The 129645-nt window shown below is 35.5% G+C and overlaps 3 protein-coding genes across 5 annotated transcripts; 1 reads left to right on the top strand and 2 right to left on the bottom strand.

Moving 5' to 3' along the window:
• Window positions 1-5483: 5483 nt before the first annotated feature.
• LOC121409457 lies at window positions 5484-24551 on the bottom strand. 2 transcript variants are annotated; one of them, XM_041601387.1, is made up of 6 exons: window positions 24403-24551; window positions 19844-19993; window positions 16027-16209; window positions 14858-15011; window positions 8236-8338; window positions 5484-6464 (listed from the first exon to the last, which is right to left on the bottom strand). In XM_041601387.1, the coding sequence occupies exons 1-6, from the start codon at window positions 24440-24442 to the stop codon at window positions 6270-6272; spliced, it is 825 nt and encodes a 274-aa protein (XP_041457321.1). In that variant the 5' UTR covers window positions 24443-24551; the 3' UTR covers window positions 5484-6269. The 2 variants fall into 2 exon arrangements, with proteins under 2 accessions (XP_041457321.1, XP_041457320.1); XM_041601386.1 differs by lacking the exon at window positions 24403-24551 and adding an exon at window positions 23595-23715.
• Window positions 24552-44484: 19933 nt separating this feature from the next.
• LOC121408052 (rhophilin-1-like) lies at window positions 44485-87695 on the top strand. 2 transcript variants are annotated; one of them, XM_041599367.1, is made up of 14 exons: window positions 44485-44671; window positions 48670-48785; window positions 57691-57895; window positions 59204-59281; window positions 60176-60300; window positions 71162-71270; window positions 76345-76494; window positions 76887-76982; window positions 78252-78417; window positions 82980-83087; window positions 83536-83730; window positions 84209-84285; window positions 84995-85141; window positions 86034-87695. In XM_041599367.1, exons 1-14 carry the CDS (start codon window positions 44615-44617, stop codon window positions 86517-86519), a joined length of 2115 nt encoding a protein of 704 aa, XP_041455301.1. In that variant the 5' UTR covers window positions 44485-44614; the 3' UTR covers window positions 86520-87695. The 2 variants fall into 2 exon arrangements, with proteins under 2 accessions (XP_041455301.1, XP_041455302.1); XM_041599368.1 differs by lacking the exon at window positions 44485-44671 and adding an exon at window positions 47382-47404.
• Window positions 87696-95323: 7628 nt separating this feature from the next.
• On the bottom strand, window positions 95324-128031 carry LOC121406803 (2,4-dienoyl-CoA reductase [(3E)-enoyl-CoA-producing], mitochondrial-like). Its single transcript, XM_041597673.1, has 7 exons — window positions 127963-128031; window positions 117287-117498; window positions 109153-109448; window positions 108364-108463; window positions 97686-97758; window positions 96773-96982; window positions 95324-96038 (listed from the first exon to the last, which is right to left on the bottom strand). Exons 1-7 carry the CDS (start codon window positions 128029-128031, stop codon window positions 95979-95981), a joined length of 1020 nt encoding a protein of 339 aa, XP_041453607.1. The 3' UTR covers window positions 95324-95978.
• Between the last annotated feature and the right edge of the window lie 1614 nt (window positions 128032-129645).

Below are 129645 nucleotides of genomic sequence, written 5' to 3'. Positions count from 1 at the left end.
TTAGAAATAATTATGGCAATCTTATATTATTGTGTTATACTGATACCTGTGAAGAACTCTTTCTAGGCCAAAAAAGGCTGCTTTTCATTTTAAAATCAAGCTTAACTATGCAGCTGTTATCAAAATGAGTAATTTGATTAACAGGACATATACTTTTATAATCAAAACATTCTCAAATAATATCTAATGCTCAACTGATAATAATGAAAGAAAATGTAGAAAGGGGTTTACTGTCTTCTTTACTGTATTCATGTAGTGTAAAATGAGAGTGTATGAAGTATATATCGATGTACGGTGGCCTAAAATGGTTGATTTATTGATTGATTTGATTGGTGGTGACTTTTTACCTGATTGCTAAGAAAGCATGGATGCTTGTAAGCAAGCAGCCAGAGGACCGACGGCTCAAAGTCCTCTCCGAAGGACCTAGTACTGATGATTAATGCCTTACCAAGGGGCTCTAGCGCACCAAGTGGGAATCGAACCCGGGTCACCAGAATACGAATCCCCCCTCTACCGACTGAGCTATCGCGCCTATTAATGTTACTCTATTTCGGAGGATTTGGGCTTGTGCTACTTTAAAAATAAAAATAGAGATAGAATGTTTAACTCGAACAGTTTTCTTAAAGATGGTTCTGTACCAACATTTTGAATATAATAGATTTGATTTTAGATCACCAAAAAGTTAAATCTCTTAAAGAAATAGAATATTTATAAGTTATGAAAAAGGGTATTCAACCCATTTTCAGGAGTATAGCGTTGTAATAAATGACATATACTAGTCCATGCTAGGTCCTATAGGAAAAGGGGTCCAACCTAGCTTTTCGATATATACTTTTTATTCGATTGGGGGATTCCTAATCATTCTGTATTATGCCATTCGCGTATAGGCACTAGCGTACCTATGGGGGGGGGGGGGCAGGGGGCAACCCATGCAAGGGACGTATCCCTGCCCCCTCCCCCTGACGAGCCACCAGTGCCCCCCTCCTTTGATGTTGATCCTGTTGAGGACCCCCCCTTTTTTTTTGCTTGTCAATTTTTTTTTCTGGTACGTAATCCTCTATTTGTGGTTGAAGACCTTTTTTTTTGCTTGTCAATTTTTTTTGGCGGACGATTTTGCCCCCCCCCCGTGGAAAATCCTACAGGTACGCTACTGCGTATAGGTCTAACATCGAACCTTTTATTTCACAATTGGCAAAATCCATGATCGCCGCCTGAATATACAAATTAGCCTTGGAGATCACAAAATTGAACAAATTGACCATGTCTGTGTGAGTGAAATCTGAAAACATGATTGTTAACGCAGTAAATCATTTTTACGTCGTGTGATGTTATATGCCGTATTTCTTGATTCGAAATAGCTGCCATAATAGGCCCCTTATGTGAATGGCAAAAAAAATATTCTTTACAAGAATGAGCACTGTTTGATTCTGAGAACAATATTATCTGAAAACAGGATTTTCTAACGCCATATAAAGCCATATCTGCAATAAATGCTGTATTTTGAAATTCAAAATGACTGCCATTAATCCCGTGACAATATGGATGTGGACTAATAAATTTTAAAATCAATCAAACATCATCTCCGAAACCGAAATACAAACAAGAAGAAAAAAAAATGACAACAAATGAGGATAGCCCTATTCAATAACATTGATAAAGTATTACTGGTCTTTGAGGTCCGAACAATATACGAAATCCATTTAGTTTTAATTGTTGTTGTTTTATTATTGTTTTTGTCACTATCATTTTTATTATTATTACTATTTTTATTATTATCATTATTATTATTATTTCCATTGTCCACAACTTGATGTTCTGTTGGTATATTAAACAGCAACCGGACTTCTTCCAGAAATCTAGGGTTATTGTTCTACTGTATATTCTATCAAATGGGTCATATTCTCATTGTTCACTTCTCTTTTCTGTATCGTTTCAAAGGACACCTCGACTCCTAGAACAGCCAGGAAGCTTCTGTGTCTTGTTGTCACTGTTCCTAGGGCTCCGATGACTATTGGTACCACCTTCGTCTTCACCTTCCATATCCTTCTCAGCTCCCATGCCAGATCGTTATACTTCTGGATCTTTATTATTATTATTATTATCATTATTATTATCATCATTATTATCATTATCGTGAGTATGGTTGTTGTCTCCAATACGACGGAGTTGACAGGTTATTGTTGGTTGGTTAATATTGACGTATTTTGAAGGTAGGGTATGGGAATATTGTAATAACCCATAGATATTCGTCGATTTTCATCATTTTGAGACTTTATTCGTACTAGGCAAAAACCTATTTGACACGTCGACCGAAGAACCGCTTATCATGCAGTCATGCATGGAGCTGTCCATGTCATCCATGCGCGGTCTTTTTTTTGTATTTTGGGACCCCCGTTCTAAGGAGAACCCCACCCCATCCCCGAGATCGCTGCTCGTGCATCCATTCACTTGACTGGATAGTTTTCTACTCGTATTACAAACAATCCCTCAGCAAGTTGGGGACATCATCAGTTATAAAGTGAACCTGCCAAAGGCTTTACTCTTAGATCATAATCCTTCTCATCCTTAATTCTCACCATCCTTAGCATTATCATCTTCTTCCTCATCCTCCTCAACCCTCAGCTTCCCCAACATCGTCATCATCGTTATCATTATCGTAATCATCGTCGTAATTGTCTTTATCCCCATTCATCATCATTATCATCATCATCATCATCATCACCCATCATCATCACCATCGTCATCATCATTATCACCATCATCATCATCACCCATCATCACCATCGTCATCATCATTATCACCATCATCATCACTCATCATCATCACTATCGTCATCATCATTATCACCATCATTATCACCCATCCTCATCACCATCGTCATCATCATATCACCATCATCATCATCGCCATCATCATCATCATCATCATCGTCACCATCGTCATCATCATCACCCATCATCATCACCATCGCCATCATCATCGTCGTCATCATCAATAATTTATGTACATGATGCTTATACCGTTATTATTAGCAATACTCAATCTATTCTGTCTTTCTTTTAAACTTTATCCTGCTTTTTGTATATTTTTCTTCATCAATCCTTGTCAAGCTTCTGCTTTTTATCCATTTTCACTCTCTCTCTCTCTCCTTTTCTCTTACCCCCACTCTCACTAACTTTCACGACAGTGGCGTAACTACGGGGGGGGGCATAGGGGCACGTGCCCCCCCCCCCCCATCGGCTGGCAAAAAAAAAAACGGGGAAAAGGAGAAAAAGAGGGAGAAAGGAAGAAAAAATAAGTACCGGGAAAGAAGAAATCATTGTTCATTATGATAATAATTATGTTAGGCTATGTTATATTACATAAGAAACTTTTTTTTTTCATAACGTTATGATACATAATTCGTTCAGGGCCTATGTCTTCATTGTTCTGGGTGCTCGCATTGTCTGTTTAACGAGATATATGATCCTGTTGTACTAAAACTGCCCGTTTTCAATTCAATATACACCAAATATAGTTCCTCGCACTTCGAGTTATTATTGTTTATGTAGTGACATCATCAACCCACCTAATGAATATTCACGAAGACATGCCTAGAACTATTTCACCAGAATATTGCAAATCTTTGAAATTCAACGACTTTGCTCTTTGCTATCCAATTTTGATCAAACTTTCAGCATTTTGCTCTGTAAATTTACTATATTATATGAGATATGAATATCACCAGCCTGGACCATCCCCTTAAAGTGACTGCCCCATTCTAAGGTCTTAAAAGGTCCCTTTTTCTAATCTGAATATCAAAAAATTTCAGCTCGCGCTTCGAGCTCGCATCATTCGGTTAGTGAAATACGTATGGTCTTAGTGAATTCCTACAAACAAGCCTTAGAATGCCCCTCTTCAGTTCTGAATTTCCCAAATATTCAGCTCGCGCTTCGCGCTCGCAATATTTGATTAGTGGGATGCGTATGATAATTATGATTACAATGACTTCAAAAAGTGCTTCGTGTGTTTAAATGTAATTCTAACAAAATGAGCAGGCGCTATAGGCAATCTCATTAGATGACTATGGTGAGATATATATATACTCTTCATGGATTCCTCAAAAAGATATTCCTTAAAATATCCCTGTTTGGTGTGAATATATACAAAAATTTCAGCTCGCGCTTCGCGCTTGCATTATTTGATCAGTGACATACATATCCTTTAATGGCACTGTCCTTAAAATGTCTTAGGTCAGTATACCTAGCAACTGAGCGCGCTTCGCGCGCTCACTAAGTGACTCCGTCAATTTTTTTTGCTGGTGCCCCCCCAATGCCGTGACCCGAGTTACGCCACTGTTTCACGATCTTGTTTTTAATAAAATATTTCATCCACTAGTCTCCTTCAGTCTCGGTCTTCTTTCTTTCCTTCTTTCTTTCTTTCCTTCTTCTTTCCTTCCTTCCTTCCTTCCTTCCTCCCTCCCTCCCTCCCTCCTCCCTTCCTTCCTTCCTTCCTTCCTTCCTTCCTTTCTTTCTTTCTTTCTTTCTCTTTGACCACCCTCTCCCTCCCATCCCTACCCTACTCCTATTCTCTATCTCTTCTTTTTAATCCTCTGAAACCCTCGTCTGTTTAATTCACTTCGATGTTGAGGCTTGAATGCATCCTTATTTACCCCCCCCCCCCCCGAAAGTACTGTCCCTCTGGTGTGCAAGCCCACCTAAACAACAACAAAAAATGTTCAAATAAAAAGAGAAAATTCAAACAAGCTGTACATTCCATTAAAAGTGGATGTAATATAAGAAAGTTATGACATTTAAAAGTTTAACTGATTTTCACAAAGGGTTCTAGTCGGTGTGCAAATAGGGGAACTGATCAGGTCGCCAATCTACTTTTTTTGTATTTTATTTCATAAACTATGATTTATGTATAATTCAAACAATGAAATACAAAAGAAATAGTGACATCATCGTCTCTCTTATTTCAATATCACTGTGTTGTACATAAACAATTAGTTTTTTGGGAAAATAAGCGAAATTTCAAACTGTCATAATTTTCCTATTATACACTGAAATTTGGTGAAATATTCATTGTTATGCTAGTTTGATTATTTGTTTTTATTCAAATCAATTTTTCATCGGGGATGGACTTGACTTGTAAGGATTTAGCTTTTTTTTGTTCAGACTGCTTTCTGAATTAATGCTTATAATTATTTGATACGACTCTTCACTAAAAAATCACTCGTTCAATATTGTCACTTTTTTACTCTTTAATCATTATAATTAGTGTTAAAATTATAGGAATTCTCACAAATTGAATTCACACTATGAATAGTAAGATGAATAAAATAGGAATCGCATAATAATTTGTATACATTTTGAAAGCACATGTATATTGCACCTGGATGGGGCTTGCGTGTAGTCTAGTAAAACACTCAGAGAGTCAGAGTAGGCATTGGTAGTCCTAATTATCCTATATAATAATCATATTTCATTTTTCTTCAAAACCAAAGAAGACAGACAGTAGTTTTAAAGAAGTAAAGTAGATGAGAATATGTGTACACATAGTAGAAAAGTATTATAGTCAAACGTCAAATTTGTAAATATGTTATCTTTTATTTTCACAGGTCCAGGGCGTACATGTATACATTATCATTTATGTTGTTGTATTCATGTTATGTTCTTACTCTCATTCCCCGAGAGGGGGTCGATAGAATCAATAAAATCTTGCAATCTTATATTATAAAATTACTTGACAGTCCTTGATCAATGCAATCTGGAGGATGAATTCTTTTGGTATACAGGGTATTAGGCCTACACAACCCTCTGAAAAAAAAACCGAGATAATGTAAATGCCCTAAAATGGGAAAAAGAGGTCATTGATAATTCATATAAGACTATGAGCTTTTGACTTGAGCACTGAGCAACCCCTTTACATTCATCATTTCAAACATTTATTCTGAATAAGCATAATCAGGACTACCTAAAATTAAACAATGATAATTAAAACGTACATCCTTCACTGGAAAACGATTTTGGTACAAGAAATACCAACCAAGATAGAACACATTTGAATAATTGACAAGGATTGATAATAACTATCACCATGATCACAGGAGATATATTCTTTGATCATGATGATCATTTTGAATAAAGGTGATATGAATTATTTTCCATTAATTTTCTAATACGACTGAATAGTTAAGCATTATCATGAACATGATCGTATCCGTGATTATATTTTTAGATTTTTTTAGACGTCCGTGAAGGTCTTTGCCAGGCCTCTGCCCATTTTATGATGAGAAGGCGCAGTGGGTATGAGTGTCATGCCCGGGGTAACCCGGACCTAGGTTCTCTCGAGCTCCATGGGCGGAACAATAGCTCATCCAAGTTGAATAAGGACTGCCAGAAAAAATCTGGAAGTCCACTGCTGTACCGGAATAATGCCAAGAGTTTTGAGAGTGACACGCTCCAGCAAGTGTGTTGACCTTTAAAGAAATATAAAGAAAAACAAGAAAATAATTTGAAATTAATTTTAGATTTACTTTAAGGCAGTGGCGTAATGAGCCGAAAAAAATTGAGGGTCCGGATATGGCGCATCACGCAAAATTTATAAAAAGTTACAATTGAGCAAGACGAGTGAGATAAATTAGATTTCTATTACCCCCACCCCCCAATTTTGTGATAGATTTTGACATAATATTCAGAAATTAACATATTTCAACCTTCTCTCTTTCCTTTTCTCTTTTGTTTACTTGGTCGTAATTTTTCTTTTATTGGGTAAGGGTCCAAGGTCCCATCTTCATGCCACTGGTTTAATGAGTGGAACGCAGGGTTGACAATTTTTACATCACATCTGGTTTATTTGATTAAAACCACACTTTTATTATGAACCAGCTTTTGTTGATTCATTTGATTTTTTAATTGAATGAAAAGTAATAAAAAATATGTTCAATTACAAAATATAGGAAATGTTGACCCAATATCAAATTACTCTCTATAAGGAGGGGTGGGGTGGACTTTCATACAGTCATTTAGAATTATGTAAAAAAAAATACAAGTCCATCAATATTTTTACTTTTAAGAGCTCAAAATCAATCCACTCCATGATGTATATATGCATCATATATATCATCCCCGTGTGTGTGAGGGTGGGTTGTGAGACTGTGAGTTTTGTGTGTGCGTGTGTGTAAGAACAACGGAAAACTCAATTGTGCCCCCCATATGGGGCGCCAATTGTCCGCCAGTATTTTCGTCCAAATCAAGCCATTTCGTACACAAAATTTGTTTTTATTCAGACGAAAATCATTTCGTCATAACGCTGTTTAATTTCGTACACGAAATTTATTTCTGTCACATAAAATTAATTTCGTCTAGACGAAATGTAATTGCGTCCACAAACTTTTTTTGGCGTGCCATACTCCGTCCAATTAACGCCATTCCGTACACAAAAGTTTTTTTGTTCAAATGAAAATGATTTCGTCATGATGCAGTTTTATTTCGTATTCGAAATTATTCTTGTCACACAAAATCAATTTTCGTCGAGACAAAATGTAATTTCGTCCACAAAATTTATTTCGTACACACGAAATGAATTTTGATCTAACGACATGGCACCCCAAGTGTTCAAAGGAAAATTCTGTAGGAAAATTTGTGTTTCACTCCAACGAAAATCATTTCGTCATGATGCAGTGTGATTGCGTCCTCGAAATTCATTTCGTTGCGATGCGAATATCTATTCTGTCGACGAAATGATTTTGTGTCACAACACAAAAAATTTCGTCCATGTTCAGCACCCCAGTCAAAATAAAAAATCGTTCCCAATGCCCTGAGAATTTTCAGCTCGATTCTTACAAACAAGCCTTAGAATGTCCTTATATTTTGATCTGAATGTCAAATATTTTCACCTTGCGCTTCGCGCTCGCAAAATTTGATAAGTGAGATATGCATCATGTTCATGGTTACAATAACTACAAAAATGCTTTAGAAGTTCAGGTGTAATTTTAAAAATCAGCACGCGCTTTGCGCTCGCATTAGATGATTACGGTAAGATGTATAGGCTATTTAAATTCCCGGCCAAAAACATAGTCCTTAAAATGTCTCTGCTTGGATTCAATTATGTACAACAATTTCAGCTCGCGCTTCACGCTCGCATTGTTTGTGACTCTTTTTTTTTGCTGTCCCCCCCGTAACGGATCCAAATTACGCCACTGCAGACTGCATTCGTATCATGTAAGATGATAATACATGTATGCATACCTGAAGATTGTAGCCATTGTTGAGTAAGTCTAAGATGTAACTGAGAACACTAGTTGAAAGATACACAGAACCCCCGGGGCAGCATCCAGAGCTACAACAGTACCTAAAAATATGGCAGAACAAAAAATTCATATATATATATATATATATATATATATATGTATATATTATGAGCTAAGACTATGAATGAATCATGCTTTGTTCTTGTCATGCGCACTATATACAGTAGTGCATAAGGAAGTACATGTAGTAAGATCATATTGATACAGAAGAAAAGAGGTAAATAGGAGGTCGGATGCTGAGTTAATTAAAACAATACTCTATAGGAATTACTTTAAGGAATTATGAAGTGTTTCCCATCATTTTGTTTCCTTAAAACAGGGCATTCCCGTCACGTCACTTAAGGGCCATGCAGGTATATAGCATAAAACAAAATAAAATACAGGTTTACTCAAAAACAATACACTAGTGTATTCAGCATCAACTATGACGAAGAAATGTATGGGCCCAGCACAAGCATAAATTATAATCATGATAATAGAATCACTGTTGTCACCAGACACCGGATTATTGGGCTCATGAAATGCTTTGCAGAATCAGGGGAGCGTTGTTTCAACATTTTTGTCCGACAATTAAGTTGTCAGATCCTTAATTTTGATTTGGCGATGAATCACCATTACTACAGGGGCCGCGGAACGGTTTTCAAAGGGGGGGGGGGGCTGACCATGCAAATAATCACAATCCTATGGTCATTTGTACGTTTCCGCGGCCCTTGTACTATGGTAACAGTTAGATGAAACTGGACTTGTCAGACATTTTGTCAGACAGTCGTATCATGAAACGCTTCCCAGTACTGATGCTGAATATTCATTATTAGCATTAACCTGCAGCGTCTAAAAGTGTAGGTGTAATAATAAACGTGTAGGCCTACCTATACTGGCTAGCCTGACCAGGCGCATGCAGGGCAGCTCTAGTCTGCTAGGCAAGTTTTTCACTCGAGTAAAGGGTCTGAATTGCAGCCTACTCATGCCTTGTATTGGAACAGCAAGTTTTGTATGTGCTATAGTCTTTGCGTGGAGGCACACTTGTTGATCAAAGTTCCAACCAGGGTCCATGCCTGCAGACTAGGGCCGCTCACCGCGCTGCCGATCCGAACCACGCGCATACAACATTCATACGACGTCAGACATCCTCACAGCGAAACCAACTTCCAGCTTGCAAATTTTACTATAAGGTATACAAAAAAGTGCTTAAAATTTTCAATTTTCATGTCACGGTGCCTATATTTGATTAAAAATCACTTGCATTATCAATTAACGAGAAATTGTGTGCTTATAAACCCCCATCCCTCGCTCTCCTTTTGCTCGTTTAGTTTTATTGGTGACCGTTTCATTAGCATTACAAGCATTGGTTGTTAATGTTTTTAAACACCTAGAGGGAATATACTATTTCTATTTAGGCCTATACAATTCGTCATTTTCTTTTACCTGTTTTTTTTTAAATCAAGACAGTACAGCAATTCATGTATAAAGAATTACAGTTCGGTTGTAATCTTTATTTTTCTTCACCCCAATAAAAGTTTGCATTGTTTTGCATTCAGTTCAATAACAACAAGTACATAAAAGTATCTTTATAAATGACAATATGTATCTCATTGGAACAAAGTGAATAATGCCAGCGCAAAGCGCAGACTATTTTCCTACACTGACCTTAAAAAGGAACATTTTAATGATGTCTTTCTCATAAAAACATACGCGTGCATTATTTTAATGATAATCAGCCCTGAATATTTAAACACTGTTCATAATCATAAATAGATAAATTTCTCACCAACAAAAGTAGATGGTGCCAACACTTTACATTTTGTCAGAATAAACTCTATACAGCTTTCGGGCCTGAACATCAAGAATTTCAGCTTGCGCTTCGCGCTCGTATTATTTTATTGGTGAGATGCAAATCCTCTTAATAAATTTCTATATACAGTACTTAAACTGTCAATTTTCAGGTCCGCATAATTTTTAAAAAATCGTTCGCGCAACATGAATTATTCAATTTAACATTTTTTTTTATTCTTCTACAATTTCAAATACTTTACTCTGTAGAGCTGCAAAGTAAAACGAATATGACACCGAGTTTGAATAAATGTTAGAGTGGTTTGAAATTTTTCCTGATAGAGATACAAAGCTTTGGGCGCGTTTTGGGGGTGTTTTAAAAGGCACATTTGCTCTAATAAAAGTGCCAATAGTGTGAAAACAAGCACATGACCCAAATTTTTTTTCAGTGTTTGCATTCTTAGATATACCTTCCTCTACATGTCTCGGGTTTGGAATAAAGTGCAGTATTTTTTGTATCAAGTTTGTTATTCAAATTTCACATTTTTAGGTTGATTTTTTGTTATCTTTCGCGCAATATCTAAGAACTGAGAGTGCTGTTAGACTTATAAGAGTAATTAATTGATTACGATACAAATAAAAATTAAGGATACAATCATTGATTATATCGCGAATTTGATTAAATTTTCATGGATTTCGACTGAGTAATAAAGTTTTAAAGTCATTGTTGTGATCTCGTGAGGTCTAGAAATGCAAAATTCTTTTGAATGCGCAATTCCATTTGGGTGAACTTTGAAGCTATGTAGCAAAAAACAAGCACATGGACCAATGTTCATTTCTTTTGGCATATTTAGAAATTTCAGATGCTAAAGTATTCAGTGGTGTACCGTGGGTCATGGCATAGGGGGGGCACCAGCAAGAAAGACTAGTTAGCGCGCAAAGCGCGCTCAGTTGCCAGGTATACTGACCTAAGTGGGTAATAGTGACATTTCAAGGACAGTGCCATTAAGCGGATATGTATCTAACTGATCACATAATGCGAGCGCGAAGAGCGAGCTGAAATTTTTTGATATTCATAACTAAAAAGGGACATTATGAGCAAATTTTTGGAATCTTTATACGTACCTGTCTTGCTAAACAAACAATACGAGCGCGAAGCGCGAGCTGATTTTTTTTTATATATTAACCCCATACAGGGACATTAGGAATCCATTAAGAGTATACATGTCTCATCATTGTCATCTAATGCAAGCTAAGGTTTGTTTTTTGGAATTCACAAAGACCATATATGTATTTCACTAACCAAATGATGCGAACGCGAAGCGCGAGCTGAAATTTTTTGAACTTTTGACCCCAATTTTAAGGACTATTTTACGGACTATTTTTCTAAGGAGTCCATTAAGAGTACACATATCTCACCAGAGTCATCTAATGCGAGTGCCAAGTGCATGCTGATGTTACTAGAATTACATCTAAACACATGAAGCACTTTTCGTAGTCATTGTAATCAGGATTACCATACGCATCTCACTAATCAAATATTGCAAGCGCGAAGCGCGAGCTGGAAATTTACTTAATTCAGAACTGAAGAATGGAGTTCTAAGGCTTGTTTGCAGGAATTCACGAAGACCATGCGTATTTCTCTAACCAAATGATGCGAGCACGAAGCGCAAGCTGAAAATCAGAAAAAGTTACATATTAAGGACTGATTTAAGGAAATCATGAAGAGCAGACATATCTCAGCAATCCAATGCGAACGTATAGCACGGACAGGAAGTGTTTTATATTAAGACCTTAAATTGGGGCAACCACTTTAAGTAGTAATTAAAAAAAGCATATGTAACTACATTAAATAATAATAATTCGAAGTGCGAGGAAATATATTTGGTGTATTTTGACTGAAAACGAGAGCTTTTAGTACAACGGAATTATATATTTCGTTAAACATACAATGCGAGCGCTAGGAACAATGAAGAGATAGGCCCTGAACAAATTATGTTTCATATAGTTATGATTTTTTTCAGTATTATGACATAAAATAATTATAATATAACATTATTAACAATAATTTCTTCTTTCCCACTACGTTTCTTTCCCTTTCGCCCTCGTTTTCTCCTTTTCACCGTTTTTTTTTTGCCAGCCGATGGGGGGTGGGGGCACATACCCCCTCGTAGTTACGCTACTGAAAGTATTTATGTGCAAAGTATGATGAAAATGACATGGGTTTTCAACGTTTGGGAGCAAGACTACGGAACCATTCGCATTTTAGACGGTATCATCAGACTTTTGATTGTTTGCGGCGCATTTTTGGCTGTTTCAAGCCAACTCACAATACTTTGGGACACTGATGATTTGGAAACGAGCAAATGAACGCCATATTTTTGTCTAACCTGCATAGCAGAGCAAGACTTTCGGCGCCGCTTTTCCGACGATGGCGGCGTCGTCAACATTGAAATCTTAACCAAGTTTATGTTTTTGATATGCCATCATCACTTAGAAAGTATATAGATCTAGTTCATGAAACTTGGACCTAAGAGCAACCATGTATTCCTGAATACCATGTGCGAGTTTCAGGTCACATGACCGAGGTCAAATGTCACTTAGGATCAACGAACTTTGGCCATGTTGGGGGTACTTGAGGAATTGTCATAACTTTTAAATTTTATGGATCTAGTTCATGAAACGTGGACATAAGAGCAACCAGGTATCGTTAAACATCCTGTGCGAGTTTCAGGTCATGACCCAGGCCAAAGGGGCCAATGGTCATTTAAAGATCAATGAACTGTGTCTTGGGAATATGTGTTGAATTGGCATCGATGAAACATCGACATTAAGGTTATAAATGAATGAATGATTGTTTTGCACATGTCTTAGGTCATATGATCATGGTCTAAGGTCATTTGGGGGTCAAATGGACATAATATTTTATTATCATATTAGTGTTTTCAAAGGCAGCACTGCTGCTATGTCGAATTGCATAATGCAGGCGAGACTGCCAGAGGCGTTCCACTTGTTAATGTTTAAACGTCTTCAGAATACATTCCTCTACAAATCTGAAAAGTATGAAAAGTATGAGGAAAATGACATGGAATTTTAATCTTTGGGAGCAGAACTACGAAACCATTCGCATTTTAGACGGTATTATTAGACTTTTGTATGTTTTCGGCGCATTTTAGGCGATTTTCAATCCGACTCGCAACACTTTGGACACTGATACTTTAAAAACGAACACATTGACCCATTTTTTAAACTTCCCTACACTTTTACAATGCACTGATTCCTCTACAATTTTGCCGAATTTGATGACATGGATTTTAAATAAAATGCAGCTTTAACTATACTCTTTTAATTTTCGAGTAGATTCACGTCTTTTGAAGACTTGTTTTTGGAAGTTTATCCACCATTCTTGTCAAATGAGGGCGCTGCTGACTCTAAAAAAGACTTTGGAAAAGCGCTGGAAAAATAAGAATATATACAACATGTGGGTACTTTTTTTCGTATAAAGTCTTGGGTTTGGGTCTCATCTATCCAATGAAAGTTCAAGTTTTGACAGATTGTTACACTTGAGTGTGCACTGTCCATTTTTGTAAAGCTCGCAGAAATCTGCTTGCGCAGAAATGTTCGTTTTCACGCCGCGTGTCAAGGGGAAAGGGCGAAATCAAACTTACCCTGCGGAACATTTCTCACATGTTTGATTGAATGATTTTATTTGGCAAGTCACCATAACATATATACAGTATCATTAAAACAACAGGCTTGCACAGGATGACCCACGAAAGCTCGAAAGCTTATTTCCAGTGGGGTCCTCAATATACAGAATTAAGATAATAAAATGGTAAAATTATACTATTTACATATTAAAAATGAAGAAAAAAATCACAAAAGTGCAGTTTCCCTTGCACCTTTTAGTCAATTGAAATAAAACGGATAATTCAAGCATTTTGCAACAACCTTTACCCTCTTTTTGGTGCTAGCTGGATCTGAGGACATAACAGAATCTAAACAAAAGTTTCTATCAGACATCTCCAGCATTTTTTTTTCACTATGCTTTTATCATTTAAAGTTGGTTTTCATTTCGTTTTTCATTTAACACTTTTTCCTCCATACTTTTCCTAAGCTTGAAAAAGATTAACAAAATAAAAATCAAGCCATTTCATGTAAATCACCGCTCAGTGTAAAGCAAATGTCGTCACGATGACCTCGGTGTGTGGGGGAGTGGGGTGGGGCGCAATGCACTCTTCAAAGTGTTTTTGGCAATAAACAAGTAAAAAAAAAGGTAAAAGATATCTTCAAATTAATTTTACAAGCTAAATTCCACGTGTTCTTCATGATTAAGGTCTACTTTTATTCACATAACTATTTCAAAGTTCTGCGCAAATTATTTCCAATAACTTTTTAAAAGTAAGTGGTGCTCACTCAAGCGGAAATATTTTTCGACAGGTTCATCGTCATCTTGAGTTTCAGGTCGCATGCCGTCGCATGACCGAGGTCAAAGGTTATTTATGGATACCAAACGTGAAGAGAGACTTTTTAAAAGTATTGTTAGATTAGATATAAAGGAAAATCATTATGCGGATACCAACCGCAATACTGGGGGAGGGGGCAAGGATTATTTTGCCCCAACTTTATCTTTGGTCAACAGTTGACATCTTCGTCCTTGTCTGCTTATTGGCGGAGCGCTCTCCTGATAATGTTTCATGCCAAATTATATGTAGGTAAAAAATGCGGAAAAATTCAAAGAGAAAAGAGACAAGCAATATTATAAGAAACCAATGTGGACATGAACTTACGTTGATCTTTTAGCAGCGCCACCATTACAGGTATCTCTGATGTTAGATAAAGCATCTGCTCCATCATTCCATCCGTCAGGGTTGAGGTAACCATTATTAGATAAGAGATCTACTCCTGGGTGGTTCAATATTTCACAGGCTAAGTCCTGTCGAGCTATTACATGAAGAATAAAATATGACCAGAACCGATTATTATAATACGTTACATACATACACACCACACAAACCCTCACACACCCACCTGCCCCTTCACACAAGTAGAATGACGATAGCGTCATAACTTCGTTATTCATTTTATGAATATTAATTATATGGGATTTTTAAATTCATAACGTGTATGAAATATATAGATATGGATATGACGTCATAATTATGTATAAATCACGAATAAATTGTAAACGGAACAACATGACGGAAGAAAAAAAAAGACAAAACGGCGAAATGACCGAACAAGAAAATGGACATTGACTGATCCACAAATGGCGGAACAATTACCGAATGGCCGAACGACAGAATTAGTAAAGAAAAACCACAACATGACCGTCAAGTTGGGAATATTTGTTTAATGAAAATTGTAGTATATACTTCTAGAATCCGACGGGTGCTACTTGGGCACCCTTGGGCATTTTCCTTAACTTGACGTCATAGACATTGAATGACCTTTTACTGACAATGATGTGATCTAAATGGCCAGTGATCCATATGTTTGCATTTCATTTTTTCATTAGCTTTAATCTGATACCAAACATGTCATGTTTATTTCGTAAAATATGAAAGTCATATAAAGAGGTACCTAAAAATTGGGCGTGGCCTATGACGTCAATTTAAAAAAAGTACCCAAGGGTGCCCAAGAGGCACTCGTCGGATTCTTGGAGTAGACACCCTTTACTACAACTTTCATTTTAAAAATGCATATATACCCAACTTGACGGTCATGTTGTGGTTCTACTCGACTATATTGAGAGCCAACCGATATTAAGCTCGATCGAGAGGCGGTAATATTATTGTTAATCTGTTTTCTGGGAACTTCTCATAATAATAGGGTGAAATGAAAACCTAAAAATTGTATAGTTATTTTCGTGTATTTTTATTATGTTCATTTCCTGGTCATTTATTACCCCCCCCCCACCCCCCCCCATGGCTATCCCATACATTTAGTGCATACTTACTTCCTCCTCCTCCACCGCCGCATGTTCCTGAAGGTTTGCTGAAGCAGCACTTGACATCGGCTGCCTTGGATGGACACAGGTTGGATATGTAGTTGTTATAAGGGCACTGAGAAGTGGCTACGCACTTCCCCACCTGGCCATATGTCGCGTGGTTGTATTCGGCACACTCCGAATCAGTATCCGCTGTTAAGAAAATACATGTAGATTCGTCATACGAAATGAAAATACCCTGGGGGAGGGGGCCACTTCCATTCACGAGTGGATACCACGCGCGACCATGGGGTCTCGAAAAGCACCCTAAACACGTAATTTCTATATTCTGAAAATGCACCCCCTTAACAAGTATTGGTGTGTGAAACCCTACCCTTAACAAGTATTGGAAACAAAACGACACTCTTGGCAAATATTCCCCGAAGTAAACCCCTAAACAAGTACAGAAATGATTTATTGTTACGGGTCATTCGGTTGTCGGCTTTACCTTATTTGGATTAGTACGACCCCACCTTCTACACCTCGCGCAAATCGGACTACACGAAGTGTTGGGGCAAAAAGGACATCCTTTATAAAACATTTTAATTTTGCTTTATCATCCCCGCAAATTCGACCCTAAACACGTAATCTTCCTAGCGAATTAGATACCCTTTTTTCATTATTTTCGTGTTTTTGACACCCTTTTCACAATACGTACGTAACGTGCCCTGTCGTGAAAAAGACATCCTTCTTACGAGTTTTTTGGGTCGCGCATGGTATCCACTCGTCAATGTAAGTGCCCCCCCCCCCGGGTGAAAATATTATATTCTGTGTTTTCAAATTAAAGGTAATGTCCCCCATTATAAAACCGCACACCATTGTCTCAATTTTGGTGAAGTAAGGAGAATAATGGCGCAAATACATTTCCCCTACGGCGGTCTTATGGCGGCCGTACGGCGAATCGAAAACGGCCGTTTTAACATTTTTTGTACCAGCTACATAATAAAAATGAATTAAACGGCGGTTTCGACTAGCCGTAGGGGAAATGTGACTGCGCGATAAGATTTAAATTCGATTCGTTGAAGATTGAACTCGGGTGGTTCGCTCTGATCTTGCGCCGGCCAGTGGCGTAGCTAGGATTTTTTTCCTGGGGGGTACTGGGGGTCCTTGGTTTTTCAGGGGGGGGGCACCATTTTTTCCGGTGTGTGTATGTGTCACAAGGGCAGATCCGACTTTCGTCACTGATTGGGGACGGGACCCGAAATTATTTTCACCTATATTTCCCCCGACCTGTCACTTCTTAGTTTTATTTTTATAAAACAACATAAACATTATAAACATTGCATAATATCATAAGTCTTATTTAAAAAAAAAAGTGCGAGCGCGAAGTGCGAGCGATTTTTTTTTTTTTTTTTTTTGCTTTCATGTATTTTGTCCTGAAAATCTAATATTGTGGGCAATGTTACGTGTGATCCTGAACAAGATTCGTATGTAACTGGATGGTTACTGCGAACGCCAAGCGCGACTGAGCAGAAATTTTTATTTACTGTTCTAACAATATCGAAAAGGAACCTATTTAGGACTGCTTACAGCTACTTACGAAGACGAGCGCGAAGCGCAAGCAATTTTTTTCTAGCTATTCCGACCTAAAAAAACGGTCATTCTAAGCACTTTTTGTAATAATAAATGGGATAGGTATGTAACTAAGCAACTGATTCGAGCGTGAAGCGCGAGGGAAGAAAATTGATATTTTATACCTAAAAGCGGGACACTCTATTCATCATTAATAATGCGATCGTGAAGCGTGAGCAGACAATTATTGATATTCTGATGTGAAACTGGATAATTCAAGTACATTGGAATAAAGAAAATGCAGGCTATCGCGCATGTTTTAGATTTAGACCTAGAATCTGGGCATTCTGAATACATTTGTTTAATGGAACATGATTATGGAATACACATAGACAATAGAAACTTGGCAAATCAAACAATGTTACCACGTAGCGTGAGGTTAAGAATCCTGATATGTAGACCATCAGACGGATATTTACAGAGCACTTAAATTTGTAAATGAAGAAATAATGAAAGTTCGATGTCCGAGCTAAAATATTTTTTTTATATTGACTTCAAAACTTTGTCCATATTAACCTACTGAGCAAGATATGAATCTCATCGAACAGGCAATTCTGGCGCAAAACGCAAGCAAACATTTTATATAGTAACATGAGAGGACTTTTTTCCAAGTCTTCCCCTCACATTTTTTTTATTCACTCGTCTTTCTCATCTTATATTTTCCTCTTTCCTTTGTTTTCTTCTGTCTTTCTTCTTCTATTCTTTTTTATTTCTTTTTTTTTGCTATACCAATTTTTTAGGGGAGCACCTGGAGGGGAATACTAAATCTCAGGGGACACGTGCACTCCACCCCACCCCCCCATCGCTACGCCACTGTTGCGCCCCCTCCCGATTATATAGGGTCCATTAAATTCTTTTTATTGAGAAGACCGTTCGAATCCCATGGATTTAGCTTAAATAAGCAAAGGTATTAACGCAACGTTGCATGATGACCAAATAGTCCCTAAAATTTAGTGAAAATCTGTTATCAAAACTATCCCATAACATACGTCCGGCGATGAGTGCTCATTACAGGAGATTAATGTTAAATGTCATTTCAAATAAAATGCAATTATACAGATAATACATGTTGGAATGTATATTATCGTTGTATTTTCATCACTTCTCATTGCACATTACTGATTGTGCATATAACTATATTTAATGTAGAACCTTTTAATGGCCATCACCTTTTTCGTCTGATTTAAACTGGATTTTGATCATTTTGCTCGTTCAATTTAGACCCTATTAATTTATTTGATCAATATCAATTTCAGCCCTGAGTATAGAAATCATCGGTATTTACTAGTTGAGTTTAATACTGTGAGGCATTTGAATAATATTACAGTTACTCAGCCCTGCCCCCATCGGGGTTCGCGCAGGGCCTACATGGGGTCTGTCTTTTTTTTCAAAATGAATTGTGCCTTTTTCTCAAAGTAAAGCACCCTTTCTGAAGTACCATATTTCACGTTTAACAATAAAATGAAATATATTATCCTGCTTCGCGCTCGCATCAGTTCTTTAGTAAGAATAAGATACCCATCATGTATATTCATGGTTACCAAAGTGCTTAGAATGTCCAGTTTTCAGGTCGGAATTTATAGAAAAAAATCAGAGTCGCACTCGCATTTTTCGATTGATGGGATATGTATCCTCTTCATGAGTCACTAAAAGAAGTGCTTAAGGACCCTGAAAACTTTCAGGTCATGTATATAAAAATAATCAACTCACGTTTTGCGCTTGCGTTAATTAGATACGCACATTTTTAATGATAGTTACAATAGCTGCTCAGACTGTTTGATTGTAATGTCTTAATAATGAAATATCCAAACAATTTTATCTCTGCATTGCGCTCTCAATATAATAAGCCTTATGAGAAGAAATATAAGAAAAACCTTAAGAAAATCAACTTTAGCGGCCTATCGGGAAATGTGGATGGAAATGTTTTTTTCCGGTCCACCCCTTTCCTGCAAAAGCTATACATGTATAGTCATAAAGCGATAAAAAGAGCCGTCGGTCACTTCGTATTTATAAAACTCACCGCTCAACATAATTATAACACAAACACACAGCTACTTCAGACAGAAACGTTTACGTATAATCTGATGGTGAAAAAAATCTTTTTGCACCCGTTCTTACAAATAAATGCCCTTTTTGCTTTGCCACTCCCAAACGAAAATACGTTCTACCGCCCCTACAGTTTACCGATATACCAATAAAAATCGATTGCTTTTACCTGTAAAGCAGCATTTGACATCGTTGGGTTGGGTAGGACAGAGGTTACTCTGGTATTTACCAGCTGGGCAGGATCCCGTAGTGATACATTCTCCGGAACACCCGTAAATATCGTGATCGTGGCTGCTACATTCAGGGTCAGTGGCGGCAGCTGGATGACAGAAATTGATATCACAAAAATTGCAAATATGAACAAAATAAATGATTATCTGCAGAAGGAGGGGGTGTGATCTTTGGTTGAAGAAAGAGTAGAAAATTAGAGGAAAATATTGGTAAAGATTTCATTAATGTCAAAGAATAACAGAGTTAAGAATTTCCCGGGAATTTCCAAAGTTTTGACTTGGTAACATCACAGACGAGCAGCACTTCCTTAATTGATGTCGTGGTGCCGTGGTCTCGATGGATGTATTTTTCTTTAAAATGCCATTTTCTTTAAAATAGTTCAACTCTTATTAAAAAATAGCGTTCCTGGAATTAATAATAATAATAATGAAACGTTTTTGAGAGATCTGCAATGTTCCAAATTGAAGTACACTTTGTGCAGTGTGTAGGTGTATAATTTGCTGTAGGCCTTCGACTGGGTGGATATATATTCCAAAGACTTTGAAATCTTGAATGTTATGATGTTGCCTGTATGTTGTCGTATACACTTTACAATTTACATGTACATTTAAAGCCCCTCTCATGTAAGCACTTAAAGGGGTGGTCCGGGCTGAAAATATTTATATCTTAATACATAGAGTAGAATTTACTGAACAAAATGCCGGAAATTTCATCAAAATCGGATAACAATAATAAACTTATTGAAGATTAAATTTTAGCAATATTTTGTGAAACAGTCGTCATGAATATTCATCAGGTGGGCTGATGATGTCACATCTCCACTTTCCGTTTTCTTATGTTAATACATAAAATCATATTTTTCACAAAATATTGCTTAACTATGAAATTAAATAACTTTGTTATTTGTTATCCGATTTTGATGAAATTTTCAGCATTTTGCTCAGTGAGTTCTACTCTATTTATTACGTTATAAATATTTTCAGCCTGGACCATCCCTTTTAGCAAAGTTGCATGTCTCTAGGCGCTTTTTACAAAAGGAGTGGAGATGGAGGGGAGAGAACCGTGTTCTTACATGGAATTATGACACATCCGGGAGCTGCTGGCACATGGCAACACAAAATGGAGTTTTGACAATCCATAATCCTTTTATTATTTGATTGATATTCACAAAAACTTTATCAATATTTTTCTCAAATTTTACTAATCATCAAAACTATAAATTTCTCGTCATCCGGGTGAACTTCCTCGTTAAAAGATTACTCTTCAAATCTTATATTAACGAATGTGGCGCGTCCTGTATAATAATCCAATCAAAGCAGTGCATGACGAATGCATGATAAATGTAACCTTAAAATATGTCATGTACATGAAGACGGTATGTAGAATGATGATATAGCAATGCCGCTTCATGGCCGTACGCAGCGGGCAGTTGCCCCCAGAATAAAGTTTCAGATCTCGGTATAATATTTGCCACGAAAATAGACGTTTAAAAAAAGTTCCAAACACTTTTTTACTCTAATGACCAGCATATCTTTGAACAAAAAAGTTCGTGATTTAATTATTTTCTATTCGTTAATGAAAATGTAAAATGGCAATTCCACGGTCAGTCGCATCACACGTTTGCGCGCCTTTTCTATAAATACTTGGAGCTGTCAGTTTTCAGGGTTGAGTCTTTCTGTCGAGTTAATACTGTCAATGTATCTTGACAACCGAGGTTTTTAATACACGATGGTTGTATGCTGTACATTGTGGACGCTAAGACGCCCAAAAAATCCCAAAATCGGACAGTTGCATTACACAAACATGACATGGAGAAAAAATGACTGATTACTTTTGAAAAGATCTTTTAAATCAAATCAGGTTAACCAATTCCAATACCTGCAAAACATTACTTACATAAATAATATAAGTTTCAAATAAGACATTTGAATTTGGGAAACAACTCAATTCGAGTTTCTTTTGTGGATACAAAAACTCTGGTCAGTCTCACTACCATGGCCCTGGGAAGTGGGGACGGTGCTGTGTGTATTATTCCTCATAGGCCATACCCCCTAGGTAGATGATAAAAAATGGCCTACATTTTGGACCGAAATACTTTTTTTTTACTTGTCAAGTTTCTCGGGATTAACTATGACCCTTCATTTTATAATGAACCCCCTTTTTTTTGCTTGTCATATTTCCATCAGCACCCCAGTTGAAAAATCGTTCCCAAGGCCCCTGCGCACTGTACAGTCAGTCCATTACACTTTGTCCGGCATCACAAATCTGACATTTTTTAAAATGACCTTCAGATTATCCAAGTGAAAATTTTACAAAACAAACAATAATTTTCTATTAAATTGAAGTTATAGTCCCATGTATACTAATTTGTTTATGGTTCGGGTAATCCTAAAAGCAGGTACGTAAGAACAAACAACGGAGACTAATAATAATCACCCTTTGTATTTCTTTTTATTTCATAGATATTTTTTTTATCCAGATTTGAAATAGCGCCAATATGATTTTGGGGGGAAATGTTCGCTTTTGCTTGGAATCGCCAAAATGCATCAGTGGCAGAATTTTCACTGACTAGATCCACTTGGGGTTCAATTTCCCTTTAAACAGTCTTTAATTAAAGGGGATTAGTTTTTATTTCGTAATGATACTTATATATAAACAGACCATTAGTGCCAAGGAGAAAGAGATCAAAAGACAAATCCTAATCAGTATATATATGGGAAGGCGGGGTAAGTTGAGCATAGGGGCAAGTTGAGCCACCACCCCCAGGCCAATAATGAATGAGTCAGACATTGTGGTGGTGTCATGTATTGATGACCCATAGCAAAACCCCTAACCCCACCACATTGTTTTCCACTTTGAAACAAAAAGTAGTTTTTTAGAGCGAAAAGTATGAATTTCAGCCAAAAAAGTAAAAAAAAGAGTGTAAATAGATAAGTGCTTCATACACACACACGTCTTTAAGATAACAACATTGTTAGTCCAGGTATTGATCTTCATTCTTGTCATAGTCTTTTATATGATGGATGCATAATAAATGTGTGGATACAAAATTATCGCACTAAGTTTGGACTGGGGTAAGTTGAGCCAAACAGCATGGGGCAAGTTGAGCCATGGTAATTCTTATGGTAATGTATCTTAAAAAACAAACAAACCATATAAATCGATTGAATTGCAGGCTGAAAGGAGCAAATTTACATGACTGCTCATTTCCTTTTAAAGGAAATAAAAAAAGCGCCTATTAATATGGCGGCTCAGCTACAGCCGGGGTAATAATATGATACCAATTATCAAAGCGCAGTAGAGTATATGCACATAGTAGCTGCGCTATATAAATGGACCTATTATTATTATTATTATTAAAGGATGTTAGTATTTATAGAGAATTAGCAAGTGAAAAGACTTTAAACAAGAAATTGACATGCTGGTTCTCCCCCATACATTTTGTACGTAGTTTTTGTGGCTTAACTTACCCCAGACGGTGGCACAACTTACCCCATATATGGGGCAGGTTAAGCCATTTGACATCGGGTTTTTCAACGGTCACGATGACTTTCAGTGTGGGGGTAGAAAGTTATATGTAGGTGAAAAACATTTCCCAAGAATCAAATTTAAAGGAAGGTACTTTTTTCTACAATAGTACTCGTCATATCAATTCTAAAATGCAAAATGCAAAAAGTGTCACAACTTACCCCGCCTTCCCCTACAGATTAGCAGATTTTTTTTCCTCATTGGCACTAACCAGTAAACAGGCTTTCGCAGAAATACAGACCACATCGTTTTGGAGGCACTACTGAACTATTTTCGATGTTTCAGATTATCCAGGGTGATCTTCAGCACTATGGGATTCCAAAGGGTGGGGGTCGCACAACCGGCCCGTGCGCCCCCCCCACCGTTGTGAGGCACAATTTATAAATTTGTAATGTAAAAATGCCGTTAAACACACAAGTGTGCTACTCGTGCCCCCTCACTTTTGAAAGTGAATACCTTTTCTTTTGCTTGTCAATTTTTTTCGTGTGTCCTTAATTTTTTGTTGATACCCCTTGTTTTGCTTATAATTTTTTTTCTTCGGGAAAATTTGCTCCCCATTTGGAAATTCCTGGACCCGCCCCTGATCGTCAGCATTATTTAGGAGCTTTTGAAGGCGACCTAGGAAAAAAAATTTATGAAATTTTATTGGTAAATTGCCAATTCGTCTACTACAACTCGTGCACTCGCCACATGGTCTATCTTGCCATTCCGTCCATCAACACTTCGTCTAACAATCATTTTGTCTAATAACCATCTGGTCCAACCGTCTAATTACCAGTTCGTCTATGATCATTTTGTTTCATAACCAGTTGGTCTAATATTCGTTTCATGTTCATTCATTTTGCTCAATTAACATAGTAGACGAGTCGGCATGGGATCGAACGAAAATGAAGCATTTTATTTACTCATGATTGATGAATTATTAAGATGATAATCATCTAGTATATTTCTATGAAAGTAATTACTCACAAGCTAAGGTGATAAAGCTGAGAAGAATGAAAATCTTCATGTTTTCCGAAGATGATGCTTCTTTATAGGAGACCGATATTTTACAGTAATAAGCGATGTTCTGATACCGCGTTCTGGTTCTAAATGTGGTTGCTTTCCTCTGATATGAATCATATTATAATCAATTCAGGCCGAAAACTATTTTTAACACGTAGGCCTATCGCCGTTTATCTTATCATCTTGAGAATTCGCCATACTTTTTTGATATAGTGATGGATGAAAACTAGATAATTACCTATTCGTATCTCCATCTTGAAAATCACCTTCATAACATAACAGGCTGATTAGAAACCTGTATGAATGTATGAAAGCGTTCTAGTAGAGTGGTTTGGATCCTTGTGTTCAAGTCCCACAACAGCTTTATACAGTGCGTCCCAGAAAAAACGAAACCGAGATTTAGCGATCATTTATCATAACGTAACCATAAATAGAATAGACAAATGACCTACCAACTTAAAGCTTAGAATCTCCTCTTTCATATGATATCACTTAAGTTATTTCTCATTCACGCATGAGTGAGCAAAAACAATTTGAAGAAAGGATACCAAAAACTCATTTGGCGGGGGGTATCTGAGTTTCAAAAAGAAAACCACATTTTTGAAAAGTTCAATATCTGTTCTTAAATTTGATACCTCGATTACAGAAAATGGTAAAAAAATAAAAAAAGTTCTGGTCATTTGAAATAAGGCTTGTATTTCCATAATTTCATTAGATAAACGTGTTTTCACCAGCTTCCCATGCACAGAAGCTATCGCATGGTGAACAAAAGATTTAATGCATGGCTGATCGTCAACAAAACGGAGTGTCAAGTGAGTTTTAACGCTAGCCTGGAGAACCTCTTCATTTTATCAAATTATTGAAATTCAAGCCTTATTTCAAATGACCAGAACTTTGTTATTTCTTGACCATTTTCTGTATTTTATATATAATTAAGTTATGATAAATGATCATTAAATCTCGGTTTCGTTTTTTGTGGGACGCACTGTACATCGAGTAAACTATGTCACTCTCCAATCAGGTGTTACACGAGAGAAAAAGACAATATGGAAGCCATGCAATGTAGAAAGCCTTGCATTTAAGTTTGAAATCTCTAGAATGCTCTATGGGAGAGGGGTAAGCATGTACACTCTAAAAAAAGTTTACCCGATATTGTGTCAAATGGGAACATGCATGTTTGCTGGGTAAAAATGATACCAAATACTTTGTAAATTTAACGCAATGTTGTGTTGAAATTACCCCTTAAAACATTTTTTGCCCAATATGAGGGGAAAAGGTACACAGCAAACGTGCATGTTCACTTTCTACCCAATATTGGGTTAAAATTTACTCAATCTTTTTTAGAGTGTAGTTAAAACAGTCACCATGCAGTCGGTGACCGGGTAATGATAAGCGTATTTTATGAAGATCAACTCGTCTAAAAAAAAACAGAAATAGGTTAGAATAGATATATAAAATTATTTGAGATATTCAAATAACTCTATCAATATTTATGAACGGTGTTTTCCTGAGGAACCCTGCATGTTCACAAATATTGATAGAAAGCAGCAAGAATCAAACAAAGTTGAACTATAATGATTGTGGTATTGTTTGTTTGTAAATATTGCAATAAAAGCAAAATACTATTATTGTTATTAAAAGTTTCACCATCTAAGCAGATAATATGGATTGGTTTGTATGATTATATTACTAGTTGGCTTGCCCATTGATTTATTAACTGACTGATTGTAATGATGGTCTGATTATTGATTGATCATTGAGGATATGTGGTTAGTTGGTCGGCTGGCTGGCTGATTGGTTGGTTGGTTGGTTGGCTGGCTGATTGGTTGGTTGGTTGGTTGGCTGGCTGATTGGTTGGTTTGTTGGTTGGTTGGTCGGTCGGTCGGTTGGCCGACTGGCTGACTGGTTGGTTGGTTGGTTGATTGGTTGGTTGGTTGGTTGGTTGGCTGGTTTGTTTGTTGGTTGGTTGATTGATTGATATATTTATTGGTTTGTTGGTTGGTCGGTTGATTGATTGATTGATTGACTGATTGATTGATTGATTGATTAACTGACTGATTGGATGGTTTGTAAGACAACTTGATCCCCTACCAAAATATGTGACTTGAAATTGTTTTAAAAGAAGCGACATATCTGCCTTCCTCGGTGAAGAGCAAGTTTAATATATTCTTAATGTATATTGATTTAGGTTAACAATAAAGTCTGATAAAATTGACATATCTAATGATGTATCACCAAATCCACTGAGACCAAACCATCTGGGTATTATTTATACAGAAAAATTAATGTAAATATACTGAAGATAGTGATATACGGTACGATAGTCGAGATATGGTTTTGTAACCTATCCTTGTTGCGTACTCCCTTAAAATACTGTCCACACAAAAGTTTGTTCAAAAACTTATCCAACTCTGGGTAGTTTTCGACCAATACTGTGTAGTTTTCACCCAAAGACTACATTATGGGTTTAAAACAACCCTGAATTTGATAAAGTTTTATAAGCAATTGTTGTGTAGACTGTATATGTTGCCCAACATTTTAAGACTGTATAAAATTGCGCCATATGGCTACAAAATTTTATTGTTTCATTTATTTATTCATCTATTTAAGGAATAAAGTAAATAAGCAAATAGTAATAATATCTATTTTTTACTTATTAATTAATCAGTTGATTAATTTATTTGTTTATTTATTAATTTATACACACATGTTCACAATATCACAGATTATAATTATTGTTTTGCATATTGGTCCTGGTATATATATAAAAAAAAACATATAGTAAAAGGGTAATTGCAGTAATACAATTCATATCAATACAGAAAGTCAAGGCAATATACGAAAACCGTTTGGAAACATGATCAAAGGACTTGGTAAAACAAACGGTAAATGAATAGGCCAATTCAATATTGCGTTTACTCATCACGTAGACAGATAAAGTATTGTATTGTAAAGTGAAGATATATGTACCGTATATATAACAATCCAGGGTGGGATGATTATTATTGATTACATTTGGATCTTTAATCATGATTATGAAAACTTTAAAAAAGGATTGAGCATTTAAGAAACTAACGGAATTTGTTTCATACTTATGCACCGGCAAGCGTTAGAAAAGTTATAACATTATAATTATGCGTTGGCTAGACATTAGTGTATTTTCGCTTATTTTCAAAGTAAAAAGAAAGAAAGAAAAAGAAAGAGAGAAAAAATTGGAAAAATCCACACTCATGAATCATTATTATCTTCTTTTTGAGAGAGAGAGTGTGTGAGCGAATTTTGATTTAAAAATTCACAATGAAAATTATTTCGGATAAGAAGAAGGCAACGATAGTCAAAATTTGACAGATTTGCCAAAATCATCAATAAACCGACCCATCTATTTATACTTTGCATACGACTTCTGCAACGTTCAGAATCTATGGAAAATGTCTGTGAAATCACAATGGACAGATTACAGGTCATTGTCGAAAGTTGGTGGACCGGGGCAGCAATTAAAACGAATATTTGTCAAGAGTCTAGGACACTGATCTGCCCAGGACGACATTGCTGCATTGATTCACCGATATTCGTTAAAGGCTTCATTGTTATGAAGGACTTTTGACAAAAGATTGTCTGCGTTAAAGAAAGCGTCTGCACATTACACTGTAAAAACGCTGTTTAAAAATTTAAGCACATTTGTTTATAGTCAGGTCCAGATTTGAGAAAAGTAGACTGCCTTAGGCAAATCGTGTTAATGCTGAATTGAGAAGTGCTTTAACATAATTTGAGGGCGCTGAGTCCAAATTTGCTGTTTGCCAACCTTGATTTTGATGTTAAAATCCTCAAATTGGCAAAAACAAAATGGCCGCCATTCTACACCCATTTTTACTCTATTCTGACCCCCAAAACTTGTAACAAAAATGTTTGTCAACGGTTTTTGGTACTATTTGATCTAAAAAATAACATACTAAAAATCCACCAAAATCCGTATCCGGGAAAGTGGTTATTTTCAAGATGGCGTCTAAGATGGCCGCCATTAACTGAAAATTAAAATAACCGGCACTTTATCTACCCTAGACACCTTTTCCGGTGCATATATGTATTCAATGGTGGAAGGCGAAAAAGGAAAGAGTAACATAAACATAAAAGGGTACCTGAAAATCCAAGATTGCGCAAAAATGGCTGCCATGGCCTAAAAATTCATAATTCATCTTTTACGTATTTTAGTGTCTTTTATTTGGGTTGTATTCATTGGTGATTTTAAGGGTCACGAAGTAAACCGGGACAAGTTACATGGACAGTCAACAGTCCACTATATCCAAAAATCCAAGATGGCTTTCAAAATTGGAGTCTAAAATAGCTGTTGTTATCTAAAAACCCCCAAACCTGACATAGTTTGTTTAATACCAGCCTTGGGCATATGATGTTGGTGTCTAACCCATGGTTTAATGGGTCAAGAAATACGTTGGGACAAGTAAAAAGACAGTCTATGGTCCTCCATGTCCAAAAATCCAGGATGGTTTGCAAAAATGGAGTGTAAAATGTCTGTCGTTAATTACAAACCGACACAGTTTGTTTAATAACCGCCTGGAGAATATGATTTTTTAGTACATCGCATGGTTTAAAAGGCCAAGTATTAGATTGGGACAAGTTACAAGGACAGTTAGTGGTTCCATTATGTCCAAATATCCATAATGGCTTCCAAAAATGGAGTCTATATAGGCCGTTCTCACCGAAAAAAACTGATATAGTTTGTTTAGTATCAGCCGGGGTATATGATTTTGGTGTTTAATCCATGGTTTAAAGGGTCAAGTAATAAATAAGGACAGGTTACAAGGACAGTCAGAGATCCAGCATGTCCAAGAATCCAAAAAGGCTTCCAAAATTGGGGGTCTAAAATGGCTATTGTTACCTAAAAACTGTCATAGTTTGTTTAATATCCGCCTGGGGTATATGATTATGTTGTCTAACCCTTGGTTTAAATGGTCAAGTAATACATTAGGATAAGTTACAAGGGAAATCAATGGTCCTGTATGTCTAAAAATCCAAGATGGCTTCCAATTAAGGAGACTAAAATGGCTGCTGATACTCAAAAATTGACATAATCTATTTAAAATCCATTTGGGAAATATGATGTTGGTGTCTACACTATGGTTTCAAGGGTTGAATAATACTTTTGGATTAGTTACAATGGTATGAAGCGGTCCATTTTGCTTTCGAAGTGAGCCTTAAAAGACTTCCATCAGCTAAACATAGTCATAATTAGGTGAACAAAATCTACACTACATGTATTGTGGTTTGAAGGCTGAAATAATAAATCGGAACAAATAAAAAAAGATGGTCAGTTTCCTTTTCATCGTAAAAAGTCCAAAGCGACTTCTAAAATTGCGTGAAAATGACTGCTGTCCCCTCATCATGAAACCATAGGATAGTCCTGAGCACAAAAATGACGTGTCTTGAAATACTTATCAGTGAATTATGGAAATTTTTAGGTGAAAGAGTACCTTATTTTTTAAAGTTTGTTTTTGAATGTTTACTTATTGGTGCACCACCACCTAATTATGTCACTAATTCTTGTAAAACATATTTTCATGAGTCTTAGAAACAGAGACACCAAAATAGTGGCACTAGATGGGATATGAAGTATATTGTCATTTTTGTAACAATGGTGGCCAAATTGAATGTATTTTTGGAGCGTTCTTCCATTTTCTGACAAAATGGGCAACAGTGGTTCCCTGTAATCTGTCTTCACCTATATCATATGACCCTTGAAATCATGAGAAAGGCCCAAAAATGTTCTTACATTGTAGGTAGATAGTATATGAAATTTGCAGCCAGATTTTTAAGAAATAGCAACTATTTTTTAAGCCATCATTATTTTTTTTTTTGGGGGGGGGGGCAAAACTGCACCACTGATAAACCTTGAAATTTTTCCAATGTGATTTTTCCCTTTGGAATCATGATTTTTTATATGTTTTATTTTATTCTCGGTAGACCCAAAGTTATTTCTACCAGGTGGATATTATATGAATTTGGACCATTTCAAAGTTACAACGTCCATTATAGACGCCATTTTGGAAGGTAATCTTGGATTCTCTGACACACTCACTATCTTGTAAACATGTCCTGATTCATTATTTGCATTGAAAGCTTTTTGATGATTTTGATTTTGAGGATTTACTTCATTTTTGGAGTTGATGGTACAACGACTGCCGTTGTGGACGCTATGTTGGATTTCCAGGTAACCTTGACAACGTTTTGTAACTATAACCTGTGTCAATAGACTTTGTTTAATCCTAACATGCCTAAGTTTCATGAATTAAACATCTAAACCCTAAAAGTTATGAAATTTCAAAAACTTAATATCGGTTAAGATTTGATGTTGACTTCGCCGCCGCCGTCGAAAAAGCGACGTCCATGTCTTGCTTCTGCTATGCACGCGAGGAAAAAATGGCGGACACGTTAAAGATATCCAATGTGAATGTGCCAGCATCGCCCCCAAATTATAAAACATTTTGCCACATTATTTATCAAATCAGCAGCTGTGAATCATGGCAGCCATCTTGGAATTAAAGATGGCTGACGAATCAATCGGACTCATTATGTTTGCGACCCTGGGTATCAAAAATAACGCATAGATCCCAATTTTTTTAAATATAATCACCCATAAAAAATTGTTTAATATGGGAAACTGCATTAAAAATGCCGCCATTTTGTTTTTTGCCGATTTGAGGATGAAAACGTCGGAATCAAGTTTGGCAAACAGCATTTTTGGGTTCAGCACCCCTGAATTACCTTAAAACAATTGTTACATCAGCATTAACACAAAATGCCTAAAGCACTTTTTCTGAGCACATTTTTAAAAATCTGGACCTGACTATTAAGCCCGTCACTCTAACACTACTGTTTAAACTTTTTAAACAAATGTCTAGACTTTTTAAACAACTGTTTAAATTTTTTAAACAAGTTATTAAGAAAAGTTAACCTGTTCTAAGAATTACAAGGTGCTATTTTTTTTACTGTGTCAATGGCGTACATGGTTGGCGGTTCTAGGCAGGGGTGTCAAAGGCCTATGTCCGGGGGCCTATATGCCCGGTTTGCGACACAAAAATAAACGCACGGAAGATGAGAAACATAAAGGAAGGAGCGGAAAAATGCGAATAAATGTGTGAATATGTGAACAAAACAAATAAGAGATAAATTGTTTGTTGAAGTGAGCACAAGAGACGTCTCCAAATTAATGCAACTCCATAAAGCCTACAGGCTTTGCCGCTTCCGTAAGGAAGGAAACTTCTAATCACCAAAATGATTAATACTGCTGTTGCATGTACATGGTGTGGATTCATCTTTAAAAGCAGTAAAATTGCTTAAATTTGCATTATAATGCACCCTAAAAAACAAAATTTCTTGCGCTGTCGCTCCGCTCCCGTGCTCATTATATTCTCACAAAAATAATTATGTCCATGATAAATTCCTTATTGCAACTGTTATATCCGCTGCGTCATGAGAGTATGGTTATAATGAGTCCATTTGTGAATTGTACGATACCAAGGAATCTTAGATATGGTTATGACTTTGATCATAATCTAATGAAAAAAAGGGGGTGGGGGTCATATTCTGGCATCTTATTGGAACCGGGTGATAATTTATACCAAAATATGGGCCTATCATATTGATGACATTGGCAAAATCAATGCCGTTCATGAAACACTGAGGCATGTTAGGAAAGCAATGTTTCCATATATTGTCTTTACAATTTTATCAATGTTGTAGGTGACTTCAAATCACAACCATCCAATAAATATTTCAAATATGAATTTTGCACAAAATTTTGAATGTCCAATCATGTCCGGGGGGGCAGTCACATGTATTGCTGTACACATGTGTGACCTAATTATTTCTAAACAACCCCTAAACGAGTGTTTCTCAGTGAAAAACAACTCCATAAACAAGTTTTTCGCGGGATTAATTTAGACATTTTTGGTCCTGAAACAAGTTGTCGCCAAAATATGACCCCTAAACAAGTTTTGTACGATCTGGAAGAACCCGAAAACTTGTCAGAATCGAGGAGGAAAGAGCTCCGGGAAAAAAAAACATACCGTAAACACAATTGGCTAGTCACCATTTTTCTTGAAAATCGGTGTTTTTGATAACCTTGACGAGTCCAATGAGCAAATGAGTTTTCACTGAACAATCTTGACGTCCTTGTTTTCTCTTTATTTATTTATTTTGTTCTCAAGTTTATGTTATTGATAATTTACCCTTATTATCTTCTGATATAATGCCTACTACTAGTATTCTAAACGACTGAAGCAACCAGTTTTTCAAGGCTCGCTCGCTCGCTACACTCAATCGTCACATTTAGCTCATAATTAAACACTCCTTGAAAGACGATATCGGTCATAATTATGAGCTATTAACCATGAAATTTTGTTCGATTATTTTGTATTATGAATAATTATTTGTCTTTTGTGAACAGTGTTTTGTTAATATTGAATTGTAATATTTTACAATGTACCATCACTTTGATTTTGAACTGAATGATTAATGAATATTATTACAAAACAAAAATTACTGGCGTATATCCGGTCTGAGAAGTGCCTGCAGTGGGGTATAATAGCAATATAATTGCTCTGAAAATTCAAAATTTTGAGGAGACCCCATACCAAGGATTTCGGGGGTATACGATGTATATAATACTGCCATCCTTCAGTTAAAGGTCTATAACGATTTTTTTTTCGATGGCTATAAAGAAGAGAATTCCAGTAAATATATGCGAGCGAGCAAATTCTCAGAGTAGTTGGGAGACAAAAAGATGTCCAAAAACCTCTTTCAAGTGGAGTATCAGGCGCGTACGCAAGGGGGGGGGGTTTAGGGGGTTCAAACCCCCCCCCTTTTTTTTTGCTTGTCTCCCCAGAGGTCGGTCTGGTCAAGGAGTTATCGGGCAAGCGCCTGATAACTCCTTGGTCTGGTTACGGACAGTTCCCCTACCCAATAATGTATATGACAGCAATAATGAACAGAATCTCATGTTTCCGACGAAAAACACAGAAAAAATTTCCGCTCGCTTCGCTCGCTCCATTTTATTATATCTTTTATTTCCGCATGTCGCCGACATGATCACAGTATCGCCATTAACAAGGTCATACATGATTATCATGATGTATACTTATGAATACAAGTGAACCAAGACAAAGACATACGTTTTCTTACAAAATATGTTTTACCAATATGAAAACCAAAATGACGGAAAACGCTAAAATGTCGGTTAGCTCGCTCCGCTCGCTCGTAATAATTTATGAAATTCCATAAGTATCTAGTCTTCTGTTCAAGGCCGTATTATGAGTGTTACGAATAGAAGGACATGTAGCATCGACTAATACTTGATTTACTAACAAACTATTGACAAGAAATGTATGTTTTGACGGGAAAACGCGAAAATTTCGGCTCGCTCACTCCGCTCGCTCGTAATCATTTATGAAATTTCTTAAGTTTCTAGTCTCTTGATCAAGGCCATATCGTGAGACTTACGAGCAGAAGGACATGTATCATCAACTAATATGTAATCATTACCAACAAGCTGTTGAGAAGAATTGTATGTTTTGACGGAAAAACGCAAACATTTCGGCTCGCTCGCTCCGCTCGCTCGTAATTATTCATGACATTTCTCAAGTTTCTAGTGTTCTGATCAAGGCCATATCATGAGTGCTACGATCCGAAGGACATGTAGCATCGACTATGATACCAATAAACTATTGACAAAAAGGTTATGTTTTCAACGCAAAAACGAGAACATTTCTGCTCGCTCGCGGGTCATGACCGCACTGTTACATATCCCATCCCCACTTAAATGTTATTGTCTTATTTGCAGCGCTGAAAAAAAAATCATCACCTCCCCCCCCCCCCGCTCATCACTTTTTAGAGACTGGGCGGGAGATTTAAAAAAAAATCAGCTCGAACCCCCCCCCCCTTTCAAAAATCCTGCGTACGCGCCTGTGGAGTATAATACGGACAATGTATACGTAGGCATATGCTGTAAATGTGTATTTTAGTTAAAAGCATAAATCACGATTTTTTCGATACCTATATTGCTGTAATAGATTTGTCGTAATATAAAGTAAACGAATTAGAGCTAATATCAATATGCAAGTAGGGCGAAGCGAGCGAGCAAATTTTAAGTAACTGGAAGACAAAATGATGTCCAAAAAAACTCTTTTACACATGTTTTAAGTGGTGTGTCAAATTATCACATCACGGGCAATGTATACTTGTGCACATACTGTAAATGTGTGCAATACTACCAACTTTCATTTAAAGGCTTATCATGTTTTTTTTTCGATGGCTTTAATATTGTAATGGATTTGTAAGGATTTAAGAATATTCGAGCGAGCAAATCGAGCGAGTAATAAATATTTGGAAGACAGAATTATGACCAAAATCTTTTCAAGGGTGTGTAATAATGCGATGCGAGAAATTCAGCGATTGAGTCGTGGGCGAGCCTTAAAAAAGTTAACGCGGTCGTTTAAAATGATGTGCATATAATTACAGAGTATGATAAGGTAAATTATCAAAATGAATTAGACTTTGGAAGAAAAGGAAATATAAATATAAAGAGCAATTGAGGATTAAACCGTCCATATCTGCTCACTGGTTAAAGGTGAGATAAGAATGAAAAAAAAAGCGGTTCTTGATTATCGGGATTAAGGGTGCTATATACAGTGCGTATCAAAAAAAGTTTACACCTCGAAAAAGCCCCGAGAATTAAAAAATATACAGTATAAGGGTAATTTTTCACATATAATGTTAGGTTTGGGTCTCATCTATCCAGTGAAAGTAAAAGTTTTGACAGAATGTTACACTTGAGTGAGCACTGTCCATTTTTGTAAAGTTCGTAAAAATTTGTTTGCGCAGAAATGCTCGTTTTCACGATGTGTCAAGGGGAAAGGGCGAAATCAAAGTTAACCGGCGAAACATTTCTCATACATTTCCCTTGCACTTTTAGTCAATTGAAATAAAACAGATACATTCAAGCATTTTGTAACAATTTTGCCACCCAAATTGAAATTTCAACACCTGTAAGCCCAACATTTACCCTTTTTGTGCCACCTGGATCTGAGGACATAACTAAATCCGAAAAAAAGTTTATATCACTACAGCACTTTTCACTAAGTTTTTATCATTTAAAGTGGGTTTACATTTCATTTTTTATTTAATGATTGTTTCTCCACACCTTTTCCAAGCTTGACAATGATTAACAAAATGAAAATCAAGCCTAAGCCATTTTATGTAAATCACAGCTCAGTGTAAAGCAAATATCGTCACGATGGCCTCGGTGTGTGAGGGGAATGGGGTGGGGCGCAATGCACTCTTCGAAGTGTTTTGGGCAAGGAAACAAGTTACAAAGATAAAAGATATCTTCAAATCAATTTTACTAGCTAAATTCAACGTGTTCTTCATGATTAAGGTCTACTTTTATTCGCACAACTATTTCAAAGTTCTGCGCAAATCATTTTTCACTAACTTTTCAAAAGTAAGTGGTGCTCACTCAAACGGAAATATTTTTCGTCAGTTATATCGTCAATTGCTTAAATGTATCAGCAAAAATCTTCAGGATATTGCAAATGTATAATTTTACAGTATTTTTTCTAAGTGTAAACTTTTTTCGATAGGCACTGTATAATGATTATTGGCCATCACAAACCACATCAGTATGAACTTCCAAATAGGTGGAAATAATAATAATGGTGATAATAGGCATTTATATAGCGCCATCTATCTAGAAATATTCTATTCCGAGGCGCGTTGCACATGGTGCAAATTAATATAAAAATGGTGTAGAAAGGAAAGATTTTGAATATCAAGAACATATTTGGAGATGATGAAACATTCAACATTTGGAACAAAATTCATATTTAAAATAGTTTGCTATAATGTGATTTACCGCCTCCTATAAAATATAGACGGATGAAGTTGTAAAGTGTGGGGGAAAAATTGCTGTCCAAATGCCTTGTCACTGTTTTTCCTCACTGATTTGGTCGATGTCATCAGTATAGTGTCCCCAAAAATCCCCCGCTTCCAAGAAGATACTAGGATGGTACTCCCCCCTCCCCCCCACATTCACGCCAGTGTATTCAAAGGATGTTTTTTTATGATCACAGTTATTACCATATTTAAAATTCATTTGTATCATACAATATATATGGACGTATTAAAACAATACTCTCATGATGCAGGGGTTATAATATTTTCAATATGCCTATGCTATGCGTATGGGGATTTGCCATAATGTCATGACCAAAATCTTGAAAAAGATTGAGCCCGGGAGCGGAGCAACCGCGCGAGAAATTTGATATTTTTAAAGTGCAAAATTGGGCATTTAAGCACTTTGACTGCATTTAAAGATGAATCCATGCATTAACAGTAGTATCAATCAATTCATTATTAAAAAATCTAAATTCTGTCTTGAAAAGTGGGGGATGATTTTACATATCCCCCTCTCTATAAGGTGGGTGATATCCCCCCGGGATTTACGCCCGTGGTCACAATGCTGTCTGTCAACTATTAAAAAGAAAGTTTAAAAATCGCTCGCATATGGAAATCAATTGTGATTAAGTACTTTATAATTATTATGTCAACAAAAACAATAGCCATTGAAAAAAAATGTGATAGGCCTTTCAGTATGCTGCAATTACATTTGCCCTATACGGTAAGTAAAAAACAGACATTTTATTTATTTTTATTCAAATACCTATTTTAGCTGGTACGAAAAATGTTAAAACGGCTGGTTTCGACTCGCCGTAGCCAAGAGGCGTCGATCCGGGGGGGGGGGGGGCGATCGCCCCATCAACGAAAATGTTGGGGGCAAGCATAGTGTTTCCCCCTCCAATAGTTCCGTAAGTGCAAAACGAAAATAAAACTATTAAAGTTACACAGAATTGGCAAATGAACCAAATACGGTATAAATTTGGTTTTTACGTCTATAGGTCATTACAAAATTGTGATTTTCCGCGCGCTGCGCGCGGGAAATGATCCCATCTATCATTGGAATTTTTGTCGAGATACATTTAGACAGGAATTTTATCATATAGGCATTATTTTTTGCCAATGAATAAATAAGACAAGGCACACGCCAAGCGTTGTCTCGCCTGCACATTGCAGTCATGAAGAGATTGCATGTCAAAACTATGCTATATGACTTCTGAGGCTGTCAGCAGTTCAGGGGTGAATTGTGGTTCTGACAGTTTACATATGCATTAATGGTATAGGCCTACTTTATCCCTAGAAAATCAGATAACACTAAGAATGCTGTTAATACTATGAAGCTATAACATTTAAGAAACTTTGACATCTTTTCTATTGTACCATTGGCAAATTTGTGTGAATATTATAAATGGTGCCAAGAACTATAGCTCATTAAATAAATAACAACAGTTTTTAAAGAATAAACAAGTAAAATACAAAATCTGGTTCAGGTATAGAGAGTACTGAGTTCTGATGTAAAATGTTAGTGTTAAAAAGTAAAAAATTATAAAGTTCATGTCATTAGAGGAACAAAGTAGTGTGAAAGTTCATTGACCTTTGACCTTAATCAAATTCAACTCACATTCGAACCTGACCTGCACCTTCAAGAGATGGACCTCTGTTACGAGTTTGGCGATCCCACCTCGAAGCTATAGAAAGTTATTGTGTGTACAACACAGCACAGTGCCAGTCATGGAAAGTTCATTGACCTTTGACCTTAATCAAATTCAACTCACTTTCGAACCTGACCTGCACCTTCAAGAGATGGACCTCTGTTACGAGTTTGACGATCCCACCTCGAAGCTATAGAAAGTTATTGTGTGTACAACACAGCACAGTGCCAGTCATGGAAAGTTCATTGACCTTTGACCTTAATCAAATTCAACTCACATTCGAACTTGACCTGCATCTTCAAAAGATGGACCTCTTGTATGAATTTGGCAATCCTACCTCGAAGATACAGAAAGTTATTGTGTGTACAGCACAGCACAGTGCCAGTCATGGAAAGTTCATTGACCTTTGACCTTATTCAAATTCGGCTCACATTTGAACTTGACCTGCACCTTCAAGAGATGGACCTCTGTTATGAATTTGGCGATCTCACCTCGAAGCTATAGAAAGTTATTGTGTGTACAACACAGCACAGTGCCAGTCATGGAAAGTTCATTGACCTTTGACCTTATTCAAATTCGACTCATATTCGAACTTGACCTGTGCCTTCAGGAGATGGACCTCTGGTATGAATTTGGTGATCCCACCTCGAAGATATAGAAAGTTATTATGTGTACAACATAGCACAGTGCCAGTCATGGAAAGTTCATTGACCTTTGACCTTATTCAAATTCGACTCATATTCGAACTTGACCTGTGCCTTCAGGAGATGGACCTCTGGTATGAATTTGGTGATCCCACCTCGAAGCTATAGAAAGTTATTGGGTGTACAATACAATTGTTGACGACGACGACGGCGACGCCGCGACGCCGCCGACGCCGGAAATAGTGATACCTATGTCTCGCTCCGCTACGCAGGCAAGACAAAAATGGCAAACGCTTTATTATAGGCGGATCAAGGTGAGTTATGTATATAACTAACTTGATATAAAACAAAACTACTTAAAATTCACCTTTTCATGGCAGTTTTATCATAAATATTTGCTCGCAATTGCGCTAGCATTTTTGAAAAACATATGAATCATTGCATCCTATTCATAATTTTAAAAAGTGCCTAAAATTTCAGGTCTTGATATCAACAAATTTCGCGCTTTCATAACTGAGGCTTATTAGATATATAAAGAAAAAAGGTTGATAACATATCCATGAATTCCTAATAATTATATTGTCCTTTTTTCAGAATGGATTATCGACGAGTTCATCTCGAGTTTAGTAAGAGGAATAGGAAAGTAAACATTATTTTTTAATATATTATCATGATGGAAAAAATTTCCTTAAAATGTCCCGATCCCAAGTCAAAAATAATAATAGAAAAAAAATCAGCTCGCGCTTTGCGCTCGCACCGTTTATTTAATGCTAACCGTAACCGATTCACAATTTACCTACACAGTGCTTGAAATAATGCTAAAATTGAGCCTTCTTCGGATCGCAATATATTTTTTTCAGCTGGCGCTTCGCGCTCGCATTATTGATTTTCATAATAAATAATTTGAATTATCCACTTTCACGCTCCCTTTATTGATGTAGGAAAATACCCAATTACCCATCCTTTTCATGATTTACAAAACATGAATAAGTGTCCCATTTTTAGGTCTAAATCTCATTTTCCCGCTTGCTCTTCGAAATTAGGTAAATACGTATCCTGTTCATGATTACAAAAAGTGGCTAAAATGTCCAGTTCTTAGGTCGCGGGGAACAAAATTTTCATCAAGCGCTCCGCGCTCGCAGTAATTATTTAGTTCAGGATCACAACCATTTGCCCCCAATCTGAAAAATGGATTGACGCCCCTGATTGTGACTGAGTCATAACTATCATCACCAAAAGAGATAGATGGTAATGTACCACCGTATACATAGCATGTGATGTGAAAATTACAGACACTTGAAAGACGTTTTTGGATATCATTTTGTCTTGTTTAATTGCTCGCTCACTTTGCTCACTCGGATATTAATATTTATTCTAATTCAGAAGTTTATGTAAAAATAAATATACTATAAAATAGTCATCGGAGTAATTATAGGCCTTTAACTGAAAGATGGTAGTATAATGTACACGGTTACATTAGGCTTGGTGTGGGGTGTTCTAATTTTTTTTTTAATTCTTAAGTCAATGTATTGGTATCAGCCCCCCCCCCCCCATTATACTTCGACAGGATTTACGCCAATGGAGGGTAGCCATCCCTCGATCATCCTTTGTATCGGTCACGTAAGAAGTCGTGCCATGCGTGTTCAAAGTGGCAAGATAAACACCCTGCCCATGGGCGGATCCAGCTTTCGCCAATAGGGGGGGGGGGCCGAAAAATATTTTGATCAACATTTTTCTCGATTGGCCGCTACAATCTGGCTTTTTTTTTTGGTTTTTCAGGGGGTAGTCCTAACTAAAGACTGAAGTTTTAAGTATATGTTAGTTTTTATTGCTACAAAAAATATAAGGTATCTCATGTGGTCTTAATATATAATGCGAGCGCGAAGCGCGAGCTAAAAATCTTTGATATTTTATGTCCTTAGAACTGAAGATTCAGAGCAGTTTTTATAATCATGAACAAAGATAAGTATCCAACTAAACAATGCGAGCGCGAGCCGAAATTTTATCATATAGTAACGTGAAAAGTGACTCAATTAGGACTGTTTTTAGTGATTAATGGAGAGGATACAAGTATCACCAATTAAATAATGAGAGTGCGAAGCGCGAGTTCAAAATTTCTGATATTCCGACCTGAAAAAAATGAACAGTCTAAGCGCGTTTTTATTTAAATAAACAAGCTGTGTGTCTCAAACAATTAAATGCGAGCGCGAAGCATGAGCTTAATTTTTTGATATACTGACATGATAAAGGAGCATTTTGACAAATTTTGGTAAGAATTTCCAAAGAGCATAGGTTTCTCACAAATCAAACGATGCGAGCGCGCAGCGCGAGCTGAACATTTTGATACACATTAAGATTTTGTGTAAATCAAACAAAATAATGAAAGCTTGATGTCCGAGCTAAAAAATGTGTGCAAATTTATATCAGAACTGGGTGCCGTTTCATAAAGGTGTTCGTAAGTTAAGAGCGACTTTAAGAACGACTGGTGATCCTTTCTTATGCGCTAAACCATCGCCAATTCAATATACATCTCACCGCAAGAAGGGATCACCAGTCGTTCTTAAAGTTGCTCTTAACTTACGAACAGCTTTATGAAACACCCACCCGCATATATTGTATATATTTTGGTTATATATATTAGTGTCATTTAACCCTCTTGAATGGGATTCATTTCACAGGCAATGCGAGCGCGAAGCGCGAGCGAAAAATTTTATATAAAGTCTATTTTCCAATTCTTCCCCTTCACCTTTTTTTTTTTCCTTTCGAGGTCGGGCCGGTCGTTACGAGGCTGTAAATTACACATCATGGGTAAAATACCTCTTTCTTACTTTTCTTTCTGTTTTTCGTAGTTTCTATCAACGTAAAGAGTACACCTTTTCTGCAGGTTGTCAAAAATAGGGGGGCGGGGCCGGCTCGGCCCCCTCCTGGATCCGCGCCTGCTGCCCAATCCCCCCCCAAAAAAGAGAGAATCCTTAATGGTATAATTAATTGATTGAAATAAAAATATACAGAGATACAAAAATATTAAGATTTGGAGTTTTATCAAAGTTGATATCCTTTCTCACTTTTTTTATATTAAATGTTACATTCACAAGAATACCATTGTCGATATGGTCGACCTATTTGCCGGTGACAATTGAATTTCAATAATAATCGTAACGAACAGCCTCCTAAAAGCTTGTAAGGCCGCGTGGAGAGGGCACTTACATTGACGAGTAGATACCAGGCGCGACCCCCCAAAATACGTAAAAAGGATGTCATTTTCAGGTCACGTTACGTATAGGTGCCAGGTAATAATGGCAGAGGTAAAAATGGCAGAGGTAATAATTTTTACTTTTGCCATTTTTACCTCTGCCATTTTTACCTTTGCCATTTTTACCTTTGCCATTTTTACCTTTGCAATTTTTACACCAAGCAAATTGTCAAAACACTAAAATAACGAAAAAAAGTATCTATTTTGCTCGGAAACCTACGTGTTTAGGGTCAAATGTGTTAGGGTAAAAAGACTAAAATGTTCTATAAAGGATGTACCTTTTTTCACCACAGTCAACACTACGTGTTTAGAGTCCGATTTGCGCGAGGTGTGGGAGGTGGGGCCGTACTAAACCCAATGATGTAGGTAAAGGTATTAAAAACCGACGTCCGTGACATATAACAATTAAAATATCGATGTACTTGTTTAGGGGTTAAATTCAGGGAATACATATCAACGTCACCCTCAGCTTTATCATCTTCATCTTCATACTATAATATTGCATGAATTCATGTTTCGTATTTGAAAATATATGCCCATTCTGCTTTATAAATGTATTAATTAATTCAATTAGTATAAGTTTGGGATTGTCATTTTTTTCAAGCAATCTGCTTATGATGACAATCCTTCTCCTGCAAATTGTGAATATCATATAGTTAATCATTTTTGTCTGGAACTATTTTTTAGTACTCTTTATTTATGATTCATGCCGAAAATGCTAATAAATTATTTCTATTATGTTATGAAAAATGTATTATACGAATGTTATGGATGCAGAAGAAAACAATAAATCAAAAATCAAATCAAGGGTATCGTTTTGTTTCTATAATACTTGTTAAGGGTAGGGTCTAACATGCCGATACCGTTTAAGGGGTGCATTTTCAGAATATGGAAAATATTTGTTTATAAGGGTGCTTTTCGCAACCCCCAAGGTCGCGCATGGTATCCACTATTACATTGACGTGACCCCCGGGTTCTATGGGAATCTCATTCTTGTACTATATCTACTTATTATATCAGCTTAATTCACTCACTGATCGATGCATTATATAGTAATTAATTGCAGTTGTTGACAAATTTGTAATAGTTTCTCAACTTCTCATTAAAATAATTCCTAGTTAATCTAATTCCAATATTGCCGCTATTTCACGTTTTGTTATGTGTATTTATAACTACTTTTCAAAATCAATGTTTATAATATAATAATATATATCAATTAACTTTCACTTTAATCCAGTGTCGATTCAATTTAATTTCTGCTAGTTCATAATTATCCAACTGAACTATTGCATAGTTACCTTTGCAATTATTAATGAATTTACATTTTAATCATATCATAGTATTTTCGATGTTTCTATTCCACAATGTTTGCGCTTATTAATTATTATTCATTTCAATGCTATGTATTCCATTTTTAATGTATTGATTCACTTTAAAATCTATATGTAAATGTATCACAATTCGGCTTGGCCGCCATGATGTACACTCTTAAAACAAATCAATCAAATTGACTTGACCAGTAGTCAGCTGGGAGCAACTGATATGGCAATCACTGATATTCACATTTCTGACATATATTCTAGTCAGAAATAACTCTGTTCTAGTAAATATGACTAGAATAACAGTTGCACCCAGCTGACCTCATTAACTAGTCATATTTGACTGATTTGTTTTTAGAGTGTATGATTTTTATCAAATAAACCATCTATCTATCTATCTATCTATCTTTCTATGAAATTGATCAATAAAAGAGACGGGTACAGGGGACCTGAGAGCGCGTAGGGTCTATAAATTACATTGAATCACTCTTCCTCCATAATTACTCTCTAATTTTTTCCATATCCACTCACTTTTCTGATTTTTTTCTATCTACACGTGATACATATCATATTCTTGCTTCTTGTTTTTCCCACAAGGCTGAGTGTTTCAAACAAATGCCCACGAAGGAATAGTGTACCGTGTAACCACAACATTATACATCAATCTAAACTTGCCTTCACCATTTACGGACCGTACTTATTCTTCAAGAGACTGGTTCCTCATTTCTGATATTTGTATAATTATGCTTCATTATCATCATTCAGATAAATTGAATTGAAAATCCCGGTTGAAAATATTCTGCATATGATTATGGGGCATTGCTATCCCATTTCCGCCATTTCTGTTGAATTGTGTGTCCTCTTTTCGGTTGATGTTGCATTGTAACTATATATATATATTATATAAACATACATAATGGTTTATAAAACCACTTTAACTTGATGTAATGATTTTTTAAATGGCTATGGACAGAGAGAGAGATAAAGAAAGGTATATTATAATGTTTATGCTGAACGGTGGCGCTATAGCTGATTTACCGACCAATGTCCATGGGTCCACATAGCTCGTCAGTGAGTTTCCAACAGGTGCATCAGATGCATGGGAATATCGAAAAGCGAGCGAAGTGTTCCCATAGAGAGATGTATACATCTCTATGAGTGTACCGTAAAGACGCGACGTGCTGCAGCTCCAACCGTGTAGCAGAGATCGAGAGAGCTAGCGCATAGCCGAAGCGAGCAACGCTCACTCACTGGCAATTTTTGGAATATTTCTACTTTTGTTTTGACTTGTATGTTGAAAACTTGAAATAAGCTCGAAAACACTAGCGAACAGAATTTTGAATTATGGAGATTATTGACACCCGAGTTGGAGATCAGGAAAACGATCCGCCTAGAAGAAAGGTAATAAATTTAGATTGTTATTTAATGATGATTTAAAATTCCGGCGGCTGCTACTGCTTGCTGCATGCTGCGGTTTCCATTGCATTGGTATCGCCATGCAAAGCGGTGTGATGAGTAGCCGTTTGTCGACGGTGAACTTGAGGCAGGATCGTTTTGGTTGGTGGGTGGAGTCGATGTTGACATAATGCAGATCATGAATCCATGTCCATGAGCGTTTTTTTATGTTCCATGAGATTGGAGAAATTGCACTTGTCTGTTTTTTTTAGTCAGTATCTTTGTCTTTTATTTCATTTATCTCAAGAGTCAGAAGAAATTTGAATGAAAGGGAGCCTAGTCATAGATCAATGACAGAAAAAAAGTCAACACTTTTTAAAGATGTGAATGTTAAATCAATAATAGATGATAATCTAGTAGATCTAGCCAATTCATTATTGACCTTTAAATTACCAAAGCCTTTTAATAGACCATGTAGACAGGCTTAACAGTTACAAAAATCAAATCTACCAGGACTTATTGTACAAATATATTAAATATTTTGTATAATGAAACAACTATTCATAGTTGATGTCAAGTTACATATTTATTGTGTAATGTATACTGGTATAAGCTGTGAATATATTTTAAATCTTTCCTCCAATAAAATCATAGTCTAGTCCTATAATGATAATAATTGGATAGCACATATGGTTTGATTCTCATGGAAAATGTCAAACTATGAGTTATTTTGATTTTGTGGAGAGTCTTTATTCAGTTTTGAAATACAGCATAATTGATATGATATAAAAGAAGTACGGTAGCACTTGATTTTATGATATTACAGTACATGTAATCCAAGTCCCAACTTCATGTACATTGTATCTTTATGTTCTCCTACTTGCACACTGACCATGATTTGCACCAATAATAGAACTTAGATATTGCTTTAATATGCTCATCTGAAATACGTTTCTCTTCTGGAATATTGTTGGGGTTCCATGGGTGAACTTGGCCTTTAAATCAGTTTAGCTTGTACACACCCACCGGATAGGTCTTCGCCAATGTCGTCAAAGTCCTTGATCTCTGATCAACAGACGTTGACATTGAAAGAAAGAAGCCAACATGCCAGAAGTTATCTTTAAAACAGATGATTGTAATTTATTCACATTGTGTTTTTGTACAACACCCTGTTTTGTTGTCTGGAAAACATTTTTCAGAAAAATCACATGTTTAGCTCAAGGTTTGAATGATGGATCATTTTAGAATTGAAAGCTTTATTTTATCACTACATGTATGTGAAGTAGTACTAACGTGAAGTTTTTGTTTTAAAAGTAATAGTGTAAAGTAAGGAAATATACATGACGCATTGATGTATCTACTGCAGCAACAAGCTACATATATAGTCAGAGAAATTGTTTGATATTTCAAAATTTTGATTTGTAACATCTGCCATGTACATGTAAGTGTAGATGTATGTACATGTATGTGGCTCCCCTGCCTTCTAAATTTCATTTATTAATGGTTCATGATAGTTTGCAAAATTGCATGTTTGATGACATATTGTAGGGCCTAATGAATATGAAATATGCAAATTTAGATCTATTATTTTGAACTATTATTTTGAGGTACAACATTCTTAGGTAGAGTATTGCCAATAGTACATGTATGTAAGAGATATGATCTTGTTGTTTTTATTGTTGTCAATGTCGTTGTTTTGCAGTGACTGTCAGATTGGCCTTTCCTTCCAAGAAACTATCGTAGAATGAAACTTGATCGCTTTACTCAAGTTATTACCAGTTGATTATGTTTCCCCAAATTAATCTTCTGTCTCAATCACCAGGGCTTAGATCGCTTACATTGTACAATAAAAATATCAGGAGTTATAGTTAGTTACCTTGTAACTTTAATTGACACTCCATGATGAAAGGATTAATTTTAGCAGACTGATCTTATTACAGTGATATTAAGAGATACATATACAAGGCCAGGTTTGAAAATCTTAATTATGTGTTAACTCCCAAGAGAGGTTTCTCAATGTACATGTATGTGTACATTACACATGTATGCAATATGCTATTTGACAGCATTGGTTGTATTTTCTGGCCTATTTTCTATAACATGACTTCATAATGGTATTGCTTCAAATGTTAGTGTTTGTCTGCAATTGAATCAAACACAAAAATGAGCAGTTTATATCATGGAGCAATATTACAGAAAATTAGTTGCATTGTGTGCTGTACTCTGCACAAATCTTGATTATTTTAAATAAATTGAAGCTATTTGATGATTGAGACCATATTTTTTCCTTCACAATTCAAAAGGTCTGCTGTCAGAGAAATTTCTAAATTGGTACATTCAATGACTTCATATTTGTTTTGAATTATTATTTTTTTAATTATTGAAATGAGAATGAATTTCCAATTTTGTTTTCTTCTCTTTGTGTTTATATGGGTTTAAAGGGGAGGGGGTACATTATACAGTACTTGTCCCTAAAAGCTCATTGAATATGTAAATACTAGAAAGATGATGTCATGAATATGCAAACAATACCATATCATGCTTCATGTGATAGCAGGAATTTAGAGTAGGCCAAATATCTGATTGACAGTCAAATACGTACATGTAGATGAGAGCAATATTAGTATTACGTATAACCAGTCGCTGACTGTCTCACTGGGAGTGTATACATGTATGCAGGACTACAATACATGAACTGATTTTTAGCGACTCGATTACTGCCAATGTAGAAAAATGCTTGTGAGTTTTACTGTCTGTACTTGTGTTACTTTTCAATTGTACAGTAATGGGTTTATTAGTGACATTTGGAGTGAAACAAGGGTTTGCAATGTGAATTTGGTATTAGACTTTGTTTCATGTTTGTCTGGTTCAAACAGTGAAAGGCTGGTTAGAGGTCTTTCCGAGGCTTGCCCAAATTGTGATACTTTCGCTTGCATTGTTGTCCATTTACGCTGCCTTTTGGGTCCACTTGCATTTATCGGACAGGTAAAACTGTCGATTCGTCCACTCACCACATGGCCTACCTTCATTTAGTCTAATGCCATTCTGTCCACCATTTTGTCTAACAACCATTTGGTCCAATTATCACTTCATCTAATCACCAGCACCAGTTGGTGTATGACCATTTCGTCTCATAACCAGTTGGTCTGTCCATTTTATTTTCATTCATTATCCAATTAAGACTCCAATTAGACAAATGGTCAGCTACATGGTGAGTGGACAATAAATGGCTATTAGACCAACTGATTATTAGACGAAATGGTGAGTGGACAAACTGACATTTAGACCGTATGGATAGTGAACATGCTGATGGTAGACCAAATGATAACTAGGCAAGTTGGCAATTAGACTAGGACAGGCCTCTGGCTGGATCAAAGCTAGAATCTTCTGGAGATAGGTATTTGGTAATTTGATGTTCATATTTCAGGGCAATTCAAGCAGCCAGGGCCTGGTCCTTCATATAAAAGCTTGCCATTCATCCACTGTAAATGGGATAGGGACATAGGGCCTTGAAATGTTCAAGTCCACTTTATCAAATGATTTTGATGACAGTTTTATGGACATATCTAGTGATTTCAGAACGTATATGTACATGAAGTTTTTTCATACAATGACAGCATCCAAGTATTTTGCTGGCTCAAAATCATGATGTAAATAATAAGTATTATTTCAAATATTAATTTAATACAGTACCAGAATAATATATGAGTCATGTCATGTGCATGTAGGGTGTGCATGGTTTCATTGTGTACATTACACGTTCAAATTCCAAAGTTCTTGAGTATTCTACCTTATAAAGCAGAATGTGTCTCTGTTGTCTCAAGTCTCTCATTAATTCAGGTTTAGTACATTAATGTACTCTATAAATCTGTGTGACATATTATTATTAGTGACTGTGCATGTTTTCCATTTCTTGGACTTCTATTTTATGGCTTTTGTACTGTATTCTATTTGTAAAAAATCCATTCAAAGTTTATAAACCACCATGTTATTTTTCTGAACAGGGTTGTGATCCATTGAATCAGACGATGAGAAGCAAGATGCAGAATAGACGACAAAGATTGAACCAACAGATCAATAAGGAGATGAGGATGAGAGTTGGAGCAGAAAATTTATTCAAGTTAGTCAAATTGAAATCATGATCAAATTTCAAGGCAGTGTGATGAATTTGATCGTGGGTTATCATGGTGATGATGAATGATAGTGGCAGTGATGACTATTGGTGATGGTGATGATGATGATGGTGATGGTAATGGTTGTGATGATAAATGATAATGGTAGTGGTGGTGATAATGGCAATGTTGATGATGATGGAGATTATGATGGTGATGGTAATGAAAACTGGTAGTGGTGATGAATGATGATAATGGTCGTGGTAATATTGATGGTGGTGGTGGTTGTGGTGGTGATGATGATGATGATTGTGGTGGGAGGCGATGATATTGGTGGTGAACTGGTGATGGTGATGATAGTGATGAGGATTGATTACTATGATGATAGTGATGATGATGATGATGATGAGTTGTTGTTGATGATGATGATGATGATGATGATTATGACGACTTATCATGACCATTTCATTTTGATCCTTATCAGTCAACCAATTTTTTTACAAGCATTAACATTTTTTACCACAACCCCTTTTAACCATAAACACTGTCATCAAAACCATCATTTTCGTCAACTGGTTTTATTATAGGCCTAACCATTTTCATGTCATCCTTAATACATCTTTTTTTTTTCAATACTTATTTCCACATATTTTTAAATGGACTCCCCACCTGTACTGCAGTGCATGAATTCAAAGTTTAGTGTCAACAACAATGCTGATGGCAACCCTGTTCTGTACGTGTAGCATTCATCCTCCCATGCTTCAGTATTCCTTGATCCTTCACCTTGGTGCTCGCTACCCTATTATGGTGCTATGCGGTTGCTATGGCAACTACAATATCCATGGCGACTGCTCACTAGGGGACTCCAGACACTGGTGTTGGTGTCTTAAATCAGGTCGCTGACATGCAGAGTGAAATAGATTTGATATGCATACTAAAAACACATACCTCCATAGACTTTATACATGTTTATTGAATTTAAGAATAGGTAGTAGAATAGACCCTATACATGTAGGTTGCAAGTTGAGATATCTACAATGTTCCAATACACTTTGTGCAGTGTGTAGGTGTATTATTTGCTGTAGGCCTTCGACTGGGTGGATATGTATTCTAAAGACTTTGAAATCTTGAATGTTATGATGTTGCCTATATGTTTTCGTACACTTTACAATTGACATGTACATTTAAAGCTCCTCTCATGTACAAGCACTTAAGTTTCATCTACATTTGTTTTGAAGCAATGTTCTTCAACAGAGTGATTGTCAGAATGTATGATATTGATGTGATTTGATCGTACATGGTGTAACCACTTGAAGAAAAAATATTTGGGCAATTCCAACAAAATTAGGATATTTCTATAAAATCTAATATTGGCTTTTTGTCAAATGTCTATCAGAATTTTGGATTAAATCTCATGTGGATGTTCAAAGGGGGTTCTCATACATCTTAATGTACATATATGTACTGTATGCACAATGTATGAATACTGCAGTACTAGTACTCATGAAAAATAAGGTACTCATGAAAAAAGCTCTGTCTTGTGCAAAGATTAATTTAAGAATCTGAACTACAAGAAATATACATGTAGGCCTACATGTAGTGTGACTATACATGTATATGTTTTTAAAAAGACTTTTTTTAGAACTTGAATAATAGAACTTGAATAATAAAGAAATGAAAGAAAAAAATAAATTATCAATCAAGGAGAAGAAGATTCAAGGAATTCTGTAATATAGTATTTAATAATAAGTTAACTGCAATTGTCTGTGCACATCAAATCAAAGAATGTTCTCTAAAATGAATAAGGGCATATAGTCAGCACAAATGATACGAATCAGCCATAATATGTCACCCTTTTATATTTCACAGATTAAATGCTTTAAGGGTTTTGTCTATAATACCGGTAGGCTGATTGTAAAATAAAGGCCTAAATTCATTAAAAATATCATAATTTCCTATTCTATTGTCAAGTTATGGGAATGGACGGAAGTCATTCTAACGTTCCATCAGACAAATATGAATCTGATGAATCACTTGAATGTAAATAGCAGTAAACCACCCTTAATTCTATGAAACTGAGTACAGTGCCTATATGTATGTATTTTGAGTACACGCCTCCCTTTCCAACGAAAGGGATATTTACCAACTGTGTTGAGCCTTGCATTGATTGAATCATGGTTCGGTAAATAAGAAGAAAAGAATTTCACAATGAAACGAGGAGCTGTTCTATTGTCAGCAATAAATCATTTCGGTCAGGTTTTTTTTTTAAAGTTCTGTGCTTGGTCATGTATGGCAAGTTGACTTGAGAGGTTTGATGGCCCATGAGGTCATTCCGAATTGATTTCATTCTTTGCATATTTGGGCGTACCTGACATGTACAGTACAATGTTGACAGTTTGGTTTGATGTTGGTACTCTGTACTTTATATATACACGTAGGCCTACATTTTTTATTTGTATGTATTTGATTTATCTCTCCATCTTCATGCAGACTTAAAGGGATGGTCTGGGCTGAAAATATTTATATCTTAATACTGTACATAGAGTAGAATTCACTGAAAAAAATGACGAAAAATTCATCAAAATCGGATACCAAATAATAAAGTTATTGAAGTTTAAAATTTAGCAATATTTTGTGAAGATAATTGTCATGAATATTCATTAGGTGGGCTGATGATGTCACATCTCCACTTTCCGTTTTTTTTATGTTATTACATAAAATCCTATTCTTTTAATTGTTTCATACTTGTGTGAATAATATGTCTCCCTTATAATGAAACAAGTTGCAGCAATAAATATAAATGCACTAGTTGTCTATCCAATTTTTCTAGTTCTTGGAGGAACAAATTTGAATAAACCTAATTTCATATAATCAAATACAAAAAAACAAGTGGAGATGTGACATCATCAGCCCACCTAATGAATATTCATGATGACTGTTTTCACAAAATATTGCTAAACTTTGAAATCCAATAACTTTGTTATTTGTTATCCAATTTTGATGAAATTTTCGGCATTTTGCTCAGTGAATTCTACTCTATTTATTAAGCTATATCATACTTTCAGCCTGGACCATCACCATTAGACCTAAAGGCTTAATGTACATCACCCATAGGTAAAGAATCATATAAAACTAGATGACTAAAAAATATGTTGTTATCCTTCTTGAAGAAAAAACAATGAGCGCATGCAGGTCTAAACTTTTGAAATAAAATTAGGAAAAAACGGGCAAAGTTCAAATATAAAACAATCTACGAACTTCATGTATGTGCATCATAGGCATTGATGGCATTCTGTGTTTGCTGACAGAAACTTCAGTCAATGTTTCGCAGGACTTGGTCTCAATTGCTCTGAAATACATGTACAGTGTAGTCCATGTAAAAGTCATTCCCCTTGCTTGTCGATGGGCTTTTACCCTTTTTACACAGGATTTTTAATAGCCCTGGACTATCGCTAACCCCGTACTATCCTTAACCCCGTACTATTTTTTTTCCTTTTCACACATGCCAAATTGTTATTGCTAACCCCGGATAAGGAATGCTTTCTTTTCACACACAAAACTCGCTAACCCCGGATTAGTGGTTTTTGTCGATCATTCGTAGTACAAGTATTCACTCGTACACTTTTTACACACGCTAAAATTTCCTTAACCCCGTACTATAGGTGGGGCTAAATTGCCATTTAGCCCCACCTATAGTACGGGGTTAAGCTTAGCCCACTTTCGTTTTACACTAGCGATCTTATCCCCGTACTATTGCTCTTACATGTAGCACCGCAATTGCTGGGATAACCCTGCTTTTTTGCAGGGCCAAATAATCCCGTACTAAAGGTGGGGTTAGCCCACTTTGCAAAAATGCTGTGTAAAAAGAAAGTGGGCTAAGCTTAACCCCGTACTATAGGTGGGGCTAAGTGGCAATTTAGCCCCACCTATAGTACGGGGGGTTAAGGAAATTTTAGCCTGTGTAAAAAGGTATTAAAGTCCTAGGTCCCATGTGCCTCTAGGTTAAAGGGATGCTCCAGGCTGAAAATATTTATATTTCAATAAATTTCACAGAACAAACTGCTGAAAATTTGATCAAAATCAGATAACAAATAGCTAAGTTATTGAATGTTAATAAAGATTTGCATTATTCCGGTGAAACAGTTCTAGGCTTTCCATAGTAGACTGATGATGTCCTATCTCCACTTGTTTTTTTATTATATGAAAATAAAGTTATTTAAAAAAAATTAAGTTTAACCAAGAACTATAAAAACAAATTGATTGACAACTGATTAATTGCATTACATGTAGTTATTTATTTTGCTGCAACTTGTTTCATCATAATGGAGACACATCATTTACATTCATGTACAGTAATGTGACATCATCATTAGCCCATCTAATGAATATTCATGACGATGTGAATATAATTGTTTTCACAAAATATTGCTAAATTTCAAAATTCAATTACTTTATTATTTGTTATCTGATTTTAATGAAATTTTCAGCATTCTGCTCAGGACTTTATTCCTTTTAATTAAATATTCTCAGAATGGAGAATCCCTTTAATTAATAGGCCTGTTCCTTTTTGCTTGAGCTGATAGGCCTATAAGATTTTGTGATGGGCTGATGGGAACTCAACCCCTTCCCATGCGTGGACTTGTTCTCCAATCAGTTTATTGCTATTTTAAGCTCTTCCTGCTTTAAACTTTAAAGGGTAATTTCTTTTATACTGATGTATATTAGATCCTGTTCATGTATAAACAGTTAATTGAAATTCAGGGACATAGGGTCCCCCTGATCCCAAATCAATATTTTGAACAACAACAACAGAAACCTCGTAGAAATTGTACTGTTGATCAGACAGGTGTGCTTCATGTAGATGATCAGACAGATGAATACGCCTATTAAAAGCTACATACATGTTTTAATATAGGGCACATGAAGCCCTACATGTATCTCATTAGTGATAAAAAATAAATACCTGTAAATTGAGCATAACATGTTTAGAGCATAACATGTTTAGACCTCAAAATGTCATCTTAAAGGTCAAGGCCACCCCAGAAAAATGTTGATTTGAATAAAAAGAAAAATCAAACTAGCATAGTGCTGAAAATTTCATCAATATCGGATGTGAAATAAGAAAGTTTTAAAGTTTCACTTTAATATTTTTCACAAAACAGTGGAACATATATTCACAATTCAGTGAGTAAGCAAATTAAACAGTCTATGATATCCCTCACTCACTATTTCTTTTGTTTTTTTTATTGTTTGATTTTTATAATATTTCATTTGAAACTATAAAATGTCGTAACTTTCCTATTTTACATCCAATTTTGATGAAATTTTCAGTGTTATGCTATATCGGATTTTTCTCTTTTTATTCACATCCAATTTTGTTAGGGTGGACTTGTTCTTTGATTTAACTTTTTTTTTGCATTCACACTACATGTACATATGTTTAAATAGAGATCCTGTTCTTGCGTGCCAGCAACAAGACTTTTGCACCTCAAGTGACAATTCTTTTTGGTTCACTAGAAGTTCTTTTAATTTTCTTTCATACACTGTAAATCCTAGTATAGGCCTGTAGGCTGGCATCTAATCCCCAGATCCATTGTGAAATTTCTTTAAAAAAATGTGTAAATTTGAAAAGTATGTTGCAGGTATTTTAATTTTTGTGTTTCAACTTCCAAGTTTTGCACATAATATCATTACCACTTTGCACTCAAGATACATGTGTACATGTATCACCTGTCTCGTTTGCTTGTAGTAAAGTTAAAAGGGTCAAGCAATTATTAAAATGCCGAGCTTCATTAATCTGATAATTGTAGTATGAAATCAGTCAATAATGTACACCAGGCCTGATATACACCAATAAATTGCAAATATATGGTTTTAGATCAGTCTGCAAATAGAGCCAATTGCTGTTCAACTATGAGATTTTACAGTACAATTGATACCAAAATTCAACTTCCATTACCATTGTTCTGTGTACCTGCTATGGCAATCTTTGAACCACAGATGACCTGCTGTAATACTGTCAGATACAGATCAATCAATATTGCTTATTTTTTTAAAGTTCATTCTATCGCCTCTCATGGCTAAACCCTAGATGTGGAGGTGTGAAGAATTAAGGTTCCATGTACAGTTTCACACCAAATACATGTAGATTCCACTTTAAAGTCCTTTGAGCGAATTGAGCAAATAGATTTATCCTTTAATAAATGTGTCTGTTGCAAATTGCAAGTACATGTACATGTATGTCTGATTAATGCTTGATTAAATTTGATTGCCCATTAGGTAATTACAGATGCCTATAAATATATTACGTTGAAATAATGGTGATGACTGATAAGTTTGTTCCCACCCCCCTCTTTGAGGTACTTTTAAGAGTAGACTTTATTTATTTTGAGGCCTCCTTGCAGGAAGGATGATGACAGTAACTGTCCAATGTTGCTTTTGAATGAGTATGATACAATTGTACAGTCATAGACTGTATCAGTCATCAGTGTCCAAGAAAAGATCTTTTTATAGTCTATCTTTGGGTAGTCTAATCAAGTAATTGATTTGATCAATCTAACGTAATCTGTTCAATTTCTTCTATCAAATTGAACGTCTTCAGGATCTACTTTAATGCCCTTCCTTGATGATACGTTGACTCATCATTTTACTGAGATAGGTCTTAAGATCTGTAGATTAATCTCAAAGCGATGAGGCCATTTTAAAGCCAGCCCTGGTGGAGACTGTCCGCAGCATTTGTATATCAGCGGAGATCAACTTTGATAATGCTGTCTGAGTTAATCTTTGGAGGGAGTGTTTCCATAAAACACACAGATTTCTTGAACTTTCTATATGCATTTGTATCTTCATGGACTCAAGGAGGAAAGGAGGCAGTGTACATGGTGTAAAGTAATGACTGACCCCTAAGTTTGTTCCTATTTAAGTCATTACCCTCATAAAACCAACTGACTTTTAATCTTTTATTCAAATTTGACCCCCAAACTATGCTGACTGACCATGATTTTCATCATTTCATCTAGCCTTATTTCTTTCATTTTAAAGAGTTAAAACTTGATCGGGTTTCTGTATTTTGTATGGTGCAGTATCAAAGAAAACAAATCTATTAACAAGATAGGTGGGGCTATAGGGCAATTTAGCTCCACCTATAGTACAGGGTTTAATTTCTGCATGTGTAAAAAGGGTATTTATGACATTTCATTTTCACTGGGAGGGAGAAAGTCTGAAACAAGGGTCACACTTACATGCAATCTTGTGTAAAATCTTTAGGCAGTGTGAACTTGGCATCAGAATGATGTGATCTGTAAATGGAACTTAGCTTTGCCTTTCACTTCATTTGTGTCTCTTAAACTTAAAGGCAAGGGAAATTGGCTTGTTTGTAAGGATTGCGTCTGATTGACCGCTCACTTCATAACTTCCTTCTGCTAACGAGCCTACCTGTCAACCGCACAGGTTCCAATTGCTTTCGGAAATCCAGAGGTACTTCACAATGATAGCTGTGGTTTTGATCTGTAGTGGAAAATCAATGAGAAATTGTGCTTTATTGCCAAAAGTGCACTATTTCAACTTTCAAACATGTACAACACAATAATTAGATAATTACAATAAATTTTAGATATAAAGCGCTGTTTCAGCTTTTTTTTCAGTGACAAGTTGGTGGAAAACCCTGGGCATTTTTATTAATCAACTCCAAAAGCATATTTGTGAAGGAGGAAGATTTCAATGTATTGTGGCCAGTCATGTAGGCCCTAGATATTCTCCTGTATTTTGACAATAATTATGGAAGTCTCCCCTCCCCTTCTGTGTTCTTGGACAATGTACATGTAGGCCTACAGTTAGTGCATCTTTTCCATGGTTTTTCATTGACCAGTATCCAGAGTGGCAGAGTCTGTATTGATCACTTAACCTATTTGTTATGTCCATTACAAATCTTACAAAAAACTTTGATAATGACAAAATGAGAAGTGATGATATGTTGTAGAAAGGAGATAAGTTACTAATTGATACAATTTAGAGGAATTCAAGACAGGCTCCTAGTGTATAATTTACTCGATACTATTCAGATCATGCAATTTGCCATAATTTTAGTCTCAGAGAATGTTTGAAAAATCATGGTTCAGTAGGTTTGTATCCTTAAAAAGTGCATATTAATTTTAATTCCTTTTTTCGCCCATTGGACAATGTCTGATGAAGTTTGTTATTTTATGGTTCCATCATGGGCGACTATGCCTGGGCAGAAAATGTCACGAGAATCATTGTATGTATGAATTTTGGATGATTGCAAAAAAGAATGAATAAAAAAGTGGAGTATATTTGGAGTAACATACTCAGTGAATGATTGTTTTGATTGATTGAATGAATGAATGAATGAACGATTGAATGAATGATTGAGTGCACTTTATGTATTGCTTATAGATTTAGTTTTTTGATTGGTAATTAATAGATACTGGCAGTCTGGTACTCAGTTTGCCTCTTACTGTTTTTTTCATTGATATTGTATAGTTTCTGGAACAATACAGAGAGTACAGTATCCATGCTTTATATCTTAGAAGCAAAAAATACAAAGTAGATCCCCTAATATGAAGTACAATATATTTTTTTAATGAGTCCTGATCTAAAAAAAAGAAGTTATTTTAAAATTACTAACTGATTTCTGTGTATAAGTGAACTTGTTTTCTCTAGTGTCATCCAGGGAAATAGGTGACTTTCGAACATTGACAGTTTTCACTCACAGAGGACCCAACAGATCAGATCAGTTTTATTTTTTACACAGAAATAAGTCAATTAAGCGCAGGAATATTTCAACCAAGGACTTTTGCTCAAAACCTTAAGTTACAAAGTTATTGCGATATCTAGGTGAAATTCATTCAATAATAGATTGAATGATAATTGGATATGATCTTAATTTCCTTCTAGAGCTGCAACCAATCGTAAACTGAAGGAGCAAGTAGCCCTGGAACTCAGCTTTGTGAATTCTAATCTCCAGCTCTTAAAAGAGGAACTAGCGGAGATAAACAGTGATGTAGAAGCCTACCAGAATGATAGCTACATGAGAAGCGTTCCTCTCATCCCACTTGGACTCAAAGAAACCAAGAAATTAGATGTCAGAGTTCCCTTCACAGTAAGTAATCGTATGGATGTAGATGCCATTTATGCATGACAATGTGTATTATTGGGTATATTGCATATGAATGTTCTTTTGAACTGGAGGTAATGCGCATATGATTTAAAATATGTGAGCATTTGTTTTTTTATTAATTTTTTTTGGAGGGGGGTAGCACCTGACAATATACCTGTTCATGTTTGCATTGGGTGGGAGAGAAAAGCATCCAATAATAAAATGCGATGGGAATGATGGCTCCTCAACTGGCCATGAAATTTCTTACAAGTTTTAACTGTCCCTTAATATTTAAAGAAAAACTGTTTAAAGGCCAAGTCCACCCAACAACAAGTTGAAGGACAAAGAGCTAACAATTTCATTGAAATTTTATCATATTTTCCCTCATTTTTGCAACACAATTATGTGGAGGCATTTCGAGCATTGACATCACACACTCCTGATCTCTTTTGCGGTAGATTGTGAAAGAACAGATATTCAAATCTTTTCCTCTTATGTGAAACATGGTTTTGGCTCGAACTTGAACATTAGGAATTATCTTAATTTGTTCATTTTTTATCTCAAATCAACGAAAGGCAACATATATTTCATGAAAGAAAATTTCAAATTAAATCTATAGGGAGTGTCATCAACTTCTCCATTTGCACATATCAGTTTCTCAATAAATATTCAGCTTTATATGTATTTGACAATATTGAAATCAACTTATCCTTGAGGTTGATATTTATGGTATCTAAACTTCTATTATATTCCCACAGTGGCTTGATACAGTATTACACCCCTTTCCTAAATTTGTAATCAGTTTATTAATGTTGATCTAATTTGCAAAGACGTTGAGTAGTATTGCCTACATTATCAGGCACTATAATGATAATTGGATGGGTTTTGGTGATAAAAGAACAAATTATGATGGGATGATCATCATGTGAAATGAATGATCTCATTGTAATGTTGAAGATGTACCTTTACATATCCAATACTTTATTAAGAGATGTCCCAAATGCATGAGAACAATTAAGCATTATATTATTGTACATGTATTTTCTTATTTTTGTGACTTGTGTGTGAAAAGAATGGTTAGTAATGGATTCCTAACTTATTGGAAAGGCCCTCTTGATATTATTACTCTGCTTTTTCAACAACACATCTTTTTGAAAATATATGTATATCAAACTTTTTAAAATGCTTTTTTGACATTTTCATGTAGATGAATAACCATATGGATACAATAGATTTCTTCATTAATGCAATGTACTGTTGATACCTGTGTGAATGATATTGAATGTCATGTATACTTGAATTCTTTTACAGGATTATATTCTTGAACACTACAGTGCTGATGGAGATAAATATGAGAATGAAATCAAAGAATTTACAGAACTCAGACAGGTGAGATAATCAGATTTGCTTGTATCAACCCTTCAAGTACATGACTTGTAAAGGCTTTGCAAATATATCTATTTCAAAAGAAATGGGTTGCATTTTTATGTACATGAAAAACAGTTCTTATTATATTAATTGATTGATTTTGAATAATCTGAAAGGCTGCATCCATATGCATACACATTTATAGCCTAGACTTGAATTATATAGAATTCATGCTTGTATTTGTTAAAAAAAATCTGAGAAAGAGCATTCATATAAATTAGTTGCTATAACTGTAATTTCCAAACCAATTTAGATTTTCTTCTCAGCAGGGAAATATATGCAGGTTGAACTGATGGAGAATAACTTTTGGGATGTCTTCAAATAGAAACCTAATATCTTTGCTATGTGATTTCATGAGATCATGATTGTCAACTCAATTGTATTTAAGTGTTTCTGGCAGAATTGGAAATATATTTTCTGCATATGATTCTGTTATTAAAGCTGCATAAAGATGACATTGCTTTCACCTATTAAAAAAAGGGGTTTAAAAACTGTGATCCTTGTTAGGGGGGGGATTGTGGCTTCACATTGCATACTACAAGTAAATTCCCTCAAAGTGCCCAACCTATTCTTGTAACTCATGTGTTAATTGTCAAAATTTATATAATAGAATAATTATAAATTTGAAATAGTAGGAAGGAAGAGCTTATAAATGAATTATACATTTACTGAATAATGAGGAACCAGGGAGAAAAACAGGAAAAGGACAGTGCAATATCATTAGCAACAAAATGCAAAGTGTTTTCTCAAACTTTTGGCCAAGTTGGAATGGGAGATAAATATATGCCCCTTGCTGTTTGTAAACCAGCCCTTCCTAACTTAATTATATCCTTCTCTTTCCTGTCTGTCTTGCAGTCGATACGAACTCCAAAGAGAAATGAGGAAGGAATAGAGCTGTTACTTGAATACTACAATCAGTTATATTTTATTGAGAATCGATTCTTCCCTCCGGATAGAAACCTAGGTGTTTACTTTCATTGGTAAGTCTTTATATAAAGTCAAGCCTTGAAATAAACGCATGATTTGATAAAGCCCATGGCTGTCTACTCCATTTCTTGCTCTTATGTACTCTTCCTCCCTCTCTATTCCTCTTTTTTTTTTAACTCCCTCTCCTTAGTCCATATCTCTCTTTTATCTATCTCTTTTTTTATTATTTCTCTCTATATTTAGCTCTCTTTGTTAGCGTTCATGTTGTATTTTTCTTCTTAAACATATATTATTCCTCCACACCATGTTTTCTTTCTTTCTTATGCAAACAATTCTCATTTGAATGAAGCCCATTTTTTTCATCCCCCCTCCTGTTTTATTCATATATTGCCCTTTTGCAATCGTGAGAGTGCAAATATATCAACTTTTATAATTTTCTCATGTGGGTGTAAACACGAACCTTTTCTTCACCTATGACGTGACATGAAATGTATACATTTAAAAAAAGAATGCATACATGGTGGCATTAAAGTGGGTGGCGGAAATGTTAACTTTCAAGTACTTCCTGCTCTTCCTTTATAGTCTTCTATTTGTTCAGAAGCAACAGTAGATACACAGATATGTCATCACGAAGGTGAACTGAAAATAATAAACATTACCATTTAGATTATTCAAAGAGATAAAATTAAAACAATAATTTTGTCTTTTATAACTGGCTCATTTCGTACGTGATGGGGAGAATAAAGTAGCTGTCATTATCCCTTATATTTAATGACCTTCCAAATAAGCATGTTCGTAAGTTTCTACTCAACATTTCTACAAATATATCCCAGGACATATTGTTGATAAGCTTGCACTACAGCGATAAGAATTAATCAGGACGTATGTAGATAATGCCTTGTGAATGTAAGGTTAAACATTGCCACGCCATGATTAAATTTAGACAGTTGATAATATCTCAAAGTAAATTAAATTGTGACAAGGATGTCCATACAAAGAGACACAACATTCAAGTGATGATGAAATCTAGTAGAATGAAAGATTATGGAATGTCTTATGCGTGTCATGTGAACTTTGAAGAATTAAAAAAAGTAATTTTAAGATACTGGCGTATTCTGTTATTTGTTTTGTTGTTACAGCAATATATTCTTTCTTTCTGTCTTTTTTTGTGCAGAGATGATTTATTCATTAACAGTTTTTTTGTAGAAGGGGGGGGTATTTATTTTTGTCTGAATAATGTATATACAGCCTTCTGTGTATACAGGGAATGTATCTGGAAATACATGTAGGCATTGATTGTATACATGTAAATTCCTAACCCTCTGTGGCGGACCAAATGCACTATGTTCTCTCTGCATTTTAACAGTTGAATAGATCTAAATAGTACATCCTGTACTTCTTGTTGCTGGTATCATCTGATGTTAAAAAGGGGGCAGAGGTGAACCCAAGAGATTGAATATACCAAGGAATGGGTCTGAACACAAGATGATGATGATGATGATCCACCTGTCATGTTCAATGCCATTTATCATTGGGGGAGTGTTCGCCTGAACCAGAGATAGTCTGTGTATTGTCACTGACAATGTACCTCTTTCCTTTACCACATATTTTTATCACATTGTCAAGAAGTGGTAATATCCTGCCATGATTATTTTTTTTCAGAATGATATATGTAAAAATGGGACAATATTAAACAATTATTGAAAGTTCAGTCATGTAGGCCTATTTTCATGTAAATGTAGAAAGTAATATAGTGTTAAAAGCTGAATTTGTTAAATTTTCTCATATTAATTTTTCCGAGCCTACATCTATTCTATCGGCAATGTAATATAAAAACCCATCTGTTGACTAAAAGGGAATATTTTGCACAGTCATACTGAGATTGAAGCACAAAACGCGTAGGAACTTACTTCTCAAAGAGTGAGAGAACGTGATGTTATTATAGCCTCAAACATTGCTGTAGATTATAAAGAAAACATGTGACAGAAACCAATAACCTTGCTGTATTTGTTCTCTCTTTTAATACATACATGTACATGTAGTTCCTACTGGTGATACCAATGTATAACACTTCTTTAGTGGAAAGACAGAAAAAAATTGATTTAAAATCTTTACTTTTTCAAGTGTGAAAACGGAAAAAAATAAATCATGACATACATAAATCAAGCACCCGTGATAATGAGTTGAATTTAGGAAATTGCTGGTACTGGGGAAAGTGGGGATTAAAGAAATTGGTGGGGTGACATGGCAGAGGCATTTTCCGACGAGCCAGAAAACGGTTAGTGGCACTCATTAAGTCATTATCTACTCCAACCTTTTCTGAACACTTAATCTATATCATTCAGTGTATTTGGTGTTAGGTTTATGCACAAACTATGTATAAATCATCTGTATTTCATAGTCAAATAGAGAAGGTGCAATTAAATATTGGTTTAAAATTATTGACATGACATGATAAACCCACCAATGGCAGGAGAGGTGGAAGCAATTTCCCTAAACTATAAAGTATAGGGATACATGTATGATGCAGTGTTTTTCACTTGGCACTTCAAGCTTCACAGTGAAAACACAATTCTATGTTTAGAAATTGCTTTTTAATGCATGCCTACTGGCTGATAGTATACAGTAAAGATGTCCTTTGATTACAGAATTCTCGCATTATCTACCAAGCCCACTTCAATCTCGTCAATACTTCCATTTTCTCTCAAACCTAAATACCAGGGGTAAACTCTCTACAAAGACAGATAGACCATCCCCTGCTATTATATTGTGGAGGCTAAAAGTAAATGTAGAGTGGACAATTGACCCATTCTCTATAGCCTTTGCACCACAGGAAAGTAAACTCAGGTGAAAAGATTTCTTTTGTCTGGTTTTCTAAAGACAGAGACCACAGAAGACTGAGCTAATGCCCAGACCTCAATGAGAAATTTTCAAAAGAGCCTTTGTAGAATCTGCCTGGTTGCCTATTGTGTTTGATCAAACTGGTGGCTTGGCCAGCTGACCAAGTTGGGTCATGAATTTTGATGACCATATATGTTGTTGAGTGTACACCATTAAAGTGCATCAGAAAAAAAGAATTTGAAATAATTTTTTTTTTTTTTTTTTTTGGGGGGGGAGTACACGAGGCTACCTGCACGAGGCCTTAATGTACATTGTTTAAACACAGCCATGTTTAAAGTTTAAAATGGTTTTATGAAACTGATTCTTAACACATATATAAATCATATGGAGAGCTAATTGACATTGTCAATATAGAATCATCACCTTCAAAATCTACCTGTTTGCTATTTTTTACAAACGTGTACATGTAGATGTAGGTATTTTATTTGAATCGATATTAAAGTGCTCAAAGGATATGAGTTACAATCAGCAAACATTATAGATGCAAGAGATGCTTCAGTTCAGCTTGGGCTGCGTTTATGCGACCTCGACCCAGAATCATGATTTGAATCACCATTTGAATCACCATTTGAATCATGATTCAAAACAGCAGCATGAATCACGATCCGACAGAATCAGCGTTTATACGACCATCTTTCTAACGCTGTTTCTCCCTGAATTCGGGCCGATCCAGTGCGCAGTTTGACCCAGGAAGTATAGGTCAACATTTTCGCACGTGTTTCTAACTTCACGTCGGCTGCTCGATTTTTGCTGCCGCCGGAGCTAACGCACGATCGTTTGTTAACTCTATGGTGCAAGTGCAACGCTTACTCGGCTTCCGAAAAAAAAATCTTTTACTTCCAGAATTCCGTGTATTGTACCTCGTATTGTTTTTGATCGGGAACCAGAAGGGGTCATCATCCTCCCTCCCACCTCCCGATCAATTTTTCTTGTCTATGATGGTCCTGTACTGGGCACGAATTCTGTTAATTTTGTCTCGACAGGCGGTGCCACATCTCCGTTGAAATCCCTCCCTCGCAAGCGCCGCTGAAAGGGATCGTCTTATTTCTGTGAATCCCGGTAAGGGATGCTTGTGCTTCAGGCTGAGCCCAAAGCACAAGCAGAGCCCTGAGTTCATCATCAGTCCAATTTGTGCCTTTGGAACTTGAAGAAATGATGGATGAAAACAATGAAATATACAAATGACGCTACAGTACAACCCCGGGGTACAATACACAGAATGATAATTCCTAAATGCTGGCATTACTGCTACACGAAAATTAACCTGCACGAAACACAGCGCGCGCCTTTGAGTCGAACCCGGAAGAAGCACGACACAATGACGTCATAGAATCATGATTCAAATCACGATATCGTTCATACGACCTTTTTCGTTCGTGATTCTACAGAAACGTCTTTCCAAATGCCCCTTTTTTCGTGTTTCATGTTTGTGATTCTAATCATGATTATATGCAATTTCGACTAAACGCAATCGTGATTCTGCAGAATCGTGATTTGAATCATGATTCTAGGGTAAAAAAGTGTCGAATAAACGCACCCTAAGAATAATGTATCGTAAAGCTAATTTTGCAAGGGGATGGGGGATACAGGGCAGATGAAATAACCTCTCAAATATCATCCCATGTACTCATTAATTGATCATTTTAATTATCATTGCAATTACATGTAATGGGTTTTCAATCTACCTGTAGATTATGTTGTATCATGAATGTTTTGTTGTGTTTGCTTTGGATGAAAAGGATCAATGAATTACATGTACCCCCCTCCCCCATACTATTATTTGTGGCCCAGTGGGATTACTCTTGTTATTTCTGACAGTACAGGTATATAAGCTTGAAGCAATCATTAGCTGACTCAAACCACCCATTGTCATGTACTATGATGTACTAATGAAAGAATTCAAAAGGCTCCCATGGGAAAGAGAGTTAACAGAAGAAACCATTTTCTGTGGTAATAAGATGTGACATTGCACTCAAGTTCAACTTTCAGTATCTCAAGAATGTTGAGTGTCTAACTGTTACTGTTCTTGGAAAGTATCTTCATTGTCGATAGCACATCAGCCATGGTGGTTTCTTGGTCAAATTTATTATCTTTTTATTACATCTTACTCATGATATCCATGGTACATGAATGATGAAGGTGAATTTCAGGGAAATATTGAATGTTATATGCCTTACTGAAAATTTGTTGCTATTGGAGGCTGGAAATATTATGTTTTGAACAGATAAAGAAAAATCAGACAAAGAACACTCTGAAAATTTAATCAAATTTGGACAAGAAATAACCAAGTTATGGTATTTTATAGATTTACATTATTCCGGTGAAATACATGTAGTTCTAGGCATGTCTTCTAGAATATTCAATGAGCAAAATGGTGATGTCATATCCCCACTTGTTCTTTTGTATTTTATTATGAAATTAGATTTATTCAAATTTTTTTCCTCCAAGAATGAAAAATATTGGATTGACAACTGATTCAGTGCATCAGATATTCATTGCGCTTTTTAAGTTATTTCACAAGAAGGGAGACATAACAGTACCACATGTATGAAAAAATCAAACAATTATGATTGCATAGAAAAAAGGAAAGTGGAGATGTGACATCTTCAGCCCACCTAATGTATATTCATGACAATGTGCATATAACTGAACTTTAAAATTCAGTATTAACTTCGCTATTTGTTATCAGATTTGATGAATATTTTTGTGTTTTGCTCTCTATCATTACTTTCAGCCTGGAACATCCCTTTAATCACAAGTGTTTGATAATAAAATTCTTCATATATGTACAGACTTCTTGTATTCATGATCCTGAGATATATATAAAGAAAAAAGATCAAATTTCAGCCATGATTTTGATTATGAAAGAAGCGAAGGCCCTAGGTTTTTGTGAATTTTCATACATATTTTTAAAGTGCTTCTCCGATGTAATACACTGTACTCTTTTACCTGTCAGAAAATATGGTTTTCAGCCTCGAGCTAAAATTCTAAACCAAAAATGTACTTGTACTACCAAATATACTGTTGAATCACATAGCTCCACGGTTGAATATATAAAAACATCTATGCATTTTCCCATACCTATAGAGAAACATACAGTGTACTGTATGTAGGCATATAATCTAGTCATGTTTACATTCTAGGCTGAACAACAGTGCAAAATGCTTATTTGCTTAGTAGGCTTGTGTGTTTTCATTGTTTGCATAAAAATGGGATTTTTTTATGAGGGAAATTGATTTTTTTTCTCTCCTGTGATATTGAAGTTCCAATACGATGTTCTGCATTTATATAGCCACTGCACTGAGTGTGTACATTATGTGATTCATGAACATTAATTCTGCAGTGGTTATTCAAAACTCCATATCAGTAAATATCGGGTCAAGAAGACTCAAGAGATCAATTTTAACATTTTTACAAATTACTGCAGAAAGTAAAAAACGCAAGTCACACTTTTTATGTAGTGAAAAAAAATCAATCTCACTTTTTTATTGTGTTTTTATTTTCCAAAATATAGAATTATATTTTTCATTTTCAAATGCTAGTATTTGTATGTTTTGCTGGATTTCACTTGCAATTTCGTACTATTTCATTTTCATTATTTCAAGTTTTCCTTTTGAATTAACATTATACAGTACTTGTAGATACTCTTGATGTAAAAAATAATGAACACCCATGAAAGAAAAATGGATGTGGGTGAAAATTTGAAAATGATCAATTACAGAAATCGAATAATCCTCAAGCTATTTGTCATTTATCAAAATGTAGTAAAATTCTGTCAATTGACTGGAAACTTACTGGGCTTTTTACCACTCGTTTCAAAATGAATTTAGGTCTACATGCACTTGCATAACTCTGTAAAATCTCATATTGTTTAGATGCTAATTAAACTTTTAAGTCTTCTATTAGCTATAGAAGATAGCTTGATCATCAATAAAGGTTTATGTGGATCTCATGTCATGTTCACTCTGCAAGACCTAGTTTATTAAGGTTTTTTTTTGTTAGCCCAACAAAATTTGTTCTAAGCTCATTTAGACATACACTTGTCAAAAAGACACATTAAAAAAAATCCCAGACTATAGAACAAGTTATGTTACATGTATTGCCAATTAATATACAAGATATGGCAGTTTATCAATCTTTTAATATTTTCTAATTGATATTTCATATAAACATATCAAATGAGAATTAAGGGAAACTGCCCCCACCCCCGCTGCATTTGGCCATTGTCTTTCATCTAGTTGGTTGATGCTTGGAGAGATTAAAATGGCCATTTAATGAGATTGATGTCTCCACATGTATTCCCCAAAACTCATTTGTTATTTGTTAATAATCACAACATTATTAAAGATAACTTTGTAATCTTAAAATGTGGGCGTATACAGTGTACATGCTTTACAAGATAAACATTAATAGATGAAATGGTAGATAGGCTATATCAAGGGGTTTATTTTTAATGCAAAACGTGATTTATTCTTGGTAAAGTAATCATGAATATATTATTAGGGATAAGATGTATTATTGAGGTGTTATATTTTTTCCATGTACATCCCTGAAGGAAAATAAGATCTTCTCATCATCATAGTTATCCATCCACCATCATTGACTAAATTGGATTCACACCCACCCAACACCCAATATCATCCATAGAACTTGACCTCAAAACTTGTATCTGATGATCTATTTTGCATGCTCACACCTGCCTGAACAAGATGGAGATTGATAGAACATGAGCTAGCTACAAGACTTTCATAGTTCTTTACACGAGGATCTTTATATCTCTCATTATAACCCCTACAATGGGGTATATAGGAATCAGCATACGATCGGGCGGTCAGTCGGTTGGGCAGGTAGTGGTCCGTTTCAAATCATATGCTTCAAAATACTTTTTTCAGTTTTTAACGTGTTTTCATGAAATTTGGCACAAACATTCATTTTGGTAAAGACATGCAAAATTTATTTTTCTAAATAAATGTATCTTGGAAACTGTTGCCATGGCAATGACATAGGGCAGGGGTGTTCCTTTCACACTGCAAAATCCCTGTTTTGAGATATCCCTTTTAAGGTGTCATTGAAAGCACCTACCAATTTGTAGGTACATGTATATTACATCTCAAAAGTAGATGAGCACAGGTAAAATACTTTGTATATTTGTGACCAAGTTGATATGAAAGCACCAATGTGCCTGATTTTCTTGGGTTTACATGTATTACAGCTGTTGATTACATCTCACGTAAATCATCATTCTAAGCACAAAATGATTGTGACACTGAAATAAACGACCCAAATTAGAAGAAAGGCGCCAGCAGCATGTTTCACATCTGGGTTTTAAGGGCCTCTTCTTCTTTTTATCGATTTCAGTCTACTAAAGTCAGATCTGATGAACACATTTTCTAGATGTATTTCGCTGGAGTCTTTTTTTCCAAAATCCATTGGAAAAGGGTATTATGTGGACTTGTTAAAGTTGTAATGATCTTGTAAATTCTAATGGCAAATAAGAATCTTGATAGTACAAAATTGTAAAATCTTTATTGACCCTAAGGTGTCTAAGCTCATAATTTTATTGGAAGGATCAGTAAATTTCTGATGGCAAGAGGTGTGGTGTCAGTCATATTTTCAGGCATTTTTATACTTTTTCATCATTGGTTTCCCATGACAGTTGATATCTGTTGAATAAGTGCTTTAAGTACTGAGTCAGTTTCACAAACCTCAAGTAAGTTTAAAGTCCTATTCTGTCTGAATAGAATGAAGAGGAAACAAATTGTTCAGAAGACATCTGTTTGTATCTCTCAAATAAGAGCATACAAATATACTGTGAAAGTACAAGGTTTCGTATTGGCATATTGAGCACATTTTGATGTATTTTCTTTGGCATGCCAAGTAGGCCTATCCAGTGGTGTGAAGCCTAGATCAGTAGCATATCATGTGAAGGAATAAAGACCTGTGGGATTTTGCATGTACATACAAGTAGGCCAATAGATAGAGGTCAATATCTTTTTAAAGGACAAGTCCACCCCAACAAAAACTTGATTTGAATAAATAGAGGAAAATCCAACAAGCATAACGCTGAAAATTTCATCAAAATCGGATGTAAAATAAGAAAGTTATGACATTTTAAAGTTTCACTTAATTTCACAAAACAGTTATATGCACATCTCGGTCGGTATGCAAATGAGGGAACTGATGACATCACTATTTTTTTTGTATTTTATTATATGAAATATTTTGATTTTCTTGTCATTGTCATGTGAAATGAAGTTTCTTTCCTCCCTGAACATGTGGAATTCCATTATTTTAACATCTTATGGTTCAGGCAAGGAGGTCCTAATTGTCAAATTCGTAAAAAATGAAATATTGTATAATTCAAACAATAAAAAACAAAAGAAATAGTGAGTGAGTGACATCATCAACTCTCTCCTTTGGATGTAACTGGCTCGTTCATATAACTGAACAAAAATAAGCGAAACTTTGAAATGTCATAACTTTCTTATTTTACATCCGTTTTTGATGAAATTTTCAGCATTGTGCTTGTCTGATTTTTCTATTTTGATTCAAATTAACATTTTTCTGAGGTGGACTTGACCTTTAAGCATCAACCATATACAACAATTCAACTTTGGGCTCAATAAATTGACTTCAACCAATTATGGCCATCCCTTTCCCCAGATGTAAAGAAATCAAGCAAATAACGAAGCACTAGAGTAAACATTGACAAGCATTGTGACATTTCATTCCAGCCCTTCATAGTTATTGCTAGCAGGAATACACCAGCAAATGCACCATCAAGTTTATTTTACCCTTAAACACTGGCCTCACCAAAGAATTTGAAAAAACACTCCTTTATTTGGTCATTCTATGCTACAAGAGTTGATATTGTTAGATTTTAAGGACTGATTTTTATTTCTTTCTGAATACATATAAAGTACTATGCTCTTGAGCTTTGACCTAGCTGGAAATGATTCAAATAATTTGTATGAAGTGAAGTTCGAATGAAACAGTTGTAACTTGAGCATCAAGGATTTATATTGTTTTAAAGTGTTGCCATCTTTTATGTTAGGCAATTCATGTACTTGCATATTAACTCCGTATTTTATAATATACTTTTTAGTACTCTGCCAGAATATTATTACTTCTTTGACATAGAAGTATAGTTAAAAAGTAGAAATAAAGAATATTTGATAATATGAATATACAGAAAACTTTTTTGTTTTCTGTTTGAAGATCTAGCTGTGTCAAATGGAATTAAACCTATTCCAAAGTTCAAACTAGGAATGAAGTTAGCATATAAATGTTGCCTCTAAATTGTGGCATGCATGGAATTGGCACAATTCATCACTACACAGTGAGATATATTGTCTGACTCCTCACACCACAACAACAATTGAACACACAGATGAATCAGCATTCGCAAATGAAATGATGTACGTATTTGTGTGATTCAATTATGATGGGAGTGAGCGACCAAACTTGTATTGTGAAAGGCATCGTGGGAATGGGACTTGGATTTATTATGCCAAATTTATGGAGCAGAACCATTACTTTGTTTAAATGCATCTGATATATTGTGTAAAATATACTACAGTGTACCTGCAGATGATACTTTGTTGGGGGTCCCATTCATTTAAAAATAAACCTTTTAGTGCTGCATTCATGTTTATTAGTCTGACAACCAGTGTCAGTATGAATTATATGACAGCTTTGCTCTTAAATGAACTCATTCCTATCTGCAATGTCCTTAATTTTGTGTGTTTATCAGTGCTTATTTTCTACTGCTAGTGCTTCATGACATCAACTTTATTGTAAGTTTGTCATTCAATGATAACTGCCATCAGGGAACTCCCTGGTAAAATTTACCTTATGATGATGAGTAAAACTATATGCAACAGGACCTAAAACTTATTTCTTTTAGGCTTTGCTTTTGTATTCAAGTGTAAATAGATTTTATCGGGTTTATAACAAATTATATTTCCAGGTATGATCTTAATTTCTTTCAATATTTTTGTATATTTACTTCAGGTATGATGCATTGACTGGTGTCCCTTCCATACAGAAATCAGCTGCTTTTGAGAAGGGTAGTATTCTCTTTAACATCGCTGCTCTTTTCACTCAGATGGGTGCTAAACAGGTTGGTATAACCAATAGGCTGTTTTTTAATTCTGTTAATGTAAAGTATGTATGATTTTGATAATAAACATCCAATGACCATTTTTGAGTACCGGTAATGAATGCAGCTCCTCATATTTTTCCCATTTTATTGGAGTGCATTCCAACAATCCTAAATCATGCTATAAATATCTTAATCTTCCTTTCTGATGCTTGTTAAAAATGAGAATTTAAATCTTCAAATATCAGATTCAACTGTGACTGATGGGAATCCAAATTACTCAGAATCTGACTTTTTTATTATCGTTTTGCCTTCAACATGATAGACAGTAGATTTTGATTCATTATAAATTGTATTCATTTTTATCATTGAATCTTTAAAAATCATTTTTGATTATTGGAATATCAAGGCAATTTTGATATAATAATTAAAAAAAAGAATGCTGATGTGATTTAGTAGTAAATTGATGTTTGAAAATAAAAAGGCACTAATGTCAAAAGCAAAATATCCCTTTCAATCTAGGGTGCACCATCAGAATGCATTTTGTTACAATATACATGTATATATATGAAGAAGAAGAAAAAACAGGAAACAGTTTGCTAATGTGGTTTGAAGAAATAATGCATTGAGAAAGTGACAGCTTCATCCAAGCTGGAATTTTGCCCGGAGAAGTGATTTTAATTAAAATTGATCATTTGACAAAAAAGGGGGATCTGGATGAATCATGAATGTGGTAAGAGAAGCCCTGGGATGTTTCTCATTCTCACATCACTGTTTCCTTTTATTAGATTCTCTCATTGTCTTGTAATATTGCTAAATTAAATCCAAGCATGTAATAGTCTGTTCTACCATGTTTGAATAAATAATTAATTGATTGAAGTCTTCTCCTGTCTATGGACCATTGTCCATGTGCCCCGTGTTCTGTTTCCTTTGAAGGATTTTCATTACTTTTACGTAAAAAGCTTATTTTTTCATCATTTCAAACATATTGTTATCCAAGAGTAAAAAAAATGAAATGTGAATTATGGTTGGAAAAACAGCAGTATTTGTCATGGAAGATCATTGAAAACATGAAGGTAATCATGAAAGATAATTGAAAACATGAATGTAATCATGAAAGATCATTGAAAACATGAATGTAATCATGAAAGATCATTGAAAACATGAATGTAGTCATGAAAGATCATTGAAAACATGAATGTAGTCATGAAAGATCATTGAAAACATGAATGTAGTCATGAAAGATCATTGAAAACATGAATGTAGTCATGAAAGATCATTGAAAACATGAATGTAGTCATGAAAGATCATTGAAAACATGAATGTAATCATGAAAGATCATTGAAAACATGAATGTAATCATGAAAGATCATTGAAAACATGACTGTAATCATGAAAGATCATTGAAAACATGAATGTAGTCATGAAAGATCATTGAAAACATGAATGTAGTCATGAAAGATCATTGAAAACATGAATGTAATCATGAAAGATCATTGAAAACATGAATGTAATCATGAAAGATCATTGAAAACATGACTGTAATCATGAAAGATCATTGAAAACATGAATGTAGTCATGAAAGATCATTGAAAACATGAATGTAGTCATGAAAGATCATTGAAAACATGAATGTAATTAGGTAATCAGGGGGTGATAAGGATGTAAAATATATAATGCAATCCTATTCACATATTTCATTATTCACCTTGGTTTATTTCAAAAGGTTATATTGATAAGAAATAAAAGTGAAGATTGAAATACACTTTACATTTTAATATGTATTGGGGGTAGTGACTGGTGTGAAGGATGCCTGTAATGGAGCTCAAACTCAACATTATTCTTACCCTGTTGAGAAGGGGCTTCTCATGAAAATAGTCTTTAATTGGGCTATGGTACATTAAAAGATATGCTAGGGTAATGAGTAATGACTGGTGTGAAGGATGCCTTAGCTCAGACACCTCATTATTATTACCCTGTGTAAGATGAAGAGGCTCCTCCTAATAACAGCCGGTCTACTGTTACATGTTTTAATCAGAGCAAGTGAGATGGGAGGTGGCAGATTCCTCCATGACTCAGTACTGCGGGCTGGTAGGTTTAATCACAACATGTCGCCCGATTGATCTCAATAAATTTAGTTTACATAGAAAGAGAGGATGGTTAGAATGATTGGGTATCCTCCTAAAAGGTGGTTGATGTTGGGTTGGTTTTGAGCCAGGATGGAGGTTTGGCAGGATTCAAGGAACCTTTGGTTTGTGGCAATTGCTGCTGCTGTCTAACCTGGTTACCACTGCATATTTTTTTACATGAAACTTTGTAATCAACCCCTGTACTCATCAGGGGCAGTATGTCTATCTCCTTTTGCCCATCAGAACAGATCTTTTTTTTTGTTTCTTAATCTGTTACTTCACATACATTTCTTCATCTTTCTCTTTGTTGTAGCCATGTATCCATTGATACATTTAAATCCAATCCTTTTTTGATTTTCCTGCTTTAATTTTTTTTCTTTATCACACCTTTGCTGTTTTATGTCAGCCTACAGGTACATCTACCTGAACCAGTCTGTCTTATTCACACCCGCACTACTGTAAATCTCCTTCTGGCTTTTGGTTTTTGTTCTATCTTCTGACTTTGTTTTGTATATTGTAGTACTTAATTCAAGTGATCAGATACATTCAAGTACTACGGCATTTCCGATATAGATAAAAAGCATATTCCATCATGATATCAACGATCGTCGGCCAAATGACACTTGTTTTCTGCTTGTGTATGCATAGCACAGAGGCCTGTGTGGGTTTCATTGTCTTGTTTGTTGATGTTTGATTCATAAGATGACACTAGCTGCATAGCTTGAGTGCCACCTGCAGGGGCTTCGACGAGGGGAGTTGCCATTTTAGGGAGCCTTTGGTGATCTAGGCTTGCTTTATTGGCATTGTAGGCTATGTGACTGGTGACATGCAATGTATGTGATGGGGTCAGAATATCACATCGAAACTTCGAGTAGATGTCTTTTGCAGGCTGATTTTAATTTTTTTACCACAACAGAGATACAGGAAGACAAAATGGATTCATGACATCGATTTTACAAATGTCCTTTGATAACATCTTTTTGTATTGAGACAGTTGACTTTAAAGTTTGAAAAAAACAAACATAAGCTTTAGAAATTAATATGTGTTGGAAATATTGTATCATAATATTGTGTGCCTTGATAGATGCACTGACATTCATTGTATTCCAGCTCCTGATCAATTCTGTTTTGTTTCGACAGTACTTTGGGTGTGGATGTTTCGGAGGGGTTTCTTTACCAATAGTAGACATTGTACATATTGGCCTCCGTGTACATATAGCTTCGATCAGAATAGAAAACCATGCTCTTTTCAGCTGCAGCTTGCATTGTTATTGCATTAGTCATTAAAAATCCAGATATTCCAGAAAGAATGCTAATTGTGAGTGCTGACATCCTGGCTTTTGAAATAATTAGAGGATAATTGCACAAGCAGAGTTTCATAACAATAAATGGATTGAAGAACACCATGTTGATATTTATTGATATCCAGTCATGAATTAAAAATCTCTGCAGGCATTTTTATCAGTATAGGGGTACTGCATTCATGCACATGTTAAGCCTGTACGAAGGTTTGATAACCCAAAATTAATTCATTTTCATAGTTTTGAATTCACTATAAGATGAAATAATAGACAATCTGTGATCTGAAATGTAAAGTAAAATATCTAAAGTAGAAAAGTCATGTCCAAAAGAAATGATGTTATTCATAAAGGTTTCTAAATCTTTGCAATTGCCAAATTCAGTTTTTAAAACAAGATGATGTTGGAATAATTGTGTAATAGAGTGGGTATTATAAAATTTCATAAAAACATTTTAGTATAATCTGCTGAATTTCAAATCATGAAGTACATGTAATACTTTATGGTAAAAGAGTCTTAAGTGAATGCTGTCGCAAATTTTGTTTTCTGCATTACCATACAGAAATTAAATCATCATAGTAACACTTGGTTGCAAAATTTTGAGACTATTCTTGGTAACATTCATAGAAGGGCAATTCCGTAAAATAGTCAACCTTTTTGTACGTCCGACCCCCATTATTCTCAAGTCTTACTTCACTTCATAAACTGACCAAGTCATTGTCATTTGAGAACATTGCAGACAGTAAAAAAAAACTTCAAAAAATTTCATGAAGGGTCCCACATAGAGGGGGTGGGATGTACATATTTTATGGAATTGCCCAGAAGCTTTACATAGATGATTCTTAAACCACTAAATTCAATGGGACTCAAGGGATAGCATTTATGGATCACTACACTGTCCCTGACACCATATGAATAAAATTCTCATGAATAATTCTATATGAACCCAATACCCTTCATTATACACCCAAGCGTTTGAAAGATATGCTCTTTCACATCAGCGACTGGATCCTCAAAACAAATTTAGGTTATGCATATCTGGTGTCCATTAAAAGCTAAGCGCTGTTGAATTATTCAGTGTGTGGTACTTGTATGTACATGTATTTTGGAATCAGTTGCCATCTGCACATGCATTTTACAAATGTATGTGAAAGACACGTCGTTCAGTAGAATTTTCTGTGGTCTAATGTGACTGCAAGAGTTGCTTTATATATCATCCCTCTTTTATTATTTTTAAGATGATTTCCTTCGTAATATTTGATCATTCCACTTTATGAAAGTGGAAAAATCCAAATTATTATAAAACTTTGATATCGTTTATATTTGTTGTTCAGAGATTGAACACGATCATAGATGAGATGAGAAGTCTTTTTTTCTCTACTATTTTGTTTACTATGTGGATTACCTTCTAAATAATGAAGGTTTCATAGAGGAAAAATACTATTTTGTAAACAAAAAAAAAATCCTAAATTTTACAAAGCTGTTTAATACAAGGTTGGTATTCCTAAAGTGGATCAACAATATTTATGACTCTTTTCACAAGTGGTTCAAGATAAATATAGTGCCCCTCTCCCCCTCATAAAATGAATATGATTATAATGCCACTTCAGTAAGGAATCATGGTGAATATTACATGAACTACCTCATGGTTTTATCTCTAATATACAGGATAGGACGATGGAAGAAGGAGTAAACAAGGCCATTGAATGCTTTGAGAGTGCTGCTGGTGCATTCAAGTATCTAGGAGAGAACTTCAGCCATGCTCCTAGTATGGACATGAGTGGACCAGTCTTGGCTATGCTAGGTGGACTCATGCTGGTAAGTTCATCTTTAAATCTATTCCACAAAAAAATATAGATTAATGGTAATAAGGAAAGGCCATGGTTGGATATATATTAATCCTGGGAATGAAGAAGATCAGGGTGTCATCTGTTAGGTCAGGTCATCAGGTTTTATGCCACCCCCCCGAAGAAAAATTATGGTAATAACGACGATGATAATTAAACAAAAAAATCTATAGATATATACATCATCTAGATAGATGAAATAGATTTTATTACACTTGTATTAAACGAAGAGTATATTTTCAGTCTTCATGCTATTTCTTACAATGGCAGCACCTCCTGTTATTGTGTTCAGGATTTGATCTTTGTTTAGTTCCTGTTTGGTCCGAATAAAGCTGAATTGATGACATCTTGTTCATATTCCAGGCCCAAGTACAAGAATGTATCTTTGAGAAGCTGGTATTAGATGGAGTAGAGGAGACAATAGAGAGCTGTGTAAGGGTTGCAAAAGAAGCCTCAGTTGTAAGTATATCATTCATAACCAAATGTTTTTTAACTCTTTGCACGCTGAAGTAAATTTGGGGAGGGGATAATAATGACAATTTCTTCCATGTCAAGATTTCCATATCGCACAATTGATACTTATGATTATTTAGCTTCTCTAATTTGAAGTTAGGGGAGAAAAATAATTATTACGATTGTTGAATTTAATTGTACGAATGTGCAAGAATGCAACATCAGTGTGCAAAGAGTTAGTCTTATTGCTGCTTGGTTGACAAATTTCATTTTTTTAAATAGTTAATGGTTAGGAAATTGAAACAAAAAAACTTAGGTGCCAGCAATATATTTTCAGGCCATAGAGACTGCATTTGATGTGTACAAATTGGCTCATTCCAGATGATTTTCGGGCTTTCATAGCAATTGTAAACTATGGCAAATCTGGAACAGTATGACAGCCTTAACATGAAGAAACTGGATTATCTTCCATTTGATTTGGTGTGATGACATAATTTTAAGGGTTAGGGAGCTTGCTTTGGTGATGTCAGACTTTTACTTGTAAAAGAGGTGTAAAGTTAAAGATTAATTTCCATGAAAATTTGAGATACAAAGATCTATCAGCTTCAGAGTTTTATATATTACCTGTATAGAAATCCACTAATCCATTGCTGATTTATGAGCCGAGGTGTTAGAATGAAAAAAAAAATTTAATTTGATGTGTTTGCACATCTGTATTTTTTAAATGAAAATCATTCTGTATAGTCTCCATTAATATTCTACCTTTTTTTATAATGAATGATATTGAATATTTCCAAATGTTGATTAGTTTTGAAAGATGCCTTAGGATTATTCCTTGATGGGATTCCATCAGGCTGAAAATGATTAAGTAAACTTCCTTATTCAAAAGATTGCTAAAGATTTGAGAAGCAGTTCTGATAATCCTTATGTGATGAACTGCCTTGGAGATTTATGTTACTGGTCTCTATACTTTAAAAAATATGGATAAGCTTGTATTGTAATTAAACGTTTAAATTTATTGCTATTTTGTGTTATTCCATGTAGGCACCAGCCAATGTGGAGAACCCCTCAATAGAAGTTTCAATTCTTATAGGTGATCCCCAGGCATTGGCTGGTGCTCAATGTTACATTTCTTTTGTAATGTTTCTATTGCTGTCATGTTTTCTTGCCTGGAAATGAAATACATATGATAGAAAAATGAATAGTCATGAAAGAACGGCTAATCGGTTGACAGGACTAATCCTGAAATCTTGATGCGACTATGTTCTGTTTTAGGTATCTGATATGTATAGCAAGGTGCACAAGATGATGATGCAGCAGACGGTCAAAGACTATATCCCTTACTCATGGATCTCAATGGTTCTTGTTAAATCACAACATTTCAAAGCAAGGGCTCATCACTATGCTGCCATTGCTATCGTTGGTCCTAGTATGAATCAAGGTATGTTAACTGCTATGTGAGAAGATATATCAAGATAGATTTCCAGAAGATATTCTTTGCCTCCTAATTTTTCTCCATTTGACAATATATTTCGGTGAGTTTCCTATCAAATGCATCCCAGATGTGTATTTATATTTGACATTATGAAAGACACGTACGTGCAAAGCGCCAACTTAATGTGTTCCGCCATCTTGCTTGTTGGTTGCCGATAAAATGCGCATTTTCAGATTTTTTTACGCTCTGTCATTATCCATGACTGAAACATTGACCAATCAAAAACTAAGATTCTATAAGAAATATGAATATTCATATACGAAAGTATAAACATAGATAATTTAATTTTATGTGAAATTTAAACACAATTCTTCAAAATTGGGTTAGTTTTATGTCTGTAAAATGACCCTTAAAACCAAAGTTTTTTTTCGAAAAAATAAGGGTTTTCCCAAGTTGTCATGGTAACATGGCCTGAATTACAAAAGCTTAGCAAACACTTTATTTCAGTGATCGAGGATGTATTTGTTTACGGTATACGTCTACAAAAGTTATAACATTTTTTTCCAGACCATGGATGAACTTTCAAAAAGAGATATTTTAGGCAAGTTTTTACGATTTCCGGCAATTTTCTGACATAGGCATTTTCAAGACATAGTTTTTACAGAATTAGAAGAAGACATCATGGATTTTCCTAATTATCACGACGGATATGCAACTTACTTGTAAATAAATCAAACAAAGTCTATGATTTATTTTCGATAATGCAAAAAGAGACATTCAAGTCTCTGATTGAGAGCCGCAGATTTAACATTCGCACGGCGCAATGGTAACGTTTTCGCCGAATTCGTTGGGGCGAAAACACCAAGCGAGCCGTCCCACTCACCAGTCCCGAACGCTGCGCTGTATGTTTGACGATATATCTGGTGCCATTTCGTTCTTATAAATTTGTTTTTTCTACAATGCCACTATCTCATTAAAATTATTTGTCATGATAACATTGAAAATATTATCGTTTAATGGCCCAAAGGATCGACTGTAATAAAATACACTTTGAAATATTGTCAGAGAGTGATTAGTTAGGTGATGTTTATGGTCAGAATTTAGTCATGGCTTCGGGTGAACTTACGCGAACGCGGTCACTTGCTCACGGGGCGAGTCGGCCTGGCAATTTGGTGGAGGGCCGTTACGTGCAGTGCAGCCAGAGCAGAGTTGGGGAGTTAAGTAAAAATACTTTGAAATAAGTAATCTGCAACTATTTTTTTGTCTTACTCTTATCCCTTTAGATTAATTAGATAAGAGATTAAAATTCTAAAAGATTAAATCCAATTTTAGACAGTGGCAGAACAGAGTGGTGCTTTATAATTTAATGGGGGGGGGGGGTCGTGCATATGCCCCCAATTCAGAAAAAAAGAGGAAAAAGAAAGAGAATCTTGACTCTTGTGAACTTGTTCAATTGGATTTTTGTAACCAAAACATCAAAATTATGCTCATGTCGGTTGCAACTTACTAAATTCTTTTTAAATTTTGCCTGATCGATACGCCATATCGTGTATAACCCCCAATTTTTTTTCGCTCGTTCATGTCGTTACGCCACTGATATAACAGCTAGTTTATGCCAACATTATTTGGTTGCGGGATCAATTCAGCTATAGCTAAACATTTATACTTTATGCCTGTTCAACTTCATACAGGTTTAGGCCTGTATTTATGAGATATTTTTAAGATCTATGGGTGCCTTCATTATTTTCATTTTCAATTAAAACAATTATTAATTATGTATTAATTTAGTATAAACCTCCATGATACATTTTATTGTGTTAAATCGTGCCATTTCTGTTATATTAAGCCCTTGTAAAAACATGCTCAGTAGCAGACCCCCTCCCATATATAAACACAATATAAATGTATATAAAATGAATTGAACCCCCCCCCCCGGCTTCCCTTTCGAGGACAAAATGAAAAAAAAATCAAAATAATTGACCGCCCCCCTTTGACGAGGCAGCTGTCGGTGGCATGATGTCTTCTTTGACTTTTTTGCGTGTAAAAATAATACTGAAGAAATATAGGGGCACTCTAAGTGTCCCCCATGAAAATCAATCTGGATCTAGCTGCAAGTGCATGGGGCTGCGCCCTCTCCAACGTCATAACTTCACCATGGCTCCGTAACACAAAGATTAGCGATCAATCTCTAAATGAATTGGCTAATCAAGATCAATGTTACACGTGCATTTGTCGCAAAATACTAAGAACCAATCAGAAGCGTTCTTTCATTTTTGCTATTCATCGTAAACCTTTGTGTTACGGAGTCCATATGTTTACGTCCTAGCTCTCATATTTTTCATCTCCCTGATTTTTGGAAGAAAAAAAAACAAGGCGAAAGAAAAGAGTGAAATAAATCCAATACGATTAATCACAATTTGAGCTTTTTGAAAGAATTATACTTTATTAAATTCTACAACCATGATGAAGAATAAACAGCAATCTTGATAAATTCTGGGGTTTTTTAAAAAAATAAGAACCAATTAACCTTTTTCTGATTTTTCTGTCACTTTCCACATTTTGAAGAAAAAAAATTAAGTTGTTCATCGACGCCCTGCACTGATGATGAAACTGTATCCCCACTGGGTCCTCTTAACTCCCCCCCCCTCTCTCTCTCTCTCTCCCTCCCCCCCCCCCCCCATAAAGTGCCTTGCTCATTTCTCTTGTCTCACCTTGACCTTAATTAGTTAATCTTAACGATTTGGCGGTACTGTCAAACGTGACTGGTCGCCATCATAACTTCATCCCCAACAAACACGGAACAAACAATCACAACAATATTCTGGTGTTCGACCCAACATCATTCCGTTCAATACGCGTAAGGCCATACGTGGGCATGCACAAACAACGTGGGTTCTCAAAAACTGACCCGCGTTTGGACTGAAATTGTGATTAAAATAAAAATGTTATAAATATCACAAAAATATGGGTATAATAACGGATATTTGATTAACGGAAAAACATCAATCGCTTATTCATAATAATTCCGGAAAAGATTTGAACGAGGTTTTTATCAATGGTAATCAAGAGGAATTAGTGTATAGATGAATGGCGCTCAACGTTAGCCGGGTGAGGGCGCGCGCCAAATCTGGCCAGAATCTGGCAATATGGCGTCGCCCTTTAAGCTGACGTTGGGTCTATGGCTCGTGCACGTACGTGAAGAGGGAAGAGTCCTATTAACCCTTTGAACCCGATAGGCCAGAATACCTGCCTGCCAGAAAATGTGCAAATACCCGATAGACTGGAATACTGGCCTACAGCCATGTCATTTCAAAAGCATGGATTCTAAATGTCAGGTACGTGATCTAAAAAGACGTCATCTTTCTAGTACGTGTAGGAATATTTAGTCGATAATTTCAGTCAATATCGGCAATGATTTGGGAAGGATTTAGCTTCAAAAATGGCCAAAATATGCCACTTTTTTGTGAAAGCTCGTGTCGTAGGTGCGGTAACACACGATGTAATATGCGGCGAGTCACGTGCTTACTATGGGGAAGTAATTGGTATATCTCACTTTGGTGAAAACAGTGATTTTGAGCCCAAAACAGACACTTGATATTTCTGATTGTAGACTAGGTCTACGAGAAGCCAAACAACTTCAGCCGGCTCGGTCCGGGTACTAGCGGGGGGAAGGTGCCGTTGGGTCTCTAATCATGGGGGATTGTGTGAATGTGGTCGAGAAGTCAATTATGTGCAAATAATTCAGGGTGTATGTCACGGCCACCCCTAATAATTCAGGGTTCAAAGGGTAAATTGCTAGATGTGTTAATGTATTGGAAATTGCAGCAAACACACATTTTTTATGAGAAAGTCTTCTAAAATCAAGGTTGATTGTCACAATATTATAATAAACGTAAAACTGGTATATTGAATAAACCTATCTTTGGAAAATCATGAAATTCTGGTAATCACTGACAAAAGAGGCATTATGTGGGACATGGTATTAATGTAACTTAGAAAAACACCCAACATTTTATAGAATTCCATGTTTATTTGCTCATTTCTCAGCAATGCACATTTTCACCCCTAGAATCATTTGGCACATATTTTTATTTATACATATAGATACAAATACTTTGGTGGTAATTTCATTTTGAGATCGTTATCACAGTCAACTGGTATTTATCTTAAATTATTTTGATGTAAGGTAATACCAGTATTACTCAATCTGGAATTACCTGACTAGTATATGAGCACCAAAAGACTGTTGATTTCTGTTTCGTAATTGTCTTTAAAAATCCCTATTGATATGTCTCTAACTATTCTAATTACTTAGTCAGTTAAATACAACCCCTATATATCACCCATGGAGACAATGCACTTTGTGTCATGCAATTATCTATCAGAGAAGAAATGAAATAGGAAAGTCATGTTCATATCTGAGAAGTAATGGAAAATTATTGTAATGATTGCCATTAGGATTAGCATGCTCTGTTATGATGGTTGAAATAAATGCAGCATATTCAATCTAGTCCATAAAAGTAAAATAATGCTATAGTTCCTTCAATATTTTTTTTTTCTTTCTGCAGAGAAAGATTATGACTTGGAGACATTGCTTAGATACTTCCCTTCCATGTACAACTCAGAGAAATCAGAGATTGAGCCTCCTCAGAATTGGGAAGAAAGAATGAGATTAGGTGAGTGATTTCCTAGATCAGAGTTTATTTATCAGGCAATTAATCATGTTAGGCCCTAACATGCCTTCAAAAAAATCCTCCTACGGTAAAATTATGGTGCGAATTTGAAATTTGAAATGCTTATTTTGCTTATTCCTGACACATTTTTTTCCTCAATCATATGGTACCTGTATAACATTGTATGGGATGGAAAGAGCGAGGGTGTAAATGGGTTAACCATGCGACCCGCATTGACTGTTTGATTGATAGATTTCCTCGTAAGCTGTAGTGTTCTACTGGAAATTTGAAATTCTAATTTGACAATCCTGATCCCTAACCCATTTCTTACTCAAGCATATTGTACCTGTGTGACGATGTATGAGATTGAGGAAACTAGTGTGTGAATGGGTTAATGTAGTTCATTGATGGCATGTATCTCTGTTCTCTCTGGACCCCCCCCCCCCTCCAGGCAAGGCACACATAAGGCAGGCTCTGATGCTTCATGAGGAGGCCCTTAGGGTTCATGACCTCTCCAAACAGCTACGTAAGATTGACACATTGAAGGAGGTCCTTAAGAAGTTCCACAGTAAATCCATGCATCGGTATCAGTCTCTTGATGATGAGGAGGACTTCTTTGAACTCCCTGATGCGCCTGTCATCCTCAGTAAGGAGTCATCTTAACTTCAAAGACAAATATCTGCGAACACACAATAATGAATGAATTATTCCTGAGACAAAGTTAGGGTGGTTGAATTGTCCATAATTAGGTTCTTTGACCAACTTTTACTTTCATCAACAGTTTTATTCAATGGATTGAAAAAAAAAACTCCTGTGAATCCTATATCTTAATTCATATCCACTGTTGGGTGAACAGAAATTTTGATTATGCAATATTTATGAATTAAAAGTCATCAGTTACTTTTCATCCTTCAAAATCGTTTTTCCAAGTGGCTAGGTCGGGCGGAGGAGCGGACTCCCGGCTACTTAGCCCGCTGACCCCAGCTGCCTGGGGGACCGGTGGGCTGATGTTACAGAATCCCTTAAAAAGTTGTGTTATTTAGTATATCCCATGGTGTTTTTTTATGCATTTGTATAATTTTGAGACCTGAGTAATCATGATTTTTCTTCTACTTTGTTTTCAGGTAAAACCCTTCAGATTGCCAAGCCCCATGTGCCAGACTTCACCAAAGTCCAAGTCAAAGATATTTTCCATAATCTGGTAAGGAGGTTTATCTATTCCTTTTCCTTTTAACCATTTCTTTTTGAAATGTAACTTATGAATGGTTTAAGTAGTAATGTTTTATTCATCCAGTGGTAATTTGAATCTCCAAAAGTCTTGACAGTTTAGAAAATGCAATGCATCCCCCTCTCTTAGTCATTAAATTTTTTTATTCTGGAGAAAACGTAGGCAATTTGAGAGCAGGAGATGAAAATTAACTTAAAAAATAAGCATCGATTAGAGTGATTTTTTTTTAAGGAAACCTTTTTTTTAAATAAAAATTTGCTACTGTAGAGAAATATGAATACTGGTTTCTTTGTTTGTATTGGTTACAGATATGGAATATAAAGCATCTAATCACCTCTTGATTTTAGGTGATGAAGTAGATTATCACTTCCTTGGCGAGCTGGATGTACACGCTCTCTTTCTACAGCTTTGCTTGGGAAAGACATTCAGCTTGCCTCGAAAGTGATAGTTTACCCATCACCTTCACCAATGGTGATTATTTGCTTATTATCATTTCATTAGTCACTAAATATAACTTTGGATCACAATTTTCTGGTCTATATCACATGAATAATGTATTTAAGATTGCTATGTTCTTAAATCATTAATCAATTCGTTCCTTGATTCTTCAATAATCAAAGGGCTGGTGTAGCTGTAAATGATCACATATTAAACTTATGTCATCCATTTTTATTGTGTGTAGGGTCCCCTTGCCATCTTCAATAGTCGTAATCAGTGGACAGCACCTAGGATAGTAGAGATAGTGAGAGGAATGGGAGGGTATGGATTCACTGTCAGAGGTGACTCACCGGTCATTGTGGCTCAGGTTGATCAAGGATTCGCTGCTGCAGTAAGTTTTGTTGAATATCATCATAAACCAAAACCCAAGAAGAGAAGCAATCTTATTGGAAAGAGTAAATTGAGAGGAACAATTTAACAAAAAAAAGTTTCATCAAAATCGGTTATGGATTAGTATTATTATTTGTTTGGCGTCACCTGTGCCTGGGAGGCGAAAAGCGAACTGAATCACTATGACCCGCAGGTCTCTCCTCCCGATATAACTGATTGGGGGAATGCAGGTGGACCACTACACCGGGGTTTCCCCCTACTCTTATACGAATAGTGCAGTGGGTTCTTAACGTGCAAAGGTGGTGACTCTCCTCTACACGGGGCCTCCATTTAATGTCCTATCCGAGGGACGGAGTGTTTTCCATTGTAACATAGCCTGCATCTATGAAACATGGGAGAGACGTTTACACACAACACACTGGCTTCAGTCATCCGCCCGGGGTGGACTCGAACCCACGATCTTTGGTTCGACGGGCAGACGCGTTACCGACTGAGCCAACACCGCTCTCAAGTTAAACAAGTTATGGACGTTTAAACAGTATTGTACTTTCTATGGGAATGCTCAAATTGGCAAACATGCTTCAAAATGGCTGATTTTGTGGACAACTCTCCATTTGTTGTGTACACAAATTTTCAGATTTTCCTCATCTATCAAATTGCATCTTGCCTCCTTCAGAGCACAACATATGTCATGGGAAAATATGATTCACACCACATATGTCAGGGTCAGGAGGAGATAATGTGAAGTATGTAAAATAAAGGAGAAAATCTGAAAATTTGTGTACAAAACAAATGGAGAGTATGTTTTAAATTAAAGAAAATGTAATATTAAAAAAGTAGATGCTTGAAATGTTGGATTGTAACTGTGGATTTATTTGTTCTGTCTTTCCCAGGCAAGTGGAGTGAAGGAAGGCGATTTCATCATCGGCGTCAACGATAATGATGTCAAGTGGTCCAAACATGAAGAAGTGGTGAAGAGCATCTTAGCATCTCCTCATCGTATCAAACTTGAACTCGTTTCTCCTCTGGACAAAGACTTTCTTCATCCTCAAGACATCCGCCGCAAGGAAACCAAGAGTGCTAAGGGGTCATCGGAGCTATCGCCCTCCTCGTCAGATCAGTCACAGTCGCCCGTCAACGGGTCAATGACATCGGATTCATCATTAGAGAGGCAACAGCCTCCAAGGAAAACACATAAAGACTCACAGGGATTAAAAGGAAGCAATGCATCCAAGAACAGTAAAGCCAAGGAAACCATAACATCAACAGACGGAGGGAAGGGCAGTACGGGTAAGAAGAAGTCCAAGAAACCGGAAAAGACGGGTACGGAGGAGAGGAAAAGAAAAGCAGTGGGGAACTCGCCAGCCGGGTTGTATTGAAGCAACCAATCTTACTGAAGTTCAAACCATTAAAAATAGATGACTTGATGTATGTATATATCATGTGCATCAGGCTACTATGATTGGAAAGGAGGAACAGACTCCGGAAGAATCTGAAGGGTGTTGTATGGATTCCAGGAGGAGCATATGAGAATGCTTCTCATGATCAGTAACTGCTGAGGAGTGATGGTGTGTCCTGTCTCTATCAATACATTTCTGTATATGTTGCAGTTATGATGAAAGTGATTACACAAAACCACGTCATATATCAAGACAGATAAATGAATACTAGGAACTAGTGCATGGATCTGTTTGGCATTAACAATGGTTTCATCGCTACTTCTTTATTTTACATGGCTTGTGCTAGGAGTGTTTTCTGCATTACTTGTTAGATTCACAGTGAAAGGAAGGACAGGGGCAAATTACAAAATACCAATAGTACAGTGTAACTGGGATAAAGAAGTCATTTAACTGGATAGATCTTGCTTCAGTAGATTTCACATATCATAATCAGGATTCCCACAGTCATCGAAAATCCTGGAAAAATTTGTGGTCATGGAAAGTCAGGGAATTTGGAAAATTTGTGAAAAGTCATGGAATTGTGTTCAAGATAATTTTGAGTTTTGGGTGTTGGTGAAACAAAAATGGTACCTTGGTCAGAAACAGCCCATATACTAATGATAATAGATGTACATGTCATGAGTAAGATAGTGGGTGAAACAGATGGCTGTGAGGGGGGGGGGGGGGTGGAGGCCGTCGTAACCTGTCTGATTTTGGAAACCATGCTAGAAAGGAAGTCATGGAAAGCAGCAATTAAGACATGGAAGAGTCATAGAATTTTGTTTTCAAATTTCTGCCCTGATAATGGATTTAGTAGCACTAAGAGGGTAAAAAGGGAGAAATTTTGAAGTCATTTTTATTTAGAAAACAAAAGTTGTGGTTTTAGTCTTCCCTGGTTTCTTGCCTCAGCTGTTCTCTGCCCTATCTGATTTCTGTTTCAGTTTATTCATTATAGGAAGGTTTACTGCCCTGGATGCATTTATACACAGTCCTTGGTACTTGCTACATGTTGTTCTCTTTCATCCATTATAGTCGCATGATGTGGCTGTTGTGGTTGCAAGTTATAAGGTCACAATTTGAAATATAACCTACTGACACATATCTATGCCTTTTGACATTAAAATGAGAATTATAGGATTATGGACAGCCTGTTGCCATTCAACAGTATGGAAAGAATGCTACACAGAAAGTGGATATTGTGCACCATCAGGTATGATATAAAGTTCTGACTGATAAGACCATGCCTTTGAGTGCTTTAATGGAGCATGCTGGGAAAGAAAAGCAAGATGGGGTGTAACATCAACATTTCATCTGTAACATGGGGACCTTTTCATGAAATTTTTCGGCACTGACAAGTTGACTTTCTCCGACAGTTACCATAGTAACAGTCATAGGCAAGTGCCTCTCAGCCAACCAAAACCTGGGATTTCACTGAAATTGTCAGCACTGACAATTAAGTCAGTGTCGACAACCTTCATGAAACACCTCCCTGATTGCCCTAAACATTGGCTGCTCTCTGTCTCTGAATTACTTACCTTTTTTCAAATTAACTTTTCATCAGGTTGGTCTTCATGACAGTTTGTATCTGTATGTGTAATGCCAGAGCTGACATAATACATGGTATTAAAATGCTGCCATTTTTGTATTCAGATAAGCTTAAGAGCTATTTACTTAAACTTGAACGATTATTCAAATATTTCATGAAATAAACTGTGAAGCACTACTTACTTGATATTAGATTCATTTCAAACTGGCATTCATTATTTTCATATCAAAGAATGTATCACTGGGAAAATTGTCATTTCATGTTTATTATAATGTAAAGGCCAATTGTATTGTTTTAACCCTAAAAGAACTTGGCTGTTTAGACTAATAATGAAAAGAAGTAATGGTGGCATGAGACTTGAAGAAAAATGTAATTTAATTTCAAGGTATTACCTCTGAGCATTTAAGAAAAAATGTATGCAAAATTTCCCTCATAATGTTTAACAAATCTTAATTTCTAATTGATTATTTGCATTTTGCATTGGATAAGATTTTGATTGATATAGATATTTGTCCATTTCATTGTCAAGTATTTTTCCTGGAGTGGAATCTGGATATTCTAAGGGGTACATGTATACCAGTTTAAGTAATACCAAGCTTTTAACTTTCTGTAATCTTTTCATCATCACAATTTGGAATGTTTGTCTCCATCTGAGAATTGATTCTCAGTTGTCTAATGGCAAACCGCTTTGCTTACTGAAATTATGTATCAGAAATGGTATTGTTGTGATGTTTTATGTTTTTTGTGGATTAGGCATTGCTTTTAATAATGTATGAAAAGGAGTGTTTATTTTATCATTCAATGTTATGTTAAAATTCAATATTTTCTATTTTGGTAGTTACATTGATATCATGCTGGTTCATGCTATTTTTCAGTCTGTTAAATGCATTAATTTGCAAGCTAAATTGTATATTTTCACTTCTTGATTGATTCCACCACCTGTTTTCCTATATCTGTCTCTATTAACCCCACCCACTCATTCTCTTAGCTTCTATCTTATTCATTCTCATGCAAATATATTTTATTGCTGCTGGTATTTTCTGTCTGCGACTACTATTACAACTCTCTTGGATATATATAAAACGTAGTATTCATTTACATCTATCTGTAACTAGAATAACTAAGGAACTGGATTTCCTTTGTAAATAAAAACGCATCTAAATTTTGTTCTAAATGTTACACCAATAGACTTTGTGTCTATTTAAAGAAATTACAGAAGATAAAAGTGTTGTTAAAAATAGACATTATGACTTATCAGACCATTACACTTTACTACTTATATATTGATAATGGTGCTGATATTTTTTATTATATTTTGAAATGGACAATGTTTAGTGACTGTATGGGCTAGTCTTCTAGTGTTGTAAATAAGAGAAATATAATATCAGATATATGTAACCACAGTCATACTTTGTAGATCAATATTAATGTTAAAACTGGACTCATGAATGTATTACATCAAATAGACTGGATTAAAGCGTAGGCCTTGTCTTAATTAAACTTCAAATAATCTAGGATATCCCAATAACTAGTTACTAATATAGCAGTAATAGAGTCTAAACATCTTTTTACACAAATGTATGCTACAGTTACACATCTTAGAGACTTTAATAGTATAGTATGATTTTGACGCCGTAAACTATGCCAGAGACAGAAAAGCAGTTCATTATACTTTTGGCGATGAGATGTACGGTACAAATTTGATAAGCTGAGCATATTGCTACCAGGGAGACAAATCTTTTATCCAAGATCAGTTAAATAAGAATGCAAGTGAAAAAAGCATGATTGCTGTAAACATATATTCAATGGGATTAAGTCTTCCTTGACTTGACACAATGGCTGATTATCTGAGGGCTGTGATCAGTGTTGATAAATCAACTAGTGATTTAAAGTAGAAAAGAGGTATTTCCCATAATTGAAGTTTTGTCAGTCCATCAATTACTAAGGACATGTATTTTGATATTCCTGGGTTATGTTCAATGCTGCAACCCTCTGGAACTCTCTCCTGCTTGTCATCCGGACTGCACCCACCATCCAAACCTTTAAGACTGCACTTAAAACGTACCTGTTTAACAATTGATTAATTGTATTTCTTAATTGTATAAGTTGAGATATTCAATTTTGTATAAAATTATGTGAAGCGCATAGAGACCTTATGTATTATGCGCTATAAAAATTTAATTTATTATTATTATTATAATGTGCTACTCAAAGGTTTGCAAACTTTAGAGTGTGTATGGAATGATTGGTATTCTAAATTTGTCAATTTTACTTCATGAAATCAGAGTAAAATAACCATGGAAATATAATTGTGGGGATTGACAGAAATGTTTATTCTGTATGGAATTATGTTTTCCAGACAAGTGAGCAGTGAAGAAAAATCACATCATTTATTAACAAATTCATTGGTGTTTATATATCAACAAATGTATTGGTGATTATAAATCATAAATCAACAAATGTCTTGATGTTTGTAAATCAGAAAGTACATGTTTTTATACAGAAAGTCATAAGAAGTCAAGAAATTTGCCAAATTGATGTCACAGAAACAATAATAATGTTAAAATGATGTGGAAAATTTCATTTATATTATTTGTATATACAGGACATAGAAATCTGATTAAATTGAATGTGAATGATGCAGATGAATCTGTCTAAATAGGATCCCCCTGGACCACAGAAGATGATGAATGCACTAACTTGTCCACTGTTCGACTGAACAGATATATTTGCATAATCTGATCTGAAAAATTGCTTCATCGTAAGATATTATTCTACTTAATAAAAGTTTGACTCAAATGCAAACTGAGCTTATTTATTAAACAAATCTATCTTATCAGAGATAAGTTGCTCTTAAGATTTTTTCATTGAGTTGTCGAAAAAAAATTCTTGTAAGGAATACAAAAACTGCACTTAATTCCAATATTATTATAAACAGTATTGAAGTTGACTTGCAAGGAGATTGATTGTATTTCAAATTCCTCCAATATAAAGTTGAAATAATTTTCCAAAGGTCCGCTAGTTTGTATGAAATAAAATGCAAGGGGGTGGATCAAGGGAATTTTCAGCACTGCAGCAATTATCTTGAGCCAAACCAGAATTCAACCATGGACCCTACTGTAAATGGACTGAGAATGAGGTTTGTTTGATCACATGACAAGTGCCACAACCTAAATGTGGTCCAGTGGGCGTTTATGAAAAGATTAGACGTTTTTATCAAACAGTTAAGTGCTTCTCCGCCAATCAAAATCAAGGGAAAATGTCAGAATTCGACAACGCTCGATGAGAAACTTGTCGATGATACGCTCCCTAATGAGATCAAATTCAGGGAGGTTTGATAGGTCATGATAATATCATCAGTATTGAACATGAATTCATGGTAGTTTAGAAAAGTGTGCTCTATTTCTCTTGTACAGACCATGATTATTCAACAACATGGGAGAATTCTTAAATTATCTTGACCTTTGAAAAGCAATATAATTCCCCGCAGTTAAAATCTTGTGTCATTTTAGAATGTTTCATCGAATATGATTTATGCATATATGTATCAATGATACATCTACAAATGCTAAATTCTCACATCGAATATGTATGTTGCATAATTTATATCATTGTTCTAATGAATTTGGCCCAAATGCATATAATGCATGCCTTGTAAGGTTTGTAAATGTTTGTAATATCTGTATCATTGCCAGCTTTTCTATTCGATCGATTCCATGCACTTGTACATATTTCTGTATGAAACACATGTTACAATATTTTTATATTTACATTTATTGTTTGTTCAATAGCTTCATCAAAAAGAGAGTTAAAGAGTGGAGCAGAGCAGCATTAAAAGTCATTAAAAATAAGAAGAAAATCTAAAAGAAATGTCAGATGTTCTTATTTAAGTTCAGTTGTGAATTTGGAATGTGAAAATATACTATGTTAAATAGCACATGAATTTCAGAATGGAATAGTTTTCTATTCCAACTTTGTTGTGAAATAGAGGGAACCTGATTAATAAAACACTCCAGTCAGAGTAGCAAATTTTAAAGACCCATTTATGGGATCACAACGCTTCTAACACAACATGACGTTACAGTCTTCAGGCAGGTGAAAAGCACGAAGAAGTTTTTTGTTGAAACCCGTCAATTTCAGTTTTTCTTCAGCAAAATACTTAGCTGCATTAGTGGTGATGCATGAAGCTTATTGTTGTACTATGTAGCTTATATATTTTCCATTTGTCAATTTCACTTTTAGCTTCGGTTTATAATTAATTTCAGATGGTCTTCAGATATTTTTCCACCAGTGACATTGTAATCAAAAAGTGTGACTGACATCAAATCAGCTTTAATTTTGCAAACAGAAAAAAATCATATTTAAAATATGGTATGAAAAAAATGAATGTTAAGTGGACTTAACAAAATTCTTTTCATTGTTGTGAGATGCAACCAATTATTTCATAAATCAAACAAAACTTACTTTAATCAAAAGTGTGTATGTTAGACTTGCACTTGAATTTTACAATTTTACAGCAATATTTTTTTGTAAAGAGCCAGTTAAAATGAAAAATCCAAAGTAGAAACATATATTACAGTTTGGACACGCTGCATGCAACAAGCAAAGATAACAAACAATCAAGTTTTTCACATTTTTAGCTCATCTTGCCCTAAGGCACATCGTGGCGTGGCAGCCGTCATCTGTCCACAATTTAAAAATAATTCTTTGTAATTTCAAGTCCGATTTTAATTCTGTTTGCTTTATATGATAGCACTAGGTGGGGAGAATTCAAAACTTCTACACAGAATTTTGAAACTCATTAAATATGCTAAGTTATGAACATTTTTCAAAATTCACAAAAATAATGCTGCTTTAATTAGTTGACCGATTTTTTTTGCTTCCATCTGGTAGAGCTTTATGAGGGTCACCAAGCTTCTACACAGAATTTTGAAATTTTGACTAGAAATTTTTTGCTAATTTATGCAAAATTAATTTATGCTCATTTTTTACAAAATTCACATAAAATGCTTCTCTATTTGTTGATGGATTTTGATTTTTCTTCCATCTGGTAGATCATCATGAGGTTCACCAAGCTTGTACACAGAATTTTGAAATTTTGAATAGAAAATTATTTATGCTAATTTATGCAAATTTTTTATGAATCAGAAAATGCCTCTTCTTTATTTGTTCACTGAATTTCAAAATGGTTCTTCTGCATCATTCCAAGTCCGATTTCAATTCTGTTTGCTTTATATGATAGTACTAGGTGGGGAATTCAAATATTCCACGTACAATTTTTGAAACTCATGATACAACATATGCTAATTTATGTGCATGTTTCAAACTTCACAAAAAAATGCTTTTATTTGTTGACTGATTTTGATTTTTTTTTCCTTCGGGTTGAGCTTCAGGAGGTTCACCAACGTTTACACAGAATTTTGACTAGAAATTTTTATGCCAATTTATGCGAAATTAATTTATGCATATTGTTAAAAATTCACATGAAATGCTTCTTTATTTGTTGACCGATTAATTTTTTTCCATCTGGTAAAGCTTCATGAGGTTCACCAAATTTCTAATCAGAATTTTGAAATTTTGATTAAGAAATCATTTATGCTAATTTACACGAAATTTATTCATAAATCACTGAAAATGCATTTGTATTTGTTGACCAATTTTAATTTGTTTTTCTTCCATCTGGTAGAGCTACATGAGGTTCACCAAACTTGTACACAAAATATAGAAACTTTGACTAGAAAATTATTTATGCTAATTTATGCAAAATTTATTCATAAATCACAAGAAATGCTTTTTCTCTTTTATTTGTTGATCAATTTCAATTCTGTTTGTTTTTAATGACAACTCTAGGTGGGATTCAAAATTTCTACACAGAATTTTGAAAATCATTAAATAAGCATATTTTTCAAAACTCCCAAACAAACATCTTATTTATTTGTTGACTGATTTTGATTTTTTTTGGGGGGGGGTTCCATCTGAGAGCTACATGAGGTTCAAGATTCTACACAGGATTCAGAAATTTTTACTAGAAAATATAATTTATGCTAATTCATACCGAATTTATTCATAAATCACAAAAATTGCTTCTTCTCTGTCATTTCTTCATCAATTTCAATTCTGTATTCCTCAATTTATGTCACCAATATAATTCACTAGTATCAACTGGATTGAAATTGAGAATTAAGGTAAATTTCTTTGCACTATGCCGGATGAGCTTGTATTAGATAAAGCACTTTCATGACAAAGTATTACTTTTGACATTGGGCCAAATAGAAAAATGAAGATCTTTGGTCCATTGATATGAAAGATGTCTATACCAAACAGTTTGGGTGGTCTTCTGATGATTAAACCTTGGTTTAACCCTAGTCTTAACTAGAATTTTAAACCACACTTCAATGGAATGCTGGCCTTCATAATATTTCTTCTACATTCGTGGCAATTATAATGTATCAAATTAATCAAAATTCACATATTTGTATATTCCTATTCTTCCCATTTTACCCCTAAATCTTTTTGGACAACTTTTTGCAACAGAATAAGAATAATTTTAATTAGTGAATGAGCTTACAATTGGCACTCCATAAAAGTGTTGTTTAAAACCCTTCAGTTTATATACATGTATTAAACATCGCTTGACTATTATTATAATCAGGGCTTGTACTGTAGATGGGGCAAACCAAATAGAAACAAACCAATTTAAACATCAAATGAAGAGAGTGGAAATTTTGAAATGTACCTAAATAACTTCTATATTTTATGTTTTCCTCCCCCCTCCCATCAAGTTGCCCTGTCAATACTTTTTACTGCACTTCCTTGAAATGCAAATTCATCAAATAATAGATCTTCTAAATCTCTGAGTTTTAATGGTTTATTTTCATTTGGTCCAATGCCAATTTGTCCAATTGCCAACTCATCTACTTTCATTTGGTCTACCATCAGTTTGTCCAATATCCACATGGTTGAATTGCCATTTCATCCTCTCACCATTTTGTCTAGTAACCAGTAAATAACCAGTTGGTCCAATAGCCATTTAGTCCATATACCATTTGGTCTCTAATTAGACTGTGTTAATTGGGAAAAATGAATGAAATCAGACAAATATTAAACCAACTGGTTATGAGACGAAATGGTCATTGACGACCTTGTGATTAGACAAAGTGATAAGTGGACCAAATGGTTATTGGACCAAATAGTTGTTAACAAAGTGTTGGACAGAATGGCATTAGACTAAATGAAGGTAGACCATGTTGTGAGAGGACGGGTTGGCATTTTACCATTCAATGACCCTATTCTACCTACGTTTGTTCATCAAATCATTTCAGAGTAGAATATCATACTGTAAAATTCACATTGAAATTTAGATGTATGTCTGACAATTCGTAATTTTGGAGTACTATCCTCTATGGCTAGTTTGAAGATAAATCAGTAATACAATGGAACTCATTTAAAATATTCAAGACCATTGTTATGGTACTAATGCAAACTGTACACTGATGATTTATGATTGCATGATAAGGTTTAGTGAATTGCCTTTACACAAATGCAATCATTTAACTCTTCCTATCTTTATCAAAGAAAGAAATATTGGGCTTGTTACTTGTTTTAACATATTTAAGCCAATAGACTTTCATTCTAACAAAATTCTTACCATATTCACAAATTCTTATTTTGTTATCATATATAGGGAAGGCCTCAAACAAATGTGAAGACTTTCTTGCAATGAGCTCAGATGACAACTTTTCCCAGATTTTTAAGAATATATATTACTAACATGTTTTAATGAAGGAAATTGAAGTTGGTGTTGATGGAACATCTTTATAAATGACCGTCATATATGCGATGGTGTTTAAGTACTATGAGCCTTTGGCTTTCCTAATCATTGATTCTGTTTCATCCCAGTTTTCCTTGGTGAGCTGCAACAAAACAAAATAAATGTATTCTAATTATTGAATTATTCATTCATTTAAAAATACATTTTTTGGATAATGATAAAGTTAATGTTCACCCTTCATCAGATGCGATGTTGCAGCACTTGGCGAGATACCGGCTAGGCGGTCTACCAAGAATCACTCCAACACAGAAGTAAAATTGCTTGTTTTACACCAAATGCAGCTAGACCACATGCAACATTTTGTGAATTGCAAGCCTGATTCCATCAAACTTTTACATCATAATATATATCATATATATAATAATTAATAAATCTATGCAAACTTTCAGACAAACAGACTATGATAAACAAACTATGACTACTATGACTACATGTGGGAGATTAGCATTGAGTCTAGGTTTCATCCATAGTCATAAAACACTGCATTTGCAATATCCAAACCAGGAAAAAAAATATTGAAAATATTTTTCTATCAAACCTCTAGGAAAGATGTTGCCCCTCCCCCATCCTCTTGGTTTAAAAAGATTTACACTCACAAATGAGAGAATGATAACAAAAGTGAATTTCATGTTTTATCAAGGTGTAGAAAACCACATCATAACAAATGCTTGTATCATATTGTCTAGCTACACCCCCCCTCGCAATGACAATTTCCATAATCTTGTACAATACCCATGAACATTAAATATTGATTTAATACAAGCAGCATTTGGCTCAATATTTCTATCAATATTGTAGGTTGAATTGATATCTTACCTGAAGGTAACTACTGAACATTCCCGAAGCCTGCAGTGTTTGGCCACCATCAAACCTAAACACTTCACCATTAAACCAGCTTGAATAGTCACTGCATAGGTAACAAGCAAGGTTAGTTAACTCTTCTTGTACTCCCATCCGACCAGTAGGCGTAGATTCAATAAGCTTCTGGGCAAACTGACCAGTAGGATCCAGTCTATCGAAGGCACCCTGGATGGAATCAGAGCATTCAGGAGATAAGATTATTATTAATCCAATTCATTTCATTTATTTTCCACTATTCAATAAAAATCGCATTAAAATTACACAATCATCAATAAACAATAAAACAATGCATAGAAATGCTTGCGATAACAAGACAAACAAAGTACCGGTACCACACCCTAAACAAAATATCATAATAAAGTCATATACTATATAGCTTATTCAAAATTTATTCTCGTGAGCAGATCGACAAGGAATAGTAGAAGGAATTCATGAAGGAGAAGAATTGGAAGTAGTGGTGACAGTGGTAGACTGGAGTGTTCAGTCACAACAAAAACCTGGCGTAAGAATTACAGTATGCAGAGGTCTCTAGAGACTGACTCTCCTGCCAGGTCTTAAAGTCCACTGGTACACAAGGATTTCTGTAAACACACTGTTGTTATCAAGGTTATGATGAATAATGGTAGCTATAGGATTATTGTAAAATTGATTCAATATAGTCTCATATTGTCTAAATTCCATGAGAATATCCAGGAAGACATTGATCAGTTGATATTCAACTATTGAATAAAATATTCACTGATACAATGTACATACATTAAATTGATGAGGTCTATAGGGACCTATGACACATGGGAAGAGAAGATGAAAACTATCTTGAAATGGACATAAAAGTTATTTCACGAATATTGGGGAGGATGAAACTAACCTTTGTGTAAATTACTCCAGGTGCAATGCAGTTAAATCTCATTCCATAACGACCCCATTCCACTGCTAGACTTCTACAAGAGAGGAGCAAGAAAAAAGAAATATATGGCTATAAATTTATATCTACTTTTATTCTAGTATTCAGCAAAGGTCTATACTAGTATCGCAAAAACAATGAGTGATATAGGAAACTGGCGCGTCAAAAGTTGGAATTACTGAGTTGTAAAGAGAAATAAAATCTGCCTGTTTGCAACTTTGTAGGATTTTATTCACATGCAATTCCTAAAATAAAGGGGTTTTGGAAGAATTTTGAATAATTTTTTCAAGTGTGTAACACAAGTCAACAATATCTGAATTCATTAAACTCTTTGTTCTTCTGATTAACTAAGTAATGGAGTAAGCATCAATATTTGAAGGGGTATTTTCTGAGATGAAAAGAGATAGAAACCATGCAATTATTTTCCACAAAGTAGGGTATCAAAACAAAGGTTACAGCCCGATAGACCGCGGGTCCGATAGACCGCGGGCCCGATAGACCGCGGGCCCGATAGACCGCGGGCCCGATAGACCGCGGGTCCGATAGTCCGCGGTGTGTGTAAAATTATGATCAGGACAATATAGTGAAATCCATGTCATCAAGAGGTCAAAAGGTCATTGATACGAGTCCATGGGGTTCTATAACGATGACCCACAGGCCAATCGCCCCCTGACATCTACTTCAAGGAAAATATTATCTCCATATTTTTATCGTCGGGGACTGGTACCCCCCCCCCCCCGGAAATATGCCCTCTAGACGCCATAAGGAGCCTCTAAAATGCCATCGACTTGACGACATGGCGAGATACTTTATCTTGCCAAGTCGACTTAAATATGTAACATGTCAACATGGCGATATATCGGGATTCTTGCCGGGACTTGTACACTTCATATCTCGCCATGTGGACATATCGACTTGACAAGATAGAATATATCGCTATGAAATAATAAGCTTATTAATTACTTAGTCAGCGGAAGCGGGGGTGGGAGGACGGTCCCCCCTAAATTTTTAGTTGAGAACTTTTTTTTGTCGTCAATTTCTTTACTACGTCCCCCCCCTAAATTGAGGTAGACCACCCTAAAATATTTTTGCCCCTCCCCCTAATTTTGATTAGTTGATAACCCTTTATTTTCTTGTCAAAATATTTTGGTGGTCCCTCCTAAAATTTTGGTTGATTTGCTTGTCAATTTCTTACCTGTGTCCATCCCAAAATTTCAGGTGGATCCCCCTAAATGTTTTGCCTTCGGCCGCCAATGATTAATTAAGACATGGTAAGATAAAGTACCACGCCATGTCGTCACGTTAAGGCATTTTCACAATTATTATTTTCATAATTATCTGGGGTAATTGTCTGGAGAGTAAATTTCAGTGAGGGGAGGGGGGTAACAGTCAACGGCGGTAAAAATATGGGGATAATATTTTCCTTGAAGTAGTTGTCAGGGGTGATTGCCCTAATTGGGTTATTGTTATAGAACCCAGGCGCGGATCCAGGATTTCGAGGGGAGGGAGGGGGAGCAAATTTGACCTGATGTTTGGCGCCCATGTGTACTCTTCGAAAATGGCGCCCACTCCCTCCCGGCCAGGCTAACTTAAATTATCTAATAATCACATTAAAACAAAAATAAAGACCAATTTTTAATGTGTTCTTTTAAAAAAAATCCATGAATACATAAATACCAAAAGGTAGGGGACACAGGGGCGGTTCCAGTCTTCGGCAATGGGGGGTGGGTGGGGCGGAAATTTGTTTCAGCCATATTTTCCCCGATCGGCAGCTCGAAGATAATTTTTTTTGTTTCTTTGAAGGGTTAGTCCTCATTAGAACTTCTTGGCTTTATTCTTATAAATTAATACATAATATCATAATCCTCATTTATATAATGCGAGCACGAAGCGCGAGCTAATTTTGGGGGAAATTTTATGTATTTTTTCCCTAAAATTTGAACTGATTCTGGGCAATGTTTGTTATCCTGAAAAAGACATGTATGCAACTTAATAATTACTACGAACGCAAAGCGCGAGGGGAAATGAACTGATGAAAAAGATACCTGTTAAAGTAGCATTTATCAATCAAATAATGCGAGCGCGAAGCGCGAGCAGAATTTTTTTGAAATTTTCAGTTTTTTTTAACTCAAGCAGAATAGGTATATGAGTAAACAATTAAAGCAAGCGCGGAGTGCGAGCGGAAAATTTCTAGATTTAGTCCTATAATATTTACTGAACGAGACACTCTATTCATGATTTGTAAATCCTAAAAAATATGAGTATTAATAATGCGAGAGCAAAAAAAATTATACGTTTTAAACTGGTACCTGTTAAGGACTGCTTGCACTTAGCCATGAAGGCGTCACATATTTCAACAATCAAAAAATGCGAGCGCGAAGCGCGAGCTGAACATTTTTGAACATTTTTTAAAGAAAGAATGGAAAATTTCAATCAGTTTTTGTAATCGTGAACAGGATAGCTATTTAATTTAACGATTGATGCGAGTGCGAAGCGCGAGCAGAAAAAAAAGGAGATTTAGACCTAAAAGTTGGCCACTCTGTTCATGTTTTGTAAATCATCAAAAGGATGAGTAATATGGGGTCTTCCTACATTAATAATGCGAGCACAAAGCGCAAGCAGAAAATTTTTGAAATTGTGATCTGAAACTGGATAATGATTTAAATGAGAGAACAACATGGGGAACTGAATGAACATGTGCGAGCGTGTTTCATATTTAGACCTAGAATCTAGGCATTCTAAATACCACTTTAATCATGAAAATCATGAAACTTCGATAGTCCGATCTGAAAAAAGGAGTCAATTTCAGCTGTATATTTCGAGCACTTTGTAGAAAAATTGTAAGGTGGATATGGATCCCACTTAAAAAAGAGCTGATATTATTACTTTGAATTTTGACAGAGGACCGGGACATCCTTACGACATGCCATCATATGAAAATGATGACTATCTTCCTATTCATCTTGCTAAGCGCAAGAAGAAACAAAGGGACAATTTAATTATTAAATTGATATCATAATTAATGCCTAATGAGGGCGCGAAATCTGATGATATCATGGCATAAAAACTGGATATTTCACTTTTGTGATTATGAATAGGATGCATCAGTTTATATATTTTTAACCATTAATGCGAGCGCAAGTCGCGAGCTATAATTTTTGATAAACTGTCATGAAAAGGGGATTTTAAGTAGTTTGTAGTATAAACAATATTGAAACATTTATATAACTCGCCAATCAAAATGCGAGCGTGCAGCGCTCTAGCAGATGCGCCTTAACAATCAGACCAGAAAAGGGATATTTTGAAATCTTTATGGAATACACGAAAATATAGGTACCTGATAAATCAAAATTTGCGAGCGCGTAGCGCAAGCAGCAAATGTTAACATTCAAACCATAAAATTGACATTTTTACAGAGCACTTTTTAAAAACCAATTTGTAAATTACACAAAATAATGAAAGTTCGATTTCCGAGGTGAAATATGTGTTGTATATTGACTTCCATACTTGATATTCGAACTCCATATTGAACAAGATATGTAAATCCCCTAATAGGCAATGTGAGCGCGAAGCGCGAGCGAAAGTTTTATATAGTTGCACGAAAGATTCTTTTTATTTTCCAAGTCTTCCCCTCATCTTATTTTATGCCTTCGTCGTCCTTCTCTTCCTTTTCTCCTCCATTTTTCCTTCTTTCTTTCCTTTTTGTTTTCTTTTTTTTGCTCCGCCAAGGGGGGGGGGAGCTCAGCCCCTGGATCCGCCTATGGGGACAAGGGGCGGGAGAATATGACAAGCAAAAAAAAAGGTTATCATCGCCAAAGTAAGGTCATCTCGTCCCAAAATACATGTTTTATTTCGATTTCGAATGATGAATTTCTGTGATTATCAAAGACCAAAGTAGTAGGGGGAGAGTTGATATTGTGCCCCCCTACTATTTTGAGCAGGTCGGACACGTCCCCCTGCCCCCCCCCCTGGGATTTCCGCCCATGATGTAATATCAATGGGAGCGCGAAGCACGAGTGATTTTGGGGGGGTTCAATTTGGTCTAACTTCTCACCAGAGTAGGCCGTAGTAGAATATTGTGAACGGGAGCTGTAGTTTCTGTACTGTTGTTTTAGTATACCCTTCAATATTATTAATGATAACCTCTAGGAAATATGCAATCTCGACTAATTATCCTCATCAGTTGCGTATTTATTCAGCATGGGTGCAGGGGGGGGGGGGCGAGGGCACCAAGAGAAAAAAAATAAATGAAATGGGGGGGTAGACGTTAAAGAAAATCTGAGATTTTATTTTTTAAAAACACATTGAGGTATCTCACAAGGCCTAAATAAATAATGAGAACGAGAAGCGCGATTTGATTTTTTTAAAATAATTTTCCTGTATTTTATCCTGAAAGCCTAAGTCAGGGGCGGACCAAGCTTCCGCCAATAGGGGGAGGGGCCATTTTTTCACCATATTTTCCCCGATCGGCCGCTCAAAGTTGATTTGTCCAAGTGCCGTAATGAGCCAACAATTTCGAGGGGGCTCGATATGGCGTATCGCATAAAATTAATAAGAAGTTTGCAGTGAGCGAAGCGAGCAAGCAAATATGTTGACACTTTTATTATAAAAAATACAATGTTGTGATAGATTTTGACATAATATTTGGAAAATAATAGTATATTTCATCCTAATCCCTTTCATTTTCTCTATTTTTTCTTAGCCTTCATTCTCTCTTTTTTTGTTGGGGGGGGGGGGCAAATGCCCATGTCCTAACAGTCATTTTCCTAGATTTACTTTATAAGCAACATAAATGTGTTATAATCTCATAAGCTATATGCAAACTAAAAATTAAATTTCAGGTATATTGCCCTGAAAATTTAACATTCTGGGCAATGTTTGTGAACCTGAACAGGACGCGTATGTAACTAGATAATTACCACGAGCGCGAAGCGCAGCAGAAATGTTAAATATTATGGACTGGTTAGTCATTAAGGCGATAAAGTTAGTCATTAAGGCGATACATATTCAACGATTAAACTGAAAACTTTTGATATTCCAACCTAAAAAGATGAGATTTCAAATCCCCCAATGGGACATTTGACATTCATTTCCATCTCTCTTTTTCTTATCTTTCTTCCCATCTTTCTCTCTTTTTAATATTATTCTCTTCCTATTTTTTCTTCTCTTTCTTTTCCCTCTTCCTCTTTTTTCTCTTTCCCCCATTACTTATCCCTCTTTCTTTTTCTTTCCCTTCCCCTTTTTTTCTCTTTTATTTATTTTTTCTTCTCTCCCTCCCCCTTTCACTCTCTCTCTTTTTATTCTCTTCTTTTCCCCTCTTCCTCTCTCTCTCTTTTTCTTATCTTTATTCCCATCTTCCTCTCTATTTAAATATTCTTCTCTTCCTTCCTCTTTTTTTCTTCTTTTTCCTCCTTTTCCTTTCTCCTAGCTTTCTGTTCTTCTCTTCCTTTTCCCTCCTCTCTTTTTTCTCTTCTTTCCCCCTGTTCTTCTCCCTTTTCTTTGTCTGTCCTTTCCCGGCCCTCTTACTCTCTTTTCTATTATCTTCTTTTCCCACCTTCCTCTCTCTTTTTATTTTCTCCTTTTCCCCTCTCCCCCTCTTTTTTGAGCGGGGGGGGGGGCGGGTTGGGTGAGGCAGTTAACCCTCGTCCCCCCATGGATCCGCACCTAATAGAACCCCATGGTCTCGTATCATTTGACCTTTGGACCTCTCGATGACATTTGATATATCTGATCATAATTTTACACGCACTGCGGACTATCGGACCCGCGGTCTAACGGACCCGCGGTCTATCGGACCCGCGGACTATCGGACCCGCGGTGTATCGGACCCGCGGTCTATCGGGATGTCCCCAAAACAAAACTAGGTTTTCAGGAAAATTTCATGAGGAATCGTTAAATAATGTAGTAGTCTGGGAGCAATTAAGGACCTGTAAAAAATGAGTTCGTACAACCCACACTGCAGAAAAGGTTTGATACCATACATGCCATAGGTAGTTAGTATGGACCCTCTAGATCACTGCTATAGGTAGGTAGTAGTCTCAAATTGTGGTATTACTTTTTCACTACCGTTGAAGTTAAAGAGCAATGTAAAATAGCAAAAAATGAAGAAAAAAATCAATAACTTTTAAGGGGAAGGTGAAATAAAACTTGAAATCTCCGCTATTATATTTCATAAGTACGTCATTCATGTGTCAAAATGTTGCTAGGTGACAGCTTTAAAGTTACAGCAACATTTAAAAGTGAAATTGAGATATCGAACCTTCAAAATAGGAACACACTAATGGCCAGTGTCCGTTTCCATCTCAAGTAGATATGAAAGAATTAAGACGAAAAATTGATTTTGGTACGTGTATTTAAATATGTGGCGCTCTATAAAACTATACTTGGATTAAATATGCGTTATTCATTGTAAAATAAAGATTTTTTAAAATGTTCAGATATATTCTAACTAGCCTGCGGGCTACTATTTACAATCTCATAGTGCCGTTAGTTTGGGATCCAACGCTGCTTAAATCAATTAGAATTACTTTTTTACTGGCGATATCATCTGATCCAAACCAAATTCATTAACACTGGCGTATGACCCTGGCCTTTGAAAATTAGAATGATGAGGCCAGACATGGAGTATGGGGTTAAATGTCTAAGGAACTGTGCGCGACCGAAGCGATTGAGCCCAAAAATAAGTTTTTAATACACCAAGATGTTTTTTGACAGATTATGACATATTATCCAGAAAATGTCATATTTCCTCCTTTACCTTTCCTTTTCTTTCTTCTAACTTCATTTTTAACGTGAAATTTGTTATGTGGTCAACGGTGACAGCCAGCTAGACCGAAGATCCGCTAGACCGAGGGTCCGCGAGACCGAGGGTCCGCTAGACCGAGGGTCCGCGAGACAGAAGGCCCGCGAGGCCGACTTTTTTTCCATTCATTGGTTGCCGGTTGAAAGCTTGATATTCCAAGCATTTTGGTAACAATGATTAAGATGGGTAACTAAAAGAACAATTGACGCAAGCGCGCGGCTGAAAATTTTGATATTCCGATCTGAAAAAATTGACAGTTAATTGACTCTTTTAATAAAGAACAAGATGTATATATCCAACCAAATATTATTGCAAATCGAAGCGAGAGTTGTTTTTTTAGGTTTACCTGAAAACGGGACATTCTATTCACCCTTTAATCATGAAAAGTATGGGTTTATTGCTAAAGAATGATGCGAGCGCGAAACGCGAGCTGAAAATTTTTATATTCCACTCTGAAAAACGGACATTTTGAGCACGATTTTGAATAAAGAACGAGTTGTGCATCTCAATTTCGCTTGCCGATTCTGTCTAACATTACAATCTTATTTTATTTTTACACATCCGGAATTATGGGGGGGGGGGCAAAACGATATGTTTGCCCCCAGGATCGACGCCTCTGATCGTAAGTTTATACTGTAAGTAGCTGCACCACACCCCCCCCCCCCCCCGAGAGATGTTTCGTGCGTGCAGTACGTGTTTCGCACGATTCGTGAGCTCACCACCGCCCTAGCGGTGCATGGTGAGCAGGCGCGTGCTCGCATTATAAATTGTTGGTGAGATATGTGTCTCTTTCTCATGAGTCATGAAATCCTAGCAAGGCCACTGATTCTATTTAGTTACCGGGAATTATTTGGCACCCCCCCCCCCCCGATAACATGCACCTGTTACACCACTGCAACGAGGCGTCTTAAACCACTCGACCGCGGCAACCGATGAAGGGAAAAAATCGGGTCTCGCGTGCCTTCGGTCTCGCGGACCCTCGGCCTCGCGGACCTTCGGTCAAGTGGTCGGACCCCGTGGTCAACGACCCCAAGCCCCCCCCCCATGTAAATATTTCCAAGTCGTTTACCCCCTCATAGTCTTTGTTTATATCAACCCCTCCCCCCTAAGTATGATGATCTCCGCCACCTAAATGACAAGTATCAAAATGATACTGGATAATAGGCCCAGTGATACGACAAACATTTCGAAGTGAAAATATCTATTTCGTGATAATTTTCAAACGAAAAGTTTACATTGCAAATTCTGATGATGAAGTTCAATTCTCAGATGAATGTTACTATACTCAGTATTCCTATTCATTTGAAAATGACTAAAGTAACAAGAGGAATGTTGCAGGATTTTTGTTGTATTAATACTTCATTTCAATTCAATTTAACATCCATTTTATTCCAATTGTCATTTATTCAATATTCATGTATAACACACACATCAATAATATCATTAATATAGTAGAGAAAATAATGCCCTAGCACTTCTTTATATATGTAGCTAATAAAATACTACCCTTTCATCTCCATATTGTTTTAAGACGATATATGTGGCTTGCATTACAGTGGAAACTGATTTTTTCGCCATGGGGGCTTCAAAATGACAGATTTTCCCATAAAAAGGCAAAATACGAAAAAGGGGTGGATAACTTCGGTAGGCTCCTGAGGGGGTAAGCTTCGATTTCCTAGCACTTCTTTGTATGCAGCTGATAGAGGAAGGGCTACTCTTTTATCGCCATATAGCTTTAAGACGATACATGAGGCTAGCTTTATAGCGGAAACAGCTTTTTGTCTCAATGGGGGCTCCAAAATGACAGATTTTCCCATAAAAAGTGTTGGATAAATTCGGCAGGCCCCTGAGGGGTAGGCTTCGATTTCCTAGCACTTCTATGTATGCAGCTGATAGAAGAAGGACTAATCTTTCATTTCCGTATAGCTTTAACATGTTTTTTGTCTCAATCGGGGCTCCAAAAACAGATTTTCCCATAAAAAGGCAAAATATAAAAAAGGGTCGAGTAATTCGGCAGCCCCCTGACGAAGTAGACTCCAAATCCTTAGCACTTCTTGATATGTAACCGATAGAAAAAAGACTGCTCTTTCATTTCCATATAGCTTTAACATGTTTAAGGCGATATATGTGGCTTGCTTTACAGCGGAAACAGTTTTTTGTCTCAATCGGGGCTCTAAAAACAGATTTTCCCATAAAAAGGCAAAATATAAAAAACGGGGTGGATAACTTCGACAGGCCCATGAGGGGGTAGGCTTCGATTTCCTAGCACTTCTTTGTATGTACCTGATATAGAAAGAGGTAATCTTTTGTCTCCAAGTAGTTATAAGACTATTTAAGTGGCTTGTTTTACAGCGGAAACAGCTTTTTGCCTCAATGGGGGCTCGAAAATGGCAGATTTTCCCATAAATAGGCAAAATACGGAAAAGGGGTGTGCAACTTCAGCAGCAATCTGTGTGGTAGAGGCTTCCATGTCCCAGCACTAATTTATATGTATCTGATAGACAGAAGCCTACTTACTACTTTGTCCCAAGTGATTTCATGACAAATAAAAGTGGCTTTACTACAGAAATGTTCTTATGCCTCAATGGGGCCTCAAAATGGCAAATTCTTACATTATTAGACAAAATACTTAAAATGACTGGGTGACTTTGGCAGCCCCTCTGAGCGAGAAGGTTGCCAGCACTTCTTTATTTATAGATATAGATAAAAGGTTTCTCCTTTGTCTTAAAGTGGTTTTAAATGAAGAAAAGATTGTTTACTACATAGTAGAAATGGTATCTGCCTCAATAAGGACAACAAAATGGCACATTTTCCAAGAAATAGACAAACTTCGGAAAAAAGGACGGGGTGACTTTGGCAGACGGGGTGACTTTGGCCTTTCGGCCAATAAACCTAATAAAAGAATTCATAATTTAAAGAAAATAGAAAAAACGAGTTTGAATAAAGAAAATGGAATATGGTTCGGATCAGATTATATCCCCAGTGAACAAAAAATGCTAATCGATTCATCAGCGTTGGATCTCAAACTAACGGCACTACAAGATTGTGAAAAATAGCCGATATATGGTAGTCAAAACACATCTGAAATGTTAAAAAATATGGCCTAAATCTTAATTTTGTTATGAATAGTGCATATTTAGTCTCACTGAAGTTGTATACAGCGCCGCCTGTTTAACAACACAAAATCACTTTATCATATCAATTTTATATCTACTTGAGATGGAAGTGGATATTGGTCATGAGTGTTTTCCTATTTTGAAGGTTTGATATCTAAATTTCACTTCAAAATGTTACTGTAACGTTAGAGATGTCACCCAGCAACATTTTGATACATGAATGACGTGTTCATGACATATACAAGCGGAGATATGGCAAGTTACATTTCACCATACCATATTGATTATTGATTTTTTTTGCTTTTTTGTGTGTGCTATTTTACATCGCTCTTTCAATTCGTCTGTAGAAAAAAAAACTGATACCACAATTTGAGATTACTACCTACCTAGCAGTAATCTAGAATCTCCATACTGTCCCTATGGTGTCTAACCTTTTCTGTGGTGTGGGTTGTACGAACTTCTTAAATAGGGCCCCTATGATATTTTGCTCCCGGACTATAAAAGTAAACAATGCTTTGCAAATTCTGCTATTTCCCCATGATTTCTCTTGCATGTGATAGTCACTTAACATGTACATTCTGCCTCAAAAAGATATTAGTGGTAAATAAATGAAAAAGAAGATGGGGCAAAAAAAGTCTTAAACTTTATCATGTAATTCTGATGTGCTAAACAGAAGAATACTAATATGATATGAGTTAAAAGTGAAGGTAATATAGAAACTAACCTGATAAAGTTTTCAAGTCCACTTTTAGCAGCGCCACTAGGAGTAACAAAAGAAGATCCAAGGGCTGCGTAAGTTGCGCCTATTGTCAAGAAAGTGGCTCCTGCATATTCAATAAAATTTGGATAGTTTGGAGTTGGTTTTCTTAATATGACTGCAGCATATCACACATAAAATGATCTATAAGTAGCATCATTTAAAACTAACACAAAAAACATTCTTTATAAGAAGGTTTATATTTCAACCTTATTTCTTAAGATCAAAAGTACTTGGAAGATAATTTTGAAATAAGTTTTTTAAAAAAAGTAAACAATTCAGGTACATAAAATATATCACTGTCAACGATCTAGAAACATAATTTAACAATATTTAACTTTGGTATAAGATTTGGATCTTTGGGTACCACAGTCATTTACTATCATTAATTTTCACAAAGACACATAATGTAACATCAATAGCCCCAAAATACAAGATATCATACTATTATTCATCCCAATTTAAGATTTATCTCATTTTAACAGACATGACTGAGATCAACTTTAGTCAATACTGATTTCAATTTATTTCAACTCTTTGAAAGATGGTCCTGGTAGTTTTTTTGTGAATCATGTTCAATACTGAAATGTTTTTCAACTTGATCTGACCTTCTATATAAACCATTATTTGTTGATTTCAAACAATATTAATCAAACACCTTTCTTGAACTACATTCAATTCAATTCAAATAAACATTTATTTTCTCCCATTTCAAAACATGTATAGCAGGGATAAGATCCGTGCATTTTGACAAACCTTTCTCTTGCTCTATTAGTCTTTTTCCTATCTCAAGGGTGGTATACACAGTGCCATTTAATACCACATCAACTACTGCCTTCCATGCATTGGGTGAGAGTCGTTCTGTTGGAGCCACAAAGTTGGCAGCAGCATTATTGATGATGACATCCGGTAGACCTCCACAGATCTCTACAAACTGATCTACTGAGGCTTTAACTGCCTCAGAATCTCTAATATTAGTAGGGATTGGATGGACAGGGTTTCCAGTCTCAGCGGAGATCTCTTCTGATGTACTCTTCAGAACATCTGCAGATCTGCAGAAAGATTGAACTGGATATTATCTACCACTGGATCAGCTCTCTTATTTAATCATGCATGTCAAATAGACATAGTGATCATCTATATAGAGTGTTTTCGCGATGCATAAGAAACGCGCCTATTTTGGTCTGCATCAATTGCCCGTGCAGTATCAGAGCGTATCCCTAAGGCCCCCATTCCACAGAGGGGAGACAATTCAAGGACCTTTGAACCGGCCTTTAAAAGACCAATAATTGGCAAGGTCTTACATCAGTCTTCAAGATCACTGAAATTTGTCATCTCTGTGGAATGGCTCAGGAAGACTCCTCAAAGAACTGTGAAAGACTGATCGGTACTTCTTGTGTTACTGGACTTAGACGTATAGATACCTTTCAATGGTCTTTCAGAGATATATTTTATGCAACAAGTGAGAATTCTTTCTATGGACTGTCCCTGGTCTTTCAATGATCTTTCAGTGATCTCTCACAAGTCTTACAGTGATCTTCGCCCCCATTCCACAGAACGGAGACCATTGAAAGACCACTGAAAGACTTAAAATTGGTGAGGTCTTACAGCGGTCTTCAAGATCACTGAAATTTGTCATCTCTGTGGAATGGCTCAGAAAGACCCCTCAAAAAACTCTGAAAGACTGATGAATATTTCTTGTCTTAATGGTCTTAGACTAGTCCTATAGAGATCTTACAATGGTCTTTCAGAGATCTTTTAAACAACAAGTGATCTTTCAGAATTCTTTCCATGGACTTTGCCTGGTCTTTCAGTGATCTTTGAATGATCTTTCAATGAACTCTCATGAGTCTTACAGTGATCTCCACACAAATCTTGAGAGACAGCCGAAAGATCATTGAAAGACTAACAAGAACTTTGGAAGTTCATCGAAACACCGCTGAAAGACTGCTGAAAGACCACTGAAAGACCATTTTCCTGTAAGACCGTTGTAAGACTGTTTTGAACAATTTCAAAAAGTTTTGGAGCCCATGAAGACCACGAAGACCACTGAAAGATTGGTCAGGACTCGTGTAAGACCTCAAAGACCATTGTAGGTTCATTGAGAGACCTCTGAAAGATCAACCAAAATTCATGGTCTCTCAAAGGTCTTTCAGCGGTCTTGTTCTCTGTGGAATGGGGGTTAATAAGAACGTACTTGAAAGTTCATGGAAAACCGCTGAAAGACTGCTGAAAGACCACCAATTAAAGGACCGTGCATTTTCCTGAAAGACAGCTGAAAGACTGTTTTAAACCGTTACAAAAAGTTTTGAGACTCGATCACGAGGACTACGAAGACCACTGAAAGATCCATCAGGAATCGTAAAAGACCTCGCAGATCTTTGAAAGTTGATTGAAAGACCTTTGAAAGATCATCCAAGTCATAGTCTTACAGCAGTCTTTCAGAGGTCTTGCTCTCTGTGGAATGAGTTTTAGAAAGGAAAGAAATCCGACGAATATTTCGCCGTTGAGTATGAGACCATATTCATCAGTCTCGTGCGTGAAATATACGCAGCATAGATCACAATTATACACAATGACTTTATAATGAACTACATGTCAACGACCTAAATTGATCCTATGAAGTGATAATGCCATTATGAAAAGTGATATTACTTGTCTTGTTAAATCAAATTTCGCCCTCTTTTTTTTTTGTGGGGGGGGGGTGGGATATATGATAAGATACTCGTTAGGGCCAATATCCCACTCATGTGCGATTCGTGGAATATTTTCCAATCTCTTGGAATATTTCTGATATTCCATAATTCTGAGCCATCCAATATAATATAATGATTCAACGTTATGTTTATTTGACTTTATAGGCCTATCCCTCTTATGATTATTCATGAGTATTCTAGATAAACGATTGGTCAATTCGTGATCATGTGGTAAAATATATTTTCTTGGGGTTCGAAGCCTTTGGCTTCTTGGCTACCGCCTTCTTGGTCGCCTTCTTGGGTGTCGATTTCTTGGCAGGGACTTTCTTCTTCGGCGTCTTTTTCTTCTCTTTCTTCTCAGTAGTCTTCTTTACTGACTTCTTCACTTTCTTGGGTGCTGCTTTTGCCTTCTTAGCGGCGGCTGCCTTCTGCTTTTTCTCCTTCTGGGCTGCAGCTTTCGCCTTGGCCTTCTCCCTCTCTTTCTCCTTCTTGGCCCTCTCCTTTTCCTTCTTGGCCTTCTCCGCTGCCTGTGCCTTGGCTGCTTGCACATTCAACTTGAATGACCCCGAAGCACCTTTCCCCTTCGTCTGCGTAAGTTTGCCCTTCTCCACACCAGCCTTCAGAGCCTTCTTGATGAATATGAGCTGTCGGTCCATCTGGACATCGAAGTTCTGCTCGATGTACTTCTTGATTGCCTGCAGCGAAGATCCATTCTTCTCCTTCAGTTCGGTAATTGCTGTCATAACCATCTCAGCAGCAGGCGGATGGGTCGCTGGTTTCTTCTTAGGAGCCTTCTTGGTGTCCTTCTCAGCCATTTTGGTATACGTCTTTACAGTTGCGATGTGAACAAAACAAAATATATGATTTCAATAGGAAAAAACATCGCTGCAAATTAATAGCTATGTATAGTTTTTTCGTAGGTCCGTTTATTAAACAAATATATCAGGCTTTGAAAAAGTATAGTGCAATTATTTTTTCGAGGTTGGTCTAGCAATAACTATTTTTCCCGAGGACGAATCCCCGAGGTAAATAAAGTAGTTTTGCCAGTTCAACCGAGGATTAATTCCCACTATGCTTTTGAATTTTTTAATGGAACGCCTGATCCCGCTGACGTCACAATGGATGAACAGGCGATTAATAAGGTGATTTTTCTCATCATCTGCACGATAACTACATATCCGATGCGTTATTTTATGAAGCTAAAAAACTGGAATTATTCCATGGACCATTTTTTAAAATATGTCTATAATTTTAAAATACTTTACTCTGCAGTGCTGCCAAGAATCACGAATATGACCCCAAGTTTGTGTAAATGGTAGAGTGGTTTTGATTTTTTCTTCACATAGATGCTAAGCATTTGGCGCCTTTTTGGTGTTTTAAACGGTACATTTGCTCTAATAAAAATACTAATAGTTTGAAAACAAGCACATGAACCCCTATTTTTTAATGTTTTTTTATGTGTATATACCTTCCTCTACAACTTTGCAAATTTTTGTGAAAATGACATGGATTTTGAATAAAGTGCAGCATTTATTGTACTTTTGTAGTTTGTTATTGAAAATTCACATTTTTTAGATTGGGTTTTTGTTATCTCTTACGGCATTTTTAAGAACTGACAATGCTGTTAGACTTAAAAGTGCAAACAAATAGAACTATAAATAGATTCTCCATTTTAACAATACAATGATTAACTCTCTTGCAAAATTTGATGACTTTTTCATGTATTTTGACCGAGTAATAAGAGGTTTAAACTCATCGTAGTGGTCTTGCGAGGTCTAATAATGCCTAATTCTTTTGAATGCGCAATTCTTATATAAGAACATCAATTTAGGTGAACTTTGAAGCTCTATTTCGGATATTCAGGTTTTAAAGTATCTATGTGCAAAGTTTGGTGAAAATAACATGGATTTCACTTTAACTGTGGAACGTCCTTAAAGGGGTAGTTTTGAAATACTGCTAAATGGTAAATCGCAGGGTCAAACGTATAGGGTATGTTTTTTTCAAAAGCTTTTAAGACAAGCCAAATGTGTTAAGGGTATGTTTTTTTTCGATTTTCGAATATACTTTCATGGGCAGAACTGCGCATGCTCTGCATGTTCGATATTTTCTTTCAACGTTGAACTGCGCATGCTTCCTGAAAGATTATCAGCCAAAATGATCGCAAATACAGTAAAATAATACAAGCTCGACTCTCGCTTAAATAATTATTTACCGGCAATTTGAGAAAAAAACACTGTGGAATTGGGTCTAGATTAAAATGCAGAAAATATCATTCCAACCACTGGCGGATCCACAAGGTGAGTCAAAGTCCAATACTTATTTTTAGAGCATGCATAGAATAGCCTGCACGTATTTTGAGTGCAACTGCAGCATGCAACGGCCAACGCAGAGGTTAACTATTTTCACTTTGCGCGCTGACGTCACAATGAATGAACAGGTGATTAATCAGCTGTAGGTATGAGCTGACTATTATCTGCACTAAGTGCAGATCCGATGTGTTATTTTATGAAGCTAATAAACTGGAATTATTCCATCGACCATTTTATTTTAAATTCCTCTACAATTTGAAAACAGTTTACTCTGTAGTGCTGCAAACTATGACGACTATGACCCCGAGTTTGAATGAATGATAGAGTGGTTTGGAATTTTTCCTCACATACATTCAAAGCTCTTTGTGCTTTTTGGGGGTGTTTTGAAAAGCATTTGCTCGAATAAAAGTGCTGATAATTTGAAAACAAGCACATGAACCCATATTTGTTTAGGCTGACCTCTATACCTTCCTCTGCAACTTTGCAAAGTTTGATGAAAATGACATGGGTTTTTAATGAAGTGCATAATTTTTGTACTTCCCCAGTTTGTTATTGAAATTTCGCATATTTGAGGTTGAGTTTTTGTTATCTTTCGCGAAATTTCTAAGAACTGAGAGTGCTGTTAGACTTACAAGAGCAAACAATAGCAACATAAATAGATTATCCATCTTAATGATACAATTATTAAATATATTGCAAAATTTGATAAAATTTTCATGGATTTTGACTAAGTAATAGAGCTTTAAACTCATTGTTGCGATCTCGAGAGGTCTAAAAATGCCAAATTCTTTTGAATGCTCAATTACATTGTTAAGAACATCCATTTGGGTGATCTTTGAAGCTCTATAGCAAAAAATCAAGCACATGGACCCATGTTAATTTTTGCATATTTGGAATATTCAGATGCTTAAGTATCTATGCGCAAAGTATGATGAAAATGACATTGATTTTCAATGTTTGGGAGCAAGACTTGTACTGTACGGAACCATTCGCATTTTAGACGGTCCAATAAGACTTTTGCTTGTTTTCGGCGCATTTTGGGTTGTGTCAAGCCAACTCGTAATGATTTGGACAATAATTGGAAACGAGCACACGGACCCCATATTTTGTTTTCTTTTTCGTCTTCAGAATATATTCCTCTACAAATCTAGAGAATATTATGAAAATGTGATTAATTTTGAATGTTTAGGAGCAGAACGTCGGAAAGATTCGTATTTTAGACATTTTGGACGTATTATCAGATTTCTGCACATTTCTGTCGCATATAGGACTTTTCCGAGCCAACTCGCAACATTTTAGACACAGATAGTTTAAAAACGAGCACATGAACCCCATATTGTTATTCTTTTAACGTCTTCAAAATATATTCCTCTACAAATCTAGAGAGTATGATGAAAATGACATAGATTTTGAATGTTTTGAGGTAGAACTAAGGAACCATTCGTATTTTACACATTTTGGACGGTATTTTTGCCCGTTTTCGGCGCATTTTGGGCTGTTCCAAGCCAACTCGGGCCAACTCGCAATACTACAGACGCTGATAGTTTAAAAACGAGCACATGGACCCCATATTTTTAAAGTCTTCAGAATATATTTCTCTACAAATCTAGAGAGTATGATGAAAACGGCACGGATATTTGGGAGCAGAACTACGAAACCATTCGCATTTTAAACAGTATTATTAGACTTTTGTATGTTTTCGGCTCATTTTAGGTGATTTTCAAGCCAACTCGTAACACTTTGGACACTGATAGTTTAAAAACGAGCATATGGACCTCATATTTTTATCTTCCCTACCCATTTGCAACGCATTTCTCTATAATTTTGCTGAATATGATGAAAATGACATGGATTTTGAAGATTTGTATTTTCAAAGTTTATGCCCCATTCTTGTCAAATGAGGGCACTGCTGACTCCATGAATAGATATGGTTTTGCCAATTAAAATATATTTTCCTACTTTGATATCTACTTAGTTACATATCCTTAAAGTTATAATGAAGTTTGATGCGAAATTAACAGAGTAAAGATGATTTAAATTTATTTGGCGAATTCGTGAGGTCTAAGAGAGGCATAATTATCTTAATTGCGCAACATTTCATATCATTCAAATACGGCGATTTTGAAGTCCCGAAAAAAATAAGCACATGAACCTATATTATTTTTTGCATTTTCATAATGCATACATACCAAAGTATCTTTCTGCAAAATGTGGTGAAATGACATGGACTTAAAAATTTTAACTGTACGTGGAACGTCCAGTCGGGTAGAACATGGACCTACTCTCTAGTCGGTCCATGCGTTTCGCGTTTTGAAACGACGTTTGAAAACTATTCTGTCCTCGCAGTAGATTCCAAATTAGCTACTGCAAGTAAATTATGACAAGGGGCAAGGACAACTTTCCCTTGGCCATGTACTTTATTATCAGTGATTTGTGGTTTTCCTTTAAGTACCCATTTCCCTGGGGTTGTGATCTAAATATAGCCTAGGTAGTATATTGTTTTATGTCCTCATGAAATAACAATATAATTTGAAGTGAAACATTTGAAAAAAATGTAATTTTTGTCATTTTATGTATTGGAGTAAAATTTGGAAGAGTATTCCTTACCATACATCACTATATGACATCACATTTGTTGCTAATTTGAAATCTCCATAGAGTGATTACCAATAATCATAACTTTAAAAAATTCCTAACTTTCTTATTTGTCCAATATTGTTCGAGCTTTCACCTATCAACTTGTCTGATTTTCCTTTGTCTTCTAAAAGCAAGTTTTTATTTGTGTTGGGTTTCCAAGCACCTCGATCAAAATACTTTTAAAACATGTCCCGCTGATCGGTCATTAATCTGTGACGTTGCGAGAATTCTTTTCCATTATTTGTCTTTGCGTTTTTGCCTGGAAAATGCGTGATTTATTTATTTTTCGAATAAAAATCACTCCGTTTTTTTTAACCAGTACACATCAAAACCTTTTTTAAACATGTCCGAACGATTGCGCATATTGGCGACTTCCATTGCATTTTCATTCTTTGCGACTTTAATTTGTCAGGAAGATGAGCGCGACCGCTAACAAATTTTAATATATTCCTTTGTTTTTAAATATCGGCGATTGGGATTTCGATTTTAGAAGCTTAACTGCCGATCAAATTTTCGATCTTATTTTGATCCGATTACCCGTTTATAACACTGAGGCATCATGACGCACCCAGGTAAAATGACTGAAACTGACGCAGCCCAATCCTCAAACTGTGACGGACCAAATGTTTCCATGACGATACCCTGCGTCTCTAATTTGTTGGTAAATGGCCCTACCATGACGCACCATTTCCGGGGGTCGAGGGGTACGTCTTACAATTGATAGGTGCATAACAGGGATGCAAATTATAATCAAAAATTGAAAATATTGAATGTATTATGACATATTGGTGTCAAGAAGATATCAGAGTGAGTGGCTTACTGTTTAAAGACACTTTTTTTCTCTCTTTTAGTCGCTGTTGTGTAGTACTTTTGAGAAAAGGAAAGAAACAGTGAAATCTGCCCATTAAGTTTTCTCCATAGGCTTTACATCACATGAAACAGCTAGTCAGGTAGAAAACAGTAATTTCTGTCAATATATATTCATATTTATATATATATATATATATATACATGTATATATTGCACAGCTCTGCTCACTGTACATTGGGTACACAATATTTCATATCTCATGATATTGTTAAAAGTAGGGGTGTCAATGTTCAAGACAGTGAGAAAGGTTATAAATCCCAGAGATTGGAAGGTATTTCTGACATCTAATATTAAGTTAAAAAAATTCAAGGTTATAAAAATTGAAGGTTATGCCAGGCATTATTATCATCAACTTTCCGAAAGATTAGATCTACTTACCTGCTGACAATAGCAACCTCAGCTCCAAGTCGAGATAACATTGTGGTCATGGCTTTTCCAAGTCCTGTTCCACCTCCAGTCACAAAGGCTGTCTTGCCCTTATAGGTATTAGGAGGTAGCATTGGTGTCTTCACAGCTTTCAGGTTATCATACTTCTCTGAAGGATTGCTGCTGGAGTAATTTGGAGTTCCTGAAAGACATCTCACAGACCGCTGGGATAAAAAGAGAAATTACATTCATGTAGGCGCGTAGCCAGGGGGGGGGGCGGTGGGGGCGGTCGCCCCCCAAAAAAAAAGTCCCCAAAAAGAAAAAAAAAGAAGGGAAAAAAGAGAGGAGAAAAGGAAAAGGGAAGGGAGGAAAGGGAAGAAAGGTAGCTTTGTGTTTTTTTTTTTCTTTTTATTCTTTATTTTTTTCTCAAAAGAGAAACTCCTTCACTCTTCTTGCTCTAAATTCATATATGAATTTTGCTTCCGCGCTGCGCGCGGTCAAATGACAATACTGAAGTTCTCCATTGTTCCCCCACCTTTTCTCTAACCCTGTTTTTCCACCTCAGCTATGTGCTTCTTGCCAGTTAAAGTTAAAATTGTATACATTAGGGCATGAATTTGAGTAAGGTTAGGCCGAAGTAAATATATGAAGTTTTTTTTTTTCAATTGATCGCGCAACTTCTGGTCTGGTCGGCTCCAAGCGGGTAAAATCTTTATATCAGTTTCTGCCGTCACCTCCATAAAGTAAGCTTCTCCCGCTTTTCAGGTCATTACTATAAACAACCATAATTTGGGGGCAAACAGGTTCCTAATTTTAAAAGAGGAAGGTATGGAATTCGTGTCGTATTAAATAAAAAAGTACAATATTTTTTTATCAAATTGTATTAAACTTCATGTCATTTCCCTGTATACATTCATCTCCTGTCCTGCACCCTCAGTTTGAAATTTTGAATGACACTTAAGTTTCTTTATATTCAAAATGAAGCGCTTCAGGATAAGTCAAAAAAAATTAATCATCCTGTATTATATAGATAGATAGTTTCAATAAATCACAGAAGTTTCAACTTTATGCGCACTATTTTCTTTGTAATGAATTTCAATAATCTTAGAAAATCAATTGAATTAGAGACGATTGGGTATTAGAGATATCTACATTTGATGAAACGTCCGCCCTTTGAAATTTCAGAGTTTCATTGCTCTGCGCGGGGAGGAATATCTTCCTCTACCAATCTTCTCCTCTGTTTTGCGAGTTAAAAATATGCACTGATGCTAAATTGTTTGTAATCAAATCTGATCTTTCCAAAGAAAGTTTCAATATATCTTTGAGAATACCCTTTTCTCGGGACCCTTTTTATGGCAAGAAAAATTGATAAAACACTTTAGCTTCCGCGCTTCGTGCGGAGTTATCATCATTTTAATTTCCTCCATTGTATACCTCTTTTGTGCGTTCACAATCACTTTTGAAAACAAGGTTCAAAATCGCAATATAGTCAACCGAATTGGAGGTACTAGAGACAAGAGAAACGGCTCCTTTTCATTTTAATTTATGAAACACTAAGAGCTTCGCGCTTCGCGCGGGAGGGGGAAACTCCCCCTCCCTGCACCCACCCCCTAGGGAGCGCGCTTCGCGCGCTCTGTAAGTGTTGGCACGCTTCGCGTGCATTTACCGCCCCCTCCAAAATGAAATCCTGGCTACGCGGTTGCATTCATGTGAGCATCTCTCATAACACTACTGAACAGTGAAAAAAATTCTAACTAATAAAAATCCCTGGTGCCCCGACCCAAAATGGAATTTTTTAAATTTTGGGGCCTTTTTTTAATGCCGATATTCATATTTTCCAACAGAAACTAAAAAAAATATGTGATGTGTCAGATTCAGTGAAATTTCATTAGATTGTTAGCAATGAATAAAACTTGATTATTAATTTATCTTCTAGCATAAGCAACTGCATGCATGAGGGACTGTACGTCTATATATGCCAGGAGAAAGCCGGTCGTGTAGACTTCGTCTCTGAGCAGGATCTTTCACAACTCACCGAAAATTCGACTTTTAGCCTTAATTGAATCACCTTATCTTCGTGGATTTTAACTATTTGTGTGGTAAACTGATTTTATTGCATCTCTATGACTTATTTCGAGCCATAAGTGTGTTTTTGAGGCCTAAACATTGCCCGGACCGCAAAAGGCCTACATAATGCCTACAGAGTATACATGCTGCGTATAAAGCGGGGATACACATCCGGCCATATCATTTGACCCACCAATGACAAGACATTGTTCAGAAAAGAGCGTTCTTCTTCCAGGTGAATTTATCAATTTGATTTAACTATTTTTGGATGTAAACTGAACCATTATGTGCTATATGTCCTTGGCATATTGTTATGTTGCAGAATTTATAACTTCGGGGTTAGCTAAACATGTCTCCGCGCGTTTGTACGACAAATATAAGGGAGTACCAGGTACGTCATCTTTTGCATATAAACTTCCAAAGGGAATTACTGTTTCTACCTTCGAACATACGGTTCTGACAATATGCCAATCACTTCAGTATCAGGAGAAAGACACTGACACACCTTTGATTATCAACAACCTCACTTCCATCTATCCACATTTGAACCAAGAGATTTTTTGTTTTGCGTCATGATGTTGAAGGCAATACAGTGAAGAACAGCGACAAATCCTCAGGCCCCCTCCAAAGAAATGTTTCGTGAACTCCAATGGCTCCCCTTCAATTACCGCGTTACCTATTTTAAGTGTATTTTTTGTGTATAGATGTACCAACGGTCTGTCATCGGAATATTATCGTAATGTGTTTACTTTTGCAAGTGATTCTCATTGTTTTAATACTAGATATGCAGCAAAAGATAATTTGATCACCCCAAAAACTCATACCGAAATTTTTAAACACTCTTTATTTTACTCAGCGATTTTACTTTGGAACAACTTGCCATTTAATTTGAAACAGTCAAAATCTTTATCAATCTTTAAACAGAAACTTAAAGTACATCTTTTTAAATTCTAAGTTTTATTATTGCCTCTTAAATTTGAAATCAACTTTTTATGTCTATCTACTTTATTTTATTTATATGTACTGCTTTGTGTGTAATTTTGTTAATTAGTATCATGCTTTTAACGATGTCGTATGTTTGCTACTCTGTTTCCTGTTATGATGTGAGTCATGTTATTTATAATATTTCTGTGTATATTTTACATGTATTCAAATGTTTTTATACTTGTTTTTATCATGTATTCCAGGGCCCCACGGGAGACCAGTTTATTGCTGAGTGGGCTACCTTGTTAAATATATTGAAATAAATAAATAGCTCAGTTGCGGCGGTTGGTGCAATATGGTAATGGGTGCACACAGAGCTAAGAATTTTACCTTTTTCACCGCATTCACACAGTCAAAATTTAAAGAGAATAAAATAAATAACTTATTTAGTTTACATTTGGTAGCTGCCATCAGCGGCGTACCGTGGGTCACGGCATTGGGGGGCACCAGCAAAAATTTCGGGTCACTTAGGGAGCGCGCGAAGCGCGCTCAGTTGTCAGGTATACTGACCTAATAGAGATATTTTAAGGACATGCAGTGCCATCAAACGGATATGTATCTCACTGATTAAATAATGCGAGCGCGAAGCGCGAGCTGAAAATTTTTGATATTGAGGGCTAAAAATTTACATTATAAGCGAATTGTTTTGTAATCATGATACTTAACTGTCTCGCTAAACAAACAATGCGAGCGCGAAGCGCGAGCTAAAATTTTTGTATATACTGACCCTAAACAAGGAAATTTTAAGGATTATATTTTAGAATCCATTAAGAGTATAAATATCTCACCATAGTCATCTTATGCTATTGCCATCCTTTGCTGATTTTGTTAGAATTACATCTAAACACAGTCATGAAGCACCTTTTGTAGTCATGTAATCATGATTATCATACGCATCTCACTAATGAAATACTGCGAGCGCGAAGCGCGAGCTGAAAATCTAGGAAATTCAGACATAAAGAGGGGCATTCCAAGGCTTGTTTGTAGGAATTCACTAAAGGGGAAGTTCACCCTGACAAAAAGTTTAATGTAAAAATAGCAGAAAAAAAATATTGCCGAAGGTTTGAGAAAAATTCATCAAAAGATTAAAAAGTTATTAGAATTTCAATTATTTGATTTGTGACGTCATATGCGAGCAGCATTCCTACATAGCAAAATGGTAAAAAATCAATGAAATGTCATTTTCTCAGAAAATTGAAAATTGTTTTCACTGTACCTTTTGTATATCAATCAACAAATCACTTCACACCCGATCATGAATAGAAAACAAAATTAAGTCGTCAGGAACCATACAAAATTTGAAATTCATGCATTTTATATTACATAACACATGGGGCAGCTGCTCGTTTATGACGTCACAAATCCATAACTTTGAACTCTAATAACTTTCTTACTCTTTAACGGATTTTCCTCAAACCTTCACCAATAATTTTTACTATTTTTCTGCCATTTTTACAACAAAGTTTTCTTCAGGGTGAACTTCCCCTTAAGACCCCACGTATTTCACTAACCAAATGATGCGAGCGCGAGCTTAAATTTTTTGATATTCAGATCAGAAAAAATTGACATTTTAAGGACTGATTTTAGGAGTTCATGAAGAGCAGAAATCTCACCAATCCAATAATCCGAACGTTAGCACGGACAGGAAATGTTTTATATTAAGACCTTAAAATAGGGCAATAACTTTCAGTAGTCATGAAAGAGAAGAATATATCACTACTTAAAACAATAATAACTCTAATTGCCAGGAAATATATTATTTTGTTGTATATTGATTTGAAAACGGGAGGCTTGAGTACAGCAGGTTATATATCTCGTTAAAAATTCTATGCGAGCACCATGAACAATGAAGACACAATTAAGCAAATAATGTTTCATAAAGTTGTGAAAAAAATGCTTCTTATGTTATATAACATAATATATTATAACACTATGATAAACAACAATTTCTTCTTTCCCCCACTACGTTTCTCTTCCTTTTTCCCTCTTTTTCTCCTTCCCCCATTTTTTTTGGCCAGCCGATGGGGGGGGGGGGGCACGTGCCCCCATGCCCCCCGTAGTTACGCCACTGGCTGCCATAATTATGATGTGGTATTAAAAAAAGGAAGTTCGAAGTCTCGTATCTTGTGAATAAATGTACCATTTTTTTGTTTTGTTTTGGGTAAAATGCATGCAGCTAGGTTTTGGTAGTATTGATAATGACAAATCTAGTGAAAATACTAATTTTTCACCTTTCCTTTAGGATCAAGTGTCAGAATTGATTTCAAAATACCCTTCCCCCACTACTCCAGAAAGTTCTTCCAAAACTGCACATAAATGTATATCTGCAACTCTATTGCCCGTATTAGCTCGGATTTTAATTATATATAACACTGGCTTAAAGGTGTGGTTTTACTATGGCATGTATGGAGAGCAAATTGGAGCTTGAATCCCCAAGAGTGCCCAGCCAATTTATTCACTCATCTTGACTCCCAAATTGTCTGGGAATGATAACTAGAGTATTTTTCTTCATTATAAAAGCAAAAGGGAACTAAATAGTAAACATAAGAAATGTACAATATAAATAGAATTTTTGAACTTTTTGCTCCCCATAATTTAAGCACAGAGTTAGACCGTGGTAGTTAAACCTAGCTGACCTTAGAATACGGGTCAAATTGTTTCAGCTGTGTGTGTGTTGTGACAAATTATACTACAGAGCCTATTGGGAGCATTGGGATGAATTTCATTAAAAATTCATTTGATTACTACTAAAAAAATGAAAACAAACAAACAATAAGACAGTTTAATGAAGTGGTTGATGAGGTACAAAAATCTTGCAGTCTCCCTAGAAACTATAAACAGGACAATATGTATCACCGATCATCTCAATGGAAATATGCAAACATCCAAATATATTTTTGAACAGATTGTGACAAATGTTTCTTGCCATACATTCTAAATAAATTGTATATCCCGTACCATGTTTTTGCTCTATTTACATCAGCCCTAATGCTATCATATTCAGCCACAAATCTGATATTCTGAAGACTTTGCCTGATAGCATCATCCCTCAGAAGGGCCTCAGAAAGAGGCAAGGCTATCGCCATCTTCAATCAAACTCAAATTTCAAACTAGGATCTATAAACTTATAGCAATTCATGAATGCAACTACGAGTGACGTGCGTTGACGCACTTGCTCCCTGCGTTAGGCACTTCCCTACGTTTTCAGAAAAAAACTGAGCGACCGTAGCCTCCCCCAAAAAAACTTACAGCAAAAAAATAATGTACGGCGGATCGTGTGTTACACCCACAAATGTAATTATCGCCCACAAATGTAATAACACTACCCACAAATGTAATAACGCCCACAAATGTAATAACACTTTACCCACAAATGTAATAATTTCACCCACAAATGTAATAATGCACTTTACCCACAAATGTAATAATTTTTGATCGCCCACAAATGTAATAATGACTTTACCCACAAATGTAATAAATTTGAAGGGATTTTTGGCGAATCCGTTCTAAACTAATATCCTATAGTAGTACGTTCATATAGCACAAAAGTGCAAAGACTTTATTTCCAGACCCGGATAATAACAAAATTACAATATAAGTCCAAAGTCTTTTTTCCAGAACCGGTTGTTTCCAAAATTATATTATAAGTTGAAAGTCTTTTTTCCAGACCCGGTTGTTTAAAAAATTATAATATTAGTTGAAAGTCTTTTTTCCAGACCCGGTTATTTTAAAAATTATAATACAAGTCCAAAGTCTTTTTTCCAGACCCTTTTTTTATAAAATTATAATATAAGTTAAAAGTCTTTTTTCCAGACCCGGTTGTTTCAAAAATTATATTTAAGTTCAAAGTCTTTTTTCCAGACCCGGTTATTTAAAAAATTATAATATAAGTCCAAAGTCTTTTTTTCCAGACCCGGTTGTTAAAAAAATTATAATATAAGTTGAAAGTCTTTTTTCAAGACCCGGTTGTTTAAAAAATCATCATATAAGTCCAAAGTCTTTTTTCCAGACCCGGTTGTTTCAAAAATTATATTTAAGTTCAAAGTCTTTTTTCTAGACCCGGTTATTTAAAAAATTATAATATAAGTCCAAAGTCTTTTTCCAGACCCGGTTGTTTAAAAAAAATACAATATAAGTTGAAAGTCTTTTTTCCAGACCTGGTTGTTTCAAAAATTATAATCTAAGTTCAAAGTCTTTTTGCCAGACCCGGTTGATTCAAATATTATAATATAAAGTCTTTTTTCCAGACCTGGTTGTTTCAAAAATTATAATCTAAGTTCAAAGTCTTTTTGCCAGACCCGGTTGATTCAAATATTATAATATAAAGTCTTTTTTCCAGACCTGGTTGTTTCAAAAATTATAATATAAGTTGAAAGTCTTTTTTCCAGACCCGGTTGTTTCTAAAATTGTAATTTAAATTAAAAGTCTTTTTGCCAGACCCGGTTGTTTCAAATATTATAATATAAGTTGAAAGTCTCTTTTCCAGACCCAGTAGTTTTAAAAAGTCTTTCTTCAAGACTCAGTTATTTTAAAATAACAAATCATAAAAAATATATATGAAAATAATACAACAAAGGCCCCGCAATCTTATTGATGTTGAATAATATGGATATATAGCGTAGTCTTCCCTCCAGAACCACTTATTTCAAAATTACAATTCATTTCTTCAAGAGTCAAAAAGTAGCAAAGATCCCCACTCTCTTATTAATGTGAAATAACATGGGAATATAATGTAGTCTTTCATCCAGTCCCAGATTTTTCAAACAAAAAATGAATAATAATAATAATAAATTAGTAATAATGATAAAAAAGACCAACGAACCTATTTATGTCGAATAACATGGACATATAGCGTAGTCTCTCCTCCAGACCCAGTTATAAAAATCGTTAAAAACACAACAACAACAAAACAAAGACCTTGCAATTTTATCAACATTGAATAGCATGGAAATAAGGTGTAGTCTTTGCTCCAGACCCAGTTATTTCAAAATAGGAAATAATGAGAAACAATAAAAACAAACAATATCAGCAAAGACCCAAAAATACAATAGATGTAGAATAAGGTTGTTGTTTTTATTTTTATCAAGGGTTTTAAGGCGCATATCATTCAGATATGAACATTTACGCCTATGATTAATTTGTCGTTTTCGTCGTATGCGTTATGACATGGTTTTTATAGTTTGGAAGATGCTGGGGATTAAGTTTTAAGATTAAAATTTCGCTTATTTTGTATTTTTAAGAGAACTGGGTGTGGGATGAATAGAACACTCTAAACCCAAGCATTTTAACTGGGTTTAATTTTGAAGATTCGTCTTAGCTTTGATTTTTGTTTCAATATTTGTTTATCTTTTAAATAACCGGGTCTAGACGAAATACTAAGCATAGTACTAAGATTGTTTAAATCATTATTTAAAGGACTGGGTGTGGAATAAAGACAACGATCTAAACACTTGCTTTTCTACATGATCTTAATTTGGGGGATTGTTGATTCTTAGATTCGTTGTTGGGGGTTGGGTTTTATTGTTTTTTTATTCTTGATATAACTGTGTCTGGAGGAAAGTCTACAATCGATCTTCATGTTATTCGACAGTAATTAGATTATTGGGTATTTGTTTTAGAATATTTGTAAAAAATATTTTGTTTGTGTTTTTTTTTTTCAATAAATAACAAAGTCTGGAAAAGGGATGTTTGCTTTACCCATGCATTACAATGTTTTGTAGGGGTCTCAGTATTATTTGAAAAAAAATTGGTGTGGGGGTAAAAACATATTTTTACACCCAGATACACCCATTAAGGGTGTAACTTTTGAAGATTGGTCTTAGATTTGAATTTTTTTAATTCATTTTTTTTAAATAACAAGGTCTGGAGGAAAGAGTACGTTCTAAAACTCGTTTTATGCCACAAGAATAAGAATATGATAGGGTTTTACATAATTTTTTCAAAAATTAGGCATAGAATAATGACAACGCTCTTAACCTCTTTTAAGACCGGTTCATAGGTTTACGGATTATTTGGTCTTACATTTGGAGTTTTTCTTATTATTACTATTAGCGTTATTAAAAAAAATAACTGGGTCTGGCTGAAAGACTATGCTATATGTACAGGTTATCCAGCATTAATAACATTATGGGGTCTTTCTACTGTTTTTGTTGTTGTTGTATTGTTATTCATAATTTTGGAATAACAGGGTTTGGAGACAAGACTAAGCTGAATTTTCACTTTTATTCCACTGGAATATCATTATCGTATCTTAGTTTGGAGTTATATTATACTTTTTGAAACAACTGGGTCTGGAAAAAAGACTTTCAACTTACATCATAATTTTTTAAACAACTGGGTCAGGAAAAAAGACTTTGAACTTATATCATAATTTTGGAAGCAACAGGGTCCGGAAAAAAAGAGACTTTGGACTTATGTTATGAATATTTGATTAATCAGGTCTGAAAAAGACTTTAAACTCTTGTTATAATTTTTTAAACAACCGGGTCTGGAAAAAAGACTTTCAACTTATATTGTAATTTTTGAAACAACCGGGTCTGGAAAAAGACTGGACTTATATTATAATTTTTGAAATAACCTGGTCTGGAAAAAGACTTTCAACTTATATTACAATTTTTTAATCAACCTGGTCTGGAAAAAAGACTTGCACATTTGTGCTATATGAACACATTAGTTTATACTTACCGGGTCTGGAGAACAGACTCTGCTTGATTCTCAATTTACTCTTAGCGCGTATATTCACAATACGCGCCATATAAGTGAAAACAACAACAAAGATGTTTATTCCACCAGTTTTAATTAACTGGGTCTGGAGAAAAGACTAAGCTCGATTCTCATTTTTATTCCACTGGAATATCATTATTGTAACTTAGTTTGGACTTATATTATATTTTTTTCAAGAACCGGGTCTGGAAAAAAGATTTTGGACTTATATTATAATATTTGAAACAACTGGGTCTGGAAAAAAGACTTTCAACTCATATTATAATTTTTGAAACAACCGGGTCTGGAAAAAAGACTTTGGACTTATATTATAATTTTCTTATTATCCGGGTCTGGAAATAAAATTTTTGGACTTTTGTGCTATATGAATGTATAACTATAGGATTTTAGTTGAGAACGGATTCGCCGAAAATCCCTTCAAATTTATTACATTTGTGGGTAAAGTCATTATTACATTTGTGGGAGAAATTATTACATTTGTGGGTAAAGTGTTATTACATTTGTGGGCGTTATTACATTTGTGGGTAAAGTGTTATTACATTTGTGGGCGTTATTACATTTGTAGGTGCAACAATCGTGACCAGGCAAAGGCTTGCGTAATAGCTACATATGTTTGAATACAAATGAATCAAATGGCTGTTTTCGACTCGCCGTACGGCTGTCGAATGTGACCGAGTATAGAAAGTCTAGCGCCGTCTTATCTCAGCTCTGTTATACGGTCGACGACGTGACCACCACTTTAATACCCGACGTCAACCCTGTACGAGCCGTGGAATCGTTAACTTGGTTTACGCTGGAAGTACCGCCTGCGACATTACGTCTAGTGTTGATAGTTTCATGAAATGTTTTTTCTAGATTCTATCAACAATAACCTTCTGTTTTGTTTAATAATAATAATAATAATAATAGTTTACCTGGCTAGAAGACCAAACGATGCCGCAACATTTTCCTCTTGTGATATTTTTTGTTACAAACGCGAACATTCTTATTTGTCTGTACGAATGGGATATCTTGACGTACAGTGGGACGTCGATCGATCGTGTCCAAGTTTCTTTTGGAAGGACTCGTTGAAAAAAAGAGAGTCAAAGTATCAAAGATAGTGAGTTAATTTTTTATTTTTTTAATTAGATGGTAGGACTTTTGACTTGCAAGACATCACATCAAAAATAATATCTATGATAACAAAAGCAAAGAGAGCTTATCAATATTATCACGAACTTACAACTTCAGATGTTCAGATAAATTATACAATAAAAATTACTTAATCAAACTAAACCATGACTTGCGATATCAAGCTAGCATCGCCCCCCTCCCATTACTCACACGAACAAACACTCCATGCACATAAGAAAAGCTATTTTTAATTCACTGTTGGGCATTATATTTAACAATACCTATTTATAGTGTTGAACCTTTTTTCAATATTTATATCCAGATTGTTGTATAGTACATGTCCCTTGTAAAAGAATGAGAATTTTGAGACATTAGTCGAATGAGGGGTAAATGATATTCAGTTGAGGACCTGTTGCATGATTATAAACATTTTTTGGGATATCTTGACGGTAATGGGAAAGATAGTGAGTTAATTTTGGATTTTCAAATAGAGGGTAGGATTTTTGCCTTGCAAGACATCACAACAAAAATAATACAATAATACTCTTTTAAGTAAGAGAATGGATATACCCCAATCATTTAAAAAGCTTAAGGATAAGTACCGTACAATATAACAACAAAAAAGGAAAGATATTTCTAGCATTTTTCTAAGACCACGAAAATCCACTCTGAACAGTAGACTCAGAAAATTTTGATATAAAATATTACACAATAATACTATACACAAAAATGTTTATATTCATTTTAAAAGACAACATATTATTAATGTTCTTTCTGCAGTGAAAAAGGAGAAACATATGATCATATATTTTTCACGTAATTAGATTAAAACTACATCGGGAAGAATGTGGGAACATGCTTCAACTCCCTATTACAAATATAGATGTTCACGTTGGCGTGGAAAGTTTAACAAGAGGAGAGGCTAAACTATTAAATCACATAATAATCCTAATAGAAGAAAAAGTAGAAACACAAAAAAATCAACCGACCCTTAACCACATTAAAAGAAAATACAAGATGATAGACTAGAAGAAAGAAAAATAGCTGAACAGAGAGGTCATTAACATACCATTTCAGAAAATGAGACAAGTTTATTTTCTAGGGGTGGGGGGGCTGAGGCAAAGTATTAAAGTTCAAGTATGCAGTCATTAATACTCTAAATGCAAGATGCAGGTCTGGTTCAATAGTCGCACTCCTCTCGAAGTAGGTCGGGCGATCGTTTTGGGGTGGAATTTGCGCCTTGGTGGTGCATTGTTGCTCCTTCTGGAGAGAAAATGTAAAAAATAAATATATTTAAAAATACGCATACATTCGTAATTCCGAAGCTTCGTTGTTCCGAATGTTCGGTTATTACAAAGGTTCGTTATTCTGAAGGTTTGTTAGTCCGAAAACAAAATGAGGTTCGCAATTCCGAAGGTTCGTTAATCCAAAAGCGAAATGTCGGGTAAATGATATACAGTTGAGGACCTGTTGCATGATTATAA

This window comes from Lytechinus variegatus, chromosome 2 (genome assembly GCF_018143015.1).
Source record: "Lytechinus variegatus isolate NC3 chromosome 2, Lvar_3.0, whole genome shotgun sequence".
Classification (NCBI taxonomy): Eukaryota; Metazoa; Echinodermata; class Echinoidea; order Temnopleuroida; family Toxopneustidae; genus Lytechinus; species Lytechinus variegatus.
Note: the sequence above shows the minus strand (reverse complement) of the source record. Positions and strands in the feature narration are given on the sequence as shown.

What these genes read in the sequence shown, in the direction of transcription:
- LOC121409457 (XM_041601386.1), bottom strand. Translation starts at nt 23,679, where the DNA reads ATGTGGTCTGTATTTCTGCGAAAGCCTGTTTACTGGTTAGTGCCAATG. An exon ending in AATCTGTAGGGGAAGGCGGG is followed by an intron (nt 19,994 to 23,594) that starts GTAAGTTGTGAC and finishes TCTGTCATCCAG; the next exon opens with CTGCCGCCACTGACCCTGAA. An exon ending in CGGCGGTGGAGGAGGAGGAA is followed by an intron (nt 15,012 to 16,026) that starts GTAAGTATGCAC and finishes TTCATGTAATAG; the next exon opens with CTCGACAGGACTTAGCCTGT.
- LOC121408052 (XM_041599367.1), top strand. Translation starts at nt 44,615, where the DNA reads ATGGAGATTATTGACACCCGAGTTGGAGATCAGGAAAACGATCCGCCT. An exon ending in CTAGGTGTTTACTTTCATTG is followed by an intron (nt 60,301 to 71,161) that starts GTAAGTCTTTAT and finishes TATTTACTTCAG; the next exon opens with GTATGATGCATTGACTGGTG. An exon ending in TTGCAAAAGAAGCCTCAGTT is followed by an intron (nt 76,983 to 78,251) that starts GTAAGTATATCA and finishes GTTCTGTTTTAG; the next exon opens with GTATCTGATATGTATAGCAA.
- LOC121406803 (XM_041597673.1), bottom strand. Translation starts at nt 128,031, where the DNA reads ATGTTCGCGTTTGTAACAAAAAATATCACAAGAGGAAAATGTTGCGGC. An exon ending in GGACTTGAAAACTTTATCAG is followed by an intron (nt 97,759 to 108,363) that starts GTTAGTTTCTAT and finishes CCTCTCTTGTAG; the next exon opens with AAGTCTAGCAGTGGAATGGG. An exon ending in TGTTCAGTAGTTACCTTCAG is followed by an intron (nt 96,039 to 96,772) that starts GTAAGATATCAA and finishes GTTTTGTTGCAG; the next exon opens with CTCACCAAGGAAAACTGGGA.